The sequence below is a fragment of the Oryctolagus cuniculus genome, chromosome 10 (genome assembly GCF_964237555.1).
Source record: "Oryctolagus cuniculus chromosome 10, mOryCun1.1, whole genome shotgun sequence".
Classification (NCBI taxonomy): Eukaryota; Metazoa; Chordata; class Mammalia; order Lagomorpha; family Leporidae; genus Oryctolagus; species Oryctolagus cuniculus.
In genome coordinates, this window is record NC_091441.1 from 107,057,266 (window position 1) to 107,187,590 (window position 130,325).

Genomic DNA, 130,325 nt, shown 5'->3' on the forward strand with positions numbered 1-130,325 from the left:
ATTTTTAAAGTTGATAAGAAAACAGAATTAAAACTGGTTCACTAAAATAAAAGCCTATTGCTGATTCTGGCATGCTCGTTGCCTGTGCGTGCTTGCCCAACTCATGTTGGACACTGTCTTTGATTTTCATTGCAGTAACATATGCTCCCCAACAAGCTGAAGAAATTAAGGTTTCACAAAATGATGCATACAGAGACTTTTTAGCAGAGTCCTTCACATGAATAACTGATAATCCATCAGCGACCTCTGAGGTTGCTATTCCTGGTCTGAAATCAGAGAGGTGATGTGGTTAACCCACTGTCACCCAGCAAGTGAGTGACAGGATCTGAAGTGTAATCCAATGCTGACTTCAAATTTTATACTCAACCCATGATACTGGCCTGACGTTAGCAATTCCCTATTTTATATAAAGCAAATTAGTAAGTCAATATTTTATGTGAAGCACTCCACAGGGGTGATGGTAAAATAGTCAAGTAACTCTTTGCCTCACCCTTCTTCCCAGGATTGTGCAGCCGGCCAAGGATGCTCCACACCATGCCTGTACATTGAGTTTTCCAATGGACCATTTATCCCTGGACTCCCATCCCCACTGCCTGTGGGCACACAGGTGAGGCCAAGGTGACCCTGGAAAAGCAGATTCATTCAGCACACTGTACCAGGCTCTCATCAGGGCTGGCATTCAGCCTTAGGGAAATGACACCTCCACAGTTACCAACAAGTTACAACTGTAAGATGATCCCTTCCAGGACTGTAGCCTTTCCTATTTCAAGGTCCACATATATCATTCTGTGTAGTTCTGCAGCACCCAAGGGGACACGTATCATAATCTAAATTTAATAGACAGAGAAACTGAGGGTCAGAAGGTCTACCTGCCCAAAGTGGCAATTACAGCCAAGAGGTGGGAGAGAGAGAGAGAGAGCGAGCAAAAGAGAGATCAGTGTAGTTCTTGCCAATGCATATGACAACGTCCAACACCTTGTCTACCCATTGCTCCCTGAAAGAAAGATGTGCCCATCAGTAGCCAAGAATGTGCCTTTCTCCAGGGCTGGAGATTCCTGGAGGGGTGGCAGGGCCTCCTAGAGGAAGCTGATGTGGGTAAGAAGAAAGGCAAAACATAAAACACCTGAAAACAGTGGAATGCAAACTACTAGTGGTCAAACTAGCTCTGGGCCAGGGTCTTCGAGACCAGCGTGGCCTCACTCCCAAAGTCATCTCATGTCTCTGGGCATCTCATCCACAGGGTTGGCAGAAAGGAGGCAGGCCCAGCAGACAGGGAGAAACTAGAAATCTCAGGGTTCCCTGTGCCTGAGAGCAAAGGGTGCTGGGGGAAGGAGCACCTTCATTAGACAGCAAATGACTTGGCAACACACTTGGGGTCCAGCTGGGAGCTAAGAGGGGCCCACGGGAGTCAAGGGAAAGGGACTCAAGAACTTACCCTTAAGGCACAGAATCAGAGCAAGGACGTGGGTATCTACACCAGTTTCATCTTGTCCAAGGTCAGTGCAACTGAGCTAGTTCCTCCTCCCAAAGTACCTTGGTCTGGGATCCCTGGACCCATTTATGAGGCCCCAGACTAGAGCAACAGATGGCTCTATCTCTTCCTTTTTCCCCTGAAAAGGGATGTGCCAAAGTGTTTTTCAAACCACACTTGCAAGAATCTTGGGAGAGCCCACGACCTGCTAGGGATGAGCCAAGGAGGAAAAGGACGTGCAGGACCCCAGAACGGGCCTAGGTTCCTACCACATTCCACCGAGAAGGGCTCCACGTCTGTTTTACAAAGCTTCTGGGTGTCGTTCTCTTTACAGAACAGGTTCTCTGGGGCTCACAGCACTTGAAGTCAATTAACTAAGCAAACTGGAAGAATTCTTCTGAATCTCAAATCTAGGCTGTTTAGAAAAACAGACAAGGTGGTCCTGCCACTGCAGCCCTAACAGGTTGGCCCCTCTCTCGATGCGAGAGATTTCCCTGGGTTCATTTTGTTCCTCTTTTAATTGGCATCTCAGTGCAATTCAGATTAGCCTGGTTTTGACTTTAAGTATTTTTAGAGAACAACCTCATGACTGCAGGCACAGGGCTGTGACCTTACTGAATGGGGTGATCTTGGGCATAATCTGAAGGCTGTTAATTGTCTTCCTTCTTGGGGGCTTGGCTGCCACAATACTATAGCCTTTTTCTGAAACTGGAAATCCTCATTTAATCCTAAACTATCCTGAGGGTTAAGTACACTAGCCCCATTTTCCAGATGGAGAAAGCAAAGCTCCAAAAGGTTGAATGACCCAAAGTTAACACACCCAAAATCACCAACCAACAGAAGGAGAACTACAAATAGAACCTGGCTTTCTGGCACCATATCTACACTCATAGCCCCTCTTGGGTGTAGAGAAGATTCTGGAAGCTTTGACCTTTGGCTCTGTAGAAGCTGCTGTTGGTACCCCAGCCATATCTCCTTGCCCCTACCATTTCAGTGCACAACTGCCCAATTCCCAGCTGCTCACACCTGCATCTCTCAGGCTACAGGCTTTCTCTGGTTTCTGGAAATCTCCTGCCCCCATGAAGCAGGCCAGAAACAAAGGGGATTGAACGGGCCCACTTCCCATGAGCAGTCGGTCACAAGTGGCCAGCTCCCCAGCATCCGGGTGTCATAACTGGAAGGCAAGTCCTGCCTCCCAGAGTTACCCGGTGTGGGGACTTGCTTGAGAATGTGCCTTTTATTGGCTGCCTTCCTTCCTGTCTCTCAGTACCGCACTCCAACAGGAGTTTCCTGGGATCCTCTCCCAGATAAATCATCCCCACTGGAATCGTGGTCACAGAATCTGCCTCTGGGGATTCCAAACCAAGACACAATCCTATGGTTAAAAATAGGGCTAAAAAAAAAAAAAAATCAGCCAACTCACTTTTCCCAAGGGTTCCTGCAGATTTGTGGGATGATATTCTTAAAGCCTGAGGAGAAAAAGGTACCTGATGAGGAGCGCATATAGCATGCTCTACTTGAAACCCATAACGCAGGGCAAATGTTGGTGAAGATGCCACCTGAGACACCCACACCCCTTCTCAGAGTCCCTGGGTTCAAGTCCTGGCTCCTTTCTTGATTCTCACTTCCGGTTAAGCTGTACCCTGTTCACTGAGTTCCTGGCTTCAACCTGGCTCAGCCCTGGCTATTGTGGTCATTGGGGAAGTAATCCAGTGGATAGAAAATCCCTCTCTGCCTTTCTCTCTCTCTCTGCTAAATAACTTGAAATTTTAATTTATTTTAAAAACCCACAAAACATGCTCTATCCCACAAAGAATATACTGTGTAGCCATTTAAAAATGAAGGCGATCTCAATGTGTGGCTAGGAAACCACCCCCGAGATGCACTGCACAGTGAAGAAAGCAAGTATCAGCACGGCGCATTTTGGATGCTGCCATTTATGGATTTTCAAGGAATTTATATACATATGTATGCAAAGAATATCTCTGGAAAGACACACAAAAGCTGAAAAATGTGGGCGTCCCTAAAGAGAGAGAGGACTGGGGACGAGGGATGATTTCCCCGTCTCATTGTTCTAACCAGCCTTACCATATCCTTGCATTACTTTTTAAATAGGAAAAACAGCTTCAAACAAAATAATGGAGGAAAAAAAAGCTGTGTGTGCCCTATTTAGCGGAGAAACAGTTGGTGTGGGGGGCTCTAAAACATGCATCCTTGCCTTGTCCCCAGGCAGCTGTGAGGCAGGAGGACTGTGTTGGAGAAAAGCTACCATAGAATGCTAGCCCTTCATTGGGTTGCAGTGTGAAGGTATTTCAGAAACTTCATGGAAACTGTGTATTATTTAAAAAAAAAAAAACTATGCATGGATTTCAAAAATTTTGGCACCAAGATAAACTTATCTTTCAACTCCATTTTCCATGAACTTTCTGGAGTCCCTTTGTACACACCAGTGATGGATCTGGGAGAAGTATGGACTGAGGACGGGCAGGGCTGGGGCATCTGTGTGTCACCAGTGCTGTTCCCGGGAGGACAGAGTTTTTGTCTACCATGATGGACACTTTAATAATAAAGGACAAGGAAAGCGGTTCTTGCTTCTAACTTCCTCGCAGGCCCATGGCCACCATCTCCCTGCATGGGGGAGCTTGGCAGCAAGGCATTTTGTTTGCTTTCTCTTTTCCCTTTGTAGACCCAAACAGTGAGCAAAAATCAGAAGCAGCTTCACTTGGAAAGACAGGGGGAGGATGAAAATCACAGGCAGCATGATATCTGAAATTGAGCCCAAAAGACTTTTGTAGCAACCTATATAAAACACCCAAACAGAGGCAAAGGTCACAGGTGGCAAAAAGAATCTCCAATTTGATCGAAAATTCACTGAATATCTGGTCCTAAATTGACGGAGTGAGCAGGCACTGAAACTTGAGGTGATGGGTAGGTTCTTAAAGAATCCTGAGACTCACAAAATTGGAGTGACCACTGGGAAGTAAGGAGTCCCGGTTAAGTGATGGTCATGATGCCAAAAGTACAATCTGGTCCTTAACACGGTTCTCCTGAGATGAGCAGGCAAGAGGAACAGATGCAGAAGGAAAGCAGAGAGGCTGACAGCGGGCCAACCTGCTCAGCTGCCTGGGGCAACTCACTTTTCAGGCAGGGGAAAGTGTTTCACAACCTGTAGCAGGCACCAAGCTATGGAGCACACACCAGGTGAAGGCACCAGGAGCCCAGCCCAACCTCATCCTCCTCTACCTGTCCCCCCCCCCAGAAGAACAGGAAAGGAAGACAAGGGTCACCAGATAAGAGGTGGGTACCGAGAGTCAGTGACCCAGCTTGGAGCTGGAGCTGAGACCTGGCTCGCACCCCAGGCCCACAGCAGAAGAATCAACTTTGCCTCACCCAGAACAGGAGCCAGCCTCATTATAAGATTAGCTGCCAGAATGAACAACACTCTTAATAATGCACAAATCGCTATGACAACCACCCACTTTGGTACCTAAAGATAACTTCATTGTGAGGCCATGTTTCCTTATTGGAAAAGAAATGCTGTTTCCTGTGAGCCCCACACGCTGCTCCTCTGTCATATCTATAGTTTGGGGCAGGTGTGTGCCAGTGTATTTGTGCAAGCAGGTGCATGAGTGTACGGCAGGAGCAAGCAAGGGACTGGGGCTGTCCTGGCTGTCTTGGCTGTCCTGGCTGGAGGGATACGGTCCTGTTCTCAAGGTTGCTAAAATCTCTCTCGGGCCCAGGCACCCAAGCGTGTTGACATAATTATTCAGGAAGACAGGCTTGGCCGGGATTAATACTGTGATTAATTATGGTGGGAGCCTCAACAAGCGGGTACATGTTCAGGAGAGTCAGCGAGGAACGTGACAGCCCCTGGCTCGCTGGCTTGCAGGCAGGTCTGCAAGGAGGGTGTCGAGTGGGGAGCGCAGGGGCCTGACTGTAATGAGAAATGAGAAAAGTGCTGAAAAATTGATGGCGCCTGCAGACTGCACAGACTGGCACACAGCAGGGGGCCCGGCAGCCGGCGCGCCGGGCGCGGTATGCTAATGCGGGCGCCTGGGCCCGGGGAAAGGGAGGAAGAAGAAAAGCCTGCACAAAGGAGAGAAATGCAAATGACAGGCACAGAGATCAGTGCCGAGAATCCCGGATTAACTGCGTGGAGCTGGTGCTTGCCTGAGTTTAACCCTTTCTGGACTGTGTCAGGGCTGTGGGGGCGGGGGACAGTGGGCTGTTGCTGGGAGCATCTGGGTCCAGGACAAAGCAGGGATGGCCAGGAGAATGGAGTTGAGAAGAAGCAAGAAGCTAAGGCAAAGAGGCTGGTCCCTATCAGGGTAATGACTTCTTTGAAAAAAGAGGGTAGAGTGGGGGTGACAAAGGAACATCTTGGGGTAGGAAATGTGGAGGGTGGTGATGGCCCAAAGAGTAGCCCGAAGAGTGGCTCCAACCCGGGCAGTGGGCATGGAGGCCAGGAGCAGGGTGCTGCAGGGTGCTGGCACAACCGGTCCTTGTTCTGGATGCTGGCGACATTTATGTGATGCTGTAAACATACAACGGCTGTATCTCACTGTGTCTCGGTCAAATTCAATCAAAAATGAAAAATGGAAGAAAAAGAAACAGGACAGGAACAGAGAGCCAGTTACCAGCATCTTGGACTTCACTTTCTCTGGGAGAGAATTGTGGAGAGGGCATTTCATGAACAGCGGCAACTAACCCTCTCGGCGCTCTCTCCCTCTGAGAATGACCCGGTGGTTTGCCCTGGAGGGGAGGAACACCCAGGGAAGGGCTCTAGGTAAAGAGGGCAGCAGGAATGCTACACAAAGTCTCAGCCAGCATTTCAGGAAAGAGAGAGCTGCCCCAAATTCCAGACAATCTTACTCCATGCAGAGGTACGCAGACCTGGGATGCTGCCGGTGACATGGAGTTAACAGAGGAGGGGAGAAACATAGGTATGTGGAGGGAGACAGAATCAGAGATGCCACTAATGCAATAAAATTTAGCTGTGCATATATCTAGGTACTCATGTTCTAAGACTGAATGACTACATCCAGCTACTAACTGTAGTTTCCTCCTTGGGATAAGAGGACTGGAACTTTCTCTGCACTGTTTGGAATTTTGCTTTACAACATTCAAAAAAAATGCATACAGACAGTTTGAGTTGGAAAGAGAAAAACATATCCATTAGAGTCATGGGAAGGCTGGATCCCTGGCAAGGAGACTTCCCGCCTGGACTCTGCCTGCTCATCTCTGAGGACCTGGGAGATCTGTCATCCCTGCCGTTACTCCAAACCCCTACCCCCAGTTCTGCCTTTCTGGGATCTTTCCTCCCCAAGATAAGAAGGAAGTGTCCCCGTGACTTGGGCAGGAATGGGAGGTCCTGGGTGAAAAGTCTCCTCCAAAATTCCTCCCACTTAGGAATGGCATGACAAGGATGGCTGCCTGCAGCACAGAGCTTTCCCATCCACTCCCACGTGGTGTACTGCCCTTGAGCCCTTGCTGATGGCTTTTGCAGACGGAGGCGTAGAGCTGCAGATCTGCCTAGGTGAGCAGAGTGGACATGGACCGCCCATTCAGCGCTCACTCTGTGCAGGACTGTGTGCAAGCAGGAATCCGGCCCAGAAGTCTCCGTCCGCAGACTCTAGGTGGGCACCAGGATTTATCAATGGAAACTTTCTCCTGGACGGTGAGGAGTGGCTCTCCAGCCCCAGGAGCGGCTCACCACCTGCGTCCCCTCTCCACAGCTGCCTTGCCTAGCTCGGGATCCATAACAGAAGCAGAGTTGGTATTGCTGCTTTTGTTTTTTGTTTTATTTGTTGTATTTTTCACCCCAAGACAAACAAAACAAGGCCTACTGTGTATGCTGGAGTTCCTTTGAAGCAGAAATTAGAATCTTTGCTGCAAGAGAGAAAGGGATTACAAAACATTGCACATGTCCTCTTTCTCTCCTTTTACGGTAAAGCTGCAAGAGACGCCAGACCCAGGGGTATTCACTGTAACCAACAGATTAACCAAATAGGTCCAGGGAGTCACTTGGGATCTTTTTCCTTTACACAAGCCCCATGTGAGGACAGGGCTGGCGGGGAGTGCAGGGAGGAAGCCGCCCTTGCTGGGCATAGCAATTATTCTAAAAACATCTGGAGTATGAAATTGTAAAACGCCAGCATGACCGCGGGTCAGGTTCGGGCCTGGGATGTTCCTTGTGTGACGCTACCCGAGGGGCTGGCTGGGATGCTCTCCTGCTGGGGACAATCTGCCCTCTTCCTCCAGCTGTGTGGAAGCAAAGGCTCCAGACAGAGGTGTGACTGGACCCCGCGCCCTTCCCTGTTCTTCCGGATTCTCAGACAGGAAGAAATCCTGCTTAGACGTCGGCCGCACACAAGCGTGGCTGACTTTTGCTTTCTGTTTCACAGATATGTTCAACTAACATTTAAAAAAATTAATTAATATAAAGAAAGGAGATTGTATGTAGTTCATAGATACAGTTCTAAGAATGTAATGATACTTCCTTCTTTTCTTTTTAAAATTTTTGCAATAACATATTTTTAGCTTACTTCATAGGCACAGGCTTAATCCTCCACTAAACAGAGTTCAACAAGTGAAAAGAAGAAAGACCAATGCCCACTTCCCCCAGATCCATGTCACTGGTGTGTACAAAGGGACTCCAGAAAGTTCATGGAAAATGGAGTTAAAATTAGGTAAGTTTATCTTGGTGCCAAAATTTTTGAAATCCATGCATAGTTTTTTTTTTTTTTTTTTAAATAATACACAGTTTCCATGAACTTTCTGAAATACCTTCACACTGCAACCCAATGAAGGGTTAGCGTTCTACGGTAGCTTTTCTCCAACACAGTCCTCCTGCCTCACAGCTGCCTGGGGACTAAGCAGCCATGCATGTTTTAGAGCCCCCACACCAACTGCTCCTCTGCTAAATAGGTTTAAATAGGTTTAAAAACACAGAGTTTTTTTTATAGATATATTAATATACATTAATTTTTTGTACTCTGTATATTAGCTACCACAAATCATATAAGATATGTGATATTTGTCTTTTTTTGATATTTGTCTTTTGAGTCTGGCTTATTTAATTGAGAATAATAGTCTCCATGGCATCCATTTTGTTGCAAAAGACAGGATTTCATTCTTTTTTGTGGCTAAAGAGTATTTCATTGTGTATATGTATATGTATATGTATACGTATATATTCTTTTTTAAAAAAAACCTGAGCTCCAACACTTTTACCAATTACTCTGAAATCGGTAAAAGAAAATGATTCAGCGAATCTAGGCTTCTTAAGAGTCACAGTTTGCATGCAGCTGATGATGAAAAGTCATCTTCACAGAAGAATACCAGCTGATAAAGGGGAGGAAAAAGGAATCAGATCCCTCTTCTGCCCTCTCAGACCAAACAGAGGGCTCAGACAGGGGTCACCAGTGGCAGCTACGGCCAGGATACATTAGAGCAGAACAAAGTCATTTATACTCATGTAGACATGAGAAAATGGCCTCCCATCTGCCCTTTCTTTGGAAGGCACTAGGATTTGAGTCTCAATAAAACAAAGGAGTTGGAACGGCCTTCAGGAAGCAGTAGCACTAACAGAGCCGGTGAAGGGAAGCCGGTCACCCGGACAGGCAGGGGTCTGCGAGGTTTAACATTTTCTGTGACAATCTGAACAGAAGGCCAACAACAGACAAATAAAACAAAAGCATTTCCTCTTAATTCTAGGAGAAGAGGGAGGGAGGAGAGCAGAGGAGGAGAGAAGAGAGAGAAAAGAGGAGAGGAGAGGACAGAAGAGAAGAACACACAGAAGCCATCTATTCAGGGAATGTCCTGATGTCACAGAGCATGGGTTGGCTCTGCATCACAATGATGGAATCACTATCTCCCAATTTTTAACCATTAACCATTTTTAAAATTTATTTTTTTTATTTTAAAGGCACAGATAGAGATCTATCCATGGTTCACTCCCTCAAAAACTGCAACATCAGGGGTTGCTGAAACCCGCAACCTGGAACTCAATCTGGGTCTCTCAAGTACCTGAGCTGTCACCTGCTTCCCCCAGGGTGCACACTGGCAGGAAGCTGGAATCAGAATCAAAGCTGAGGCTCAAACCCAGGTACTCCATTAGGGGATGTAGGTATCCCGACAAGAAGACACTGGGTTGACCTACTAAGAGATAAAGTGGAAGCAAATGTAACGCAGAGAAAACAGCATGGCACTGTTACACTGGGGCCTTGGGCAGAGATGGAGAACTGGCAGGAGGAAACTATACCTTCATCCATCATAGCAGGTGATCAATAATTAATGTCCAAAATTGACCAATCTATAAATTACAGCCAAGCATATTGTAGAATACAGAGGTGACGTTCAGACAAAACACTTAAAACTGTTCATAAGTGTCTCTTAAGAAGATTTGAAAATGAATCTTGATGTGAATGGAAGGGGAGAGGGAGCGGGAAAGGGGAGGGTTGTGGGTGGGAGGGAAATTATGGGTGGGGGGGGAAGCCATTGTAATCGATAAGCTGTACTTTGGAAATTTATATTCATTAAATGAAAGTTAAAAAAAAAATAAGTGTCTCTTAAGAGTAGAGTTCCTGATAGGGGGAATAAATGAAGCAAGAAAAGAATTTTTTCTCTTTATAAGCCTTTTTGTACAATTTGATTTTTTAACCAAGAACATAGACATGTATTATTTCAATTTTAAAAACCCATAGTAAAAATATTTAAAAGAAATGCACCAATTAATTGGAGGATTTTTGTCATCCCACGGATATGTACTATCTCAACTTTAAAAACATCTCAACATAGAGTTAATAGAATTGCAACTCAACCATTATAACGGGAATTATGGATTCCCATATATATTGGGGTTTCTCACTCTTAAATCAGTGTGTTTCTTAACTTATTCACTTTTATTTCATGTCTGAGTAAAATAGCTTTTATCTGTTTATATATCATTTCTGTATATTTCTTGCTGAGTTTATCCCTAAGAAATTCATATTTATGTCCTGTTTTGAGTGAAATTTTTTCCAAGTAATATTCTGAAGTGATTACTGCTAACAGGAAAAAAAATCACTGATTTTACTACTTTTAAATATGACCCTCATACTGTAATTATACAGCATTATAAATAGCTTTTCAACGGAACCTCTTATTTTGGTATAGTTTTTCCCTGCTAACAATATCATAAGCAATGATTGACCCAGTCCCAATTCTGCTTATCCCTGTGTTCTGCTTACTCTGTTTTTTAAATGGTTAAATAAAAACAACAGTGCTGAGTGTCCTTCTTTCCTTCCTGATCTAATGGAACCACACATGCTGTTCCACACAAGCGCTCTCAGGAGGTGACAAGGCACAGTGCTCAGCAGGAGAAAGTTTGGACCAGACCGTCTGGTCCTGGGTCAGACCAGATCTATCATTGACTTCACAGCACTACCTGGACCAATTGCTTAACCTCTTCATATCAGTTTCCCTTATCTGTAAAATGATATGACACTGTCCATCCATAGGGTAGTTGCACACTTTTTATTTAAAGATGTATTTATTTTATTTGAAAGGAAGAGTTGGGGGTAGGGGCAGGAGGGAGACAAGAGATCTTCCATTCACTGGTTCACTCCCCCAAAAGGCTGCAACAGCTGAAGCTGAGCCCATCTGAAGCCAGGAGCCAGGAGCTTCTTCTGGATCTCCCACACGGGTGTAGGGGAATCTCAGAAATGGAGCAGCCAGGAATCGAACAGGCGCCCATATGGGATGCCAGTACCACAGATGGCAGCTTAACCTGCTATGTCACATGGCCTGGGAGAGAGAAAGAGAGATATCTTCTATCCACTGGTTCACTCCCCAAATGGCTGCAATGGCCAGGGCTGGGTCAGGCTGAAGACAGGAGCCAGGAGCTTCTTCTAGGTCTCCCACATTGGTGCAGGGGCCCAGGAACTCGGGCCATCTTCTGCTGCTTTCCCAGGCCATTAGCAGGAAGCTGGATCGGAAGTGGAGCAGCCAGGACACAGACCAGCTCCTGTATGGGATTTCAGCACTGCAGGCAGTGCCTAGCCCATTGCTCCATGACACTGGCCCTAGTAGTTGCACTCAAACATGAAATAAGAGCTGGGCATTTGGCATAGCAGTTAAGATTCCTGAGTGCCTGAGTTTGAGTCCTGGCTCTGCTCCTGATTCCAGTTTCCTGCTTATGCAGACACCCCAGGAGGCAACAAGTGATAAATGAAGTATTTGATTACCTTACACCCACATGGAAGACCTAGTTTAAGTTCCAAATTCCCAGTTGTGTCTAGTCTAGCCCTGGCTGTTGTGAGCATTTGGGGAGTGAACCAATGGGTGGGAAATCTCTCTCTTTCTTTCCATCTTTCAAACCAATAAATAAATGTAAAGATTATAGGTACAAAGCACATCCAACAATGTTTGGAAGTCTCATCTGTGTCACCTTCGAGGATCTCATTAATATGTGCACTCATTTCACAGGATCTTGTTGGGCGTGGCCTTTTCCCAGTCCCTCAAGGCCCTTCTGGCTCTGACTCCGGCCTCAGTGTTTGTGGCATTCATTAGTTCAGCAGTGCTTGCTGGTCTCCTGGCCACTGGGCAGACTCTTGAGTGCTGAACTCATTCTACACAAGGAACCACAGCTGCTGCCCTAGGGGCCTGAGGATCTCCTCTGCTCTCTTCTTCGTATCTTCTTGAGAGGAGAGCATGGACTTTAAAAGCAGACAGGCTGTGGTGCTGGTGGTGCTGGTGCTGGTGTGTACGTGTGTGAGGCTCCAGTTTTGGGACTCTGTGTGGTCGTGGGCAAGGTTTTAGCTTCTCTTGGCTTACAGGGCCTCCTGTCTAAGTGGAGTGAGGATGTCGCCTTCACAGGCTGTTTTGGAAGTCAAAGACGTGCGCTCCTAGCCTGGCACCTGTACCACACCATCTACATTTCATTTTACTTCTCAGGAGGAATCGTGAGTGGCCTGGAAGGTGGCAGCAAACCAGCGCCCTGTGATGGAGCACAGCCCTGCTTCAGGTAGATCTGGTATCGTCTTGTTTGCAGGCTCAGCATGGGGGAGAGTGAGGTTTATTGGTGTCCAGTCCTGAAATAGCAACTGAGCCATCCTGAGAAATGCTGTCACTTCTGAAAAGCAGCAAGAGCACCGCTCCTTTCCCCACCAGCAGCTCGGCGTGCAACACACAGACGCAGCTCCCTCCCCTGTGGAGATCAATTCTTTCTCAGCCAAAGCCTTTTCAAAGCCTTCAGACCTTCCAGGAAGGGGCCCACAGCTCTATGCAAAATATTGTTATTAATATTTGGACAAGACAAAAGAATGCATTGCCATGCAGCCACATCTGAAAGCAGCAAAGAGACGTTCAAATTGCTCTGAGTCACACCAAGCTAATGCCACACAGTCACAGACAGGAGCCCTGCTGTTGCCTGTCTTAGCTGACAGAATACCAATTATCAGCCGTGGGCTGGTCCACGCCCTCTCTGTGTAAGCCTCTGCTTTGTCCTGCTGGCCCAGGCGTCTTCCCCATGAATAGGAAAATGGGTGCAGAGATTCTGAAAGATGGTGATGCTTCAGCCCCAGACCCGGATGTCCACGACGCTGTCCTGGGGAGGCTTCCCTGAGTGGCATCTGAAGCTGTGCTAGGTGCACACTTCCTTCAGGGGGCTCTTCCTCCTGCCTTTTCCATCTCTCTGAATGCCACTCACCCAAGCCAGAGACCTCACATCCCTCCCTGTCACCTCTCTGTCCAATGCATCATCCCATCCTGTTGCTTTGACTCCTTAACTCACCCGAATGTGTCAGGTAATTTTCCTTTCTTCAACGCGTCCTAGATGCCTGCAACAGCCTCCTGCCTGTCTACTGATCCCTCCAGCTCACTCACCATAATGCAGCTGCAGTGGCCATGGGTCTCTGTGCTGCCATGAAGGACTTGCTCTCTGCATCAACTTCAAATCCTCAGCACGGCACACAGAGCTCTGTGTGGTCTGCACTGCCCACCTCTCTCTGCTCAGCATCCACACTGGAGTCGGATCACACTCTGGACAAGCTGGACAAGGTTACTTCTACCCCACTCATCATCTCCTCCACAACCATCCCTACTGCCTCCTGATGACACCAGGTCACTCCCAGCCTCAGCTCAAGCATGACCTCCTCTTCCTCGGCTCCACCTGCATGCAGTCTGCTGTCCTCCAGGCTCCCAGAGAGCCCTGGGGTGACCTGTACAGTAGCGCTTATTGTACTTCCCTGGTCACTGCTCAGTGACTCTGCAAAGTCTGTGAACTCCTTGAGGGTTAAGAATAGATCTGATTCAACATTACGCCTCCAACGCAGGGTTCTGAAATCGTGAATATTCAACTGACGTTTATTAAAATTATTCATTCATTCCACAAAACAAGGCATGGGTGAAGCAGCCTGCTGCTACGCAGACTTGAAGAACACATCAGTTAGGAGAGTATGTTCAATGCCTTTACCGACCTGAGCCACACAGTCAGACTCTCAAGTGATCTGTCCAAGACCACGAGCTGGTAGACAGACCAATGCAGAGGTAACAATAGAGATAATGGCGGCTACCATGTACTCAAGACCTTCTCTGTGCCAGAACCCTTTGCAGGTGTCATTGTCTGCATCGCCCTGAACCCTAGGCCAGTGTTCTTTCTACTAGACTACTGTGGTTTTCATTAACCACCCAGAAACAGCTTTGGAATGAGAGACATGTGTACTATCCCAGCATCAAGAGCCCACTGGTGGTTTCAGTTCAATTGTAGAATTTCCATGTTAAGACAGAACCGTAGCTCACAAATCTACCGCACCCACAGGAGCAGAGCACACCCAAGGCCATCTTCTTGGCTCTGGTTGTTTGCTTAATAGATGGCAAGAGAATAGGAGCCAAGATGAGGAAGAAGGGAGAGAGAGCTCTGCCAATGCTGCTGGGAGGAGGGACAGAAACAGTTTGGAAACAGGCAGGTCCTAACAGGTCCTGCCATTGTCAAGGACCCACAGAGAGGAGGCACACCATGTCACAGGCCTCACTGGGAGTCAGTATAGCCAAGCAAATCATAGAGAGAAACCAAGAGGTTGTTCTGTCCAAGCCAATGAAGCTCTGAGTAGGTAAGAGGGAGAAGAGCGGAGAGGGTGGGGAGGAGGAGGAGAGGGAGAGGAGGTGTAAAAGGGAGAGTGAGAGGGGTTGGGGGGAGGGACAGGGAGAGGGAGAGGGAAAGGGGGAAGGAGAGGGAGAGGTAGGAAAAGAAAAGAAAAGAAAAGAAAAGAAGAGGGGAGGAGAGGGGAGGGGAGGGGAGGGAAGAGGGGAGATGAGGGAGGAGTGTGTAAAGGTGAGGAGGGGAGGGGAGGGGAGGGAAGACACAAGGAGAAATTCTGCAGCCCTCCTTGTAGTGAAAAGGTCTTTGTCTCTCCACATTTTTTTTTAATTTTTTTTACTTATTTTACAGATAGAGCTAGAGAGAGAGAGAGAAAGGTCTTCTTTCCGTTGGTTCACTCCCCTAATGGCCACCACGGCCGGAGCTACGCTGATCCAAAGCCAGGAGCCAGGCACTTCTTCCTGGTCTTCCATGTGGGCACAGGAGCCCAAGCACCTGGGCCATTCTCCACTGCCCTCCTGGGCCACAGCAGAGAGCTGGACTGGAAGAGGAGCAACTGGGACTAGAACCCGGCGCCCATGTGGGATGCCAGCGCCGCAGGAGGAGGATTAACCCAGTGAGCCATGGCACTGGCCCCTCTCCACATATTTTTAATCTAACCCCTACTCTGTAGTTTCCAGGAAATCTGGAGAATCTTGGGGGTGAAGTAGGGGGACAGTGCTTGTTTTTAACCCAACCAACCTAATCCTAAACCTCTAACAAAAGTACAAGTTTAATTTTCCTGTGCCTAAGCCAACCAGTTCTCAGCATTTCCCTGAGCTGAGCAATTGGTTCAGGAATAAGAAGCCAACCAAATTCAGACCATTAAGACATGAAAGCAAGTTTCTGAAGGTTTCAGGCAAGAAAACTTCATCACTCTAAACAGAGCACTCCTACTATTCAATCCCTCTCCCCTGGGGCACAAAAGCAAAGTCTGGAGCAGCAGCAGCCACACTTGCACCATGAAAGAAGCCCATCTGAGGACAAAGCCTCCACACACAGGAAGATCCACCCAGAGGGATCAAGAGACACAGCTCCAGAGCCCCTGTGCTGACCTCTCTCTGGTGCCCACCCTCCACCTGACCACTGTCCAGAAGTGTGAGGCGACGTATTTATTGATTGCTTAAGCCAGAGAGGCTTCTCCGATAATTTGCTGCAGAAAACATTCTGAAAGCTATAATCCCTTTGGAACACCACGTGTTTCCAAAGCTGAGAGAAGCATAAGGAAACCTTGCACCTTGGCTGGGTGACTGAGGACCTGGACTCAGTGGTATTCAGATCCCAGCGGTGAGTTTGCCAGCTTTGCTCCCAAACATATTATTTAACCTTTTGCAATTTCCATTGCTTCATCTATGAAAGTTAATCATTCTTACCACATGGGATGGTTACAAAGACTGAATGAAATAATGGATGCAAAGAACTTTGCACAGCACCTGACCCGCAGCCCCGGTGCTTGCTATTACGTAGCAACAGTGGCTGCGATGGCAGTGGTGTGGGCGGACGTTGGCAGCAGTGATTACTCCTCTACATACCTAAAGGTCCCATAAACCCTTCAAAATCCTCCTATGCATTTCTCTGCCCTGGAGGTGCGGAAGGAATTCAGAGTTTGAACTCTTTGCCCCTAACGGTTGAAATTTTTTGCAAATAGATATAAATCCCCAGTGCAATATTGGAGAGCTTTAATTAAGGTGATCAGGCTGATTAACGATTGCCTCTGGGCAAGTGCTGAGGCACCCAGAAGTGGAGCCAGGGCTCTGTGAAACAGGCAGAGCATTCCACCACCTCGTGTAGAAAGGACACCGGGTCGTCCCGGGCTGCTGCTCTCAAGGCTGCATCCCTGCCTCGGCCAGGGTCCCCCGGCTCCTTCTAAGCCACACTGCAAACACGCCCACCTGCCTACCAAGAGGAAAGAAGGGTCACCAATCCCTGGTGACTTCCTTACTTTGACTCAATTCTTCCCAGGCAAGAACTCAGTGACTAGATTGGGATTAGAAGAAGCTACAGTGCTTTAGGGTAAGGAATTCCAAATTTTGCTCTGTCCCACTGCAAACTGGAATCAAACAGAGCCCCAGGTCTCAGGGGTTCAAGTCCTTCTCCACTCTTTGGAATTTAAACCCTCCCTAAATCTGATCTTCCCATCAGCAGCCTTCTCCAGGCTGTTCCAGAGGAGAAAGGAGCAAAGTATCGTTCACTCAGGATCGGTACCTTGTGCCAAGGCTGTGCTGAGCGTGAGAACTGCAAGATGGGGTGCACAGTTCTGGATCTGAGCCATGGTTGTGTTAAGGGTTAAATGCATTACCTAGTACACTTTAGAGCAACATCTCTAGGACTGTAATGGTCACACAAATTAGGTGGGGATCTAGTTAACACGAGATTCCAATGCAGCAGGTCTAGGGTAGCACCTGACAAGCTGTGTGGATTTCACCCGTGAGGCTGGTCCAGGGATCACACTTTAAGTAGCAAGGACTTGGAAGGCTGCCTCATTCAATCAGTGTAGTATGTGGGAGATATAATTATTCACTCAATAATTATATGATGAGCTGAAAACTTAGAATCTGATGATGGTACATTCAGTGTTTCTATATCTTCTTTAATCCTGCAGTTCCATACAGTAGGACATCATGTCCCCATTTACAAGTTAAGAATTCCAGACTCAGGCCGGCACCACGACTTAATAGGCTAATCCTCCACCTGCGGCGCCGGCACCCCATGTTCTAGTCCCAGTCGGGGCACTGGATTCTGTCCCGGTTGCTCCTCTTCCAGTCCAGCTCTCTGCTGTGGCCCAGGAGGGCAGTGGAGGATGGCCCAGGTACGTGGGCGCCTGCACCCACATGGGAGACCAGGAAGAAGCGCCTGGCTCCTGGCTTCGGATCAGCGTAGCTCCGGCCATAGAGACCATTTCGGGGGGTGAACCAACAGAAGGAAGACCTTTCTCTCTGTCTCTCTCTCACTGTCTAACTCTATCTGTCAAAAAAAAAAAAATCTGAGTATCTTGAAGTTATACTATAACTCATAATGGATTAGAAATATCATACCCTTCTAGTGAACTAATCATTGTATAAGACCTGTCAGTCTCCAGAAATGCTTTTTTATTAAGCATATTTTGTGATATTAATATTTTAAAGTCAATTTTCTTTTGGTCACTATTTGCCTGTTAGAATTTTTTCTAACATTTATTTTCAGACTTCTCCTGTCTCCTCTTTTTTATTTAGTATATAGTTGAGTTTTTCCCTCAATTCTGGTAAATCTATGTCTTAAACAGTTTATTCCATCATCTTTTTTTTTCTTCATATTAACCCTATTTTCCCTTTATGTGTGTGTGTGTGTTGTATGTGTGTGTGCATGCACGCACTCTTTTTTTATTTGCCTTGCAAATAAAGGCATTCAGGCACCACACCCACAAGGACAGGCCATACCCACAGATTTACAGAAGGAGTATTTTTCCCTTTATCCAGAATCAAGGCCAGCCTCCAGGAGGCTTCTGCCTGTTTTGTTTTAAACAAGAGACGAATGTTAGATGCATCATAGCTTCCTATAGAATGAGAACTCCACACCGACTTCCCCAGTCCTGGGCCCTGGCCCCTTCTACATCTGTGGCTGCAGATGCCTCCAGGCAGCCAGTAGCATCAGCCCTCACTCATTCCCCCTCCCACTTCACTCCTGGTTTCTGGCAACTTCTTTCATTTCTTGGCAAAGTCATCCATGCACTGAAAATCAAGTTTTGGGGTGGGACAGGGAGTGGGGCAGATATTTGGTTTAGTGGCTGAGACTCCCTTTGGGATGGCCACATCAAAGTGTCTGGGTTAGAGTCCTGGCTCCATACTCAATTCGAGCTCCCTGATAATGTGCACCCTGGAAGGCAGCAGTTGATAGCTCAACTACTTGAGTTCCTACAATCCATATGGGAAAAATGGATTGAGTGACTAGATAAAGAAATTATGGGATATGTATTCTTTAGAATACTATACCGCAGTAAGAAACAGCGAAATCCAGTCATTTGCAACAAAATGGAGGAATCTGGAACACATCGTGCTGAGTGAAGTAAGCCAGTCCCAAAGGGACAAATACCATATGTTCTCCCTGATCGGTGACAACTGACTGAACACCAAAAAGGAAACCTCCTGAAGTGAAATGGACACTATGAGAAACGGTGACTTGATCAGCATAGCCCTGACTGTTAATGAACAACTTAATACATTATCCCTCTTAGTATTTTTTTTTTGTCTGTTCTACTTAATATGACTGGTTTAATTCTGTAATTATCACACAGTTATTCTTAAGTGTTGAAAATTAACTGAAATGTGATCCCTGTTAAACATAAGAGTGGGAATAAGAGAGGGAAGAGATGTATAATTTGGGACATGCTCAAGCTGACTTGCCCCAAACGGTAGAGTTAGAAACATACCAGGGGATTCGAATTCAATCCCATCAAGGTGGCATGTACCAATGCCATCTCACTAGTCCAAGTGATCAATTTCTGTTCACAATTGATCATAATGAAAGGACTAAGAGTCAAAGGGAGCACATAAACAAGTCTAGTACCTGCTAACACTAACCGATAGAATAAATAAAGGGGAGAGTGATCCAACATGGGAAGTGAGATACTCAGCAGACTCATAGAATGGCAGATGTCCTAAATAGCACTCTGGCCTCAGAATCAGCCCTAAAGGCATTCGGATCTGGCTGAAAAGCCCATGAGAGTATTTCAGGCATGGAAAGCCAAGACACTCTGGCAAAAAGATCTCTGTGAGTGAGATCCCAGTGGAAAGAACAGGTCTTCAAAGAAGGAGGTACCTTTCTCTGAAGGGAGGAGAGAACCTCCAATTTGACTATGACCTTGTCTAAACAAGATAAGAGTCGGAGAACTCAGAGGGCATCCATAGCCTTGGAAACTCATGACTGGAGCATAGGTGTGGGGAGCAATCCGGACTGGACTGTTACTGGAATTAAGACTTATTCTATGCACCTGCTCTCCCACAATATGGCGCTGGGAGAGAAGAAAACAGCTTCTACACAGCTGCCTCCAGTTCAACCAATAAACTGTAGGACTTGCTCCTGATTGGAGGAGAGCAGCGTACTCGGCGTGTGGGCAGCCGAGTTGGGATTGGCAGAGGAGGACTATAAAGGAGGAGAGAGACGGCATGCACCAGGAACATCTAAGGGGAACATCTAAGGGGAACACCTGTGCAGCCCCCGAGAGAGCCGGCCGGCGGAGTGCCGCTCCCCTGCGGAAGTGGGGAATGTGGCCAGGGGGAACTGCCCTTCCACGGAGGTGGAAGGGATAGTAGCCAACCCGGGAAGAACCAGCAGCAAACCCGGGGAGGGCCGAGCAGACGAAAGAACAGCGCAGGGTCCTGTGTCGTTCCTCCACGAAGAGGGGGAGCAACACATAGGGAGATTACTGAGGCCATAAACAGGAGTGTCAATTGGTAAAGTCAACAACAGGAGTCACTGTGCACTTAGTCCTCATGTAGGATCTCTGTCCTTAATGTGCTGTGCATTGAGATTTAATGCTATAACAAGTACTCAAACAATATATTTCACTTTGTGTTTCTAGGGGGGTGCAAACTGTTGAAATCTTTACTTAATGCATACTAAACTGATCCTCTGTAAAAAAAAAAAAAAAAAAAAAAAAAAGAAAGAAAGAAATTATCAATTCCCAACTTGACTCTCACTGGGATTAAACATGACAATAGGTCTGATCTGATTTCATCATCATTTAAAAAAAATCATCTATTATTTTTCACTTTATGTTTCTGTGTGGGAGCAAACTGTTGAAATCCATACTTAATGTATACTAAGCTGATCTTCTGTATATTAAGATAATCGAAAATGAATTTTGATGTGAATGGAAGGGGAGAGGGAGTGGGAAAGGGGAGGGTTGTGGGTGGGAGGGATGGTATGGGGGGGAAGCCATTGTAATCCATAAGTCGTACTTTGGAAATTTATATTCATTAAATAAAAGTTAAAAAAAAATGGATTGAGTTGCGGGCCTCTGGCTGTGGTCAGGCCGAGCCCTAGCTAATGTGGGCATTTGGGAGGTGAATCAGTGGATGGATGATTCTCTCTCTCTCTCTCTCTCTCTCTCTGTATCAAATAAATAATAATTTTTAAAAATTATGTTTCTTATCTTTATCTAGCATTTTAATTATTTGGTAGCAAAAGTCTTAGACTAATCTTCCATTTTGCCAGCAAGAGAAATTTCATCTTTTCTAAAGTCTTCACAGTGTTTGGGGAAGAGAACAAATTGTCACATATCTCATACAGCAAGCAAGCCACCAAGACTGTTTGCCTTTAGAAGAGTAATAATAAATAAAATTTTAAAAAGCGAGGGCGGGGAACCAAGGCTGTGGCATGGTAGGTTAAGCCTCTGCCTGCAGTGCCAGTATCCTATATGGGCACCGGTTCTAGTTCTGGCTGCTCCTTTTCCAATCCAGTTCCCTCTTAATGGCTTGAAAAGCAGTAGAAGATGGCCCAAGTCCTTGGGCCCCTGTACCCATGTGGGTGTCCCAGGATAAGCCCATGCCTCCTGGCTTCAGATCACCCAGCTCTTTTGTGGCCATCTGGGGAGTGAACCAGTGGATGGAAGACCTTTTTCTGTGTATCCCACTCTCTATAACTCTGCCTCTCAAATAAATGAATCTTAAAAAAAAAGTGGGTGGGGGAATAAGAGGTTGGCTAATATCCACAGCAAAGTGTCTTGTAGGTAAAATTATTACTCCAGAGCCTTCAACAGTGAACACTGAGAGGTTCTGCATTATCAGGAAAAGATTCTGTGAAGCCACATTCATGGAAATTTTCTTCTTGGAATAGTGACAAAGACCTCCATTCAGATACTGGGGGAAGATTCTCCACGTAATGGTGATAACATGACAGGAGCCTAGAGCTGGATGAAAGGCACTGCTCACCAAGTCCTATTAGACATGTTTTGTACTCCTTTCCACAGATATTCAAAAGGCTCTCTGAGTTAGGGAGCTGCTGGTGGCAGGACAAGGGCACCTCCTCTGGCATCAGAGACTCAGCACCAACAACAATACAAAGAAACGTTTTTGAAAAAAGCTTTGGACAAGCCGTCCAGAATCCCAAAATCTTGCTCTTTCCCCTTCCTGGTTTGCTTAACTTCATTATGCTGAAATCTATGAGGATACTGAGGTTCTTTGAAAGTGAATGTTTCTGGCTAAACTCAGTGTTCCCAAGGCCCTGGCCTACCAGCACATTTTCCCTTCGATTCAGCCCAAGTCCATTAGCGTTCATATCCAGTATCCTCCTTTCCCCTTTAATAGCCCATCCTTCCAGGCTCTTAGAAGCAGATCATTGAGAGGGACCATCTAACAGTGAACACTGCGAAACTCACACGGCCCCCTGCATCCAATGCAGACAGCAGACTCGCCAGTCTCGGGACACCTCTGGGGGCAGGGACAGTGGCCTTGCTGGTTGAAACTCTAGCTTCATAGGTACCTACCAACTCCCACTGTTGCTCTTTTTATCCACAACAAATATAGAAGAGCAGAACTCAGGTAGTGTTGATATTTCCAGGAGTGTTGAGAATAACTCATGGTTACAACTCACAGTCCACATTGCATGAGATACCCATTCCTTCAATGCTGTGGTTCTTAACACCAAAAATAAGGAACACTGTCTTTCCTTATCTAAAAATCTGTACTTCCTCCCAATCTACTTAACACAGAACCTCAGAAAATGTTTAGCATCTTCCCTGATATCCCGACGGGACCCAGAACATTCAGACAAATGACTGTAAATAATCACTTAACATTTCAATATTAAAGCTCAGAACTATTTCACCTTCAAAACACATTACAAATTTGTTTCAATCAGAACACAAGTATCATAAAAAAGAATTAAGGCATATAAAAAGGCAAGCAGACCAACATTATTTACACACAGAAAGCAAGTTAGGCCCAAAGCAGGTGAGTTATTTACTCCAAGTCAGATAGCCCCAAAATTACAGGACCAGGATACAAACTCAAGCCTTCTGTACTCAAATCCACGGATTTCATTATCACTCTATGCTGCTGTCTCACACCGGGTGGAGTTATCAGACTAACTCCATTTGATGGGGAAACTGACCCTGAAAGCCCAGAAAGAGCAGGACTGTTATAAGAATGCTGGAACTGGGGTGAACATTAAGTTTCTAAAGACAATGGAGAGATCTGGGATGGAAGAAGTCCTCATGAAGTAATCACTGTCTTTCGTTTGTTTTCCTTATGTGGTTAGCGGCCTTTCAGTCATCCTATTGATCGAATCCCAACACACACATACTCACACACATACACACACACACAACTGAATAATACAAAATTAAGGCCAATGAAGTCACTCTAAGCACTATCACTCTAAGCAGAAGTATACCATCCATCCCAAGGGGTGCAGTGCTCTGTCCTAAAGGAAGTGAGAGGGCCATGCATGAGCCAGCTAAGAACTCTGTCCAGGTAAATCATGGCCCAGATAAGCAGAGGTTAGATGCACAAGGCTGCCCAGTGCTCTGCTTCCTCCCTGGGCAATGAGGCCTAGAGTCAAAGAACAAACACACACTTGTCCCCAGGGCTGGTCTGGTTTCTCCAATCATCTGCACAATGGCTTATCAAGAACCTGTCCCCTCCTGGTTGCCCCTCTTCCAGGCCAGCTCTCTGCTGTGGCCTAGGAGTGCAGTGGAGGATGGCCCAAGTGCTTGGGCCCTGCACCCCATGGGAGACCAGGAGAAGCACCTGGCTCCTGGCTTTGGATCAGCGCGGTGCGCCAGCCGTGGCAGCCATTGGAGGGTGAACCAACGGTAAAGGAAGACCTTTCTCTCTGTCTCTCTCTCACTGTCCACTCTGCCTGTCCAAAAAAGAAAAAAAAAAAAAAAAAAAGAACCTGCCCCCTTTAATTAGACTAAAGCATGGACCAGGAACCAAGAATTCAGCTCTCAGTCCTACCCTACCCCTGCCTCGCCCATCGTCAGCATGTCCTTCCACTCGTCTCCTTCCCCACCTCACATATGGTAGAAACAGCTACCTTTATCACAGGACTGCAATTATTCATACAATAAAAATAACACTAGTGACAATTAGCCTTCAGAAATACCTACTGTGTGCCAGAGACTTCACATAGGGGACTTTAATCTGAAGGCAGCGATTATTCTCACTAAATGGATAAGGAAATTAAAGCTCATGGCGTTAGATACCTTAACTCAGGTCACGCAGTTGCCAGCAGCAGGACTTTGGTTTGAACCCAGCATACCTAACTCTAAAACCACAGCAGTGGTTCCACGCCATGGTATACTCAGGCTGCTCTCACCTTTTATCTGGGAGTTTCTCTCCCTGGCAATGGTTCCGTTGGAAGACTGGCACTACCGCTTTTCCTTCTCTTTCTTTTTTTTTTTTTAATATTTATTTTATTTATTTGAAAGAGTTACAGAGAGAGGTAGAGACAGAGAGAGAGAGGTCTTCCATCTGCTGGTTCACTCCCCAGATGGCCACAATGGCCAGAGCTGTGCTGATCTGAAGCCAGGAGCCAGGAGCTTCTTCCAGGTCTTCCCATGTGGGCACAGGGGCCCAAGGACTTGGGCCATCTTCTACTGCTTTCCCTGGCCGTAGCAGAGAGCTGGATCAGAAGTGGAGCAGCCAGGACTAGAACCGGCGCCCATACAGAATGCCAGTGCTGCAGGCCAGGGATTTAACCTGCTGTGCCACAGCGCCGGCCCCTCCTTCTCTTTCCTTCCTCCATCCACCCCACCACTACCCATCCCAGTGGAATTTTCATACTGGAACCTAGAGACTGACAACCAAATCTGGGGAGTCAAGTCCTTTAGTCCCTTGTTCATTGCACTGTGGGTTTGGGAGATCATGTGAATATTTTTCAGATTACACTTCCGTTCTCTGCAGAGGCATAGACTGAGAAGGATTCATCAGAGGATTTCCAGAGCGTGTATTTGTCATGTGTTTTGTTGTTTCCACAGCATGCAGAATTTATGAGCATTTAAGAAATCAGCCCCGCTGCAGAGCGCCTTCAGTTCTTCTCCCAGCCACAGGTTCCCCATGATGCAAAGGTGCCCCTGTCAAATCAAAGGATATTCAGAACAAACACTCCTTGGAATATTTGCAAAATAGTGTGATAGGAAGAAGAGAATCCTGGCTTCCGCTGCTAGGAGACAGTGGAGCCTGAAGTGCCTAACACAGCAGCAGCCTGTTAGAAGACTGAGGTCCTCCTCGAGTGTTCTCAGGGATCCCTCCGAACCACAGTGACAGAACCAAACGACTGGAGTAGAGGGAAACATCCTGACATTAAGCAGATGGCTGAGATGAAAGCACTGGCAGTTCATAACAGCAGGAAAATCAGGGGACGAGGGAGGGCTGGGGAGCAACAGGACATGGAAGTCTAGGCTCCAACTACTGAAGGCTCTTGTGCTGGGCTAGGTGAGACACCTAACATCCAACACACACTAGGTTTACAAACATGCCGTCACGCTGTTCACACAGCTAGCTCTGTAACCATGCAGCCAAGAACAACCTGGATCAGTTGATAGCTAACCAAAACCTCACATTCAGATATGTGCGTGAGCCCAGCTGACATCAGCAGAACCACAGAGCCAGCCACCTCACATGCAGGAGCAGCGGATGCTCGGTGCCTTGTCCACCTGCAGTCTTGGGATTGTGACGCAGCATTTTGTAGCGACAGGTAACTAACACACCTGTTTTCCCATCAAGGAGTGGATTGCAAATTCAAATACTGACAGGGAAAGGCAGATAACGTAATCCCAAAAAGAGGGAAACATACACTGAGATACAATTTCTTACTTAGCCAAAGATGAGCAAAATCCAAATGTCCAACAATACAAGGGGACTTCAAAATCCTGTGTGAGAAAATGGAGCTAAAGATAAAAATATAAAAATTTTTTCTTAACATAATCTTAAGATACTTTGAGAAATGATGTTGCCAGTCATGTACTCTATTCCTGAAGAACTGAGGGTTTGGGAAATTTAAACCACATGAATGCAGTTTTTTTTACATTTTTAATATGAATAAAAATGGACGACCTTTAAAGATTGTTTTAAGATCAGGCAACAGCAACAAGCCAGAAATGGCCAAACCAGGAATATAAGGTCCATGCCTAATTACTTCCCTTTGAAATGCTTACGAAATCAGGAATAAGCAGGGACATTGTTGTTTACACGGAAAAGGACTATTTTGATGCAAAAATAATTTTTACAGGGGTCAGCACCGTGGAGCAGTGGGTTAACGCCCTGGCCTGAAGCGCCAGCATCCCATATGGGCGCCGGTTCTAGTCCCCACTGCTCCACTTGCAATCCAGCTCTCTGCTATGGCCTGGGAAAGCAGTAGAAGATGGCCCAAGTCCTTGGGCCCCTGCACACATATGGGAGACCCAGAAGAGGCTCCTGGCTCCTGGCTTCAGATCGGCACAGCTCCAGCTGTTGCAGCCACCTGGGGAGTGAACCAGCGGATGGAAGACTCTTTCTCTCTCTGCCACTCCTCTCTCTGTAACTCTGACTTTCAAATAAATAAATAAATCTTTAAGAATAAATTTGCAATTCACACACAGTTTTTCTTCATCATATACATTTTCCATGAACTTTTTGAAGACCCCCTCCTATATTCTGTTGGTGTAACTGTAGGAAAACAGGAACTTTCTTATGCTGCCACAAGGAATAAGAAAAGAAAAACTGTATGAGCCCTACTGGGAAAATGTGGAGATATGCAATAAAAAACATATATCTACTTACCCTTTGGCTCAAAAATCACACTTCTAGGAATCCATGCCAAATGCGTACTATGAGGTTTGCACAAGGCCATTAATCCAGTCACTAGTTAGAATAATTAGGAACAATAGCGACCAAAATGTCACAATTGAGGATCAGTTGAATAAATTGGGTTCATACACATGATAGAGTCTATATAACTACAACAAGGAATGATGAATATCTCTGTCTCTTACTATGGAGTAGTCTCCAGCATACATTATTAAAGTGAATTTTTTTAAAGGTGAAAAAAATGAGTATCATATTCTACCAGTTCTGTAAGAAAGGAAGAAATACATAGATATAAATATTTAGAGAAGTAATTCTATTTTTAATGGGAGAATGAACCATAGAGATGTTAAGGAGAATTAGAATTAGAGATGAAAATAAAGGTATTACCACTGACACCACAAAAACACAAAGGATTGTTCTCTAACAAAGAACAACTATATGGCAACAAATTTGATAACCCTAGAGAAATAAACAAATTCTTGGATACATACACCTTATCCAGATTGAATCATGAGGAAATGGAATACCTAAACAAACCAGCAATGAGCAGAAAGATTACATCAGTTATGGCCGGTGCCGTGGCTCAATAGGCTAATCCTCCACCTAGCGGCGCCGGCACACCGGGTTCTAGTCCCAGTCGGGGCGCTGGATTCTGTCCTGGTTGCCCCTCTTCCAGGCCAGCTCTCTGCTGTGGCCCGGGAAGGCAGTGGAGGATAGCCCAAGTGCTTGGGCCCTGCACCCCATGGGAGACCAGGATAAATACCTGGCTCCTGCCATCGGATCGGCGCAGTGCGCCAGCCGCAGCACACCGGCCGTGGCAGCCATTGGAGGGTGAACCAATGGCAAAGGAAAACCTTTCTCTCTGTCTCTCTCTCTCACTATCCACTCTGCCTGTCAAAAAAAAAAGATTACATCAGTTATAAAAAGTTTCCCATCAAAGAAAAGCCCAGGACCAGATGGTTTCACTGCTGAATTCTATCAAACATTTAAAGAATTAACACCAATCTTCCTTAAATTATTTCAAGAAATGTAAGAGGAGGAAATTCTTCCAAATCTGTTCTATGAGACCAGTATTACACTGATATCAAAACAAGACAAGAACAGCAACAACATAAAAAAACTACAAATCAATATCCTTGACGAACACAGATGCAAAAATCCTTAACAAAATACTAGCAAATTGAATCCAGCAACACACAAAAATGTTTCAGCATATGCAAATCAACAACCACCACACCATGTAAACAAAATGAAGGTCAAAAAGTCACACAGTCATCTCAATAGATGATGAAAGGGCATTCGATAACATCCAACATGGCTTCAAGCAAAAACTCTGACCAAATTAGCTGCAGAATGAACATGCCTCAACATAATAAAGGCTAACTAACAACAACTAAAATCATATTGAATGGGGAAAAGCTGAAGAATTTCTCTATGAGTTCTGGAACAAGAATTCAAAAATAAAAAATGAGATAAACGAGCCCAACTGTGTGTTCATTTTGGTGGAATAACAACACAGAGGGAAGCGATGGAAAACAGCACATAGCCTTCATGGACTGTAAGGTAGGTACAAAAAGAACAACACACAGTAACTGTGCTCTGAATAATATTGCTGGTGGCAGTATCTTGTTTTGTTATTCTAAGACTGCAGAATTGGTAAGTGGACAAAAACTACTAATTGCACGTAATTCTAATTCTAATTCTAATTCTTGAGAACAAAGCTTATCAAGGATGAAAAAAGGTGGGGCCGGCGCGCTGTGGCGCAGTGGGTAAAGCTGCTGCCTGCAGTGCCGGCATCCCATACGGACACTGGTTCATATCCCAGCTGCTCCACTTCCGATCCAGCTCTCTGCTATGGCCTGGGAAAGCAGAAGATGGCCCAAGTCCTTGGGCTGCTGCGCCCATGTGGGGGACCCAGAAGAAGCTCCTGGCTCCTGGCTTCGGATCAGCACAGCTCCGGCCATTGCAGCCAATTGGGGAATGAACCAGCGGATGGATGACCTTTCTCTCTCTCTCTCTCTCTCTTTCTTTCTCTCTCTCTCTCTGCCTCTCCTCTCTCTGTGACTTTGATTTTCAAATGAATAAATAAATCTAAAAAAAAAAAGATTATGGTCATGGGAAGAAGAAAATGCAGATGAAGACAAAATAGCCTAAATAAAAACCGCATAATCTTGAAACTGTCAAGGAAACACAGGCTCAAAACTGTATCTATATTGTTCTTTATCACAGATAGATAGATGGGTAGATAGACAGATAGATGATACTCCTCAAACCAGGGGACTTCCAAAACCTCAAGGGGAAATAGAATTAAAGGATGAGCTTCCTTTGGTATAAAATGTTGAAATCATGCATAGGAGCAGTCTTTGAAAAGTTCAGGGAAAATGTGTATAATTAAAAACCATGCATGGATTTTCAAATGCTTTGCACCAAAATAAACTTATCCTTTAACTCTAGTTTTCCATAAGCTTTTTGATCTTCCTTTATATCCCAGTTCTGTTCACTCAAGAGGAGTAGAAATAAAGACAATGGCAGTAACAACAAGCACTCTTTTTTTCTTTAAAGATTTTATTTATTTATTTATTTGAGAGGTAGAGTTACAGACAGTGAGAGGAAGAGACAGAGAGAGAGGTATTCGTTCTGTTGGTTCACTCCCCAAATTGCCGTAATGGCCAGAGCTGCGCCAATCCAAAGCCAGGTGCCAGGTGCTTCCTCCTGGTCTCCCAGGTGAGTGCAGGGGCCCAAGCACTTGGGCCATCTACTACTGCTATCCCAGGCCATAGAAGAGAGCTGGATTGGAAGAGGGGCAGCCAGGTCTAGAACCAGTGCCCATATGGGATGCCCGCGCCACAGGCAGAGGATTAACTTACTTCGTAACAGTGCTGACCCCAACAAGCACTCTTAAAACTCAGATTAGGGTCTCTTTATACCAATTCTCACTACAAAGAACCAAAGCTGCTTGTTGAAATAGCTAATTCCAAATCCAGAAAAAATACCAGAGGAGCCGGAAACATCTAATTGTATCAGAAAGCAAGAAAATTGGGGCCAGTGCCATGTCCTAGTGGGTTGGGCCTCTACCAGCAGCACCAGAATCCCATATGCAGGCTGGTTCAAGTTCAGACTGCTCCTCTCCTGACCCAGCCCCCAGCTAATGTGCCTGAGAAAGCAGTGGAAGATGGGCCAGGTCCTTGGGCCCCTGCACCCACATGAGAGACCTGGAAGAAGCTCCTGGCTCCTGCCTTTGGATCAGCCCAGTTCCTTGATACCACTGTGGCCATTTGGAGAGCAAACCAGCAGATGAAGACCTCTCTCTGTGTCTCTCCCTCTCTGTCAGTAATTCTGCCTCTCAAATAAATAAATCTTTAAAACATAAATAAATCTGTTTTAAAAAAAAAAGAAATAAATTTATCAAAAAATACTGAGATTACACCAACTTGAAAAGGCTCTTTCTGGCCAAAGATACTACAATCTAAGCATCATTGATCATAGAATGTGTGTTAATAATAAACAGCAAAATTTGTTATATTGTGATAGATTAAAATATATCAGGCATGCTTAAACCCATGAATTCATGATGATTTTAAGAAAACAATTAGAAAATGTGAACTTTGGATATTCGATAGGATTAAGGACACCAGGAGTGATGACAGTAACAGGTATGTCTGTAAAAGAGCCCTTACATTTTAAAGACCTGTGTAGTTCATTCTCATTATTCATAGATCCTGCATTTGTGAATTTACTCTCTAAAAATTATTTGTAACTTCAAAGACAATGCTCAGAGCACCTTCGCAGTCATTTACAGGCACACACAGGGCGACAACGCGTTGGAGGTACTCAGCGTGCATCTTCCCATACGAGGCTGAACACGAGCCACGTGTTGCCTCTTGTTTCAGCTCTCATGCTGTAAACAGGTGTCCCATTTGTGGTTTACTTAATGCGTTCTTTGTGCTCTTGGGTGGTGATTTCATGCTTTAAAATGGGCCCCATGAGAAGCGAGATACACAGCAGACTCATAGAATGGCAGATGTCCTAAACAGCATTCTGGCCTCAGAATCAGCCCTAAAGGCATTCAGATCCGGCTGAAAAGCCCATGAGAGTATTTCAGGCATGGAAAGCCAAGACACTCTGGCAAAAAAAAAAAAAACAAAAAAAAAAAAAAACAAAAAACAAAAAACAAAACACCTAAATGAAAGATCTCTGTGAGTGAGATCCCAGTGGAAAGAACCGGTCTTCAAAGAAGGAGGTACCTTTCTCTGAAGGGAGGAGAGAGAACCTCCACTTTGACTATGACCTTGTCTAAACAAGATAAGAGTCGGAGAACTCAAAAGGCTTCCATAGCCTTGGAAACTCATGACTGGAGCATAGGGAGATTACTGATGCCATAAACAAGAGTGTCAATTTGTAAAGTCAACAACAGGAGTCACTGTGCACTTACTCCTCATGTAGGATCTCTGCCCTTAATGTGCTGTACATTGTGATTTAATGCTATAACGAGTACTCAAACAGTATTTTTCACTTTGTGTTTCTATGTGGGTGCAAACTGTTGAAATCTTTACTTAATGTATACTAAACTGATCTTCTGTATATAAAGAAAATTGAAAATGAATCTTGATGTGAATGGAAGGGGAGAGAGAGCGGGAAAGGGGAGGGTTGCGGATGGGAGGGAAGTCATTGGGGGGGGAGCCAATGTAAGCCATAAGCTGTACTTTGGAAATCTATATTCATTAAATAAAAGTTAAAAAAAAAATGGGCCCCATGAGAGTGATGCTGAAGTGCTATCCAGTGTCCCTAAGGCAGGGAGGCTGGGATACATGTGTCTCACACGCTGGGTCAGCTAAACTTTGGTCAGCATGAGTTACAGTTCTGGGGGCATTGAGTTCAACATTGGTGACTCAATGATATTTATTAAATAAGGTGTCTTTAGGGCCGGCGCCGCGGCTCACTAGGCTAATCCTCCGCCTTGCGGTGCCGGCACACCGGGTTCTAGTCCCGGTCGGGGCGCCGGATTCTGTCCCGGTTGCCCCTCTTCCAGGCCAGCTCTCTGCTGTGGCCAGGGAGTGCAGTGGAGGATGGCCCAAGTGCTTGGGCCCTGCATCCCGTGGGAGACCAGGATAAGCACCTGGCTCCTGGCTCCTGCCATCGGATCAGCACAGCGCGCCGGCCGCGGCGGCCATTGGAGGGTGAACCAAAGGCAAAGGAAGACCTCTTTCTCTCTGTCTCTCTCTCTCACTGTCCACTCTGCCTATAAAAATAAATAAATAAATAAATAAATAAATAAATAAAGTGTCTTTAAACAGGAGCACACGGAAAACAAGGTAACCTACTGATTGTTGAGTGAAAATGTAGCCAGAGGCTCACAGAACTCTAACCCTGTTTTTCCCCTCAGGGTAATGGTTCAGTATTTGCTAATTCAGTATTTCCAGTGACTATACAGAGCATATACAGACTACCACGAGCAACAAGATTCAACTGAGATAAAAATGGTTATAGAATATTTGGGGGAAACTATCATGCAAAGTGAAGAAAATCTTTCTGTTCTGACCTGGATTTGGCCCATGGGACCCAATTTTTTGTCTCAGGCCTACTTCACACTCCTTAACTACTTTATAGTCCAGAGGCCTTTTTTTTTTTTCCAGAGTTTTTCCAATCACTCTCCCTCTTGATAGACACTTGGGTTGTGTCCAGGTTTTCACCATTGTGATCAATGCTGAGTGAACCTCTACACATGTAAAAGATTTTCTTAAGAAGACATGGAGAAGTATAATTGCTGAATCACAAGGTACTCACGTTTTGCATTCTAACAGACACTGCCAAATTGCCTTCAAAGTGACTGAACCAATTACTACGCCCACAAGCAATGTGTGCAAGTCTGGGTTTCCCACAGTCTTGCCAACGCTTAATTCAACAAGTATTTTTGGAATCTGGATCCTCTGTGTGAGAGACACTAATGAGGTTATGGGGGTGGAGAGGCAGCAACACAGGTTGTAATCTCCATGAGACACCACACTGCAGCTCAAAAACAAGATACTTGTCCCCCCAGGGGTTTACCAAGGAGTCACTGGCCAGTAGAACAGAAATGAAAAGCAAGCAACAGACTTTCAAATCTTCTCCAGCGGCTTGCTTCTGCTCAACAGTCACTCATAAAAATCAATTAACTCCCTTTGGAGTGTGAATATGTGCTATGTAGGACTGATGGGTCTAGCCCAAGGCCTTGACAGGGGCAAAAGTCCTGTAGGCTTAAATTTTAAAATAAATTACATTTCCCTTATTATATATGGATATATATTCAGCTCTGAGTATAAGAAAAAGGAAAGCCTTGAAATATGCATGCCATTTAACCAGCAATTCTTTCCTGCATATATCCCAGGGAAATTATTGTTTAAATTTATAAAAATTTAAGTGTGAGGGTGTTCATTCATTGTTTAATATGCTACCCAAATGTAAACTATTCAATTATCTATAAACAATGAAGTAAATAGTTGAATATATCTATATATAAAAACTGCTGATTCAACAAAGTGCTAAAGAAATTGAACTATTAGGAACTATTATGCAACCATCAGACATTATCTATTGTCACAGACTGATGTTTGGAAAGCAGTACTGTGAAAAAAAGCTAACAGCATGTATCCATTTGTCTATTCACTCCCTAAATACATCCTGTGCACTCACTGTATGCCAGGCCCTGTCCTGGGCTCAGGGGACAAAGTCCTAACAACTGCAGGCAAAGTGCCTGCTTTCAAAGAGCTCAGCTGCCCTTTTCTCCTCTTGCCTACACAGACAGGTTTCTCCAGCTTGGATCTGAGAAAACTGTTAATTTGTTCTTTTATTAAGCTCTTTGTGGTTTCACAAGCACTGATGGTTTGCTTCTGATTCCTACATCATGTGTGAGTGCACATGCCACTTGGTCGGTGTCTCCTTTCTAATAGCATGTGCTTACCCTAGTGGGAACAGAGTTTATCTTATCTGCAGAATGTACTTCCTCCTTCCAACACCACTTTCTGAGGGAAAACATCTAGAACAGAGGAAATACCGTAGCTGAGGGATCAAACCATCCACACCGAGGATCCTAGCTTTGATTCCTCTGTGCCTAACTAATTCAGCATCAGTCAGCTTCAGGGCACTCATATTTAACTTAAGTACTGCAGGGTTCGTAACAAATGAAATCACAATACAATGCCAAGACAATGGCCAATACACAGTAGGAACTTGAGTTTCCTTCCCGCCTCTGGTTTTCTTGTCAAAGGTTGAGTTCTGGGAACAGCACTATGGCGTAGCAGGTAAAGCTGCCGCCTGCAAAGCAGGCATCCCATAGGGCACCAGTTCAAGTCTTAGTTGCTCCATTTCCAATCCAGCTTCTGCTATGGCCTGAGAAAGCAGTAGAGGATGGCCCAAGTGCTTGGGCCCCTGTACTCACATGTGAGACCCAGAAGGAGCTCCTGGCTCCTGGCTTTGGATCAGCCCAGCTCTGGCCATTTGGTGAGTGAACCAGCAAATGAAAGACTTTCTCTCTCTCTCTCTCTCTCTCTCTCTCACACACACACACACACACACACACACACACACACACCTCTGCCTCTCTGTAACTCTGCTTTCAAACAAATAAATAAATCCTAACAAAAAAAGATGGAGTACTTCTACAGATATCACTCAGACAAAAAGGGGTGGGATGCAAGCTTTGGCTGGGATGCTTGTTCTCTGTCTCATAACTTTGAGAAAGCACGGTCCGGCTTATCCACAGATTCTCTGAAAATGCTCACCAATATTGTCTAATGGTTAGAATCTGATCAGATTCTAGAGTTATGATAAATTCAAAGCTCCTCCCTTCTGCAAACAGATCTCAGTGCATGCACCCAGTCAAGTGTCTGCATTGATCTCCTTCTGAAACAATGTCTCCAGTATATGCAACTACAGTGCAGGAGAAAAAGAACGGAAACGCACAGCAAAGCACCTCACAGACAGCTGCAGGCACGTGACACAGACCTGGAGAATGAGACGAGTCCAACCACCTGGTCACAGTGATTGGCTCAGAAGTGTGCAAGTCACTCAGCAGTTTACGAAGACAACATTTTCCTGTAACTACTGGCAAAAATAAGTTTCCTTCTCTCTGGAAGGACAGATAAGTTGCAAGGACGTAAGTCTTGCATTTCCAGGAGCCACAGCCACCATGCTGAGGCAGTCTGCCACACAAGAAGGCAGAAGCAAGTGGTGGGAAGACTTCGATCAACCTAGTGATACTGTTTGAGTCCACTGGGTCCAGCACTACCTGAAACAAAATCTACACATAATCCTGGTAGATGAGGCTAAAACTGAGTCTGTCTCCCTGTCTCTCCTTTCCTTTCTCCTTCTCTTGGTTCCCCCTACAGAAGACACTGAAATAAGGATTCATAATAATTCAGTTTAAGTTTATTTTTTTTTTGACAGGCAGACAGTGAGAGAGAGAGCGACAGAGAGAAAGGTCTTCCTTTTTCCGTTGGTTCACCCCCCAAGTGGCCACCACGGCCAGCGCGTTGCAGCTGGCACGCTGCACCAATCCGAAGCCAGGAGCCAGGTGTTTCTCCTGGTCTCCCATGCGGGTACAGGGCCCAAGGACTTGGGCCATCCTCCACTGCACTCCCGGGCCACAGCAGAGAGCTGGACTGGAAGAGGAGCAACCAGGACAGAATCCAGCGCCCCAACTGGGACTAGAAACCGGGGTGCGGGCGCCACAGGCAGAGGATTAGCCTAGTGAGCTGCGGTGCTGGCCTAAGGGTGCATTATTGAGCAGTAACTAGCAAAAGGCAACTGGGGCTCAGTCCTACTTGGGAACTCTGGGCTTGCGGAACACACATTTCAGAACCATCCCAACCAACAGGCAATAGAGCTAGGGTATTGACCCACCTCTCTATCATCTGTCAGGCTACACCAGGGCTCACCGATGCCCCTTTGTTTCCGGTCTGCTGCAAGAATGGGCATAGCAGGCTCCTCAGGCAGAGTCACAGGGATTAGCAGTCAGCAGTCAAGCTGGAGTGTGAGGGCGTGGTGTCAATGGAAAACGGACAGGATACTTTGTATCATTTGGGCTTTTAGGAGGAGGATGGTTCATCTAGGTTTGCTGTCATTTACTAAGGAAATATGTCTCAACTAGTATGAGGGTACATCACAATGTTCATGAAAAATTTGGAATCAAGAGATATTAATTTGGGGGCTGGTGCTAAGGCTTAACAGGTTAAGGCACAGCCTACAGTGACAGCAGTCCACATGGGCACTGCTTCTAGTCCCAGCTGCTCCACTTGCAAGCCAGCTCCCTGTTAATATGCTTAGGAAAACAGTAAAGGATGGTCCTTGGGTCCCTGCACCCACATGGAAGACCCACAGGAAGCTCCTGGCTCCTGGCTTCAGCCCAGCCATTGTGGCCTTTTGGTGAGTGAACTAGCAAATGGAAGATTCATTCTCATTCATTCTCTCTCTCTCTCTGTCTCTCTCTTGTGTCTCCCTCTCTCTCTCTCCATACTTCTGCCTTTTAAATACGTAAAATTTAAAAAATCTTTTTTTTCTTTTTGACAGGCAGAGTTAGACAGTGAGAAAGAGAGAGAGACAGAGAGAGAGTTATAGACAGTGAGAGAGAGACAGAGAGAAAGGTATTCCTTCCGTTGGTTCACTCCCCTAATAGCCACCATGACTGGCACTGCGCTGATCCGAAGCCAGGAGCCAGGTGCTTCCTCCCGGTATCCCATGCAGGTACAGGGACCCAAACACTTGGGCCATCTTCCACTGCCCTCCCGGGCCACAGCAGAGAGCTGGACTGGAAGAGGAGCAACCGGGACTAGTAGCCAGCACCCCAACTGGGACTAGAACCCACGGTGCCAGCACCGCAGGCGGAGGATTAGCCAAGTGAGCCATGGCGCTGGCTTAAAAATCTTTAAAAAAAAAAAAAAGATACATATTTGGGGGCAGGCATTTGCCCCACAGTATGAGACACCAGTTGGTATCCTGCGTCCAACATCAGAGTGCATGGGTTTGAGTCCCAGGTGTACTCCTGATTGCAGTTTCCTGCTAGTGTAAACTCTGGGAGGCATCCAATGATGGCTCAAGTACTTGATGGTCCTTGTCACCTGGTAGAAAACCTGGATTGTGTTCCCCACTCCTGGGTTCAGCTTGGCCTAGCCCTGGTCACTGCGGGCATTTGAAGAATAAAGCAAAGATGGGAGCACTCGCTCTCGCTTTCTCTCTAATAAATACTTTTTAAAATGTTAACCAAAAAATGCTGATTACTACACTACCTTTTTGAAGCATCTTGGTATATGTGACACTTCTCCCAAATTAGAGATCTGCCTAGAATTTTCTTCCTTGGAATGCTTCTGAAATGAAATAACTCTGGATCTCTTCCTCTATCTAACTCCATCCCAGACATGACACCGTCCTGGAGAAACCCCTGCCAGACACCTCTGTGTCCTCACCCACACTGCTCACTGCAGAGTCAGCAGGCCCTCTAGCAGACCAGTGCCACCTTCCATGGCTCCCTGCTCCAGGACCCTGCCCTGTGCCAGGCTGGGTACCCACAGAAACCACAGTGGGCTACTAGGAGGCCCAGCAGTGCCTGGCAGCTGCCAAGAGCTTTTATCTTCAACACGGCTCCTAAGAGGCAAAACCCTCTCACCAACAAAACCCACAAGAGGCAGGACCCCGCCCCCCACCCAAAGAATTGCAGGGTAGGGGCCAGAATCCAACCTACAGCTCTAACAATTCTCTCACTGCACAAGGGTGCCTAGGACGGAGGGAGGGAAGCACAGCGCCCATGTCTTTTCCTGTAGGGTTGCTTCCTGGTGATAAACACCTTTTGTTTCTAGTGTAAACGAGATCTTTCTTTTCCATTATTTTTTCTAAGTGGTTACTGTTGGAAATAAGAAAGCTATTGATTTCACTACATTTATTTTGTAACTGGCTGCCTTACTGAACTCTCATTATTTCTAATAGTTTTTCAGCTCAATTCTCCCAAAGGGGGAAAAAAAAGTTTAGGCGATGTGACAAAACTGACAAAAACATATGAGATCAGCCTCCACTGTTCTATTTGTTCTGAGATGCGTAGTTTATAAGAGCAAGATGGAAACAAAATCCACCATGCTACACACATATCATCTGTTCCTACAAACTCTATCATTTGTGCACCTGTCCTTCCACCTTACGCCATCCCTGGGGAAATCACAGGCCCCTGAGGAAAGCCACAGAGGTACCTCTGGCTGGGGGTGAATGACCACACATCCAGGACTCCTGGGCTGTGAGGCCCAGGTCCTCCATGCCTGAACCCAGCCTGTTGTCCATCACTCTGGTTCCTCCCCAGACAACCAGCCACTCACTCTCCTAGCAGCACTCACACCTAACTGAGCAAGTCCAGCAACCGAAAAATAAAAAAGGTCTTGCCCCTTCCACAAATGACTTCCTAGAATAGAATCTTCTTGAAGCAGGGCTGAACTCTGTTCTACCAGGTTGAGCCTAGACACTCTTCCATATGCGCACTGGAACTGACTCAGTCTTCTCCTAGTGGGGTGCAGGAACAGAGTCAGCGCTCTGCCCAGGCACCCTCCAACCCTTCTACACTTGCTTCTACCTCCTGCACCTGCAACCCCCACTGGAAAACAGCCCTCAGGCGGCCATAGCAACTCTGCCCACACCTGGGCGCCCACGCTTCCCCCAAGGCAGCCCTCTGCCAGTGCCTGACAGCTGCAGGCTCCTCAGAGCTGTGAGGTGGGACCAGCACTGCAGGGCTTGCTCCGGCTCCTGCCCTGCCTTCCCGACTCCCTTCCTGATGCCTCAGGAACAGCTGCTCGATGTGACACATCACGCAGTCTTGGGGTTTGCTTCTGGAGACCCGGCCTGAGACACAGAGCAAACATCTGCCCCCACACAGCCATGGCTCCTCCATCGGTCAGGCTGCCGTAACTAGTAAGTCTCCTGCGACAAGGCAAGGGATTCTGCCTAACTGGCAATGTGACCACATTTGAAGACAGGCCCATACAGGAGTAGCCACGGAGGTGGGGCCCCGATGGTGGGATCGTGGCCTGCTAAGAGATGCAGAAAGCTCTCCACCTCCCCTGCTCCACTCCCCTTCCTCAGCATGACACCTACCTCGCCAGTTAGGACCTTAAGAAGGACATCGCAGTCTCTGGAAGTGATTGAAGGTGGATTTCTCTTGTTAAAGCTGCTCCAAGCAGACCAATACAGATTCCTTCACCTGCTCCCTGGCAGGGCCCTAGCATGGCCACCTCTGCATCCTTTAGTCGCCAATCAGCAGGCCCCTGCTCCTAAAACAAAGTCCCTGGGCCCTGGGAGCAATCCTACCTCACTCTATGGGATATACAATAAAATGGAGGCCAAAAGGCCAGAGGTTGGAAAACTTTTTGGAAGGGGCCACAGAGTTGATATCATGGGCTTTGCAGCCACATACATGGTCTCTGCTGTATCACAGCAAGAAAGCCACAGATGACACATAAGTGACTGAGCCTGGCCGTGTGCCACCAAACTCTAATTAAAAAAAAAGAAAGAAAGAAAAGAAAAGAAAAAGAAAAAAACAGGCCTTGGTAGGCAATTACTTTCTGACTCCAAGCACACATTTTCTGAGCTGGAAGGGAGTGGAGCAAACCCGGGATGCACCCCGATGGTAAGGACAAGGGCAGAGGGTGGGAGGGCTGGCCCAGGGTCTCAGCGGGCATTAGTGGCAGTCAGACAGGAAAGGACCCCCTCCACTCACGCTCCATCCATGTCTCCGTTATGCTGTTCACAGCTGAGGCTTCAGCGTGAGACGCTGCATCATGGAAGCGCCCATGATTGCTGGTAGCGAATGCCTCTGGCAGGAGAGGCAAGGGCAGAAGTCAGCAGGAAGCCAGGCAGGTGCAGCCGCCTGAGCTCCAGGATCCCACTGGAGGGCCAGCCCCTCCAGCTGCCCCTCCAGCCGCCGAAGACCAAGCTGAGAGACTGCAGCCCCTCCAAGCACAGTGTGAGGGGAGCTTCTCCGTCGGGTCACTCCAGTTCACCTGCACAGATGTGGCTCCATGGGAGACTGGGGCCCTATCCCGGGACACCAGTTGCACAGACTTGGACCTGTGACTCTCCACAGTGCCGGCCCCAGGAGACTAAAAGGAGACTGGCCAGCTCGCACTCTCCCTCCCCCACTCCATTTTTTTCCCCTTATCCCCGTCCGGTCCCTACCCCCTCCCTTTCCTCGCCACTCCTGGCCACCGAGCACTGGGCTCATATGATGGCCTCTCCGCAGAGGCAGGAAGCAAGCAGCTGTTCTCCCTGCTGACCCTTCCAGACTCCCGGTACCCCACCCCGACCCCCCCACCCAGATTCCACAGGGCCCTCTCAGAAGTCTGGGCCCACCCAGCATCAAAAATCTCTGGAGTCACAGACTTGGGAGTTTAAAGAAAGAAATCGCAGCCCCTGGGCGGTGGCGCTGACGGCTCAAGTCACTGGGCTCCTGCCACCCACGTGGGAGAGCTGGATGAAGCTCCTGGCTTCCCTCTGGCCCAGCCCTGGTCACCGCGGGCATTTGAGGGGGTGACCCAGGGGATAGGAGATCTCGCTGTCCGTCTCTGCCTCTCAAGGGAAGAACCAAAGGCGAGTACAGCAGCAGAAAGGTTCCACGAAGGAGGCCATTAAGGCCACTTCTGTCCGGCCGCCTTCACGCCAAGGACAAAAGGACCCGATCCCTGAAACAGATTACTGTTTAAGTGTTTGAATCTACCAGATTTCCGTCTTCAGTCGACTTAAATCAAAGAAAACCCAGGCAGGGAGGGGGTTCATTGTAGATTCTGAGGGTAGGAAAAGGGGGGTGGGGTGGGGTGTAGGAGCTCCGTGTCACGTGACTGTTCTGCCGCGGAAACTTAATGAGAAACACACCACATTTCCCGAACTCTCTTTCTAGTCAGGGCTCCCGCTGAGATAAAAGGTCACGGGAAGGGAAGGGGGAGCCAGGGCGCGGGGGCCGGGAAGCGCTTTGGCTGCGAAGTCGGCCCCAAATTTCACGCGCGCGCTGCTATCGGCCTGATAGTCTACACTGATTATTTTCTTTGAATGCCAGATGTGCAGCGCTTTCATAAAGACACCTCAAACATCACTCATTTAAAAACAAATCGACCCAGGCTGCATTCGCCGCGCCCGGGAGAACTTTCCCTCCCCGACGCTGCGGGAAAAGCAGAGCCGCCCTGGTCGGGGGGACTTCCCGGCCGCGCTGCGCGTCCCGCTGCTGCCCCCTGCAGGCCGCGAGTCGAAGCGCGGCCGCGGACCGAGCCGAGGCGGGGTGCGGGCAGAGGCACCCGGCCCTCTGCAAATCCGTGGAGGCGTCTTCTGGCCCAGGAGGCAGCAGAGTGCACCTCCACGAGGTGCCAGACTGGCTGGCTGGGAGGAGTGAGCCTGGGCCTCAGGGTTCCACACCTTATCTCGCCCGATCTCTAACAACTCCTCTCACAGAGGACAAGTCACAGGTCCCCAAAGGTAGAATGGCTTGCTCCCTAGATGCAACTGGGCGTTTGACCCCAGTGCCCCTTCCATGACCCCGTGGGCTGCGGCAAAACACACGGGGACTCCCACCTCCAGGAGATGGGATGACAGTTCAGCTCCCATCCCCAGTGTGACCAGACCAGCCAGGAGGACACCTGGCAGGGTGTGAGGCTGGGAGGCTCCCTGCACATCCGCTGCCCCAGGCTGGCTGTGGTCCTGAACTTGCTGGGCTGGTGTGTGTGTGCTTTCCTGTGTGGTCAGGCGTGCCCCGGGCCCCTGCAGAGGGCCAGGCCCTGACCCAGAGCTCAGGAAGACTGCAGAATAAGGAAGTCCCAGCCACCCCCTCCTGCCTCTGGAATGCTCAGGTGGCCCTGAATTCCCCACCCCATGTCCCACCCCACCTCCACCCCTGTCTTGGCTATTCTGGGCTGCACCCCTTACAGTAGGAATGACTCTGTAAACACCGTGCCAACATGACCCGGACCAGAGTTTCCTTTTGGCTGTGCTACAAATCACTGTGTTGGACACTCGGGATCAGTGACCTTTAGGAGAGGCCGAGTGTCTCATGTGTAATCTAGCGTGAAGGACCCTTGCCCTCACTGCTCCAGCAGGCCCAGCCTGCTCTGCGCCCTCTGGCCTGCCTGGTCCCAGCTGCCTCAGGGAGAGGACAAGCAGTCCAGATAGGGTTTGGTTTTCAGCAGGTGCTGTTGCTGTAAGATGCTGTAGTGCGCCCTGGCCGTTCCTTCCTTTTGTGGCCTGCTGACTCTTGGACCTCATCTCTCAGTAGGGCTCCTTGAGACTTTGACACAAGTTGCTCCTCTGCCTGGAGGGCCTCCTGCCCCTTCCCCACTTGGCTGACTCCAGCTTGTCAATCAAGCACCCAGCCTCACTTAGATCACTCTTCCTACTTCCTAGTGCAGACTCAGATGCCCCCACCCATGCACTCCTCTGCGGGGAAGCCCACCCACCACAGTCACATCCCCACTGGCCTGTCTTCCTGCACAATCCGGCTGATTCGCCACTCACTTTGCATCTGCAAACACTGCGCCTGTGTTCAGGGACCACACTTGCTGCACTGGAAACTGAGACTTGAGACCTGACCCCAGGACCAGTTATCTGTCTTTGGAATTGCCAGGAAAAAGAGGTTTCCTGCCAATGCTCTCCCCAGGAAGAGGCGTCAGTCATAAGAGTTGGCCACTCAGGGAGGTGTCATGTGGTCATGGGTCCAGCTCCTCGGCCTGTCTGGGCCCCTGGAGAGAGATTCCCCTGGAAGGCGTGGCCAAGGTTTTCCGTGAGTATAGCCGAGAGCTGGACAGCTTCCCCAACTCCTTTTAAAGTGAGCTCCTGGATGGAGCTGCTGTCTGGAGACTCGGGCTGCGAGCAGCTTCCTGTGCAGTTGTAAACTGCAAGAGCAGCAGCACCGGGGACCGGTCACTTACACATCAGTGAAAACAAATGAACATGGTCCAGCCTGACTTTTTATTATTATTTTTTAAGACACAGGGAGAGCCCTTCTCTTCCTCGGCGCTGCCTCCGGAGGTGGCTGCCCTCTCCTCGGCACCATGGCCGCCCTCAGACCCCTGGTGAAGCCCAAGATCGTCAAAAAGAGGACCAAGAAGTTCATCCGCCACCAGTCGGACCGCTATGTCAAGATTAAGCGTAACTGGCGGAAACCCAGAGGCATTGACAACAGGGTGCGGAGAAGATTCAAGGGCCAGATCTTGATGCCCAACATTGGCTACGGGAGCAACAAGAAGACCAAGCACATGCTGCCCAGCGGCTTCCGGAAGTTCCTGGTCCACAACGTCAAGGAGCTGGAGGTGCTGCTGATGTGCAACAAATCCTACTGTGCAGAGATTGCTCACAACGTCTCCTCCAAGAACCGCAAAGCCATTGTGGAGAGAGCGGCCCAGCTGGCCATCAGGGTCACCAACCCCAACGCCAGGCTGCGCAGTGAAGAAAATGAGTAGGCGGCTCGGGTGCGCATTTTATTTGTGTTTAAATAAAACCTTGAAAACCGGAAAAAAAAAAAAAAGACACAGGGAGAGAGATGACAGGGAGAGAGATCGCCCATCTGTTAGCTTAGTCCCCAAATGCCTGCAATACATGGGACTGGGCCAAACCACAGTCAGGAGCCAGAAGTCGAATCCTGGTCTCTTACATGGGTGACAGGGACCCAAGTACTTGGGCCATTGCCTGCTGCCTGCCAGGGGCACATTGACAGGAAGCTAGAACTGACCACAGCGCTTGAACTTAAACCCCGGCACGCAAATATGGGAGGCCCTCAGCATCCTATGAGTGGGGAAAAGCTGGAAGTATTCCCCCTAAGATCTGAAACCAGACAAGGATGCCTACTCTCACCACTGCTATTTAATATAGTCCTGGAAGTTTTAGCCAGAGCCATTAGGCAAGAAAAAGGAATCAAAGGGATACAAGTTGGAAAGGAGAAAATCAAACTATCCCTATTTGCAGATGCATGATTCTATATATAAGAGATCCAAAAGACACCACTGAGAGACTATTGGAACTCATAAAAGAGTTTGGTAAAGTTGCAGGATATAAAATTAACACGTAAAAATCCACAGCCTTTGTATACACAGACAATGCTATGGTTGAGAAAGAACTTTTAAGATCAATCTCATTCACAGTAGCTACAAAAAGAATTAAATACCTTGGACTGAATTTAACCAAGGATGTCAAAGATCGCAATGATGAAAATTACAAAACATAAAAGAAACAAATAGAAGAATACTTTAAAAAATGAAAAAATTTTCCATGTTCATGGATTGAAAGCATCAATGTCATCAAAATGTCCATACTACTGAAAGCAATTTACAGATTCAATGCGATCCCAATCAAAATACTAATGACATTCTTCTCAGATCTAGAAAAAATGATTCCAAAAACTTATGGAAACACAAGAGACCCTGAATAGCCAAAGCAATCTTACAACAAAAACAAAGCCAGAGGCATCACAATATCAGATTTCAAGACATACTACAGGGCAGTTATAATCAAAACAGCCTGGTACTGGCACAAAAACAGACTTGTAGACCAATGGAACAGAAAAGAAATTCCCAGGAATCAATCCACGCATCTACAACCACCTTATCTTTGACAAAGGAGCTAAAATCAATCCCTGGAGCAAGGACAGTCTCTCCAACAAATGTGCTGGGAAAACTAGATCTCCATGTGCAGAAGCATCAAACTAGACCCCTACCTTACACCTTACACAAAAAATCCACTCAAAATGGATCAAAGACCTAAATCTACAACCTGATACTATCAAGTCATTAGAGAACATTGTGGAAGCTCTGCAAGACATTGGCATAGGCAAAGACTTGTTGGAAAAGACCCCAGGAACAGAGCAGTCAAAGCCAAAATTGACAAATGGGATTACATCAAGCTGAGAAGCTTCTGCACTGCAAAAGTGAAGAGGCAACCAACGGAATGGGAGAAAACATTCAAGAACTATGCCACTGCATTAACATCCAGAATCTATAAAGAGCTCAAGAAATTCAACAACAACAAAAACAAACCATCCAGTTAAGAAATTGGCAAAGGACTTGAACAGGCATTTTTCCAGAGAGGAAATTCAAATAGCCAACAGATACTTGAGAAAATGCTCAGGATCACTAGCAGTCAGGGAAATGCAAATCAAAACCACAAAAAGGTTTCACCTCATTCCTGTTAGAATGGCTCTCATACAGAAATCAACAAACAAAAGCTGGTGAGGATGTGGGGGAAAAGGTACCCTAATCCACTGTTGCTGGGAATGTAAACCGGTACAGCTACTGTGGAAGACAGTATGGAGATACCTCAGAAAGCTGAATATAGACCTACCATATGATCGAGCCATCCCACTCCTGGGAATTCACCCAAATCAAAAGAAATCAGCATATGAAAGAGTTATCTGTACTCCTCAGTTCATTGCAGCACAATTCACAATAGCTAAGACATGGAATCAACCCAGATGTCCATCAGCTATTGACTGGATAAAGAAATTACAGTATATATACGCTATGGAGTACTACTTAGCTGTAAAAAAAAAATGAAATCCTGTCTTTTTCAGCAAAGTGGACACAACTGGAAACCATTATACTTAGTGAAATAAGCCATTCCCAAAAAGATAGATATCATATGTTTTCCCTGATCTGAGGTAGCTAATAGAGTACCTAAAATGTAATGTATTGGAATGAAAGACATTTTGAGATTCGATGATTATTTACAGCCCTTGTCTCTTCTTTTAGGAACAATGTTTTTATTTTCTTCATACTATTTATTGAACACTTTTACTTAGTGTAGGGTTGACCTTACCATCATTATGTAAACTGAAAGTAGATCTTTGTAAAAATTAAGAGTGGGAATGGGAGAGGGAGGAGGAAGAAGGGTTGGAGTGTGGGTGAGAGTAGGGTGTGAAGTATCAATATGTTCCTAAATCTGCATACATGAAATACATGAAATTTGTATAACTTAAATAAAATTTTTAAAATATATATGAGACCCAAGTGGCGCCTTAACCTCTATGCCAAATATCCAGCTCAGGATCCAGTCTTTGAATCAGAATCTTAGGGCTTCTGGGGACCTTAACAACCAGTGTTTTCTTTCTTTCTAGAGCCTTCCTTCCTTGAACTGAGTGCTGGTGCTGTAGCTTGATTCATTTATGAAATAGTTTCCCCCCTACGTCTTTTTTACATCCCTTCCACCATTCCCTAATGAACTTAAGATTTAAACCCTAACCATGAACCTTGTAGAAACAAGCATTCCCCCCGTGAAATTAGCAACACTGGGAAGGTCCCAGGTCCAGTGGCCCAGCCCCTAGTAAGACCCTCCCATCTTCAAGAGCAAGCTCTGTGGCCTGGTGGCCTCCTAGACCCCTTAGGACCTTTGAAGATGGAAGGCGAGGGAGGGGTTATCACAAAACCACCTCACTGGCCCAAGGTGGGAAGTGACAGCTCTCAAGTGGTGAGGAGGCCACAACTGCAGGAAAATGGCTTTGTGCTTTTTAATTCTAGACCCAGCGTGACTCCAGTTAACGGGTCCTACTGTCCATCACTGAAGACAAACGATGGCTGAGGGCTGCAGGGAGAGGGGCTCGCCTTTCCCTCATTCCTGCAAAGGCAGCTCTCATCCTTCCCCAAGTAGGATGCACAGCACCCAGGGCACCCCCGTCCTGTTTCCCACCCCCTCCTCCCTTCCGCTCCATCCCAGGAGAGAGGAGAGGGAAGTGAAGAACAGCTGGACCCAAGGGAAAGCTTTGAGGCTGGAGGCAAGGATGAAGGGAGGTGAGAGCCACAGGGGGAAAGTGAGGCAATTTCTCCCTGATCTTCTCTCTTGTGGCCTCAGAGCCACAAGTCTGCGTGTGCAGCCCCACGCTGGTTCTGACTCTCCCGGTGACCATAGAGAAGCACCTGCCCTCCAGAAGCCTGGGAGATGCTGCAGTGGTGAGGCGCTCAGACCACACCTCTAGGAGGAGAAGCAGGCTTGAGTAGCACAACAGGAAGCCTGGCTCCAGAGACAGAGCCGCCAGAGGCACCTAGGGCAAAGCTCTCTGGGTTTTTCTCATCTCTCCTGGGAGGCTCACAGCATTCCCAGGTACAAGCTGTCCCTGAATCTCAAATGAGATTGCAAACTGCCAAGAGTGTTTGCTTGCCATCCACATGTATTGCCCAGTGAGCATCAAAACAGGGCAGCAAAGAGGGAGAGGAGGTCTGAAGAGCCCAACCAGAATGTCATGATCGGAAAAATCTAGAAAGAAACCTTGCTGGGTAGGAGCATTCACCTTGGAGGTCTTGTGAACAGGGTATTGTGTTTTTCACATGTGAGGGCGAGATGGGTAACATGATATTTCCAAAGTCCAAACACAGCTGCATGCAGACAACAAGGGTGAGAGCTCAGGTACCTCCTTCCAGCTTCCCCACTGGCTTCAGGGCACAAAGACCTTGTAAGGCCAACAGGGACGTGCAGCCTGGGGTCTGCAAATGGACCACGGCAGACCCCGTCAGACCTGCAAGTGAAGACTGTCACCGCATGTGTGTCCAGGACCCCTGACTCCACCCTGCTTTTCCTCAGCCAGACCAGTACAGTCGCCCACCTGCTGTGCAGGTGCTGCCACTGCACCTCAAGTTGCCCGTTCAGGCCTGCATCTGAGCGCCACCTAGCGGCAGGTGTTGGGCATGGTCTCAAAATGTGCATGTTCTTCCAGGACCATCTCCATTCACTCACTTACAGCCATGTAGTGTAAAATGGACACTGTGAATTGAGCACACCTGTGGCCCTGACAATTTGCAAGCCTGCCCATATGACTTGCTGTGTGCCAGTCCATCAACTTAACTATGCCAGACAACTTGAAGGCACTAACTGGCTAATTATAAACTTGGGGGAGGCTGGGCAGTATGGCACAGAGGGTTGTCACCACTTGGAACCCTCACATCCTGTATCAGTGGATTACCTGGGATTGAGTTCCACTTCTACCTCCACTTCCGATCCAGCTTCCTGCTAATTCCTCTGGGAAGCTCAAGCACTGAATCCCTGCTACCCACACAGAAAACAGGAACAGAGTTCTTGGCTCCCGGCTCCCGACTCCCGGCTCCTGGCTTCAGCTTGGTTCAGCCCTGGCTGCTGCAGGTCTTTGGGGAGTGCATGTGCAGATGGAAGATATTTGTCTCTCAGTTTCTCTCTCCCTCCCTCCCTCTCTCCCTCTCGCTCTCCCTCTCTTCTCCCTCTCCCCCTCTCCCTCTCCCTCTCCTTCTCCCTCTCTCCCTCTTCCTCCCGCCCTTTCAAACAAATTTAGAAAAGAGTACACAAACATTTTGACAAAGTTGTAAACATGGCCAGAAGATTGCTTGGGGCAATCTTCCTCTCCCACTTAAATCCTTGGGGCTCTACGTTGTGGAAGGAATACAAAAGTAGGTCTCCAAAGACCTGGGTTCTCATCCTGCCATCTCCACTGCGGAGCTGGGTGAGTCTGAAGAAGTTTTCCAGGTGCTCCAAATCCATCTGTCCCCAGCCATAAAACTGGGATGACAACAGCATGTCGCACTGTGGTGAAACGCTCCAAACAACAGATCCTTCTTAGCAACAAGTCAGCAGCACTCCCTGCGTTTCCTGATTTCGCACTGGTTACTTTGTCTATCTGCCATATCCTCCTTCCACTCCTCCTTCAGCCATCACTTCCTCCAAAAAGCCCTCCCTCAACTCCCCCAAGCGTAACTGGAATTCACCCCTGGGCTCCCCATCATACACTGCTCTGGACCTCACTTTTGTGTGATCATTTACTTCTTGTTTCTTCCCCCAACTAAGCTGTCAAGTGCTGTGTCCTACCAGCTGGCAAAGAGGCCAGAACACAGTAAACTCTAGATTCTACTGAACAACTTTAAAAATTACCTACTGCGGGGCCAGTGCTGTGGCATAGCAGGTTAAGCTGCCACCTGCAATGCCGGCATCCCATATGGGCGCTGGTTTGAGTCCCAGCTGCTCTACTTCCAATCCAGCTCTCTGCTGGGCCCTGAGAAAGCAGAAGATGGCGCAAGCCCTTGGGTTCCTGCACCCACGTGGGGCCATCTCCTGGCTTCTGATTGCCACAGCTCCAGCCACTGCAGCCAACTGGGGAATGAACTAGCAGGTGGAAGACCTCTCTCTCCTTCTGCCTTTCCTTCTCTCTCTGTGTAACTCTGACTTTCAAATAAATAAATAAATCTTTAAAAAAAATTACCAATTAGGGGCAGGCATGAAACACAGCTTGGGATACCCACATCCATACTGGAGTGCTGGGAATTGAGTCCTATCTCCCATTTCTAATCCCTGGTGCCTTCTAATCTGCACCTTGGAGGCAGCAGATGATGGTTCAATCGTTTGGGTCCCTGCTACCTATGTGGAAGACAAGGATGAACTTCCTGGCTCCTGCCTTCAGTCTGGCCCAGCCCTGGCTGTTGTGGGCATTTGTCTTGTGAGCCAGCAGATGGAAGATCTTTCTCTGTCTCCATCTCTGTCCCTCTGACTTTCAAACAAATGAAAACAAATATATACATACATACAATGTTAATGAACTCCAGGTGCATTAAGATGTTCTTTGAGTCTGCTCCCCAAGACTTGCTGATTTAGACTGGCCTCCCATCTGGGGTTGATTTTGGTGTTCTTGCGAGGCAGAGGTCAAGGGAAGCTGCTTTTCCATGTAGGTGTATGATCGACACTGGCAACACAAGGCCAACATTTCCCTATCACACGGAAGTGTCACCTTTACCATAAATCAGGCAACTTTTTTTTTTTGACAGGCAGAGTGGACAATGAAAGAGGGAGAGACAGAGAGAAAGGTCTTCCTTTTCCATTGGCTCACCTCCCAGTGGCTGCTGTGGCCAGTACGCTGTGGCTGGCGCACAGCGCTGATCCGAAGGCAGGAGCCAGGTGCTTCTCCTGGTCTCCCACACGGGTGCAGGGCCCAAGCACTTGGGCCATCCTCCACTGCACTCCCAGGCCACAGCAGAGAGCTGGACTGGAAGAGGAGCAACTGGGACAGAATCCGGCACCCGACCAGGACTAGAACCCGGTATGCCGGCGCCGCAAGGTGGAGGATTAGCCTAGTGCCGGCCAGGCAACTATTTTATGCATGGATCAACTTCTGTCCCATTGGTCAGTTCACCATCCAGTTCCCCAAGGCAAAGACCCCATGACATCTGTACTCTGCAAACACACAACAAAATGTAAGCCAGAGACAACTTGAGGGCTTGAGCCGGGAGGTGAACAGACTGTGAGCTGGAGCTGCAGGTGCAGAGGAAGCCTGAGGTCCCAGTCAGGACCGGGGAGGCTGCGGCCGGCTCTGACCCACAGCACGTGGACTGTCTCCATGAGGAGGGCAGATGCAGAAACGCAAGCCTGGAACCCAGAAGGGAAGAGCTCAGGCATGGCCCAGAGTCAGTGACAGGAGCCAAGAGAACTGCGTGCCTCCCAGGGCTGAATTCCCTGGCTCTCAGCCCTGCTGGCAGGCAGCTCGGTGGGAAACCCCCCTGCTGAGCAGCTCAGGGCATCAAGTGGCGTTGGCCAGCTGGGAGAGAGAGGAGACAGAGAGATGCTGAGAAATGCCTCACTCCTCTGTGCCCTCTCTGGGAAACACAAGACTGAAGAGGCCCCCGTGAGGGGAGGTGGGGGTCTGCATGACATATGGCTCCACTGCAGGGGCACTTGGTGTTCAGTGCCAGCCGGAGGCTGCCGCCTGGGGATGGGGCCAGCACTGCCAGCTCTTCCAGTTCTCCAAGAGAAGCTGAAAACCCAAACTTGAATCTACTGTTTTAAAGTACTTATAGCGAATTTGTAAAAATCATACATATACCTACAAGTCATAGCTGACCCCATCTGCTTTAGTATCCGGTATTTTGAAATGAATAGAGGAAGAAATAAATTCCCATACATATCCTTGAGTCCTGGGTGAGTCCACAGTACTGCTCAGATATGAGGAGGAAAGTGTAGAGACTTTAGAAAATCTATTGTGAAAATGACAGGAAACACAAACATGGCCCCCTGCTGGGTTACTTTTCTGAGTATAATTGCATTTTAATAATCTGACACTGATTCTTAAGATAATAATTGTTTGGTTCTCACATTGGGTTTGTGTTGATTATTTTGGAAAGTGTGCTGAGGTTTATTTTATTTGCCAATCTTGTACTACTTTAATGAAAATTCATTACCAAAAGAGCTTTCTAAACTGGAAAGGAAGAGACAGCAAGGAAATGACTATATATATATGTAAACAAGCATGCTAAATGAATTATTTTTTACATAAGATAGTTAGCTCACCCTGATGAAAAATTAGTAAGAGAAAACACCACCCTTTGAAACAGAACAAAAGCTATGGAAACAGTAAATAAGTGAAACAATATGATCTTAAGGATCATTTAGGAAGACTGTGGTATAGAAGGGAAAGCATTAAGCTTAGACTCATAAGATCTGACTGAAGCCCAGATTTTGCCCTTTCAGCTAAATTAACCTCTGGATGATAGGATTTTATTTCCCTGCCCTGTTGGCATCATTCCCTTGGCTTGGCCAGTAACAGTGATTAGAAGTGAACACAAGAGATCTGCAAAAAAACCCATAGTTGGTGTTATGGCACAGCAGGTTAAGCCTCAGCTTGCTATACCAGCTATTCCATATCAGAGTGCCAGTTTGAGTCCTGGCTACTCTGCTTCTGATCCAGTTTCCTGCTAATGCTCCTGAGAAGGCAGCAAGAGACAGCCCAAGTACTTGAGTCCCTGCCACCCACACAGGAGACTTCTGGCTTCGGCTTCAGCCTAGCCCAGCCTCAGCTGTTGCAGCCATCTGGGGAGTGAATCAGCAGACAAACAGAAGATTTCTCTCTCTCTCTCTCTCTCTCTCCTTTCCCTCTCTCTTCTCTCCCTCTCTCTTTCTCTCTCTGTTACTTTGGCTTTTAAATAAATAAATAAATATTTTTATTTTAAAATGATTATGGAAAAGTAGGATTAAAAGATGAGATTATCTTGGTGCAAAAAATGAAGTTCATGCATTTTTCTTCATAATATGGATTTTTACATGAAGTTTTTGAAGACTACTCAAATGTCACTCCCAGCTGAAGCTTCTGAGCTGGTGTAAGATTTGCTGTGCTTTCTCTGCCTTCTGCCATGGTGAGCAGCAACATTCCAGGTGGTGAATAATCTGCTAGCCAGAGAAAGAGCAGCCCATGACAGACGGGGATATGGACAGGGAGCAGTCTTTATAGTGTTAATCCAGTGGAATTCACAGGTCTGTTTGTCACTACAGCATAGCCCAGCCCACCTCAACTGATAACAGTCCATAAGCTTAGATTCTTTATCTTAAAATAAAATTTACAAATGTTACTTCATCTAGCAAATGAATTCAGTGAACAACTCATTTTCCTATGTATGGTATAGACTTCATGTCCTCCATTCCCCCTTTCATACATTACACCGAAGAATAGACTGCTATGTTCATTATGGCATGCCTTTCCTTTCATCCATATATCTCAGGTAACGAGGACAAGAACTTCAGCCAACAAACAAGATACATCCCTCTGGGAAGGAAAACAAAATTTGCCAAGGTTGCATAACTAGGTAAAATAGGTTTATTCCTCATTAATCATCGTGGATGCCCAAAATAAAAGCCACAAAGGGATTTAACTCCATGCCAACTGTGGGACAGAAACTCAGAAAGACTGGCAAGACGGAATCCTGTCAAGAATGTAGAACAAGTGGAAGTCTCGCGTATTGCTCGCAGGAGGCTAAGAATATGCTCCCACCTGAAAGGCAGTTTGGCAGCTCCTTCCAAAGTCAAATGATCCATATGATCCAGCCACCCCACTCTTAAATATTTATCCCAAGGAAATAAGCCAGGTACCCACTCTACCAGTTACCTACTGCTGTGTAACATTACTACAGACTTGCCACCTTCAAGAGCACATATTGGGGCTGGTGTCATAGCGCAGCAGATAAAGCTGCCACATGCAGTGTTGGCATCCAGTATGGGCGCTGGTTTGTGTCCCAGTTGTTCCATTTCTGATCCAGCTTCCTGCTAACGGCCTGAGGAAGGCAGGGGAATACGTCCCACGTGTCTGGGCCCCTGCATCCCACCTAGGAGAACCACAAGAAGCTCCTGGCCGTGGCAGCCATCTGGGGAGTAAACCATCAGATGAAAGATTCTCTTGGCCGGCACCGTGGCTCACTAGGCTAATCCTCCGCCTAGCGGCGCCGGCACACTGGGTTCTAGTCCCGGTCAGGGCGCCGAATTCTGTCCCGGTTGCCCCTCTTCCAGGCAGGCTCTCTGCTGTGGCCCGGGAGTGCAGTGGAGGATGGCCCAAGTGCTTGGACCCTGCACTCCATGGGACCAAGAGAAGCACCTGGCTCCTGCCTTTGGATCAGCGCGGTGCGCCGGCCTTGGCGGCCATTGGAGGGTGAACCAACAGCAAAGGAAGACCTTTCTCTCTGTCTCTCTCTCTCACTGTCCATTCTGCCTGTCAAAAAAAAATAAAGATTCTCTCTCTCTCTCTAACTCTGAATTTTGAAAAAAATAAATAAATCTTTTTTTTGTTTTGTTTTTTAACTTTTATTTAATGAATATAAATTTCCAAAGTACAGCTTATGGATTACAATGGCTTTCCCCCACCCCATAACTTCCCTCCCATCCACAACCCTCCCCTTTCCCGCTCCCTCTCCCCTTCCATTCACATCAAGGTTCATTTTCAATTCTCTTTATATACAGAACATCAGTTTAGTATATATTAAGTAAAGAATACAACAGTTTGCACCCGCATAGAAACACAAAGTGAAAAATACTGTTTGAGTACTAGTTATAGCATTAAATCACAATGTACAGCACATTAAGGACAGAGATCCTACATGAGGAGTAAGTGCACAGTGACTCCTGTTGTTGACTTTACAAATTGACACTCTTGTTTATGGCATCAGTAATCACCCTAGGCTCTTGTCATGAGTTGCCAAGGCTATGGAAGCCTTTTGAGTTCACCGACTCTGATCTTCTTTCTTTCTTTCTTTCTTTATTTTACAGGCAGAGTGGACAGTGAGAGAGAGAGACAGAGAGAAAGGTCTTCCTTTGCCGTTGGTTCACCCTCCAATGGCCGCCAAGGCCGGCGCACTGCGGCCGGCGCACCACGCCAATCCGAAGGCAGGAGCCAGGTGCTTCTCCTGGTCTCCCATGGGATGCAGGGCCCAAGCACTTGGGCCATCCTCCACTGCACTCCCTGGCCATAGCAGAGAGCTGGCCTGGAAGAGGGGCAACCAGGACAGACTCCGGCGCCCCGACCAGGACTAGAACCCGGTGTACCGGCTCAGCTAGGTGGAAGATTAGCCTGTTGAGCCGCAGCGTGGCTCTGATCATATTTAAACAAGGTTGTAGTCAAAGTGGAAGTTCTCTCCTCCCTTCAGAGAAAGGTACCTCCTTCTTTGATGACCTGTTCTTTCCACTGGGATCTCACTCACAGAGATATTTCATTTAGGTTTTTTGTTTTTTGTTTTGCCAAAGTGTCTTGGCTTTCCATGCCTGAAATACTCTCATGGGCTTTTCAGCCGGATCTGCATGCCTTAAGGGCTGATTATGAGGCCAGAGTGCTGTTTAGGACATCTGTCATTCTATGAGTCTGCTGTGTATCTCGCTTCCCATGTTGGATCGTTCTCTCCCTTTTTGATTCTATCAGTTAGTATTTGCAGACACTAGTCTTGTTTATGTGATCCCTTTGACTCTTAGTCCTATCATTATGATCAATTGTGAACAGAAATTGATCACTTGGACTAGTGAGATGGCATTGGTACATGCCACCTTGATGGGATTGAATTCGAATCCCCTGGTATGTTTCTAACTCTACCGTTTGGGGCAAGTCAGCTTGAGCATGTCCTGAATTGCACATCTCTTCCCTCTCTTATTCCCACTCTTATATTTAACAGTGATCACTTTTCAGTTAAGTTTCAACACTTAAGAATAACTGTGTATTGATTACAGTATTCAATCAAAAGTACTAAGTAGAACAAATAAATCTTTTTTTTTTCTTTGACAGATAGAATTAGTGAGAGAGAGAGAGAGAGACAGAGACAAAGGTCTTCCTTCCGTTGGTTCACCCCCCAAATGGCCGCCACGGCCAGGGATGTGCCAATCCGAAGCCAGGAGCCCAGTACTTCCTCCTGGTCTCCCATGCAGGTGCAGGGGCCCAAGCACTTGGGCCATCCTCCACTGCCCTCCTGGGCCACAGCAGAGAGCTGGGCTGGAAGAGGACCAGCCAGGACTAGAACCCCGTGGCCCATATGGGATGCCAGTGCCACAGGCGGAGGATTAACCAAGTGAACAACAGTGCTGGCCCCAATAAATAAATCTTAAACAAAAAGAAAGCACATACTTATTATCTCTGTTTCCTTGGGTAAGGAGCCTGGACATGGTTTAGCAGGGACTTCTGCTCCAGCAAGTCTTATAAGACTGATTAAGGTGTTGACCAGGGCTCAGGCCTCATCATATACTCAACTGGGATGGAACCACTTCCCACCCAGCTCCTACAACTGCTGAGCATGATCTAGTCCCTGTCAGACTCTCCGCTCTGGGCCTCAATTTCTTGGAGACCCTTAGAAGCTACCTCTAGTTCCTTGCCACATGGACCCCTCTGCAGGGTGGCTTCCTTCATCAAAGCCATTAAAGAGCCTGTTGGCAAGGCAGGAGATACACTCTCATGTGTTGCAACTGCAGAAGGGACCACCCATCACCTCTGCCACATTCTGTTGGTTAGAAGGAAGTCACAGTCCCCACCAACACTCAAGGGAAGAGGCTGGCACAGGAGGCAGGGATCATTGGGAACCATCTCAGAGCCCTGTACCACATTCAGGCAGACTTGCACACAAACATTCATAGCAACTTTGTTCAAAATAGCCCAAAACGGGAGACATCCCAAGTGCCCCTCACAGGTGAATGGATAAACGCGCCGTGAGAGTGCACATCAGCGTACTGCTCAGCAATAAAAGGGAAAGAACTACGCATACACACAACACGAAAGGGTCTCACACGCGGGACAGCAAGTGAGACAAAGGAGTCAGTCACAAAGAACACGGAGGCCAAGCCAGTCAGTGGGGACCGGAATCAGAGTGACAGGTACCGACTGGCAGGGGGACAGAAGGGCGTGCCCTGCGGTAACAGCAACGCTCTGCCTCTTCTTTGAGGGTTGGCTCACACGTGTACATAATTGTCAAAATGCACCAAATGCTTAGGTTATGTGCAGCTCATTGTGCGATAACTATATTTCATTAAAAACTGGGCTCAGTCTTCTGCCATCATAGTAGTCTTTCATGGGTTGCTTTTTTGCTTGAAGAACACTTATTCTGGTCATCCGCTTGAATGATTCCAATGTAAAATTCTTCACTTCTATTGAGAAGGGGATATGACAGAATTGATAAGAGCACCAGGAAAATGTTAACAGGACATTCAGGAAGGGATTTTGCAATATAATCTATAGTCTTATTTTCTGAATATTATTGAAGAGTAATAATAAAGGGGGAGGGCTCTGCTCAAAGATGGTTCTAGAAATGAGGCTTTTTCTATCATTATTATTATCATTATTACTAAATTCAGAGCACAGACAGTGTTTCAGGTTGGCATGGGTTTTGCACCCAAAGCAAAATGCATCATTCAAGACACCATAAGAAAGACATCTTAAGCTCATCTTCCTGCTACAGACAGAGACAGCATTTGGTGGGGGCTGGACAGAGTCCAATTGCTGAATGGCCCAACTACAGTGCAGAACCACAGCCCAGCTTGAAGGGCCAGATGCGAAGGGGAGACCAAAATGAAAACTATCAACGGAATAAAAGAACACACAGGCAAGGAAGCAGCAGGAGGGCTGCAGAAATACAGGCAAACACGGGAAATACACCAAGAACATGAAATGCGCTGCTACTGATTTGCATGCTGGGTTATGTCAATAGACACCATTTTTAGGAACAGAAAATTAAAATGGGAAAGGTTTCTTTTTTTTTTAACAAACAAGAAAAGACAGTGTGCAGGCATATTCACAGCAACCTGGAAATGAGACTAATCTCTTGGAGTCACAATTAAATTTCAACAAAAAGAGGGGGTGGGTATATGAATAAAGATGTGTTTCAAACAAAGAGAAGAAAGGGTATTTTGGGTATTCGGCTGGTTGAATATTTAAGCATAATAACTGATACTTGGGAGGAGCATAAATGCTTCATAAAGGACGTGACTCAAGGGCTGGAAATGCAGGATTAAGCAGCACAGAAGCGGTGGACGACTTTCCATCCGGGATCCCTGATGCTGTCGGTCATTCACTCCACAGTCACCTATCAATCCCCAGCTAACTGCTATGACAACATCCTCCCCTCCCCTGCACCCCACTCCTTGCCCCTCTGCCAGGGGCACGCCCCAAACCTCCATATTCCTGAGCCGGCCTGGGCCACAGTCCCCAACACCTCATGGGACTGAGCATCAGGTTATGTCTGAGCGTTTGTGCTAACTTATTTTAGATGACATTAAGGGTTTTTTTTTTTTAACTCTTTCAGAGGTATCTACTAAAATGTTTATAAAAGGACTTAGATGCTGTCTGGGGTTGCTTCAATATCAGGGAATATTACACAGCAACAACGAAGGCCAGATTCTGACCCCATAGAAGAATCTCACAGACAATGCTAAGTAAAGAAATTAGGTCTTCAGACAGTACATATTTTTTTTTTATTTATTTGACAGGTAGAGATATAGATAGTGAGAGAGAGAGAGACAGAAAGAAAGGTCTTCGCTCTGCTGGTTCACTCCCCAAATGGCCGCCACGGCCAGCGCTGCACCAATCCAAGGCCAGGAGCCAGGTGCTTCTTCCTGGTCTCCCATGCAGGTGCAGGAGCCCAAGCACTTGGGCCATCCTCCACTGCCCTCCCAGGCCACAACAGAGAGCTGGGCTGGAAGAGGACCAGCCAGGACTAGAACCCGGGGCCCATATAGGATGCTGGCACCGCAGGCGGAGGATTAACCAAGTGAGCCATGGCGCCGGCCCCCAGACGGTACATATTATGTGATTCCCTTTATCTGAAGATCAGGAGAGGCAACAACCAACTTTTTGAGTTAAATTTAGAATAGTGGCTATGTTGCAGAGAAAGATGACAACAGAAATCAGAATTTTGGCTATTGGGCTGGGTGCTGTGGCACAGCAGGTTAATCCTCTGCCTGTGGCACCAGCATCCCATATGGGCACTGGTTCTAGTCCTGGCTGCTCTTCTTCCAACCTAGCTCTCTGCTAAGGCCTTGGAAAGCAGTAGAAGATGGCCCAAGTCCTTGGGCTTCTGCACCCATATGGCAGACTGGGAAGAAGCACCTGGGTCCTGGCTTCATATTGGCACAGCTCTGACCATTGCAGCCAATGGGGAGTGAACCAATGGATGGAAGACCTTTCTCTCTGTTTCTCCCTCTCACTGTCTGTAACTCTACCTCTCAAATAAATAAATAAAATCTTTTAAAAAAAGAATATTGGCTATTTCTGGGTAGTGAATATGACTGAAAGGAGACAGGAGGGAATTTTCTAGAATGATGGAAATTTTCTACAATCTGGTTTGGTGGTGGTACATAACGTCAGACTCATCAGATGCTCAAGTTGTGTGCATTTCATTGTATGTTAAGTGTATTTCAAAAAAAGCTATTAGTTATTTTTTAGCTTGAAGACATGTATTTGGATCATCAGTTTTCTTTCATGTATGCTTACAGGCATTCATTCTCTTTCCCAGTGAATACATAAGTGAAAGTAACAGTACTGTTATTTAGCGACTATGATAATTCCCTTCTGGAGCAGAGCCACAGTCATTTAGAAAAGCCCAGCAACACTCTGCCACTGACAAATCACTCAGTTTGAAGTCTTCTTGCTGAGTCATCACTTTTTCATATGATGGCTCTCAAGGAACCATACCATATAGGACCAATGAATATTGGTTCTCTTCATTTTTTTTTAAGATTTATTTATTTATTTGAAAGGCAGAGTTACAAAGAGGCAGAGGCGGAGAGAAAGAGAGGTCTTCCATCTGCTGGTTCACTCCCCAGATGGCTGCAATGGCCGGAGCTGCACTGATCAGAAGCCAGGAGCTAAGAGCTCCTTCTGGGTCTCCCACATGGGTACAGGGGCCCAAGGACTTGGGCCATCTTGTACTGCTTTCCCATGCCACAGCAGAGAGCTGGATAGGACATGGAGCAGCCGGGTCTCGAACCAGTGCCCATATGGGATGCCGGCACTGCAGGCCAGGACATTAACCCACTGTGCCACAGTGCCGGCCCCAATATTGGTTCTCTTTAAAAAGTAGATGAGGTTGGGGCCGGCACTGTGGTGTAGCAGGTAAAGCCACCTCCTGCAGTGCTGGCATCCCATATGGAGACCTGGCAGCTCCTCTTCCAATCCAGCTCTCTGCTATGGCCTGGGAAAGCAGTGGAAGATGGCCCAAGTCTTTGGGCCCCTGAACTCACATAGGAAGACCCGGAGGAAGTGCTTGGCTCCTGGCTTCTGAAAGGCGCAGGTCTGGCAATTGCAGCCAACTGGTGTGTGAACCAGTGGATGGAAGACCTTCTCTCTGCCTCTCTTTTTCTCTCTGTATAACTCTGTCAAATAAATAAATAAATCTTTAAAAAAAATAGATGGGGGATGAGGGAGTGGGGCAGCACTGTGGCATAGTAGGTAAAGCCACTGCCTGCAGTGCCAGCATCCCATATGGATGCCAGTTCAAATCCCAGTTGTTCCACTTCCAATCCAGCTGCCTGCTAATGTATGTGCCTGGGAAATCATGGGAACATGGCCCAAGTCCTTGGGCCTCTGCATCCATGTGGAGACTCAGAAGAAGCTCCTGGCTCCTGGCCTGGGATGGGCCCAGCTCTGACTATTGCAGTCATTTGTGAATGGAAGATCTCTCTCTGTCTCCCCCCACCCCTCTCTAACCCTGCCTTTCAAATAAATAAATAAATCTTTTAAAAAAATAAAACAAAACGTAGTTGGGGCAGGAATCAGAATAGCAATTAAAGCACTGGTTGTGATGCCTGCATCCCATACTGGAATGCTTCAGTTTAAGTCCAACGGTGCCTGTGTTTGATTCCAACTACCTGCTAATGTGAACCTTGGGAGGCAGCAGGTGATGTCTCAAGTACTTGGGTCCCTGCCACCCATATGGGAGACTTGGACTGAATTCCTGGATCCTGATTTTGGCCTGGCCTTTCTCCAACTACTGCAAGCACTTGGAGAGTGAAGCGATGAATGTAAGATCTCTCTGTGTCCGTCTGTGTCTCTCTCCTTCTGTCTCTCTGCCTTTCAAATAAATACATTTTTAAAAAATAAATAAATAAAGAGGAACAAATGTATCACAGAGCCCGAACCCAGCTATCCTCATGATGCCAGGGACCTCTCTGCCCTGCAGTGTAAGCTTTTGGATGGAAGCAAGGTGAGCCTGGTCTGTACAAGTCTGGGGGTTCTTTACTAGCAAGGAAAGCATATTCCCAGGGAGGAATCTCAGCCCTGGAAGCCAAGTCCATTATTGAAAATCAACATCGGGGTAGCTCAACATAGAAACTAAAGTTTCCCCAGTGCTGAGAATGATGGTGGATCATGTGTGTGGTCATCCTGGTCAACACTTCACCTGGCTCTGAGAAACAGGGGACTGTATCCTGAGGACTTGCAGGCTCTGGTCTTGGCCTGAACTTATTCTTTCTTCTCCCCTTGGCATTGTTAATAGCTCTGTTTAAAAATATCTGGGAGCCGGCCAGCGCCATGGCTCACTAGGCTAATCCTCCGCCTTGCGTTGCCGGCACACCGGGTTCTAGTCCCGGTTGGGGCGCCAGATTCTGTCCCGGTTGCCCCTCTTCCAGGTCAGCTCTCTGCTGTGGCCAGGGAGTGCAGTGGAGGATGGCCCAAGTCCTTGGGCCCTGCACCCCATGGGAGACCAGGAGAAGCACCTGGCTCCTGCCATCGGATCAGCGTGGTGCGCCGGCCACAGCGGCCATTGGAGGGTGAACCAACGGCAAAAGGAAGACCTTTCTCTCTGTCTCTCTCACTGTCCACTCTGTCAAAAAAAAAAAAAAAAAAAAAAAATATGGGAGCCTTCGCCTGACTGGTTTACTGTCATCCTACTGCTATTTCATCTGTCAAGGATAATTTAGTAAAATTGTAAACATTGATTCAGGTTCTGTCTCATGCTCCACCAATTAACAGATATATATCATCTGTATTTATTTTTTAAAAACCCTCATTTATTTTACTTGAAAGGCAGAATGACAAAGAGAGATTGATCTTCCACCCATTGGTTTACTCCCTAAATGGCTGCAACAGCCAGAGCTAGCTAGGCCAAAGTCAGGAGCCAGAAAAATCTATCTCGGTCTCCCGTGCAGGTGGCAGGTCCTACAAGTACTTGGACCATCATCTGCTGCCTCCCAGGCACATTAGCAAGAAGATGGATTGGAAAGCATGGAGTATCCAACCACCACTCTGATCAGGAATACCAGCATCCTAAGCAACAGCCACCCATATCACCTGTGTTTAACAATCAGGGCGGAAGTGGATGTTTGGTGCCCCTATTAAGACACTGTTTGGGGTCAGCACCGCGGCTCAATAGGCTAATCCTCCGCCTGCGGCGCCGGCACACTGGGTTCTAGTCCCGGTTGGGGCGCCAGATTCTGTCCCGGTTGCCCCTCTTCCAGGCCAGCTCTCTGCTATGGCCTGGGAGTACAGTGGAGGATGGCCCAGGTGCTTGGGCCTTGCACTCCGTGGGAGACCAGGAGAAGCACCTGGCTCCTGCCATCGGATCAGTGCAGTTCACCGGCTGCAGTGTGCCAGCCACAGCGGCCATTGGAGGGTGAACCAACGGTAAAGGAAGACCTTTTTCTCTGTCTCTCTCTCTCTATCCACTCTGCCTGTCAAAAAAAAAAAAAAAAAAGACACTGTTTGGGATGCTCACATCCATATCAGATCGCGTGGTTTTGAATCCCAGCTCTGCTTTTGATCCAGCTTCCTGCTAATGCACACCCTGGGAGGCAGCAGGTGGGGGCTGGAGTACTTGTGCCCCTGTCCCCCAAATGAGAGACCCAGATGGGGTTCCAGGTTTCTACATCTGGCATAGCCCAGCTCTGGCAATTGTGGGTATCTGGGAAGTAAACAGTAGATGGACTCTCTCTCCCCTCCCCATTGCTCACTCTTTCTGTCTCTCTTGCCACTACCTTCTAAATAAATAATCTTTTAATTTAATATGAATAAATAAAAATCTGGGTGATGTTTCCAACAAGACAGGTGAAAGTTTGGTAAGAAACAGGAAACTGCATATACCCCATGTATCGCCCACAGAAGTGCTTATTAATCAATTTTAAAAGAAAAAAGAATAATTTAAAAGTGGAGAAAATTGATGAACACCACACTAAACAAACAATAAACATCTGTGTCATGGATAATGGAACAAAGCCACAGTGCACACCTCATGACGGATGCACTGAGAAGAACATCATGTTTCTGTTGCAATAACAAAATACCTGAGGCTGGCACTTTATAAAGAAAAATGAATCATTTAGCTCACAGTTTGCGAAGCTCAAAGTCCAAGATCAAGTGGCCCCATCTGTTTGGCAGGTGAGGGCCTGCCTGGCTCCATCACAACATGGCAGGGGGTGAGAAGTGCTATTGCTCTTCGGATATATTCATGAAAATATTTAAGGGTTAAGGGACATGGAACTTACTCTCAAAGGATTCAGAAAAAGATGTGTCTTTATATATGCAGGCATGTGTGTGTGTATACATGCATACACACACACACACACACACACAAATACTAAGCCAAATATGAAACTTGATAATAATTGATAAATCTGTGTGCTCCCCTTCTTTCAAATAAGGTGAAAATGAAAGTGGAGATGGGAACAGGTCTCAATCCCCCTCTGAATTCCTAACATCAGAAAGTCAGAAGTCCTTTCAGCAGGTCTTAACAGGAGCAAACTGAACTATTTGGAGGGTCTACATATACCCAGCTAGATGAACTGAAATGACTCAAATCATCTTCATCTTTTCCCTTTGTTTCCACAACTGAAAGGCATACTCTGTCATGTGGCAACTGTCAATACAAAAATGAGAAATACTCTAACCCCTTACCACTTTTCATAGAAACATAAATTCTCCAAAATCTGGGCAAAGGTAAAATTAAGTATTAAACAATATGTACTTTTACCCCAACACTCCGTTAATTAGGGAAGACTAAACTTTTGCTAGTGACATTTATCTATCAACAAACCTTTAAGTTTTATGGTATTTTAGGCCAGCGCCGTGGCTCACTAGGCTAATCCTCCACCTGAGGCGCTGGCACCAGTCCCGGATGGGGCGCTGGGTACTAGTCCCAGTTGTTCCTCTTCCAGTCCAGCTCTCTGCTGCAGCCCAGCAGGGCAGTGGAAGATGGCCCAAGTGCTTGGGCCCCTGCACCCACGTGGGAGACCGGGAGGAAGCACCCGGCTCCTGGCTTCAGATCAGCGCAGTGCCGGCTGAGGCGGCCATTAGGGGAGTGAACCAACGGAAGATCTTTCTCTCTGTCTCTCCCTCACTGTCTATAACTCTCTCTGTCTCTCTCTCTCTCACTAACTCTGCCTGTCAAAAAATAAATAAATAAAATAAAAATAAAAAAATAAAAAAGGTTTTATGGTATTTTATGTCCTTAAAGCATTTTATGTCCTTAAAGTAATCCTATAATTATAGGAATAGTTTCTTCCATTTATAAACAAACTAGATTGAAGATCTGTAGAACTTATTTGTCTATTTTATCAACATTGAGCACCATTTTATAAATTTTTATAGCTCATGAATCTATATATTTACTGTTTAATTTTCTGGTGGCATTAAGCTGAAGTTTGCATATGATGAAGGCAATAACTGTCTATACAAGATGCTTAGTAATTAATTTATTTTTAAAGCATTTATTGAATGCTTTAAATGTGTCAAGCACATTGATAGTTACTTAGAGATCAGACAGTAGCATAAATTAGACATGTTGGCCAATCATATATATTTTTTATTTAAACTAAGCCACAAAGACACAGAAAACCTGACCAGACCAATAACCACGACAAAGATTGAATCAGTCAGTAATCAAGACCCTCCAGAATAAGAGAGGGAGGAGGAAGAGGGGTGGGAGTGTAGGTGGGAGGGCAGTTACAGTGGGAAGAATGACCATGTTCTTACAGTTGTACTTACAAAATGCATGAGTTTGAATTCCTTAAATAAAAGGTTTCTGGAGGCGGAGGGAAATCCCAACAACAACAAAAAAAGCCCAGAACCAGATGGCTTCACTGCTGAATTCTACCAGACTTTCAAAAAAGAGCTAATCCTTGAGGCTGGTGCTGTGGTGCAGTGGGCTAAGCCTCCGCTCAAGGTGCCAGCATTCTATATGGATGCCGGTTCATGTCCCGGCTGCTCCTCTTCAGATCTAGCTCTCTGGTATGGCCTGAGAAAGCAGCAGAAGATGGCCCAAGTGCTTGGGCCCCTGCACCCATGTGGGAGACTCCTAAGAAGTTCCTGGCTCCTGGCTCCTGGCTCCTGGCTCCTGGCTCCTGGCTCTGGACTGGCCCAGCTCTGGCCATTGTGGCAATTTGGGGAGTGAACCAGCAGATGGAAGAGCTTTCCCTCTGTCTCTCCCATTTATATACTGAAGAATAAGAATTATATAATTATATCAATAGGTGCAGAGAAAGCACTATAAAATACAACACACTTTAATGATAAGGAAAAAAACTTAAACAAATTGGGTATAGAAGGAACACTGCTGAACACATTCAAGGCAATATACAACAAACCCACAGCCAGCATCATATTAAAAGAAGAAAAGCTGGAAGCATTTCCACTAAGATCTAGGACATTCATTCTCCCCATTACTATTCAATATAGTTCTGAAAATTTTAGCCAGAGCCACTAGGCAAGAAAAAGAAATCAGGGGCCGGCGCTGTGGTGTAGTGTGAGGCTGTCACCCGCAGTGCTGGCATCCCATATGGGCGCCAGCTTGAGTCCCAGCTGCTCCACTTCCGATCCAGCTCTCTGCTATGGCCTGGGAAAGCAGCAGATGATGGCCCAAGTCCTTGGGCCCCAGCACCCACATGGGAGACCCAGAAGGAGCTCTTAGCTCCTGGCTTCTGATCAGTGAAGCTCCGGCCATTGCAGCCATCTGGGGAGTGAACCAGCGGATGGAAGACCTCTCTTTCTCTCCGCCTCTGCCTCTCTGTAACTCTGCCTTTCAAATAAATAAATAAATCTTTTAAAAAAACAAAAGCATTCATATACACTGACAATACCATGTCTGAGAAAGAACTTGTAAGATCAGTCTAATTCACAATCACTACAAAAAAAAATTTTAAATATCCTGGGTAAATTTAACCAAGGATGTGAAAGATCTCTATAATGAAAATTAGAAAACAAGGCAAAAATAGAATAGACACACAAAAAAGGGAAAATCTGCCACATTTGTAGGCTAAAAGAATTAATATCATCAAAATGCCCACACTATTCAAAGCAATTCACAAATTCAATTCAATCCCAATCAAATTACCAAAGACATTCTTAGACCTTGAAAAAATAATCCTAAAGTTCATATAAAAACACAAGAGACCCCAAATATCTAAAGCAATCTTAAACAATAAAAACAAAGCCAAACGCATTACAATACCAGATTTCAAGACATACTAGAAGACTGTTATAATCAAAACATTCTGGTACTGGCACAGAAATACAGATGTGGCTCAGTGGAACAAAATAGAAACTCAAAAAATTAATCCACACACCTAAAACCAACTGATCACTGACAAACGAGTTAAAATTTCTCCCTGAAGAAAGGACAATTACTTCAACAAGTGGTGTTGTTATATACACATGGTAGAATATTATTCAGCCATAAAAAAGAAAACCCATTTTCATAATAAAATGGACACAACTGGTAACCACTGTGCTTAGTGAAATAGGCCAGACCCAAAAGAAAAAATATCACATTTTCTCTGATATGTAGTAGCTAATATTTAGAGCACAAAAAAATTTAATGTATATGAGTAAAACTGACATCTTGGGATTTGTTTATTGTTTATAGCCCTTGTCTACACTCCTATGGAACAGTGGTCTTTCTACATTTTTTGTTGGACTCTTTCTTTGGTGGAGGGATAAATCTCTTATTATAAAGTAAATTAAAAATATATTAGCACAAAAATTAAAATAAAGAAAGGAAGGAAAATGGAGGGTGGGATGGGGAGAGGGATGTAACATATGCTTAGAAATGTATCTGTTCTCTTTATATTAATAAAAATGATACAAACAATAAAATTGATTTTTATTTATTTTCACTTTATTTGAAAGGTAGAGAGACAGATAGAAAGAAATCTTCTTTGTCTACAAAATGTCTACAAAAGTCAGGGTTGGGCCAGGGTGAACCCCGGAGCCAGGAACTCAATGTAGGTCTCCTACCTAGGTGGCAAAGACCAGGTACTCAAGTCATCATTAAGAGTATGCATTAGAGTGCTTGCTTCGGCAGCACATATACTAAAAATTGGAACGATACAGAGAAGATTAGCATGTGTGCAAGGATGATACGCAAATTGATGAAGCGTTCCATATTTTTTTAAAAAATTTTTTTAAAAAAGAGTGTGCATTAGCAGGAAGCTTAATTATAAGAAGAAGAGCTCTGTCTTGAGCCAGAAACTCTAGTATGGGATGCAAGCATCCCAAGGGGTGTTATACCCACTGCAAATACCCTCCCTGAGACAGCTCTATCCAAAGTCAGCATTAGCAGGACTTCCATACATCTGCTACTTCATAAAGGCAATGAAAACACTGATAAATTACCAAAGATAATTTTTCAGAACTCTGGAAATGAACCAAAGGCTTTAAGCAACTACTAGTTATTAAAACAAATAAAAAGGGCCAGCACCATGGCTCACTTGGCTAATCCTCTGCCTTCGGCGCCAGAATCCCATATGGGCGCCGGATTCTGTCCCATTTGCTCCCCTTCCAGTCCAGCTCTCTGCTGTGGCCTGGGAAGGCAGTGCAGGATGGCCCAAGTGCTTGGGCCCTGCACCCGCATGGGAGACCAGGAGGAAGCACCTGGCTCCTGGCTTCGGATCGGCGCAGCACGCCGGCTGTAGCAGCCATTTGTGGGATGAACCAATGGAAGGAAGACCTTTCTCTCTGTCTCTCCCTCTCACTGTCTGTAACTCTACCTGTCAAATAAATAAAATAAAAAATCTTAAAAAAAAGAAAAACGAAACTACTGGAACTTGGTGACAACAAGAAGATCTGCAGTGTGTTAGCCTGGCCCATCTACAGGGTAGTCGTGAGAATCAGTAGCCTCATAGCCTTGGAGGGTAAGTCAGGTTTGGAGCTCTTTGCAAAATCCCATTCCCAGAAACATGTTTCCATTTTAGCCAACCCACAGTTCTCCAGAAAAATCCCATTCACATGGGAACTGTCATTATTTGTCCTGACTCCGAAATCAACTAACCCCACAGGAAAAGTCCTACCCCAGAGGCATCTGGCAAAAATAATCAGTAACAATTTTTAATAACACAGTTGCCTGAGGCTACAATACTAGCTGGGGATAACAAGAGCCCAGCCAAAAATTTAACAGGAAGATCTGTTGAACAGATTCCATGCTCTCACGTATTTTAATGGAAAACTAACCTATAAACCTAAAAAGCTCAATAAACTCCGTAACATAAATTCAAAAAGAGTCGCAACATCACACGGTCAAGCTCCAAATGTCTAACACAAAGTGAGGACCTTGAACGAAGCAAGAAACAATAATTCAGTATGCATAAGGAGTCCTCAGTGAGATTATTGCTGGCTTCTTGCCCAAAGCTAAGGATACCAGAGGGAAAATAGCATTTTAAAGTGATGAAGAAAAAAAATGCTAAATAAGAATTCTCAATCCAGCAAACTATCCTTCAAATGAGGAGAAATTAAAGCATTTCCAGGTTAAACAGAAAATTTTCTGCTAGCAGACATGCTGTATAAGAAATACTAGAGTCTTTTATGCTGAGAAGAATGGACAGAAGACAACTCCAAGTTACCCCAAGACATTAGGAACACCATTACAGATAACTATGAGAGTAAATTATAATTTATAAAGATGTACTTTGTATGATATATTAACAGCACAGAGGATGGAAAATATCAGAGCAAATTTTTTAATAGAAAACTTTTATTTAATAAATATAAATTTCAAAAGTACAACTTTAAGATTACAGTGGTTCTTCCCCCCATATCCACCCTCCCACTCACAAACCACCCCATCTACTACTCCCTTTCCCATCTCATTCTTCATTAAGATTCATTTTTAATTATCTCTACATACAGAAGATCAACTCTATACTGAGTACAGATTTCAACAGTTTGCACCCACACAGACACACAAAGTATAAAGTACTGTTTGAAGACTAGTTTTACTGTTAATTCTCATAGTACAACACATTAAGGACAGAGGTTCTACATGGGGAGCAAGAGCACAGTGATTCCTGTTGTTGATTTAACAAATGACACTCTTATTTATGACTTCAGTTATCACCTGAGGCGCTTGTCATGAGTTGCCAAGGCTATGGAAGCCTCTTGAGTTCACAAACTCCAACCTTATTTAGACAAGGTCGTAGTCAGAGTGGAAGTTCTCTCCTCCCTTCAGAGAAAGTTACCTCCTTCTTTGATGACCCGTTCTTTCCACTGGGATTTCACTCACAGAGATCTTTCATTTGGACTTTTTTTTTTTTTTTTTTTTTTTGCCACAGTGTCTTGGCTTTCCATGCCTGAAATACTCTCATGGGCTTTTTAGCCAGATGTGAAAGCATTAAGGGCTGATTCTGAGGCCAGAGAGAGCAAATTTTCTTTACACTATTGTAATTAAGTGAAAATTATTCTGAATTGTTTTAAGAAGTTATTGTAAAACACTATGAAAATAATTCCAAAAAGTACAGTAAAAGAAACAACAAAAATATTTAAATAGTGTGCTAAAAAAATTAAAGCTACCTGGCATTTTTTAAAACAGCAATGGAGGAACATAGGAACAAAAAGACATGAGAGTGGCCGGTGCCGCGGCTCAATAGGCTAAGCCTCCACCTAGCAGCGCCGGCACACCAGGTTCTAGTCCCAGTTGGGGCGCCGGAGTCTGTCCCGGTTGCCCCTCTTCCAGGTCAGCTCTCTGCTGTGGCTATGGAGTGCAGTGGAGGATGGCCCAAGTCCTTGGGCCCTGCACCCCATGGGAGACCAGGAGAAGCACCTGGCTCCTGCCTTCGCATCAGCGCGGTGTGCCAGCTGCAGTGCGCCAGCCGTGGTGGTCATTGGAGGGTGAACCAACGGCAAAAGGAAGACCTCTCTCTCTGTCTCTCTCTATCCACTCTGCCTGTTTAAAAAAAAAAAAAAAAAAAAAGACATGAGACATAAAGATAGCAAATAGCAATGTTGTAGATGTAAATCTTATCATATTACTTTATTTTGATTTTTATCTTTTAAAGATATTTTCAAAAGAAAACATAAGGTGCAGTGTGATAGGGATCCACTTCTCCAAGACTCTCAGAGATCCTGGCTGGCTCCCCTCGGGCTTACAGGATCACTATAGCAGCTCGAAACACTGCATCTAGACATGACAGTAACCTAAAGGCAACTTCCAAAGCACACCTTTTGTTAAGAGTGAATAATTCACTCCTTCAAGCTCCTAAGAAGTTCTCCATTTTGTGTCACTGGTCAGAATTGCAGTACACTGCTGTGGCCTAGGTAGTCAGAAAGACCAGCATGATTTACTTGGACCAATCAACATTTAACCCCAGAGATGACCATTGCTGAACATGGCTAATGGAGAAAAACAATACTAAGCAAAACCCAGGTTTCAGAAAAAGCTTGCTATGTTTTGTAGACAACCAACTGTAGTTGTCACATGTTTACACTGCTCTTAACAGTTTTCCACTTTAGATAGAATCTACTGAATTTTTGAGATGACTTGAAATTTAATTTTTTTTCATGTCACTATAACTAACCTTCTCCCAATATTGTTGTATCATGAATGTTGGTTATAAGACATAGCACTTATATTATCATGACCACGTAGGCTCATTCTCCAAGCTAAAGTTTACTTTATAATTACTTTTTCTCAGCTTTATGCTTTTCCTGTAGCTCACAGCTGCTTAGACCCTTTTGTAATTTTCTTTGTTTTCTGTGACCAATTTTCCCCAAAGACCTGTCAATATTTTTCCCAAATATTCAAACACTTTAAGTCATCTGTCAGTTGCCCTTTCATCCCCTTGAGAGAACTCCCTCCCACAGCCCTTTATCTTTCTACTATAATTTGGACTTGTTGCTGTCTAGCAACAGAATAACCTCCATTCTTGGAATTTCCTTTCTCCTCCTCTAATACTGAATCCTCAATTCCAGGATCCCTTGTTTTCTTTTTCTTAGCTATTTCCTCATTTTTTTTTGAAGCACACATATTTTTTTTTAAAAGATTTATTTAATTTATTTGAAAGACAGAGTTACAGAGAGAGGTACAGCCAGAGAGAGGTCTTCCATCCACTAGTTCACTCCCAAAATGACAGCAACCGCCCAGAGCTCAGCTGATCCAAAGCAAGGAGCGAAGACCTTCTTCCAGGTCTCCCACATGGTTACAGGGGCCCAAGGAATTGGGCCATCTTCCACTGCGTTTCCAGGCCACAGCAGAGAGCTGGATCAGAAGTGGAGCAGCCAGGACTCAAACCAACATCCATATGGGATGCTGGCACTGCAGGGCAGGGCTTTAACCCACTGCGCCACAGCGCCAGTCCCCACATACTCTTTAAACGTTATCCGAGCTGGCACCGCGGCTCAATAGGCTAATCCTCCGCCTTGCGGCGCTGGCACACTGGGTTCTAGTCCCGGTCGGGGCGCCGGATTCTGTCCCGGTTGCCCCTCTTCCAGGCCAGCTCTCTGCTGTGGCCAGGGAGTGCAGTGGAGGATGGCCCAAGTACTTGGGCTCTGCAACCCGTGGGAGACCAGGAAAAGCACCTGGCTCCTGCCTTCGGATCAGCACGGTGCGCTGGCTGCGGCGGCCATTGGAGGGTGAACCAACGGCAAAGGAAGACCTTTCTCTCTGTCTCTCTTTCTCACTGTCCACTCTGCCTGTAAAAAAAAAAAAAAAAAAAAACTTATCCTTAACATATTTGGTCCCTGAATACTTTAAAGCGTAGTTACATGAATTTATTCTGCTTCACTTGGAAATTTCCCAGATTTATAGCAATTTTAATAATAGTACATGAAACATTTACCTTTATCCAGATTCACTTATGAACACTTTTTTTCATTTTCCTTAGCATTTGCTTTTACTTCCTCTTTCTTGGATGTAGAAATGATTTTAATAAAGGATTTGACTAAGGAAAAAGAGGAGGCAAGAACAACCACTGGACCAACAAAACCCTGCGCCGAGCTGCTGCATCCCCACACCTAGAGCTTCCCCACCATCACCATGCTGGAGAGAAATGCTGACGGGAATGCTAAAGGAGGTAAGGCCAAGGTGAAGGACAGACCACGGAGAAGACCCAGAAGGTTGTCTGCTAAACCAGCTCCTCCACAAGCCAGAATCCAAGCCTAAAAAGACCCCTGCGTAAAAGGGAGAGAAAGTACCCAAAGGGAAAAGGGGAAATATTGATGCTGATCAGGATGGGAATAACTCCGCAGAAAACGGAGACACCAACAGAGACCAGACACAGGAAGCTGCAGGTGCGGGAGATGCCAGGCGAAGTGTGCATTTCTGACAACTGTGTACTTCTGGTGACTGTACAGTCTGAAGTACTACTTCTTATCAATTTTTACAAAAATGCAGTTTTGCTTTACTTTTTAAGCCATGTTGTTAGCACACGGAACACTTCATTGTTGTTTTGGGGTCTCCGAAGCTGGAATGATATAGGGAAAAACAGCTTTCCCCTGTAGTTTTGAGAAGCTTCCTCTTGGCTCCCAGCAGGGTTTCTCCGCCTTTGACATATCGCCACGGGGCACAAAACCCTGGGGCGTGGAAAAACTAAATTTGATTTTATGTCCTCTGCCTCCTCCCTGCCTGCTTTCAGCATAGACTTAACTCCCTTAAGCCAATGCTGAGACGTGCTGGGACCTGACTCCAGCACAACAGGTCACCTGGCCTTCCCAGTCCCACCACTGAGATGGTGTCCCTCCTCAGAGCCACTGTTCCTTTTCTGGACTGCGCATATTCGGAGCTAAATGTGAAGTGCCAACCCTCACTCTAAACTTTCCCTTTCCAGAGCATCAAATAAAGACATTTTTTGTTAAAGACTGATTTATTTATTTGAAAGTCAGAGTTATAAAGAGAGACAGAAAGAGACAGGGAGATCTTCAGGTGCTGGTCCATTCCCAGATGGCCACAATGTCCAGGGCTGAGCCAGTCCGAAGCCAAGAGTCAGGAGCCTCCTCTGGATCTCCCACATTGGTGAAGGGGCCCAAACAGTTGGACCATCCATCTTCTGCTGCTTTGCCAGGCATATCAGGAGGAGATGGACTGGAAGCAGAGCAGCCGGTTCTCCAAGCAGCACCCATATGGGATGCTGGCATCACAGGTGGCAGCTTTCCCCACCACACAACAAAGTACACAACAAAGTCAGCCCCATTCATTGGGTTTTATAGTGCCTTTTTGATGGACAGTCCACTGAAGAAGGGAGTTGAAAGTTGCTGCATACTGTTAGCGATTCTCTGCCCATGTTGTGCCTGAAACACCACGTCTGTTTATGAAAAGAACCTTTAGTAAAACTGGATTCATTCGAGCTTGGAAAAAAAAATACTTGACTAGCCGGCGCCGTGGCTCAATAGGCTAATCCTCCACCTTGCGGCGCCGGCACACCGGGTTCTAGTCCCGGTTGGGGCGCCGGATTCTGTCCCGGTTGCCCCTCTTCCAGGCCAGCTCTCTGCTGTGGCCAGGGAGTGCAGTGGAGGATGGCCCAGGTGCTTGGGCCCTGCACCCCATGGGAGACCAGGAAAAGCACCTGGCTCCTGGCTCCTGCCAGGATCAGCGCGGTGCGCCGGCTGCAGCGGCGGCCATTGGAGGGTGAACCAACGGCAAAGGAAGACCTTTCTCTCTCTGTCTCTCTCTCTCACTGTCCACTCTGCCTGTCAAAAAAAAAAAAAAAAAAAAAAAATACTTGACTAAGTTGCATACAAAAGTGTTTATCCATAAAGACTTGTGTATATATTTCCATAGGATAAAATATTCTCTTATATTTCCATAATATAGTTATCAACTTCAGTAAGTTTAACATTGATCCAGTGCTTTTCTTTATGGCAGGGATTCTAATGTTGTAAATTGGTTCAATAATATCCTTTTTGGCAGTTTACTTTTTCTCTAGTAGAAGAACCACTCAGATCAAATATTGCATTTAATTATCATGTACCTTTAGTCACCCTTAATCTGGAATATTTCCTCAATCTTTCTCTTCAATGACATTCACATTTATTAATACAAAAATTCCTTTTATAAAAAATGTAATCATTTGGGTTTATGTGGTGCACCCCCGTGGTTAGATCCAGAGTCATCTCGGGCTGGAATACTCTTCAGTGCTGTGCCTTCCTCAGGTGATCATACGTGAAAGATGCAATCGCCATCTGCTCCTCACTGGTAGCGTTAATTGTGATCATCCAGTCCAGACACTGTATAACTTCCAAATAGTTACTGTGCTTTCTCTTGCTATTAATAAGCTTTCCATTTAGTACTATACAAATATTCTGATCCTAATTATCCCCTAGATTGAACATTCACTGATGGTTGTCACATGAATCAATTTTCGTGATAATGGTCTCAGAATGGTGATTTTCTAATGCTAGCACTTTTAGCATATTTATCAGTCAACACATAACATTTTACTTCCATTAATTTACTACTGATGAATAGTTTGACTAGGATGGAGTCCTAGGTTGAAAATCATTTATTCAGAATTTTGAAGGCACTGCTCCATTATCTTTCAGCAACTTGAATTGCTAGAGAAGACTGATGCCATTCTGATCCCAGTTTCTGGATGTGTGACCTGCTCCCCATGCCTGCCCATCCCCAGGAGCTCTAAGAATATCTTTTCTTTGTCCTCAATGTTCTGATATTACATAATAATGGGCTGGAATTTGAAGTTCTCTACTTTTTCCTTGAAAGTCTCCCAGTTTTTTAACATCCCATTCCAGTTTAAACAAGTATAAAATGGTCTTCTTTTCCCTCCACTATTCTGTAAATAATAGATCTTCCACTTCTTGGACATTGAATCTTTGTTTGGTCTACTTCCTCATTTTACTAAACCACACATTTTCTTATACCTCAAGCATAAATTAGTAGGGAAAAAAAAAGTTTATAAATGATACACAGAGACTAAAACCAGATCACTGCACATATTTGAACATGGCAAAATTGTCTCCTAAGCCCCTGGGACAACAGCATCTATGTAAACCTTTTTAATGTACAAAGCAATACTATGTATTATTTATGAACAAATTCTGAAAAAATAATGGAGACAGAAATCAATGATCAGAGACCCTCACTTCATCAGAAATATTCTATTTCTTTTATTTTTAAAAAATATGTAGAAATAAACTTTAAAAATCATGACTGTATCAATCATGTATGTACAAGGTGTTCATTAAAGTTTTTAAGAGATTCAAACTGGAAATATCTTAAACGTTCAAGAATAAGAAACTGATTCCATAAATACAATTCTAGGCAATGTACTATGATGCAGCTATTAAATATCTTATGTATTTAAAAAGGATGGGCATATAAATATATATATATATTATATATATATATATATCATAGAGTCCTTGTTGAGCAGGACATGTGAATGATATTCTGCTAAGTGAAAAAAGTCATTATGTATGGGGGCCGGCGCCGTGGCACATCAGGATAAGTCACTGCCTACATCGCCGGCATCCCTTATAGATGCCAGTTTGTGTCCTGGCTGCTCCACTTCTGATCTAGTACTCTGCTAATGTGCCTGGGAAAGCAATACAAGATAGCCCAAGTCCTTGGGCCCCTGCACCCACATGAGAAACCCAGATGAAACTCCTGGCTTCAGTCTAGCCCATCCCTGGCCATCGTGGCCATTTAGGGAGTGAACCAGCAGATGCAAGACTTCTTTCTCTGCATCTGGCTCTCCTCTCTGTAACTCTGCCTTTCAAATAAATAAATAAATCTTTTTTAAAAATCTGTAATAGAATGTGTATACTACAATTTGCACTCAGGTGCAGTGACTATGTGCATGTGTGTGTTCACTAAAGTTCCCTCAGTATCCATGGGGACTTGGTGCCAAGGGCCTCGATGGACACGAAAATCTTCAGATGCTCAAGTTCCTTTTATAAAATGCTGCCATATTTGTATATAACCTACATACACACACACACACACACACACACACACACACACTGGGGCCAGCACTGTGGTGCAGTGGGATAACGCCCTGGCCTGCAGTGCCGGCATCCCATATGGGCACCGGTTAGAGACCCGGCTGCTCCACTTCCAATCCAGCTCTCTACTATGGCCTGGGAAAGTAGTGGAAGATGACCCAAGTCCTTGGGCCCCTGCACCCGCGTGGAAGACCTGGAAGAAGCTCCTGGCTCCTGGCTTCGGATCGGCGCAGCTCTGGCCGCTGCAGCCAATTGGGGAATGAACCATCAGATGGAAGACCTCTCTCTCTCTCTGCCTCTCCTTCTTTCTCTGTGCAACTATGTAACTCTGACTTTCAAATACATAAATAAATAAATCTTTAAAAAAAAAAAAACCTACACACATCCTCCAGTGTACTTTAAATCATCTCTAGATGGTATGTGATAGCTGTTACATTGTAAATACTATCTAAATAGTTACTTGGTAACTAGGAAAATGTTGGCTGGATCCATCAAAGTGGAACATGCAGATATGTGGGGCACACTGTATTAAAGGTGAAATTCAGGCCTGCCTACTTTCTAGGCTAGTTTTTTGCTGTGAGCATGTATTTCTTTTATAGTCAGAAAATAATTTCTTAAACCTAAATTTCATTTAAAAGCTGCTTTGCATAATCAAAAGATTTAGAATGGACACTCTGTAAATGATGTCTACATCTCTTCCAAGTTGTTTGCAAAACAATTAAGCACCTTGTTTATGGAAAACTGAGAAGTACAAAATTCTTCCGTCCCCAGCACTCAGCAGCTGGAAAGAGAACCTCCTGTCTCAGTAAAAGGCATGATCCGGCTTCAGTGTTCTGCTGCCTATACACAGCACTTTTATAATCTGACAGATACCATCCTTCCATAATTAACCAATTTTCTAGTCATTGAAGAAGGAATTACAACTAAACTGCTAAGAATGCCTGCAAGACAACAGCAAGAAAAAGAATCCCTACTCCCAGTAGCTACTTCACACTGAAGTATCACTGAAAACTCGGCTACACTGAGATTGCTGTTCTTAGAAAGTTTACATCAGAGTTGACAGTAGCCATCAAAACACTTCATCCATGAGCAAGGTCATTCACCATCTCTGGAGTCAAAACCAACTTGCAAAGCCCTGAGCTTGAATATCAAATAGGAAATGGCACCGGGGAAAAAAAATACATTTTTAACATTATTAAAATCCCAGGTGTCCTTCCGAAAGTAGCAAAATAGAGTATATTGAAACACAAATCCATTGTACTTCAGAGGGTGCTGGAGAAGCAGTATCCTCAAGGGACAGGCAGGTTTTGATTGGAGGAAGAAGAGCAGCATGCAGACATGTTGAGGATAGTTGAACTCTAGCTACCGGCTGAGGGCTTGTCTGTGGCCCACAGCAGAATGTAAGGGTTTAGAGAGCTGCAGACAGGGAACTGATGAAGACAGGAAGGCAATGTGCAGATGTAACAGGGTTAGCACTGGAGTCCAGGGAGCCTTGTGGTGACTGAGACACACAAAGCACACACTCCTTTGATTTTCTCTCCAATTTCTCCATTTCTCCTTTTAATGACTGTCAGATCATATATACTGAACCTTTTTTTTGGCTACTTTCACTTCTTTTTTGTTCTTGCCGGTAATCCCACTGACTTTGCTTTCCAATGCTAATACTGAGAATCTCATTTCTGATATTTTCAGTTTTTAAAGACTTCTTTATTCTCTTTTCTTCTTATCACATGCTATTGTTTCATGGATGCAAATATCTTCTCTAATCATAAAAGATACTTTCTTCTCAAACAGTCTATTTCCTTCAAGTTATTTTGTGTGTATACACACAGTTCAGCCTCTTTCATATCCTTGCCTATTTGTTTATACTAAAGAATGGATTATTAAAAACCTTCTTGGAGGGAAAAGGTTATCATGATGTAAGAGGAAAAGCCACCTTTTGGGACATAGCATCCCATATCAGAGAGCCTAAGAGTCCCACTACTACTTCTGATTCAGCTTCCTGCTAGCACACCTAGGAGGCAGTGTATGATGGCCATGTACTTGAGCTCCTGTCTCCCATGTGGGAGACTCTGATGGAGTTCCTGGCTCCTGCCTCTGCCCTGGCCCAGTCCCGACTACTGCAGACACTTGGGGATAGAATCAGCAGATGAAGATTGGTCTCTCTCTCTCCTATCTCTCCCTCTCTGTCACTCTCTCTAATACACCAAAACAAACTAGAAGCTGTGTGCATAGCTGGAATCTCTCTGTAGAGCCCTTTCACTGGGGAAACTGAGATGTACCACTGGTCTTTGACTTGATCAGATCTCCCCCAAGAAAGCCCTTACGATCTCCAGCCTACACACGTCTAGCTGGCAGTGTGCAGGGGTAAGGGTAGAAGGCTACGGGGAGAAGGAGAAGCGGCAACAGAAGCTCCACAATTCCTGTTTTATTGCTTTAGAAAATAAGAGCTTTGAGAAGCTGACCTGAGAATATAGGTGGTTTTTAAGACTTTCAGCCACTTTTCCTGTGCTCAGCCCTACCAGCATGCCCTACTTCCCAAGACATCTCAAGTCCTAGTTTCTCATGCCTTTTGGGGGATTGTGCCATGTGTAGAATGGCTGCTCTGTTTCCTCCAGTGCACGTTAGCATTTACCTTCCTTAGGTCTGCCACAAGTAAGAACGCTTCCAACTGCTTTCTAACTCCCAAATGTTAGCATCAACTTACTTGTGCTGTCATCTCAATGTACCCTTTTTAATCCTCAACCACTTCAACTATTCTAATGGGGTTTCAGGATGGTATGACATTCAACCACCATCTTTACCAAAAACCCTACTGCATGCTAATACATTTATTTTAGGATTTCAGATTTGTTTTTAGGTTTTGGATAATTTTGTTTCCCACCATGCCCATCCCCAGTTTCCCAAACAGTAAGCTTTCAAACACTTGTTTTCTAAAAAATGCATACAAGACTATAAATACCGCCCGGAATACCAACTTCTTTCACATCTCACAGACTCTGGTACATCCTACTCTTAGTGTGGGTCTACTATCTATTTTGTGCTCTCTTTAATGCAAGAGCTTTTTTGATGTGTATCAACAGGCCATATTCCACTCGCTTTTTCTCTTCTTCTAAACTGATGTCAACCAAGCTTCTTTTAGCAGTCTCCCTCCTACAGATCCACTGTGAAATAAAGTGGTCCCTCCCAAACCGCTTATCAGTGTATCCTCCAAAGTCCCAACTCGCATCTTCCATTTAAAATACATCACTCAAAGGATGGGGCACACTAACAATCTGGCCATCAGCACAAACACCCCATATCAGAATTCCTGGGAGATAAGCCAGAAGATTACTTTTACTGCATAGCAGCTAAGTCAGACAGGGTAACATTTAAAAATCAACAGTGTAAAGGTTTTTCAATTAACTATCACAAAGAAACAACTAGACAGCAAAAGCAACACACACAAGACACATATGGCCCCTTCCATCAACATTTAGAACTTACCTTTACATAATGCTAATAAATGCGTACCTCAGTTCTTTTTCCAGTAATTACTTCACATAGTCCTTTGCATAGCTGTAAAGGATCATCAAGTCAATACCAAGAGATATCCAAAATTCTACTTCATTAACCCACCACGCAAGCCTAGCCATTAACCCTACCACACAGGCCCCTCAACTTCTAGAACTATAAACAACTTCAGAGATTTTTTCAGGGTTTCCTTAAGTTGGATTTATACCACTTCTCCTATTTCTTTAGTAATTCACCAGATTCCTCACTACAGTTCATACTACCGTAAGTAAATAAAATCTGGAAGTCAGTACTTGCAAAAAGAATATGAAGATGCCCGCCAAGAAAAACTGACACTATATATGCAACAAAGTTGAATGCTGTTGTGTATATTTATTTAGAAAACAAAAGCAACAAAAAAATCTACATATCAAGGGCAAAACTCCATCATGTTTACACACATAGCCACCCTGATTACTATCAATCATGTAGATGACTGCTATCAACAAAGACTTTTCAGTATGTTCCACATGACCTTTTGACTAGAGTATAAGATCCTCTATGATCTGTGCCAAAGACCACCCACTGTAGTTGTATTACTCCACCACTGGCCCGCTGAACAGCCTGCATTCATTTCTGAAATCCTCCTGGGAAGCCTATTCCAACTCTGCTCCCACAGGGCTTGTGTGTCTCCTGTCCTTCCCAGGTTGGTTCTCTCTAACCACACTGGCCTAATACAGGGATGTTCACTTCCCCAAAGTTCCTTCACACACCTTAATGTTGTCCCAGCACTTCTAACACCAGCAACCCCATGATGCAGATAAAGTCACAGCTGTTCAAGCCTAAAAGGGACCAATGCAAAGGGTGAGTATTTTCATTGTCTACCCAGAAGAAAAAATATATTATACAAATACAGTCTTTAAGCATACATACAGGGCCTGGAATTGTGGCATAGCAGGTAAGTCACATAGTGCCAGCATCCCATATGGGCACAGGTTCAAGTCGCAGCTGCTCCACTTCCAATCCAGCTTCTTGCTAAAGCACTTAGCAAAGCAATGGAAGATGACCCAAGTCCTTGGGCCTCTGTACCCATATGCGAGACCTGGAAGAAACCCCTGGCTCCTGGCTTTGGATTGGTATAGCCATTTGGGGAGTGAACCAGTGGATGGAAGACCTCTCTCTGTCTCTCCCCCTCTCTCTGTAACTCTGCCTTTCAAATAAATAAAATGAATCTTTAAAAAAAAGTGTACATATATTATAGTGGAGTTTATGTTGAAACAGTTATAACACAAGTAAGGAAAAAATACAAAAGAAACTCAAATTAAGGGCAAGATTTCCTGAAGGTAAGGACCATAGGAGTGCCAAGATAAAGTTCAAGAGGGGTGAGAAGAGGACAGAATAATTGGGCAAGATTTCACAGTGGGAGTGAAACTCTGGAAAACATGTACTAGCTGGGTAGGTGAAGCAGGTATTCCAGGTGTGGGCAGCAGCATGAGCAAAGGCCCTGAGGTAGGAATGAGCACAGCATGTGGAAAGGTCAGTGAAGGCACGGTCAGTGCTGGAGCAGAGCATGACCCCTGGAGAGCAACTGGAGCTAAGGCTGGAGATGGGTGCTGGACACTGACCAGGGACGGCCCAAGAGGCTTGAGGGGCTTCTTCTCCACGGGGTGCAGTTTCTGATGCTGAACAAAGCTTCCGTACCACTTGAAGGCTTTCCCACACACCTTACATGCGTAAGGCTTCTCGCCGGTGTGGACTCTCTGATGCTGAATGGAGGCTATTTTCTGAGTGAAGGCTTTGCCACACTCCTGACACTGGTAGGGCTTCTCCCCAGTGTGAATTCTCTGGTGGACAATAAAGAGTGACCTACAACCAAACGCTTTCCAGCACTCCTGACATGTATAGAGCTTCTCCCCCGTGTGCAGCCTCTGATGCTGCAGGTGTGCCGCACTCCTGCGGAAAGCCTTGCCACACTCCTTACACACGTAGGGCTTCTCCCCAGTGTGGATCCTCTGGTGCTGAGTCAGGGCTGTGTTAGAACTCAACCCTTTGCCACACTCCTTGCATTCATAGGGCCCTTCCCCGCTGTGGTTTTTCTCATGCACAATGCAGTCATAGCTGGACTTGAAAGCTTTGCCACACTCCTTACATTTAAAGGGCTTTTCCCCAGTGTGACTCATCTGATGCCTGATAAGTTTTGAGTTGTATCTGAAGATTTTCCCACATTCTTTACATTCATAGAACTTCATTCCCCCTCGGAGTATCAGATTTGGATTTAGATCGCAAGTCTGCCTTGGCTTGTTTCTAAAATCAGAACATTCAGATTTTCCAAGGAATCCTCCTACAGGCACTCTGTGTGACTCCAACTCTTCAGGGCTTTCTTGCTTTGAGGGCACTTCCTTTTTGATCCGGAACTCACCACCTGCCCAAAGAAACCACAAGTGTTCCCAGTTATTGGACTGGAAGGAGAACAGAATCCAGTGGTCCTAATTTTCTCTTGGAGGGCATAGCTTTTAAAAATACATGCAAGAGGGCCAGTGCTGTGGTGTAGCGGGTAAAGCTGCCGCCTGCAGTGCCGGCATCCCATATGGGTGCCGGTTCAAGTCCCAGGCTCCACTTCCTATCCAGCTCTCTGCTATGGCCTGGGAAAGCAGAAGATGGCCCAAGCCCTTGGGCCCCTGCACCCATGTGGGAGACCTGGAAGCTCCTGGCTCCTGGCTTCAGATTGGTGTAGCTCCGGCCATCGGGGCTAATTGGGGAGTGACACCAGCGGATGGAAGACCTCTCTCTCTCTGCCTCTCTTTCTCTCTCTGTGTAATTCTGACTTTCAAGTAAAATAAGTAAATCTTTAAAAAAAATATATTTATATATATATGCAAGAAATGAAAGAGACAAATAAAAACAAGGGACATACAACTAAAGAAGTGAAGACACCAGAAACAGAGCAGTAAAGAAGCTGAGAAGTACCCCCATAAGGAAGGCTGGGAACTGTGCCAAGGCAAATGAAAGGCGAAGAAAACAGATAAACAAATAAAAAAGAATGAGACAAAAATAAATAATTAAAAAGGTAAGTATGAGACAAGAGGAGTCTAAAAATGGGGGGGAGGGGGCACTGTGGCGTAGTAGGTTAAGCCTCCACGTGCAGCAACAGCATCCCATACAGGTGCCAGTTCATGTCCCAGCTGCTCCTCTTCCGATCCAGCTCTCTGCTTATGGCCTGGGAAGGCAGTGGAAGACACCCAAGGGCTTGGGCCCCTGCACCCACGTGAGAGAACCAGAAGCTCCTGGCTCCTGGCTTCAGATCAGCTCCGCTCCAGCCAGTGCAGCCATCTGGGGAGTGAACCAACAGATGGAAAACCTCTCTGTCTCTCCCTCTCTTTATCTGTAACTCTACCTCTCAAATAAATAATTTTTTTTAATAATGGGAAAAATTTTTAAGAGATGGGGGTTGAGAAAGAGAGCAAACCAAAAAAGGAATAAGAGATGAGAGTGGAGTAGAGGGAAGGTTAGGACTATAAGAGGCCTCACAGGCTAAGACATGCAACCAGTAGACAGATGGGTCCCAATGCCTCACCTACTATGTACAGTGACCAGGTTCTAAATAACATCCAATTAACTTCATTTTTAAATATTCTATATCATACTCTGAAATAAAACATACTTTATTCCAGACAGGCAGCTGGAATGGCAGTTAGACTGGAGAGCTGCAGGTCATCAGGGTATCACTATAAAGGGGCCGCCAGGGGCCACTGCTGTAGCATGACAGGTCAAGCCACCACCTGCAATACCAGCATCTGAAACCAGCACTGGTTTCAGTTCTGGCTGCTCCACTTCTGATCCAGCTCCCTGCTAACATGCCTGGGAAAGCAGAGGAAGATGGCCCAAGTATCCGGGGCCCTGACACCCACCTGGGAAACCAGATGGAATTCCAGGGTCCTGGCTTCAGCTTGGCCCAGCCCTGGCCATTGCGGTCATTTGCAGAGTAAACCCACAGATGAACGATCTTTCTCTCTCACTCTCTATCTCTGTAATTCTGTCTTTCAAACAAACAAATGAATCTTTAAAAAGCAAAGGGACTGGTGCCAGTACTATGGCAGAGCAGATTAAAGCCCTGGCCTGCAGCGCTAGCATTCCATATAGACACCATTTTTGAGTCCTGGCTGTCCCACTTCCGATCCAGCTACCTGCCAATGTGCCTGGGAAAGCAGCGGAGGATGGCCCAAGTCCTTAGGCCCTTGCACTCTTGTGGGAAACCCAGAAGTTACTGGCTTCAGCCACTGAATCCATTTGGGGAGTGAACCAGAGGATGAAAGATCTCACTCTTTCTGTCTCCACCTCTCTCTGTAACTCTTTCTTTCAAATAAATAAAAATAAATCTTCAAAAAGCAGAAGGGGGTGGGGGTGTAATAACAGTGTGTGTGAGAAGTAAGGCTTGGAGAGCTGCCTCCAAAGAAAAGGAAACCTAGGTAATCATAGCCTTTTGGGACAGACGGCCCTCTCAGGGAAACCCTAAGTGCTGTGTGCGTGTATAAGAGAGAGAGAGAGGCTGTGCTCCACAGTCCCAGCTGGGAAAAACACAGTGTAAATCTCAAGATTACGTACATGGAAGCTTTAGGTGACTTAGAAACCAGAAAAACAAATTAAAGCCATGTTTCATTGCCGAATGTGTAAGAATTCAATCTGTAGCTGTGGCAAAAATAAATAAATCAGTTTGTCCTACAGAATCACATTATCCTTAAAACTGGTTGAAACCCTACTTCATTCAAATAAAAAATGGCATAAAATTAAAACTCCCTGGCCAGGCGCTGTGGCATAGCGGGTAAAGCTGCCATATGCAGTACCGGCATCCCTTATGGGCGCCAGTTCAAGTCCTGGCTACTCCACTTCTGATCCAGTTCTCAGCTATAGCCTGGAAAAGCAATGGAAGATGGCTCAAGTCCTTGGGTCCCTGCATCTGTGTGGTAGACTCAGAAGAAGCTCCTGGCTCCTGGCTTCAGATCAACGCAGCTCCAGCCATTGAGCCCACTTGGGGAGTGAACCAGCAGATGGAAGACTTCTCTCTCTCTCTCTCTCTGCCTCTCCTCTCTGTGTAACTCTTTCAAATTAAAAAAAAAAAAAAAACCTCCCTACTGATGAGAAAAGTCATGGTGCAGGAACTACTGGGTCATAGCTTTCCACACAGGAGGATGGCCACTGGTGGCACGAGCAGACTGAGCAGCCACACCCCCAAAGGGCTGGTCTTCCAGGCTCAGACCAGAACTCAGAGGTCATAGATCACACTGAGCACAGCCTTGGAAGTGACTGGAAGTTTGCTCCCTTTTGGCAGAACAAACACTTCTCCCACAGTAAACCAGGAAGGCAGAGCGGGAAACCTAACACTAGGTTCTTTTACTCACCTGAGCCGATGCCTCTCAAACCCTCTGTGTCCCAGGGATCTGGGCCGCAGGGTGCCTCCCCTCTTTCCAGCTTAGAGATCAGAGCAGGTTTGGGAAATGAAAATGCTACCTCAGGAATAAAAAAAAAGAAAAACAGGCTGAGGAAAGAACATCCAGAATTATTCCTGAGACCTTTCTCAGCCCACCTGCCATGGGGTGCATGGGGAGAGAAACAGAACTCCCAGGAGGCCACACAGGCTGCAGAGTCCTCAGGAAGGGTTCACCACTTCCAGGAACTCCACCACTGCCAAGAAGAGACTGTTCTCTTTGGGAAGCAACTCTGCAGTCTGGCCTCCACTTATGGAAAGGGCACTCCCTCACGAAGGGTGGATGAAGGGTCTTCCCTGGGGTGTAGGATGGCCAATTTCAAAAACAAGGGAGACAAGGATTTCCCCACCAGCAGCTTTGGAAGGTATGATCACTGAATACCCCTATGGGGTCATCAAACCCAAGAGGGACTAGAATCCCCCAAAAGCTGAGGGAGATGTCAAACTACCGCAAAGGGCCCTAGAGAGAGACCTTACCCAGGGAAGTAACATTTGCATAGTTCTCCAGCATCACCTCCCTGTACAGGGCCCTCTGCCCAGGGCCCAGGCTGGCCCACTGATCCTGGGTGAAGTACACAGCCACATCCTCAAAGGTCACTGGTTCCTGAAACAACAGGTTCTTCCTCAAGCTCTGAGCGAGGGGCAGAAGGAGGCAGCCTGAGCTGCAGAAGGGATAGACCTGAGCCCCACAGAAGGTATGCTTTATCAAGAAGAGTACCCAGCACCCCAGCTAGGGCCCAACCCTCCACCAGTGCTCCCGCTTTCAACACTTCCATTCGCATGGTTCTGGGGCCCCCAAACCACTGTCCCACTCTCACAGTCCGGCATCTGGGGCTCTCACCCTGGTACAGCATAAACACCTATGCACCTGGCTTTACAGATGCACCTCCCATCTTCACAGACTCCACAACCCCACTGCCTCACATGCTATACACCCAACACTACAGAAGACAACTGCCAATCAAAGTGCATTCGTATGGCTCCCCCTTATTCCCTATACTCAATTTCTCTTTGATCTCCCCAATACTGTCCATTACATGACTTGGGGGCCATCTTCCACTGCTTACTGCTTTCCCAGGCCATAGCAGAGAGCTGGATCGGAAGAGCAGCAGCTGGGACTCGAACAGGCACCCATATGGGATGCCAGCGCTGCAGGCGGCAGCTTTACCCGCTCCGCCACAGTGCCGGCCCCTCAAAATCTTTTTTTTTTTTTTTGACAGGCAGAGTTAGTGAGAGAGAGAGAGAGACAAAGAGAGAAAGGTCTTCCTTCTGTTGGTTCACTCCCCAGATGGCTGCTACAGCCGGCGTGCTGCACCGATCTGAAGCCAGAAGCCACGCACTTCCTCCTGGTCTCCCATGTGGATGCAGGGCCCAAGCACTTGGGCCATCCTCCACTACCTTCCCAGGCCACAGCAGAGAGCTGGACTGGAAGAGGAGCAATGGGGACAGAACCAGCACCCCAACCGGGACTAGAACCAGGGGTGCCAGCGCCGCAGGAGAAGGATTAGCCTAGTGAGCTGCGGTGCCAGCCCCTCAAAATCCTCTTAATTGGCCCACACTCTCCCACAGCTTGCCATCACGGGTGGGGGAAAAACCTTTTTAATATATAAATCCAATCATGTCACTCTCCCTGTCTCCCCTCCCCTGCTTAAAATACTTCAGTGCCTTCCCACTGAACCTGGAACAGAAACCGAAGTCTTCGCCATGACCTACCACGTGGGCTCTACTTCTCCCATCTCATACCGAACCACCCGCTCTGACTTCACTTCCGAGGCTTCACGCTTATTGTTAGAACCACATGGTCTCTCCGGGATACACCCGCCATCTCCTGACGACGGACTCCTCTGGTTTCAGCAGGCGACTTCGATTCGTGGAATGTGACCTCAACTTCCACACTCAGGGAGAAATGCCTTGGCCTGGGTCACCTTTCTCCTTCCGCTTACATCTGCACATCCACGCTCACCACTCTCTACACACCAAACTCTTACTCCTCTCTCGCCACTCACTCCCACCAGCCATAGGCCTGGTCATACAGTCAGAGGGGAAACCACAGCCTGGCCAGATGGGGCCTTCTCCGTCCTTTCCTGACCGTGAGTGACCAAGGCTGAAAGGAAGCCCCACTCACCTGAGGCCACACCGGCTGCAGCATGGCTGACGTCCCCTGGCCTCACGCACTGCCCTGGGATGTATGTGCAAGCGCCAGCTCCTTAGAGGCGAGAAGAGCCGTGAGTACTGGGCACTCTGTTCCTGCACCCCCCAGCGGCCTCACAGCGCCAGCACTGGACGGGGGCTCCCTCAGGGGGCCCCCCGGAGGCTCCCACGCCGAGCACCCCCCACTCCCTTTAGGAATGGCTACCCCTGGTCTCGGGTTAACCCTCCCCTGGGCCGCTCAGTCCCTAAGGGCATCCCTGGGCCTGTTCACGCGGAGAGGACTGACCCTACGGTGTGGGGTCTGTGAGAAATGTTTCTAAGGACCACGGCACCAACTCCGTGGGATGGCTGGCCACGGGCGTGCTGAGGGGGAAACACCCGGTGTCCCGGGGAGAAGACGCTGACCGGATACCCAGTAGGGATCTAAACACTCCACCCCAGGGGGCCAGGAGACCCCCAAACACCATAACTGTCGGTACCGGGCGCGCGAAGCTGTCGCGACGAGCTCTTGGAGGAGAGAAAAGAGGCTCACGCTTCTGTGGCCCCGAACTGGGTCCCGGCCCTGGAAGGCCGCGCGTCCCCTTCGGGCGACTTCTGCGAGGCCCACACCCCCCAGCTCCGGGTGAAGGAGGGGAGGGTCGCCATTGGGACTGAGTTCAAGAGGGAAGGAGGCTAGCGAGCCGCCAGGAGCAGCGAGAAAGTCCGCAGAGGGCGGACGTCTCACGGAGACGCCGCCGAACTCCACGCCGCTCACCTCTCCCCTCTCCCCAACCCCGAGACGCCGGTAACTGGAATGCAACCCGGAAGCGCGCGCGCGCCAAGGGCCCCTCTAGGCCGCCCGGAGGCCGCCCACCTCGGTGGTCGCTGGCCCCACGTGACTCGCCCAGGCCCGCGGAGGAGGCGGGGTTGCTGCGGGACGCGTGGCTGTTTCCGCTCTAGCTGCGGGCACCAGGGCCGCAGCCAGGCTCTGCCCAGACCACGGCGTCTGGGCGGAGGCGGGGCCCTCGGCTGCCGGCCCGCCGTCTGCACTCCGTGGGTCACCTGAAGCCTGGGCTGACACCTGTTGTATCATCTCTAAGAGGCCCCAGACGAGGCCTGGCGACTTGGGGGAAAACCGTGGCTTCTATCTGCTCTGTTAGCCCTCCCCCTTCTTAGCCTACGAATGTGGAACCTTTTAGGGCAGACTCGCTTGATACCCAGAGTAACTGAGGCTGACTAAGGTTGCCAAGCATTCTGAACATAAAGGACATGTCCTGTATTAAATCATTTTGTCCTGTTTTCAGTTGGGGCAGGAAACTCTCAAGGTCCTCTATTTAGCTTATAAGTTGCAAAAATTCATTAGTTAGAGCTACATTTCCACCCAGGAACTGACACTTTGTCTTAAATAACAGCACTGGCTGGGGAAAAAAAAATCATGCCTCCTAAAATAAAGATCTGGACGATTCCTAAAGGTTTTTCCGACAGGTTTGGCCGGTTGAAGGAAGGGGCTAGGGGAATTGAAAAGGAGAGGGTGGGAGTTAAAAGTACTTTGATCAAAGTCCTAAATCACAAACAGGTAATTATTGTTCATTTACATAACTTTGGATCAACATATATGCTCTGAAAATCAACCAATAAGCAATAGTCTCATTTGAGCTTCCCGCAGTTAATACACTTCAGAAAGTAAGCAAAGGGATAGCAGCCCAGAACTTCTGAACGGGAACCAATCAATGACAAACACCCCTAAAAGCCAGCCAATCAGTGACAGCCCTACCCACTGGACGAGACCCAATCAGCACTTACCTAATCATAGTGACCTACTCCTGAGAATCCACAGGGCAACAGTGGACTTACTCCAGTGACACGTGATGGACACACCGTGCTTTACTTTGACTACTCTCATACTTTGGACAGTTCCAGGTACAACTTTACTCACCAAGGACTTCAGTGTAATACGATGGGCATTGGCACCAGAAGATAAGAAATGACCACTGGGGTCGGTGTTGTGGCGTAGCTGCTAAAGCCATCAACCACAATGCCATGTGGGTGCCACTTCAAGTTCTGGTTGCTCCACTTCCAGTCCAGCTCCCTTCCCTGCTGTGCACCGGGGAAGCAGCAGAAGACGCCCCTGCACCCATGTGGGAGACCCTGAGGAAGTTTCTGTTCCTGACTTCAGCATGGCCCAGGGGATGCAAGATCTCTGTCTCTCTCTCTGTAACTCTGCCTTTCAAACAAATAAATCTTTAATTTATTTATTTATTTGAGAGGTAGAGTTACAGATGGTGAGAGGGAGGGACAGAGAGAAAGGTCTTCCTTCCGTTGGTTCACTCTCCAGATGGCTGCAATGGCCTGAGCCGCACAGATCCGAAGCCAGGAGCCAGGAGCTTCTTCCCAGTCTCTCATGTGGGTACAAGGGCCTATGCCCTTGGGCCATCCTCTGCTGCTTTCCCAGGCCATAGCAGAGAGCTGGATTGGAAGAGGGGCAGCTGGGACTAGAACCGGTGCCCATATGAGATGCCAGCACCGCAGGCGGACTTCACCTTCTGTGCAACGAGCCGACCCCACAAATAAATCTTTAAAAAAAAAAAAAAAAAGAAAGACAAAACCAACATCCCCCTGTCCCCTGAATTAAAATCATAGAAGGAATGTTAAGTTTCCAAATGGGGAAGATATACTGATCGTCCAGCAAGGTGGATGGGGGTGGGGGAGGGGGGACTACATTTAAGAACATCACTGTGAATGATCAAACACTGGGTTTAAAGAAGAGATCCTAAACAGTTTCTAGAGAGAGAGAAAACAAAAGATTGGAAATGAGAATAGTATCAGATTTCTCAACAACCAGGGCTGGGCCAGGCTGAAGCCAGGAGCCAGGAGCTTCTTCCATGTCTCCCACGCAGGTGCAGGGGCCCAAGCACTTGGGCCATCTTCCACTGCCTTCCCATTCAAATTTGGTGTAGCAGTTACAACACTGTTTGGATTGCCTGCTTCATCTGAGTGCCTGGTTCAAGTCCTGGCTCCTCCACTCACAATCCAGCTCCCTGCTCATGTGCACCCTGGGAGGCAGCAAGTGATGACTCAAGTACTTGGATCCCTGCCACCCATGTGGGAGAACCAGACTGAGTGCCTACCTCCTGGCTCTGGCCTGGCCAACCCTGGTTATTATAGGCACTTAGGTGGTAAACCTGCAGATGTGAGATTGTGTGTGTGTGTGTGTGTGCCTTTCCAATGAAGTGAAAATTAAACAAAGCAAACATTATCCATGTCATAGTTTTTGAAAAAAGAACTGATCTCTATCATCAAGTTGGCTCAAGAAAAATTGCAGGTTGCTATACTACTGAGTCTCAAAAAACCATGCATATAAAGAGAATCGAAAATGAATCTTGATGTGAATGGAAGGGGAGAGGGAGTGGGAAAGGGGAGGGTTGCGGGTGGGAGGGACGTTATGGGGGGGAAGCCATTGTAATCCATAAGCCATACTTTGGAATTTTATATTCATTAAATAAGTTAAAAAAAAAAACATGTATAACAAAAATACAGTGTGCAGAAAGAAGGGGATTTAGCATGGTGGTTAAGACGCCCACATCCCACATTAGAGGGCCTGAATTTGAGTCCCAGTTCTAGCTCCTGATTGCAGCTTCCTACCAATGCAGCCACTAGGAGGCAGCAGTGAGGCCTCAAGTAATTGGGTCTTGCTCCAACATGGAAGAACTGGATTACATTTCTGGCTCCTGGCTCCAGCCCCTGCTCAACCTTCAGCATTGCAAGCATTTGGGGAGTGAACCAGCAAACAGGAGGGCTCTCTCTGTCAGTCTCACTGTCTCTCAAAAAGAAGGGAAGGAAGCCGGCGCCGTGGCTCAATAGGCTAATCCTCCACCTTGCGGCGCCGGCACACCGGGTTCTAGTCCCGGTTGGGGCGCCGGATTCTGTCCCGGTTGCCCCTCTTCCAGGCCAGCTCTCTGCTATGGCCAGGGAGTGCAGTGGAGGATGGCCCAGGTGCTTGGGCCCTGCACCCCATGGGAGACCAGGAAAAGCACCTGGCTCCTGGCTCCTGCCAGGATCAGCGCGGTGCGCCGGCTGCAGCGGCGGCCATTGGAGGGTGAACCAACGGCAAAAGGAAGACCTTTCTCTCTCTGTCTCTCTCTCTCACTGTCCACTCTGCCTGTCAAAAAAAAAAAAAAAAAAAAAAAAAAAAAGAAGGGAAGGAGAGAGGGAAGGAGGGAGAATATCAAATCCTTAACTAAGATGCCAAAGAGGAAAACCAAAGAGTATTCTCCCTCTGCTACCAAGGCCTTTGCAGACTTACATAACCTTCGGCAATGAGGCAGTGAAAAAGCTCATGTGTTCACAAGCAAAGCTAAGCAAATTGCTTAGGAAACATTTCTCCCCTGATAGGCTGACGTCCTGGGGTCATATCTGGAAGAGAATAACATTAACAAGGCTCCTGGGGGATAAGGAGGTGGGACAATAATGGAATCCTCTGGAATAAGCCTGAAGAGCAAAGAAGGGATGAAACAGAATTAAGAAAATCAGAACTAACGACACTGTCTCTTGTATCTCTAACTTTCAAAATGGAGAATCCATTTGCTTTTTTAGGTTTAGCTTCAAAAGTTCATGTGTTAAAAAGAAAATCTAAGTTTCCAGGGAACAAAGCTGAAACAAGAATGGCAGGATATTGTGACTATTGAGATTAGGTGAGGGATGGATCCAAGGGCTACGTGATGTTGATGTCTGCATAGGTTTGAAATTTTCCATTACAAAAATGAGTTTTTTATTAAGTCAGTGAGAATTCACGATTCAGTTTCCCAGAGAAATAACGAGCTCTACAATACGCAGATGGCCAGAGAGGCTGCCAGAAGCCCATTGCCTTCGTGGGGCAGCTGTCTCCATGTGACAGGGAAGAGTGGAGCTGCTCAGTCAGACGACTTCCCTCGACAGTTCACAAGGAGAAGCAAAGACGAAGGTACCTGCCTTGGAAGAGACTGACCCTTCCCCACATGAGGCAGACGGCCACCAGGAGTCACAGCATCCCATGCGGTGATTCCACAGCACCGAGGGCAGTCTCCCAGCAGAAGAGATACCTCTTCCAAGCTGAAATGTGGAAACAAGAAACAGCAAGCAAAAAGGGAGCAGAAGGGTCCTTATGCTCACCTGCGTGGACACCCCTGGGGGCCTCCCTGCCCTCAGGTTCCCAGGGATTGGAGCCCAAAAGAAACTCCCCTGCTACAGCTGGGAGACCACAGCAGGACTGTAGAAAGGAAAAGCTGCATGGGGTGAAAGGAACAGGAGCAAGGAGGTAGAGGCTATCACACAGCAAGGTCCCCTATCGGCCATCTTTATCTTTCTCTGTTGAGCCAAGCAGAGAGAGTCAAAGTGATGTCAGGGACAAACTTCTCACAAACAGGAACCAAGAACCAAAAGAAAGCCTGCGTGGGAGCCCCAAGTCTTCTTCAGAAAACAAGGAAACTGAGGCACCAGAGGCTCTGCTGGGCGCCCAAGGACTCCTCATCTCCCTGCATGCTTGTAGTGTGGCCCCTCCTGGGGCTGGAGAGACAGCTGATTTCAAACCCTGGCACACAGAGCTCTCTCCACCCAGAAACCTCTGGGGAGCTCAGCGTCCAGAGGAACTTCCCCTGAGGATCATTAGAGACCAAGAAAGGAAGAGGCCAGGATGCTCAAAGGGCAGAGGCAGACAAGAGGAGGAAGAGACGTCTTACCCAAGGAAGCCACATTTGCATAACCCTCCAGCACTACCTCCGTGTACAGGGCCCTCTGCGCAGGATCCAAACTGGCCCCTCAATCTCGGTGAAGCACACAGCCACATCCTCAAAGGTCACTGGCTCCGGAAACAACAGTCTCCTTCTCAAGCTCACTGGGCGGGAATGCAAGGCTGGTTTAATATTTGGGGGAAAAAATCTATGTAATTCACCACATGTAAAAAGTAAAAAAGACAAATCATATCGTTGTCTAAATAGACACAGAAAACGGAAGACGGTGGGAGCAAGATAGAGATTATCTCCCTAGAGAACCATCAACATGAAAACTATTTATGGGACCAGCAGTGTGGAGCACTAGGTTAAGATATTGCTTGTGAAAGCAGCATCTCATATCAGAGTGCTGGATCGAGTTTTGGCTGCTCCACTTCCAATTCAGTTCCCTGCTATTGCACCTGGGAAATCAGTAGCAAACAGCCCCCGCCACTCATGTGGGAGAGTCAAACAGAGCTCCAGGCTCCTGGTTTTGGTCTGGCTCAGACCCAGCCATTGTGGCCATTTGGGGAGTGAAACAGCAGATGAGAGCATGTTCTTTCTCCTTCTTTCTCTCTGCTTCTCACATAAGTAAATAAATAAAAATATTTTAAAAATTAATATGAGTGATAGACCTAAGTAGATATTTTTTCAAAGGAAGATCTATAAATGGCTAACAGGATTATGAAAAAATGCTCAACATCACTAATCACCAGGCATATGGAAATCAAAACCAAAATTTTATCACCTTATACCAGTTAGAACGGTTATCATGAAAAAGATAAAAAGTTAATAAATGCTGGTAAGGAAGCAGAGAAAGGGAATCCTTGTATACTGTTGGTAGGAAACATGGAGGTTCCTAAAAAAAATAAAAACAACTGCCATATGATCCATCAAAACCACTACAGGGTGTATATACTCAGAGGACATGAAATCAGTGGTGTGTTGAAGAGCTATCAGAACTCCCACATTTACTGCAGCAGTATTTGCAACAGCCAAGAAATGAAATCAACCAAAGGGTCTATCAACAGAGGGACAGATAAAGAAACTGCAGTATATATACACAACGGAATGCTATTCAGCCGCTAAAACAATCAATCCTGTCATTTGCACTGATGTGAATGGAACTGAAGTCTGTGAAGTGCATAAGCCAGGTACACAAAGACAAATACTGCAGGGTCACACTCATGTGTAGAATCTAAAAAAGTCCATCTCACAGAAGCTGGGCACAGAATAGCAGTTTACCAGAGGCTGAGGTTGGGGTAGGTGGAAGGGAAGGAACGAGGAGAGATTGATCACTGGGCATTAAGCTACAGTTAGATAGCACACATAAGGTCTGGTAGTCTACTGCATGGTAGGGTGACTATAGATAAACATAATGTAGTATATATTTCTAGAAAGCTATAAGAAAGGATTTTGAATATTTTCACCACAAAGAAATGATGTTTGAGGAGATAGATATGTTCACACACAACTTACACATATATTGAAACATCACAAGGTACCCCATAAGTATGTACAATTTTTATAGATCAATTTAATAAAATTAAATTTAAAACATGAAGCACTATTCAAATGCCAACATCCATCCATGATAAAAACTTGCAGCAAACTAAGAACAGAAGGGAAGGCCCTCCACCTGATAAAGGACACTGACCAAAGGCACACCAATCCTGCAGTGGACGTTACACATAAGGGTGAGAGAATGACTGCTACCATCATGAATGAGACAAGGGTGTCCACGGTCATTACTTCTAGTCAGCATTGACACTAAGTGTCTAGCCAGCGCAACGAGGCAAGAAAAAGAAAAGGCACTCAGACTGAAAGAAGCAAAACTGGCTTTATTCACAGAAGACTTATCTTTGCTGAAAATCCAATGGAGTCTACAAAACAGCAGAATTGCTTTAGGCACAGGGGTTATAGAACCAGGCAGTAAAAGCCCCAGGGAAGGGAATTGCTTTCTAGGCCAGGAAACCCAGTGGTCAGCGACCACTAACCCGGTGTGGCACAGGTGCACAGTAAGCTGTGAGGACCACCACCTGTCTCGGCTCTGGGGAAACCTTTAGACCACCTCACCCAGAAGTGTCCTGCAATGCCCCCACTCTGTAGCTCCTCTGGGGGATGCTGTCTGGCTAGCTAAGGCCACAGATAAGTTACAGTCTGGGTGCCGTGGCTTCTGCTGCACTAGAGGCCCCACGAGTGCCAAAGATGCCTGGATTTTTTAACTGCACTGGTGCGGAGGTGTGGCCGTGGGAAGAGTGAGGCTTGTCATTCAAAAGGCAGACTGTCTACAGGTGGGGTCGAGAGCATCAACTACTTGGGTGCAGAAACTTAGCTACCCTACTGACTAGTATTTTCATGGGAAAGCTTATGCAGAACAGTTGCTTTAAATAATTGCTTAGATAGCCAGGATCAATAACATGATAAAGACACTTAAACTCTGCCCCTTCTCTAAACCTGTTGATTGACATTTACTGTGCATCTAGAGAAATGAGTACACATACATGGGTGCACATCCGTTTACACACATATACACCACAAACTCTAGAGTGTCAGCCAGAAAAACGATGGATAAACTGCACGTCATCAGAACTAAATTTTGCTTTTCAAGAAGTGCACTTAAGAGAATAAAAAGACAGGCCACAGACTGGGAGAAAACATTGCAATTCATATTCTGATAAAAGGTTCTCAACACTTACACATGGAGGGCTGGCCTTGTGGTTCAGCAAACGAAGCTGCCACCTGCAACCCCGGCACCCCATGCTGGAGCACCAGTTTGAGCAGCTCCTGGCTTCAACCAGAACCAGTTCCAGCTACTGCGGCCATTTGGGGAGCGAATCAGCAGACAGAAGATCCCCCCCCCCACCCTGCCTCCCTGCCTCTATCTTTCAAATAAATAATTCTTTAAAAGAAAGAGAAAAGCTCACTCATAGGAATCCAATTAAAAAATTAGGCAAAACATTTGAACAGACACCTCAACAGAAGAATGTACATGGAAGGCAATTAACTACAAGAGAATATGCTCAACATTATTAGCTGTTAGGGTAATGCAAATTAAAGCCACAATGAGGTTGCATTTAATAAAACAGCGAAAATTAAAAATTCAGAAAACATCAAAGGTAGGCAAGGGTGTATTGTAACTGGAATTCTCACGGAAAGCTTGTGGAAATGTACAATCAAGCACAGCCTCTTCTGAATATCAGGTTGGAGGACTTTCAAAAAGTTTAACATACACCTACCTTCTGGCCTAGCCATTGCACTCCTGATTTCTACCAAAGATAAACGAAAACATGTATCTTTACAAAGTCTTGGACACAAATGGTTCATAGCAGCTTTCTTTATTTGTGATAACCAAAATCTTGAAACTCATATGTTATCAACAGGTGAATGGATAAAAGAATTGTGGTATATCTATATAATAGAATGCTATTCTATCATAAACAGGAGTAAACTATTTTACACATATAATAATATGGGATGAATCTCAAAATAATTACACCGAGTGAAAGACATCATGCCCCAAAAAACAGTGCTTTTACACTTAGGTAAAATCCTAGAAAAGGAAAACTAATCTAAAAAGAAAACAGACAAGTAGATTTCTGGGGCTGGTGACAAGGGAAGAGCAGGCTGGGAGGGACTGTGAACTTCTGGGAGTGTGACTGTGTTCATTATATCTGATTGTGATGATTGCTTGACGGGTGCACACTCATCCCTGGTATCCATGGGGGATTGGTTTCTGGACCTCGCCACCGAGGACAGCAAAATCATGGATGCTCCAGTCCCTTGTATGAACCGGTGTAAGATTTGTATGTAAACTCTCCTAGCAGCTGCTTCCACCACATCACTAAAATAGATCTCAGAACCACATGTTCTCTCTAACCAGAGTTTATCTCCCAGTCCAGATAATCTCATTTTTGCCTCAAGCCACTTTCCTCCAAAAACACACTTCTGCGTACACACACACATACATACACACACTTCACCTAGCTGCCTTGCAAAGGGGAAGCCAGGTGAGGGCCCTGACTCCAGTACGAACCTCTCTGAAAGCCCACCTATGACAGGCTATTGGGAAGCCAGGGCCCTTGAGGACACTGCCTGGGGCATATGGGGCCATCCCCTGGCTTCCTGCACTGCTCTCTGATTCTAGAAAGGAGCCTGGGATCCAAGTGAGAAGATGAGAGCCGCGCGTGGACATTCTTTTGCAGCAAATATATGCAGTATTCCTTCTGATCACCATGTCAAGGATCGGTCACCTCTTACAACAATGCCTGTCATCCCGCCAGGACCTCCTGCCCCGCCTCACCTGAGAGCGGTAGCTGTTCCTTCTGTGAACTGGCCCATCCTTCTCAAAACATGGCTCCTCATTTCATCGTCCAGAACCGAGTGCTACCTGGAGCAGAATCCTGGCCTCCAGGTGACTACTTGGATGGGTGTAGACAACAGCTTTTACTAAATGAGTTCAATGACCTTGACTGCAAATAAAAGGCAGGCAGAGGGCAGCTGGACCGTTAAGGGCTACAAGACAAAAACGCAGGTGAAGGCTGGACAAAGTGCCTGGAAGCAGCAGAAAAAAAAAATGATCGTTACTGTCCCGGTGGACAACGCTAGCTGCAGACCCGCTGGGAACAACCAGGAGCAGGCGATGGCAACATCACGGCCACACCTAGGAAGGAGGCCAGAGGCAGGTGCCATCAGCCCTCCGGGGGAGGAGCAAGTACTGTGGCCCCCGCCCCAGGTCACGAGGCCTCCTGGGCCAGACCGGGTCACAGAGTGCTTGGCCTCCACAGTGGCGGCGCACCTGCGAGAAGCGCCAGAGCCAGGTGCCCTCCGCCGTGGGAACGCCGACTCCACCAGCGCCCCACGAGCCGGATGCACGACGGGAGCCCAGAACCCTTTAGGAAGGTCTCGTGTCTCGCTGGTGCGTCGGTCCCAGACCCCTGCCTGACGCGCCTGCGCGGCGGTTTCCTCGCTGCGAGTTGGCGATACCCACGGCGCTTGGCCACAGTCTCGACGCTGCTCGGGCAGTGAGAACTTCAGTGGCTGACCACAGGGGCCACTGCAGGACGGCCCGTGGCGACACAGGTGTTTGGAGCTCCTGCCTGCCCTCCATGCACATAGGATGGGAAAGCTCCATTGCTTGGTTTGCAAGGGTGGCACCCTACAAGGGAACAGCTGTTTGCCACCCTTCTTAAGCCCTCACCATTCCCAGGGCCTTGTCCAGGGGGCTGTGTTGGTGAACATGTGCTCAGCCGCTGTACCCGTGATCCTGTGAGACCTCGTTAACAGCCTGACATACTGAGTGCCACAGACGGAGGCTACAGAGCACGGAATTAGCCCTGTTTCGCGGTTAACACTGAAGGTCACCAGCCAACCACCTTACAACTTAGACTAAACTGTGGAAGGAGGCCGAGGTCTACCCTACAGCCTGCCTCATGGCGGTTATGGTATTGAGCGCTGGAAAGATACCGACCAGAGATCTCGGGTCCCGGAAATGAGGGCTGGGCCTGGAAGACCCTCCCACCCCACTTCCACCCACAAAGGACTACTCCTTCCAGAGTTATGGCAGTTGGGGCTAAATTTAAGGAGAAACCACGCATAGTTTTTGCCCCCAATCCAGCCTCTGTATTGGAGTGGCTTGGACAAGCAGGGTTAAAACCAGAACTGAACCAGATGAAGAGGAACAGCTTGAGCCAGCCTTGCAGCTTTGGATTTAGCTGCACACACACATCCTAAAGAGAAAGACTCAAGAGTCCTAACAGTTCACCCTCATTCAGCCATGGCCAGAGGTGCTCATGGACCCCAAGAACAGAGCCCAGAGGAGACCACATTCACACTTCCTGTAGCCCCACTAGCTCTTCCACCCCAAGACAGGCCAGTCCCAAACCATCAGCAAAGGAAGATCCGGAAGAACAGACTGAGCAAGCTCATGGTGAACTAAGAAAATTAATGGAGAGTGATTAACACCGATGCATTATGGACCATCAAAGGTAAGTTTCCTAAAGCGTTCGGGCTGGAGGGGAAAAGTGTCCTAGGCTTCGCCTCAGTTATGGTTGTCGGGAGCAACAGAAGCAAGGGAACTGTTGTCACCTACAAGGTTAACAGACCAGCCTAGTTACCTGTCCCCTCACCACAGAGCAGACCTCAGCAACCTCCTTTACCCTGGGCATCCCAGCCCACATGGCTGTAGTAGAGAGCTGAAGTAACTATCTAACCTTGACCAAGCAAATCAGAGTCTCTCTCCCAGGAATTTGGAATCAAGTCTGGGCAATTCCAACTCAGTTTGGACTCATCTCTGGCATGGGACCTCTGGCAACTTCTGCCACGGAGAAGCAGGAACGGACAAAGCAGGAACGGAGAAAGCAGGAAAGCTAAGAGGGGTGAAGGGATCCGAACTGAGGGAAGAGCGGAGACTGAGCATGCGTTTGCTGCCTGTTCTTCCCGACTGCTTGGGTTTTCCAGGTTCCAGAACCCCCTGTCTGCCTTCTTGCCCTTGGATGCCAGAATCTAAGGGAATCCTTAGAATCAATTAAGTATATTTAGTTCATTCAAGTAAGCTTTTACTGTTTGTAGATGGATTTCCCCAATAGTATACTTAACGAAGTCACTGGTAAAGATAAAAGTCTAGAGACTAGGAGCTGGTGCCGTGGCGCACTAGGTTAATCCTCTGCCTGCAGCACTGGCATCTGTGGGGAGCAACCCGGACTGGACTAAGTTACTGGAATTAAGACTTATTCTATGCATCTGCTCTCCCACAGTATGGCGCTGGGAGAGGAGAAAACAGCTTCTACGCAGCTGCCTCTTGCCGACTTGAGTGATGACCTCCAGGAGCTGATCCTGCTCCTGATTGGAGGAGAGCAGTGTACTCAGCGTGTGGGCAGCCGAGTTGGGATTGGCGGAGGAGGACTATAAAGGAGGAGAGAGACGGCATGCACCAGGAACATCTAAGGGGAACATCTGAGGGAACACCTGTGCAGCCCCCGAGAGAGCCGGCCGGCGGTGTGCCGCTCCCCCGCAGAAGTGGGGAATGTGGCAGGGGGAACCGCCCTTCCATGGAGGTGGAAGGGTCGGTAGCCAACCCGGGAAGAACCAGCAGCGAACCCGGGGAGGGTCGAGCAGACAAAAGAACAGCGCAGGGTCCTGTGTCGTTCCTCCACGAAGAGGGGGAGCGACAGAATCCCATATGGGCGCCAGATTCTAGTCCCGGTTGCTCCTCTTCCAGTCCAGCTCTCTACTGTGTCCCAGGAAAGCAGTGGAGGATGGTGCAAGTGCTTGGGCCCCTGCACCTGCATGGGAGTCCCGGAAGAGGCACCTGGCTCCTGGCTTTGGATCGGCGTAGCTCCAGCTGTTGCGGCCATTTGGGGGGTGAACCATCGGATGGAAGACCTTTCTCTCGTCTCTCTCTCTCACTGTCTGTAACTCTACCTATCAAATAAATTAAAAATCTTAAAAAAAAAGTCTTGAGACTAAACAACTCAAGGACTATACACTTAAAACCCTTTCCAGAAGGAAGTGGGCAGTCTTTATGCAAATCTTAAAACTAGCAAGTAGAAGAGGATATGAACTGTTTTTCTCACAATGTTTCTGACCCCCAATATGTAGGCACACAACAAATTATCCAACCCTCTGGACATCATGTGGGTGTCTGACAATTTGATTGGGGGACTAACCGCTTAGAGTTAGTGTCAGACTCCACAGCTAAAGGGCTCAGTCACCCCAAGACTGCCCCCATGTCAGATGCCAACTGCAAGTCCCAAGCCACCTGTTCACCCCTCCTGGGCTTGAGAGTTGGCTAAAATGGCTCACAGAATTGAAGAGGGCACTTACTATAACTGGCTTATTATAAAGGATGCAACTCAGGAACAGCCTAATGGAAGAGATGTGTGGGGCAAGAACGGGAGCAGGTACCCGCTCCAGGTGCACCTTGATGTGTTTACCAAGCCAGAAGCCTTCTGAGTCCTGTGTTGAGGGCTTTTATGGAGGTTTCAAGGGTGCTGAATTCAACCTCCAGCCTCTATCTCCTCCCAGAGGTTGCAGAGGCTGGGGCTGAAACTTCCAACTCTCTAATCGTGCATTGGCCTTGGAACTGCTTCCCCTAGCTACCTAGAGTCTTCAGTCACCAGTCACTTGTTAGCAGAGGAACACACTTATCTTGTGGAGATTCTAAGGGTCTTCAGCAGCTCTTTTATCAGGAGCCAGGAACCAATATCAAAAATACAACTGAGGGGGCCGGTGCTGTGGTGCAGCAGGTTAATGCCCTGGCCTGAAGCACCTCAATCCCAAATGGGCACCGGTTTGAGACCTGGCTGCTCCACTTCCAATCCAGCTCTCTGCTATGGCCTGGAAAAGCAGTAGAAAATGGCCCAAGTCCTTGGGCCACTGCACCCATGTAGGAGTCCTAGAAGAAGCTCCTGGCTCCTGGCTTCAGTTAGGTGCAGCTCCAGCCATTGTTGCCAATTGGGGAGTGAACCATCAGATGGAAGACCTCTCTCTCTGTGTCTGTGTCTGTGTCTGTGTCTGTGTCTGTGTCTCTGTCTCTGTCTCTGTCTCTCTCTCTCTGTGTAACTCTGACTTTCAAATAAAAATAAATATTTAAAAAAAAAACTGAGGACTCTTATATCACTCAAGAAATTATAAGGAATTTTAGGAGCTCTGTACCAAAAACTGGGAAGACAAATATATACATGTTTTAATGTATCACACCATAGGTTGGGGGGTGCAGGGAGCCAGTTTGCTTACATATAACCATTTCACTTACAGAGAAAATAGAAAGTCCTCGAAAGAACACTTTGTGATGTATGAGTTTATATTTACACATCTGTCCCCACCGTGAGCCACTTGTCAAGAAGCACTTGAGTATACTACATGTCAGACAACCTGGCAACATTAGTCCCTGCATTCAAAGTGCCAGATTATTTACCTGTTTCCAGTACTTACTAGAAGTGCTGAGCAGGGTGTATAATAACTTTTTTGGGGGGTGTATAATAGCTTAAGGAAAAATCGGAAGTGTGTGAATGCTGAATGCCTGTTGAGTGAACAAATAAGTGAGAAAATAAATCACCAGTTAGAAACCCTTAAATCAATCTCTTGACCCTGAGACCTGGAGCAAATCCATTTACAGAGGGTCCCCAAGTCAGCAATGGTCTGACTTAAGGTTTCCCAACTCACTACTGGGCAGCACTAGTGCACTGAGCCTCCCAGTTAGCTGTGAAGTGACACATAGCCAGTGCTGTACGCTGTTCTGTAGTGAAAGTCACCTAGATAACCAGCACTTTATTAAACAGGCTTTGTGTTGGATGGTTTTGCCCAGCTGTAGGCTGATGTGTTGGGAGAACAGTTAGGGCAGGTGGAACTAAGTTACAACCTTCAGTAGGTTAGCTGTAGTACATACATTTTCAATTTATGCTGAGTTTATCAGGGCATAACGTCACTATAAGTCAAGGAACTATGTAATTTTTCCCTGCTGTCCATGTTGTCTTATCTCAAAATCTCCTGTCCTCTAAACCACACTTAGAAGTTCCCTCTTCCTTTTTTTTTTGTCAGTTTAATTTCTTCTTTTTTTTTTTAACTTTTATTTAATGAATATAAATTTCCAAAGTACAGCTTATGGATTACAATGGCTTTCCCCCCCCATAACTTCCCTCCCACCCGCAACCCTCCCCTTTCCCGCTCTTTCTCCCCTTCCATTCACATCAAGATTCATTTTCAATTCTCTTTATATACAGAACATCAGTTTAGTATATATTAAGTAAAGATTTCAACAGTTTGCACCCACATAGAAACACAAAGTGAAAAATACTGTTTGAGTACTAGTTATAGCATTAAATCACAATGTACAGCACATTAAGGACAGAGATCCTACATGAGGAGTAAGTGCACAGTGACTCCTGTTGTTGACTTAATAAATTGACACTCTTGTTTATGGCGTCAGTAATCACCCTAGGCTCTAGTCATGAGTTGCCAAGGCTATGGAAGCCTTTTGAGTTTGCTGACTCTGATCATATGTAGACAAGGTCATAGTCAAAGTGGGCAAAAAATTCTCTGAATGTATTTATGTCCACATGATGACAGAGAAACCACATTCAGTGTCACATTCCTCCATTCTGACTGCTTCCCTTAGCAGTTACTCAGCGTTCTCTGCATAATCTGGAAGCTTTAACGATAGCTACGAAATTAATTTTAGTGGATCTTGGTTTTTTTTCTTCTCCTAAATTCCACATTTTGTACAAAATATATCAGGAGGGGGGGCGGCATTGTGGCGCAGCGGGTTAACGCCTTGGCCTGAAGCACCAGTATACCATATGGGTGCCAGTTTGAGACCCAGCTGCTCCACTTACAATCCAGCTCTCTGCTATGGCCTGGAAAAGCAGTAGAAGATGGCCCAAGTCCTTGGGCCCCTGCCCCGATGTGGGAGACCCAGAAGAAGCTCCTGGCTCCTGGTTTCGGATCAGCACAGCTCTAGCCATTGAAGCCAATTGGGGAGTGAACCAGCGGACAGAAGACCTCTCTCTCTCTTTCTGCCTCTCCTCTCTCTGTGTAACTCTGACTTTCAAATAAATAAATAAACCTTTTTTAAAAAAGTAATCAAGGATGAAAATAAAGAAAGATCCCCAACATCTCACCAGCCATCTGAATTTCTGCTTGTGGTACGTGTGCTGTGGCACAGCAGGTTAAGCCGCCCCTTGGGATGCCCACATTCTATTGGAGTACCAGTTCAAGTCCCGGCCCTTCCACTTCACATCCAGCTTCCTGCTAATACACCTGGGAAAGCAGCAGATGATGGCTCAAGCAGTTGGGTCATTGCTACTACATGGAGACCCAGATGGAGTTCCTGGCTCCTGGCTTCACCCTGGCTCAGATTTAGCTGTTGCAGGCATTCGGGGAGTGAACCACTGAATGGAAGATGTCTCTCCATCTCTCCCTGCCTTTCAAATAAATAAAACTTAAAAACAATTCTCCCTGCTGAGGGAACTTTTCAGAGTGAAGATAACTTTCTATATCTTGATTACACAACTGTATTCATTTGTCAAAACTTAGCAAACTGCACATTTTGAAAGGGTGAGTTTTATGTTTAAAATATTTCTCAAAAAAATTTAAGTGTGTGCCACAATAAACCTAACCAAAATAAACATTTCTCTGTGCCCCCCTTGTAGGCATAATTTTTGGTGCCAACATATAGTGTATGTACCATTTTCTTAGTACTATATTCCCATGCAACTTTTAAAAATGTCTTTCCAGGAGTGGACATTGTGGTGCAGTGGGTTAAGTCACTGCTTGGGATGCCCGCAAACCACATCAAGCTGCCTGGTTCAAGTCTCAGCTGCTCTGCTTCTGATCCAGCTTCCTGCTCATGAACCCTGGGAGGCAGCAGATGATGACTCAAGTACTTGGGTCTCCACCACGCCCGGGAGAGATACGGTGGATTTCCAGGCTCCTGGCCTCAGCCTGAGCCAGCCCTGGCTGTTGTGGGCACTCTGAGCCAGCAGATAGAAGATCCTTCCATCTCTCTGCTGCCTGCCTGCCTGCCTGAATCTCTGTCATCTGTCTCTCTGTCGTGCTGCTTTTCAAAACAAACAAATAAGCGAACACCAAAAAATCGCTTTAAGAAATCAACATCTTACCATGTCTCTACAACTGTCCTGGAGCAGTGACTCTGAAAAGGATCACTAGCCCCCACACAGCTGACATCTACCATATCAGACTGCACAGTCGGGAACACTGCCATCACAGCGAGTTTTATGGGACAGTGATGGTTTCCAGCCTTTGCCAGGCTGAACAGACAGCGCGCAGCAGTGGGAAGGGCAGCACCGATACCGCAGGAAGGCTGCTGGGAAGCGGTCCCCAGGGTTCAAGATGACCCGAAGTGCTGAAGCCAAGCTAAAACCTGATTAGGGGCTGGTGCTGTGACGCAATGCGTTAAAGCCCTGGCCTGTAAGGCCAGCATCCCATATGGGCACTCCCTCCTCCACTTCCGGTCCAGCTCTCTGCTATGGCCTGGGAAAGCAGTAGAAGATGGCCTTGGGCCCCTGCACCTGTGTGGGAGACCCTGAAGAAGCTCCTGGCTCCTGGCCTCGCATCAGCTCAGCTCTGCACCGTTGCAGTCATTCGGGGAATGTACCAGCCAATGGAAGACCTCTTTCTCTCTTTCTCTGGCTCTACCTCTCTCTGTAACTCCTTCATATAAATGAAATAAATATTTTTAAAAAATTGATAGTAGGAGGGAGCCAGTGCTGTGGCATGGTGAGCTAAGCCTGTGCGGTGCTGGCATCCCATATGGGCACCAGTGCATGTCCTGGCTGCTCCTCTTCCCATCTAGGTTTCTGTTTATGGCCTGGGAAAGCAGTGGAAAATGGCTTAAGCACTTGGGCCTCTGCACTGACGTGGGAGACCCCTAGGAAGCTCCTGGCTTTGGATCAGCCCAGCTGTGACCATTGTGGCTATTAGGGGAGTGAACCAGCAGATGGAATCTCACTCCCTCTGTCTTTCAAAATAAATAAATAAATAAATAGTGTAAAAAACACAACTTCTTACTATATTGTAGTTGTGTTTTAAATTGACCAACAGAAGCCTATTTTCATTATAAGAGTTTGAAAACCTTAAACTTTACAAAGAAAAATGACAGAAAATGAAATGATTGGTCTTCTACAGCTTGAAGCTGAAGCTGTACCAAGTGACCCTACAACAGCCATGTAACAGGGAAAACTCTTTTCATGCTAAATCATGAAAGGGGGGGGGGAGGCAACGCTGGGAGGGGTATGGTTGGGTCTTCTGCTCACCTGTGCAACACCTCTCAGAACGTCTCCCCCACAGGTGCTCAGTGATCTGAGCCCCCTGGGGCTTCCCGTAGTTCCAGCTGGAGTATCAGATCTGGTCTTGGGAGTGGAACTGCTACTGAAGAAGAAAAGGGACAGACAGCCGACTCCCCAGGTGCCTCCTCTGCTTTGACGAAGAAGGACGTGGACTGAGGCCAGAGAGGACAGAATCAGCTCTAAGCTTACTCTGCTCTCTGCTGAAGAGGAAAGAAAGCCCCACAGTTTCTGGAGGTGCGGCCATGGGGGTTCTGGAAGACACTTACACACAGAAGATGGGGAATGGGAAACCTGGAGGGATGAACATGGAGCTCTAGGAAACTTAATTTTTTAATATAAAAATTTATTTTATTTGAAAGGCAGAGTTACAGAGAGAAAGGGAGCAAGTCTCCCATCTACTAGCTTACCCCCCCCCCCAAATGGCCTCAATGGCCGGAGCTGGGCCAGACTGAGGCCAGGAGCCAGGAGCTTCTTCTAGGTCTCTCACATGGGTAGCAGGGGCCCAGGGACTTGAGACATCTTCCACTGCTTCTCCAGGTGCATTAGCAGGGAGCTGGATTAGAAGTAAAGCAGCCAGGAATCATATCAGCACCCACATGGGATGCCGGTGTCACAGGCGGAGGCTTAACCCGCTATGCCACAGCGCTGGCCCCATCAGTTCTTTCTGTGCCCAGAGCAAGACCCCTTGCAATACAGTCCCCATCAGGAATCAGGGGAGAGTTGAGTCCTGTTAAAAATCAAAATGACCCAGATCTTTCTCCATCTAGTTACTTCTGGAACCGGGGATGGAAGACCTCAGCTTGTGCAGCATATGTATGGAGGCTCCAGGAGCCCCTCGGAGGCAAAAGCTGAGCTCCAGAGAGGAAAGAGACCTTACCCAGGGAAGGGATGCTTGCGGGATTCTCCAGCATCATCTCCCTGTACAGGGGCCATCCTGGTCCACTGATCCTGGGTGAAGTACATAGCCACGTTCTTAAGGGTCACTGCCTCCCAAAACCACACTCCTGCTCAAGCCCTGCCTGAGAGCAGAGGGAGGGATCTGCATTCCAGGGAAGGGGTAAATCTACTGGGATCCATGAAATGTCCTGCTGTAAGAGTCAGACTCCTTAGAGGCCAGTCCCATCTCCAATTCTCATCACCTGTGAGGTCTTCAATGGGATACTTAACTCTTTAGTGCCTCAGTCACCTCACTTAAGAAACTGAATAGTAATGCCTATCTTAGTGGGCTCTTGTATGCATGGAATGAGTTAACTACGTGTAACCACTAAAAAATTCCCTGGCACATCCTGTCATCTAAATCTGAGTACTTACTACAACCTCAGGGGTTGGTACAACTTCTTAGAACATCCCAAATGACAAATGAAATTACAGCAAAGACTGACAGGTGTATGCGTGTGTGTGTGTGTGTGTGTGCGCGTGCCCTTTCTTCCTTATTAATGGAACCCTTATCTTATTTAAAGTTGCACCCAGCCCTGGCAACTAAATGAAGTCAATGAGAATCCAGTGTAAATACTTCTGGGAAGGTTCCTAGAAGATAACGAACTCAACTGACAGGTTCACCTTTTTGTGGCATCTCTTCTTCTAGCTGGAAGGCACCCGTTCTGGCTGGAAATCAAGCAGCCACCTGGAACCACAAGATAACCCAGGGCCAGTGCTAGGATGGTAGAGCAGAAAGAGCCTGAACACATGAGAATAATGGAGTCAGCACGCTTGCGCTGCACTGATTCCCTAGCCTGCTACTGCATGGGAGAGAAGCCTCTATCTAGTTTAAGCCAGTGTCCTTGGGGACTCACTTAGTGGAACCTTATCCCGAGTGACTACAGTATTTCAGGCAAAGCACCAAGACAGAATGGATGCCCCTGCAGATGTTTTCCTGACCTGTAGGAACTAATTTTGACTGAAGTACTCAACAAAAGTGGGTGGTCCAGTATCCATGAACAGGAGCAACAGACACGTACACTGCTTCTCAGACTCCAGGATGGAGCTCTCGCACTATAGTACCCAGGACACTGGAGAAGCAGACTCACCCTCTACCATCAAACTCAGGAAGGACAGCTGCTGCCAATGCTACATGAATTCATGCCAACCAAGGACACAGGTCCACAGAGGCTAGGCTGCACCTCTGTAATAGGCCAAAGGCATACACTTCAGCCCCAGACTCAGCATTTCTCCAAGCAAACAGCTCCCTCATCAATCCACACCTTCCACAGGTTCCCAGTTTGGCCTCCACTGTACTCTAACTGGGTCATCTGCAGGGCAAACTCCTCCTCCTAGCAGGACCTGTCCAGTCTCTCTGGAGGGTCTTCCTCTTTATATTGCAATGCAGACTAGCACTCCTCAGTGTCGCTCCCCCTCTTCATGGAGGAACGACACTAAACCCTGCCTAGGCTTCATATCCGAGTCACGGCACCATTATGTCGCTCCCCCTCTTCGTGGAGGAACGACACAGGACCCTGCGCTGTTCTTTCGTCTGCTCGGCCCTCCCCGGGTTTGCTGCTGGTTCTTCCCGGGTTGGCTACCGTCCCTTCCACCTCCGTGGAAGGGCGGTTCCCCCTGCCACATTCCCCACTTCTGCGGGGGAGCGGCACACCGCCGGCCAGCTCTCTCGGGGGCTGCACAGGTGTTCCTTCAGATGTTCCCCTTGGATGTTCCTGGTGCATGTTGTCTCTCTCCTCCTTTATAGTCCTCTTCCGCCAATCCCAACTCTGCTACCCACACGCCGAGTACACTGCTCTCCTCCAATCAGGAGCAGGTCCTGCTGTTTATTGGTTGAACTGGAGGCAGCTGTGTAGAAGCTGCTTCTCCCTTCTCAGCGCCATATTGTGGGAGAGCAGATGCATAGAATAAGTCTTAATTCCAGTAACTTAGTCTAGTCCGAGTTGCTCCCCACACTCAGATTTTAACTGGGCCCTCAATTCCCCAGATCTTGTATAAAGTGTGGATTCTGATCCAGGAGGTCTGGGGTGAGGCCTGAGATTCTGTCTTGCAAACTGGACCCTGGTAAGGCCCAAGCTGTTCATTTATGGACCACATTTCTAGTGTTCCCAGATGTAGAGTGAGCATTCTCCTTGTCCGAATGTTGTTGATGGAGGCAAGGCCAAGCATGGAACTGGCCGCTGGGCCTGAACTGAACTTCCCTATTTGTTAAAAATGAGGGAAGCTGGAGACAGCTCAGCTCACCTGGGGCCACGCTGTGTGGCTCCAAGCTGATGGCCACTGGCTTCATGCACTGCTTGTTTGGGGAAGCAAGATCCTACAGAGCTAAGAGGAGAGAGAAAACAATGAGACCAATCTTTCCCACACTCACCATCCTCTCGGTCTCCTGCCACTGTCCCGGAAAGAGATTTTCTCAGTACACTCTGGCTGTGTACTCAACCACAGATTCAGGTGCAAACGCTCCCTGTGTGCAACCTCCTGAAGAAGCCACAAATTCTGAGAAACATCTGTGCAGCGAGAGTCAAGAACTGTAGGGCGCCCTTGGCTTTTAAGACAATCTTTGGGGCCAGTGCTGTGGTGCCAGCATTCTACATGGAGGGCAGTTCCAGTCCCGGCTGCTCCACTTTCAATCCAACTCCCTTAGGATGAGCCTGGGAAAACAGGGGAGATGGCCAGGGAGGGAGGGAGGGAAGAAAGGAAGGAAGAATCAATCCTTGCTCCCACTAGGAAAGAATGCATTATTACTCAGTCGTTTGTACGGAATGCTTCTAGAGATCACATGAGCAGCTGGAGACCAAGAGGGACCACGGGGACCCCTGGACCCAACGCAAGTGGGATCCGGCCCGTGCTCAATATCCCTGAGAGCGATGCTGACCCGAGACCCGACTGCGGTCTGCACCCCGCACCACTGGAAGCAGACGACCCCCGCCTCACGGGCCCCCAGCCCTGAGTGCCCAAGCCCTCAGGCCGGCTCTTCAGGGCAGCGGGGTGGACCGCGGTTCTGCCGGCAGGGGATCCACGAGGCCGGAACTCCGCACCTCCCGCACACAGAGCCGGGAAAAGGAGACCGGAGCCCAGCGCGGAAGCAGTCCGGGGCCTCTCTAGGAAACCGGGAGGCCGGCCCTTCTCATGCTTCCGGCAGCCGGACCTGCGCCCCGGCCACTGCTCGGCCCTGGCCCGGCCCGGCTGCCGGTGGCTTCTTTGTGCCTAGCGTCTCAGCCCCGCACCTAGACGCTAAGCTGGTCGTGGACGGCGAGTGCGCGCCCCACGCCCCTCCTAACGGCCTGATCTGGCTGGGCACCCGACGAATTAAATCCGCCACGCGATTTCTCGGCTGAGGGAGGCACTGCTGGCAGCTTCTGGTTCTGCATCCTAAGTCAGCACTGGTCTTGGAACGGGCCGGTGGTGCCTCCTGCTGTTCAGGCGCCGGGCCGGCAGCTGCGAGCCACAGAACTGCGCGTTAAGCTGCTCGGGGCGGACGGACAGAAGGTACAGGCGTTGGTTTAATTCTGTAGGGCGGTGGAATGGTCTAAATAGAGGGTGTATGACTTCCAAGCCAGTTAAAGAAACAAAAGGCAGCAATACAGGGAAGGAGAACGAAATACACCAAAAGAGGGTGGCAAATGGAAAAATACAAAGTCAGATGACAGGGAGAAGTCCACATCTAGGCAGAATGTAATGCACTGTAAATGGGTTGCATTAATGGGTGAAGACAGATTGGGTTTATGAAAACAAAGGCTGTTTGTAAGTGTGCACCAAAAACAATAAAAATGACAATGCTTTTAAAAAGGAGAGAAAATTAGCTAAAAATACAATACAAAAATTTTTCAGTAATTTCAGATATTTGAATAATTATTAACAGGATTGATATACCCTGCAAGAACTGAATATACATTTTTTTAAAGATTTATTTGTTTACTTGAAAGGCACAGTTACAGAGAGGCAGAGAGAGAGAAATCTTCCATCCACTGGTTCACTCCCCAAATGGCTGCAATGGCCAGAGCTGAGTGGATCCAAAGCCAGAACCAGGAGATTCTTCTGGGTCTCCCACTTGGGTGCAGGGGCCCAAGGCCATTTTCTGCTTCCCTAGGCCATAGCAGAGAGCTGGATCGGAAGTGGAGCAGGCAGGACTCGAACTGGTGTCCAAATGGGATGCTGGCACTGCAGGTGGTGGCTTTACCCGCTATGGAACAGCACCGGCCCCCATTCTTTGTTTTAACATATTCATTTGAGAGGCACAGTGACAGAGAAATAAAGAGAGAGAGAAAGATCTTCTATCTACTGGTTTACTCCCAAAATGGCCCCAACAGCCAGGGCTAGTCCAAATGGAAGTCAGGAGCCCAGAACTTCCTGGTGTCCCATGTGGGTGGCAGGGGCCCAAGTACGTGGGCCATCTGCTGCTGCTGTCCCAGGTGCAACAGCAGCAAGCTAGATAGGAAGCAGAGCCGCCAGGACTGGAACTGGCACTCCAGTACGGGATGCCAGTGTCACAAGCAGTGGCTTAACACACTGTACCACAAGCCTGCCCCAGATGACATGCTGTTACAGAAAATCCTCGAGTCCATAAAAAAAAAAAAGCTGATAAATGAATTCAGTAAAATTGGAAAATACAAAATCAGCATGCCAAAATAAGTACTGTTACTACACACTAATAAATTACCGAAAAAGAAAATGAAACAATCCAACTAAAAACAGCATAAAAAATTAAGTTTAGCCAAGGAGATGAAAGATCTGTATGCTGAAAACTATAAAACATTAATGAAAGAAATTGAAGAAGACATATGTAAATGAAAAGCCAATGTTCAAATATTAGAATAATATTGTTAAATTGTCCATATGACCCAAAGAAATTACAGATTTGATGCAATCCTTATCAAAATTCTAATGGCATTTTTCACAAGAATAGAGAAAACAATTTAAAATTCATATGGACCCACAAAAGATCCCCCCAAAAAAGCCAAGGCAGCAGATGATGGCCCTGCCACCCATGTGAGAGACCCAGATGAAGCTCTTGGCTCTTGAATTCAGTGTGGCCCAACACTGGCCATTGCGGCCATCTGTGGAGTGAACCAGGGGATGGGAGATCTCTTTCTCTCTCTTTCTGTAACTCTTTCAAATAGTTTTTGTCGCTCCCCGTCTTCGTGGAGGAACGACACAGGACCCTGCGCTGTTCCTCTGTCTGCTCGGCCCTTCCTGGGTTTGCTGCTGGTTCTTCCCGGGTTGGCTACCGTCCCTTCCACCTCCGTGGAAGGGCGGTTCCCCCTGCCACATTCCCCACTTCCGCGGGGGAGTGGCACACCGCCGGCCGGCTCTCTCGGGGGCTGCACAGGTGTTCCTTCAGATGTTCCCCTTAGATGTTCCTGGTGCATGTTGTCTCTCTCCTCCTTTATAGTCCTCTTCCACCAATCCCAACTCTGCTACCCACACGCCGAGTACGCTGCTCCCCTCCAATCAGGAGCAGGTCCTGCTGTTTATTGGTTGAACTGGAGGCAGCTGTGTAGAAGCTGTTTCTCCCTTCTCAGCGCCATATTGTGGGAGAGCAGATGCATAGAATAAGTCTTAATTCCAGTAACTTAGTCTAGTCCGAGTTGCTCCCCACAGTTTTATTTTAAAATATTTATTTAAATATTTTATATAATGTTTATATATTTTATATTATATATTTATAAATACAAATGGCCAACAGGTATATGAAAATAAGCTCAACACCACTAATTATCCAGGAAATGTACATTAAAACCACAGTGAAATGTCCCCTGAAAGCTGTTAGTATGTCTGTTATCAAAAAGATAGGAGGTGTTGATGAGGCTGTGGAGAAAATAGAATCTTTGTACACTGTTCATGGCACTAAAAATGAGGGCACCCTTCATGAAAAATGGTATGGAGATGCCATAGAAAATTAAAAAGTAAAACTACCATATGATCTAGAAATTGTAAGTATCCAAAGAAAATAAAATTACTCTTAAAGTGCTATCTGTAGTCCCAAGTTCACTGAAGCAGTATTCACAACAGGGAATCAACCTCAGTGTTTATCAATGAGTGAATGAAAATCAATGTGAGATATTTCTTCTTTGAAAAAAGGGAGAATCCCATCATTTGCAGCAACATGCATGGACTGGAGGACATTATGCTAAGTGATATAAGCCAGGCTCACAAAGCCAAATACTGCACCATCTCACTTAGATGTGGAATCTTCGAATAAGCTGAAATCATAACAGCAGGGAATAAAATGGTGGTTTCCAGGGGGCTAGAGTGGGAGAATGGAGAGAAACTGGTCAGAGAGCACAAAGTTTCATTAGATAGGATGAGAAAATCAAAATAAAGAAATGCAAAAATAAGCTTTTCAAAAGAAAAGAAAACTAAATGTGTTAAAGATATAAGAAATAAATATCACTAATTGTTGACCATCTGGTAACTATGTTAAAGAACACACACTCAGAATTTAACATAAGACTTTGTCATTACACTTCATCTTAGCCAAACGCCAAGAAGCGAAAAGACTTTGTCATTATAAAATGTCCACCAGAAGAAGGGGATTCTTGTGAGCCACAGGCTGGATAATCGCACTCCTATTCAGCACAGCACAGTTTTAGAACTGGTTTCAAATAGAAGTATTAAATGAGGCAGGCCTTTTTCAAAGATTGTCCTGAAGGACTTGTGCGTGAAGGTGTGGGAAATAAGATCTTGGACTAATGGGAGAGGGCAAAAATCAAAGCAACTGTTTTTTTTTTTTTTTTAAAGATTTTATTTATTTATTTGAGAGGTAGGGTTACAGACAGGGAGAGGGAGAGACAGAAAGGTCTTCTATCTGCTGGTTCACTCCCCAAATGGCCACAACAGCCAAAGCTGGCCCAATCTGAAGCCAGGAGCCATGGATTTCTTCTGGGTCTCCCACACAGGCACAAGGGCCCAAGCACTTGGGCCATTTTCTACTGCTTTTCCAGGCCACAGCAGAAAGCTGGATCGGAAGAGGAGCAGCAGAGACACAAACTGGTGCCCATATGGGATGCCAGTGCGGCAGGCAGAGGCTTAGCTCACTATGCCATAGTGCCGGCCCCAAAGTGGCTATTTCCAAGAAGGGACAAAAATATACATTTGAGGGGCCGGTTGTGTGGCACAGTGGGTTAAGCTGCACTTGAGATGCCAGCATCCCATACTGGAGTGCTGGTCAAGTCCCAGCTACACTGCTTTTGATGCAGCTTCCTGCTAATGTGCCTGGGAATGTAGCAGAAGATGGTCTAAGCACAAGCCCCTTCCATCCATCTGGGAGACTCGGATGGAGTTCCTGGCTTCTGGCTTTGGCCTGGTCCAGACTTGGCTGTTCTAACAATTTGGGGAGCGAACTAGCAAAAAAACACTCTCTCTCTGCCTCTCTCCATCTCTCCCTTTCTTCGTTGCTCTGCCTTTCAAGTAAATAAATAAATATCTCCTTAAAAGAAGTTGCATAATTTGTTCAGTAAGACATCTAAAGATCTACCAATTTATTTAGACTTCGCCTATTGACATGTAATAGCACTTTACAAGTATTGTGGAGAAATTGTTTTTTATCATCATCCACATACAAAAATCTAAGAAAATCAACTAAAAAAAACACTAGTAAGACAATAACAGAGTTCAGCAATGTGACACAAACATTTAATACAAAAATTCATAGCCTTCTTATATTTATCAATGTCCAGTTAGAAAAGGTCCTAGGTACTAATCCTACTTCAATACCACTAGGAATAAGCCCAGACAGAAAGACACACATGGGCGTACACATACAAATTATAAAGTAATTGCTAATTGGAGATACATCATGTCCCTAGATAGAACTAGCTCTGCAAAGATGTTGAATATTTGGTCCCCTAACACATCTATGAATTCAATGCAACCTCAAAATCATAGAACTGAGACCACCGCCTGCAATGCCGGCATCCCATATGGGCTCCAAGTTCAAGCCCCGGTTGCTCCACTTCTGATCCAGCTCTCTGCTATGGTCTGGGGGAAAGCAGAGATGGCCCAAGTCTTGGCCATCTACTTAGGAGACCCAGAAGCAACTCCTGGCTCTTGGCTTCAGATCAGCCCAGCTGTGGCCATTGCGGCCACCTGGGGAGTGAACCAGCTGATGGAAGACCTTTCTTTCTGCCTCTGTAACTCTGCCTTTCAAATAAATAAATAAATCTTTTCTTAAATAGGACTTAACTGACATGCTACTTCTAAATCTTATCTGAAAAACAAAATAGAAGAAACTTAAATATTTAAAGTAGGGGTTACCATTGTAGTGTAGCAGATTAAGCCTCTGCCTGTGACACTGGCATCCTCTGTGGGTGCCGGTTTGAGTCCTGCCTGCTCCACTTTCTGTCCCGTTCCCTGCTAACGTCCCTGGGAAAGCAGTGCAGGCTGACCCAAGTACTTGGGCCCCTGCCACCCACATGGGAGACCCAGATGAAGGTCATGGCTTCTGACTTTGGCCTGGACCAATCCTGATCGCTGCAGCCATTTGGGAAGTAAACCAGTGGATGGAAGATGTTGGCCTCCATCTCGCCCCCTCTCTTTCAAAAACGAATCTTAAAAAACAAAAGAATCAGCCGGCGCCGCGGCTCACTAGGCTAATCCTCTGCCTAGCGGCGCCGGCACACCAGGTTCTAGTCCCGGTCAGGGCGCCGGATTCTGTCCTGGTTGCTCCTCTTCCAGGTCAGCTCTCTGCTGTGGCCAGGGAGTGCAGTGGAGGATGGCCCAGGTGCTTGGGCCCTGCACCCCATGGGAGACCAGGAAAAGCACCTGGCTCCTGGCTCCTGCCATCGGTTCAGCGCGGTGCGCCGGCCGCGGCGGCCATTGGAGGGTGAACCAACGGCAAAAGGAAGACCTTTCTCTCTGTCTCTCTCACTGTCCACTCTGCCTGTCAAAAAAAAAAAAAAAGAATCTCAGAGACTTGTCCTAATGGCTATCTAAAGAGAACATAAAGCTAATTAGTGTATTGGGTCAGGAAAATGGAAGTAAGATACTTTTTAACACGTCAACTGATACATATTTAAGAAATAATATAGGGAGTTCAACACTGCTAGGCAGTAATGTCTTCATTCACTGCTGATGGAAGTTTAAATTTGCAGAGAAGGAAGTATGAACAAGGATGACCACTTACACCATTGTTTCGAGAAAAGCAGGATTTATTTAACTTGGAAACCTCCTGCCAAAGTGGCCGCGGGGTCCCAAGAAGGGAAGACCCTGAAACACTGCTTAAATGGAAAAGCCGATGACAAAAAGTCAAAGGAAAAGCCCTAACGAACAACAGATCACACGAACTTTTATACTGTGGATTACTATGCAGATATATGTATTCATATATAAATAGATACATTAACAGGGGCTGTCACAATTGTGTCAACTTGCCCAGGCTGGTAAAACATTTCTGGGTGTCTGAGAGTACTTCTGTAAGGGATTAGCATTTAATTGGTAGACTGAGTGAAGGTCACCCTCATCAGTGCAGATGGCCCCTTCCAATCTGTTGAGGGTCTGCACAGGACAAAACTTTAAAGGCCAGGTAACTGGCCTGAGCTGGTACGTCCACTTTCTCCTGCTCCTGGACGTGGGTGCTCCTGGTTCTTGGGCCTTGGAACTCTGATTGGAATTTACATCACGGGCCCCTCTGAGTCTCAGACATTTGGACTTGGGACTGCATAGCAACAGCAACTTTCCTGGTTCAGCTTATAGACGGCAGACCATGGGACTCCCTGGCACCGATCATCACAGCACCCGATACCTATAGATCTCCTTATCTAGCTTATTGGTCCTGCTTCTCTGCAGAACTGGAACTTAGCAATCTCCAGAATATATTTACAGAAAAAAAGCAAACTGCAGAGTATATACAGCCTATATTTGTTTAGAAACAAACGATGTCAACATTTTTATGTGAATACACAAGAGCACTTTAAAAAAAGTTCAGACAATGGAATTACATGTTGGTGCCCCCAGTTTTGTAGCCCATGGCTTTTTCATGGTTTGCATTGTCCATGAACTTTCTGAATACCCCTTTTATGGAGATTGTCGCTCCCCCTCTTCGTGGAGGAACGACACTAAGCCCCTGCGCTGTTCTTTCATCTGCTCGGCCCTCCCCGGGTTTGCTGCTGGTTCTTCCCGGGTTGGCTATTATCCCTTCCACCTCCGTGGAAGGGCAGTTCCCCCTGGCCACATTCCCCACTTCCGCAGGGGAGCGGCACACCGTCGGCCGGCTCTTCTCGGGGGCTGCACAGGTGTTCCTTCAGCTAGATGTTCCTGGTGCATGCCGTCTCTCTCCTCCTTTATAGTCCTCCTCCGCCAATCCTAACTCGGCTGCCCACACGCCGAGTACGCTGCTCTCCTCCAATCAGTAGCAAGTCCTACAGTTTATTAGTTGAACTGGAGGCAGCTGTGTGGAAGCTGTTTACTTCTCTCCCAGCGCCATATTGTGGGAGAGCAGATGCATAGAATAAGTCTTAATTCCAGTAACTCAGTCTAGTCCGGGTTGCTCCCCACAGAGATGCACAGTGAAACATCTGCAAGAGGTACCTAACATCCTAACATGTTCCTTTACATTGGGTACTGACAGTGGAAGCGGATAATTAAGGGGCCCTTGACTTCGACTATTTTACTATGGTAAATTTTTTTGATTAAGTCTGAAAAAAACATCAGCTAGTTGTTACTTTTAATTTAGGTAATAAAGGGAAAAATGGAATCTCATCTAGTATTTGAGAGGGAAAGTATGAATTAGAGGACATGCCAACTACCTAGAGGCTGGCTCCCTAAAAACTTGCCCAATGTTGTAATCTTGCCTGCTGAGCCAATCAAGCACAACACGATTTGAAACAAAATTACTGAGCAACAAATGGGAAATCCAACCAGGTGTTGACGTAAACTGCCAATTTCCTAAGCATTTCACTTCCTCCTTGACACAATATAAAGTAGGTGTTAGACCCATGCATGTGCAGTACAATGATCCTTGGTTCAATGACTGGACCTAAACCTGGATATGACTGTGGCACTGGTAACTATCCTGTTATACTCTAATGAGGGTAACTAGACAAGTGTGCAGTTCTTCATAAACAAAGTGGACTAGTGTCCCTGCACAATCTCTCTTGAGATTTCCTAGGTGCCACTTCAATGCTGCTCCTACCTTGAGTCTTTCTCATCCTGAGGATCCTGTGGATTAACCAAACTGCCCTCGAAGCCACTGGCTCTCCCCTTACCTTTACAGGGAGTTACAAACCAAAATAAGAGTGGGCAGGAAGAGCAAGTAAAGCATCCACCTGCAATGCTGGCACCCCACCGACTGCTCTGCATCTGACCCAGCACCCTGCTAATGGGCTGAGAAAAAAAGCACAGGATGGCTCAAGTGCTTGGGCCCCTGCTACCCATGTGGAAGTCCTGCAGAAGCTCCTTGGGCCTGCCTGGCCCAGATCTGGCTGTTGTGGCCATCTAGGGAATGAACCAGCAAATAAAAGAGTTCTATCTACCTTTCAAATAAATAAATCTTAAAAAAAAAAAAAATCACAAACCTGTTATTCTCCTATCCCCTTTGTCAGCATATGGTCCAACTCCTGTTTCCTGACAGTGAACATGGAGATTTTGTCGCTACTTTCTTCTACTCGCCCTGTAGAAGCCATCTTCTACAAGGGCTATCCTTTCATTAGATCTTTTCCCAACAGCTCCCAAACATGCTGTAGTCACTACAAAAACAAAACTTCTGAAAAACCTTAACATTTCCTTCCCTTAAAAAACCCTCTTTGAGCCACCTTAATCAGAATTCTTCTAGTGTCCCATCTCCAATGACTCCTACCTAATCTCTCCTGTTCAGTGTCTGGGCTACCTTGGACTACTGATACAACTGAATCCCATATTTGTCTTGAAACCTGGCATAGCTCTCATCATGACCAGTAAATGTAATTTAAAGCCACCCACTCTCCTCCACTAAAATGTGGTAGAGGAAAATAAACGGCAAGTTACCTGTATGACAGAATTTGTGCACTTGCCCTCATTTTCCCTTATTAGACTCTTGAACGTGAAAAGGCTTAAAATGTCACCTACTGAGGATCCCTTACCCAAAAACAGAGACAGCAGCATTTTAGCCTTCAGAGAATGTGCAACACCTACCAGTGGGGCTTAATCTGAAACTTGAAATTCTCAGGTTTTTTAGATTAGAGGAGTGGGAGAAAAACATCACTTTTTCTAATTATGACACCCCAAAAATGTAATAACCAGTTGTAACCTTATCATGGCTTTGCACTAACTGAATATAGAATCAATTTTCTATATGTTCACAATCCTATCAAGTTGCCTTACCCAAGCCCTAAAACCAGGCTTTAAATCCAGACATGGGGCTGGCACTCTGATGCAGTGGCTTAAAGTCCTGGCCTGAAGCTCTGGCATCCCATGTGGACACCAGTTCTAGTCCTGGCTGCTCCTCTTCCGACCCAGCTCTCTGCTCTGTCCTGGGATAGCAGAAGAAGGTGGCCCCTGCACCCACATGGGAGACCAGGAAGAACCTCCTGGCTCCGGATCGGCACAGCCCCGGCCATTGCAGCCATCTGGGTAGTGAACCAGCAGATGGAAGACCTGTCACTCTTTCAAATAAATAAAAAAAAATCCAGACGCATCATAAAGAACCTTTATTACTTTCTTAACAGCCTCTCATGCTTTCTTGCCAGATGCCTTTGGCGCAGGTGCTTTCTGGGCTGGAGGCTTCTGGCCCTTCTGAGCTTTAGGAGGCTGCGCTGCCTTCTGGCCCGCGGCTTTCTGGGCCGGAGCCTTCTGAGCCGGAGCCTTCTGGGCTGCAGCCTTCTTGCCCGCAGCGGTCGCCTTTTTCGCTGGAACCTTGGCAGCGGCGGCGGGGGCGGCTACAGCACCCTTAGCAACAGGGGCTTTTTTGGGAGAAGCTTTCAGCAGAGCTGCCCTCTGAAGCTTCTTGACTTCATTCTTGATTATTCTGTTCCTCTGCAGAATGTCAATGTAGGGAAGCATTTATCGTACACACACACACACAAAACTCCAATGCATCCTCATCTTTAGAAAGGGCATTAACTGATCAGTTTACCACGAGTTCCATAAGGACATGGAATGGGCGCTGGCTATAATTCATGAGATCAGAGAACACGGATATCTTAACATACTTACCATTTTCTTTGCTTTCATGACTTTATAACGGTCAAAATCTGTCATCTTAGCTTTCTGGAAAGAAAAAAAAAAGTATTATCCCTCATATACTACCTGCCAAAACACCCCAAAAAAGTTCAGGATTCAAGTTATCGTAAATCGTTACCCTTTCTCTGGCTTCAATTTTCTTGGCCCATCTTGTGGCTGCCCATTTTGTATTGATGTCTGCCTTCTCCCAGGCTTTTCGGACATATTTCTGGCGGGCACTACACAGATCCAAGACAATAGATTAAAAGTCAGCTTTGAAATCATGATAAAGGGAAAGCTGGTCAGCTTTATCTGTTCAATATAGACACATTCCTCCAAGCACACTGTATCTTACCTTCTTACCTGTTTGAACGGTGTTCACTAAGCCAGGAGAGCCTATAACTTTAAGCACCATCTCTACAATCTAGTCCATCTTAGTTTTTAAAAGATTTATTTATTTGAAAGGCAGAGAGAGTCTGTCTGCTGGTTTATTCTCCAGATGATTGACACAGCCAGAGCTGGGCCCATCTGAAGCCAGGAACTTCTTCCAAGTCTCCCATCTGGGTGCAGGGGCCCAAGTACTTGGGTCATCCTCTACTGCTTTCCCAGGCCACAGCAGAGAGCTGGATCGGAAGTGGAGCAGCCAGGACTCAAACTGGAGCCCAAATGGGATGCCAGCACTGCAGGTGGTGGTCTTACATGCAATGCCACAGCACTGGCTCCCATTTTATCTTCAAAAACCAGCACTCAAAAGCCCACTGCGCACATGCTAGGCACTGAGGGAGGGACTCAGCACAAAGCAGTTTTGTTTCTACAATATATATTTTTTGTGAATGAGGGGGTGAGTAGCAAAATCCAGACAGACTATCTGAGCAAAATTATCCGTGTATCCGTGAAACACTTTCCCAAACAGCACATGGCCCACAACAGTCATGGGGGGGGGGGGGGGACCACGGAACAGGACTGGCACAACAGGAAGTATTTTCATTTCCATGTAGAAAAAACACCATTCATCACCGCTTCAATTCCCTGTACGCAAACTAACACTAGAAATTCTTAGGTTAAATACCACCTGTCAAGACACTGAAAATTCAATTATGTGAACAGGTGATAGTTGGTATTTCTGTTTTAATGCTGAAAGTAATCAAGTGACTATGTTCTGTAGAGCAATCAGAATTCCTATAGGAGGATTTTGTTAGTAAACAAAGGAGGACGACAGAAGAGACTGTCAGGTGTAAATAAAACCATACAGCACCAACAGAGTACAAAAAGAACCATAGGACACTGCCAAAGAACACAATACCCATCTACGTCTTTTAAATAACTATTCATTTGGGGCCAGCGCTGTGGCACAGGGGGTCAATGCCCTGGCCTGGAGCACTGGCATCCCATATGGGTGCTGGTTCAAGACCGGGTTGCTCCACTTCTGATCCAGCTCTCTGCTATGGCCCGGGCAAGCAGAAGACCCAAGTCCTTGGGCCCCTGCACCCACGTGGGAAGACCTGGGAAGAAGCTCCTGATCAGCGCAGCTCCAGCCGTTGTGGCTAATTGGGGAGTGAAACATCGGATGGAAGATCTCTAACTCTTTCAAATAAATAAATAAATCTTAAAAAAAAAAAAAAAAAAAAGACCTAGTATTTAAAAGGTAGAGCTCACTCCCCAATTGCCAGTGACAGCTAGGGCTGGGCCAGGTCAAAGCTAGGAGCCTACAGTTCAGTCCAGTTTTGACATATGGGTATCAAGGACCCAACTACTGGAGTCATCCTCCATGATGGATGGGCATTAGTAGGAGGCTGGCAATGAAGTGGAGCCAAGACTCAAACCCAGGCATTCCGATGCGGGCATCCCAAATGCCACCTCAACCACTACCAAACACCCACCCCACCTGTGTACTTCTAGAACGTACATCCCTCTTCTGAACCGCATTGCCTGCTGTGTTTTCAAAGGAAATACAGTGACATCTTTTCTTAATTATGCTAAGCAAAGTACCCTCGACCCAGGGAGGGGGGAAGCCTGGCGGTCAGTTACCTGTGTGGAAACTTGAGAATGAAGTCAGTCAGCTGCATGCACTTGAAAGGCATGGCCTGTCTCCTCACCCGGGTGCAGGGTCCATCAACCAAAGCCTGGAACACAAAGATCAAGGAGCTCAATGCAAAACGTACCAGGAACTAAATGGAGAGCTGGTCCACTGCCATGTGGTCAGCCCCTGAATCTGTTCCTTTCTTCTACTGACAACAGGAAGCAAGTGTCTCCTGGGCTCTTATCTGTCCTAAACTCGACTCACACATAGTAACTGCTTCGGCCCCTCAAAGTTGAAGCGGCTTGGGATTCGTTCTCGAACTCAATCATGGCAAAATCAAGTCCACCCTACTCGTCTCAATGATTAAACACTGTCGCTACCCACCGGACTCCCACCTCGGAGGCCCCCGAAACGGCCGCCGTGACCGACAGCGCCGACCACCCACCGCCACTCACCCTGTTCTGGTCAATGACATCCACGATGGCGACCAGCTTCCCGGCATGAGGCCCGAAGGAGACGTAGGCCACTCGGCCAACCTCCACGAAGCGCCTGAACACCTACAACGAGTGGGGAAAAAAACGGCATTAAAAAAAAAAAAACAAAAAAAAAAAAACAAAAAAAACAAGGCCAGCCTGCCCAAGCTCCGCCCGGCTCGGGCGGCCGCGGCGAGCAGCCCGCAGCCTCAGCCGTCCAGCCCAGCCCCGCCAGGGCGCAGGGCTCGCGTGGCCCGGGGCGCGCCCGGCCCGTCGGGCCCTCCACGCGCTCGCTAGCAGCGCTCCCGGCACGGCCCGCACCCCGCGCACAGCCTGCTCGAGGACCCTCACCGCGCACTTCCCACGACCCTCCAGCCGCCATTAAGCGCTTGGGCTCCCCCGCCGCGGCGGACGCCGAGCAGCATGCTCGCCGAAGCGGGAGCCAGGAACGACGCGACTCACCATGTCGGCGGCGTTCGGCGAGAAGGAAGAAGGCCCGCCCTCCGCTGCGCAAGCGCAGAAGGCCGCCCACTCGTGCGGCGACCGACACGCAGACGTGGGCGCCGATTGGTCGTGCGTGCTTGCGTACTTGCGTGCTGCGTGCGCGCGCGCGGGGCTCGCTGGGAAAACATGGCGGAGCCGGCTTTCTCTCTGAGGCGAGTCTCTTGTAATCTGGCTAGGTTTGGTGATTGGCCTAGGTGAGTTGCATTCCTGGGTCGTTAGGTTACAGGACCGCACAGAAACTTTGCCTTACGTTAAAACTCTGCATCTTGCAGCCTTCTTTCTAATACTCAGTCCTCTGCGGGGTGTTTTTGGCTATGCAAATATTAGGGTTTTTGGTTTCTCACCTTCTCTAGGAAATCTTTGTTAACTTGTATTTTAACGTACAGAAACATAGTTTAAATAGGACTAATGATTCCCAGAAATCCTTCTAGGTTCCTTGGATGCTATTTACGTTTCTTTTATCCTATCATCTAATTGTAAACCATTTGAGAGGAAACTCAGGCGGGATGTCCCATTATCTCTAACCTCTTAAATGTGTGCTTCCTAACAACCAAGGCGTTCTTTAACATTATCAGTTATAAAATTCTGGACGATTGGGTTCCGCGCTGTGGCGTGTCAGATTAAGCCGCCATCTCGGTTTCCACTGTCTGCCGCTCGACTCCAGTCCAGCTCCCTGCTAATGCACCTGGGAAAGCAGTGGAGGATGGCCCAGGTGCCTGGGCAGGGTGCCCTGGGGAGACCCAGATGAAGCTCCTGAGTCCCGGCTTCGGCCTGGTCCAGCCCCAGCCATTGCGACCATCTGGGGAATGGACCAGCAAGTGGAAGGAACATCTCTGTCTCCTTCTGTAACTCTGACTTTCAAATAGATAAATAAATCTCTTTTTTAAAAATCTGAAGGTTTATACAATTCTCATCAGTTCTGCGGTATCAAATGCTATCAGTTGTCCCATTTCAAGAAAATTAGAAAAAATGGCCTTGGTTACTTGGTCTCCTGCCACCCTTATGGGACAACCAGGATGGAGTTCCTGGCTCCTGGCTTCTGCCTGGCCCAGCCTTGGCTGTTGCAGGCATTTGGGGAGTGAAGAGTGGATGGAAGATCTGTCTCTCCCTCTCTGCCTTTCAAATAAATACAACCTAAAAAAAAAAATTTTTTCCCCTGGCTCAGTATGATCAAGGATTATGAGTTCCACCTAGTTATCAGGTGTCTACTGTTATTACTTTTCAGTGTATTTTTAAAGTTTATTTGAAAGAGACAAACAAGGTCTCGCACGTAGGTAGCAAGGACCCAAGCACTTGAGCCATCACCTGCTGCCCACCAGAGTGCGCATTGACAGGAAACTGGAATCAGAAGCAGGGCCAGGATTCAAACCCAGACACTCCAGTCTGGGATATGGGTGTCCCAAGTGACATTTTAACCATTGTGCCAAACACCTGTCATTCTACTGTTTTTTTTTTTTTTAAGTCTGCAATCATTCCTAAGCCTTTCGTAGTTTTTCTTGATACTTAACACTTCTAAACAGTACAGGCTAATTTTTTTAAAAGATTTATTTTATTATTTATTTGAAAGAGTTACAGAGAGAGAGACAGAGAGAGAGAGGTCTTCCATCCACTGGTTCACTCCCCAGATGGCCACAGTGGCCAGAGCTGAGCTGACCCGAAGCCAGGAGCCAGGAGCTTCCTCCAGGTCTCTCACACGGGTGCTGCTTTCCCAGGCCATAGCAGAGAGCTGGATCAGAAGAGGAGCAGCCGGGACTAGAACTGGCGCCCATATGGGATGCCAGCATTTCAGGCAAGGGCTTTAACCCACTGCACCACAGTGCCGACCCCCCCCCCCCACTTTTTTTTCAGGCTAATTGGTTTGGCAGATTGTCTCTCTCTCTCTCTCTCTCTCTCTCTCTCTCTCTCTCTCTATATATATATATATATATATTTTTTTTTTTTTTAAGAAATCCCAGTATGTGGAAACTGGCTGTCAAAGGTAGAAGGATCCATGAGACTCAAGAAAGACACAAACCAGTTCAGGATTACACAGAATGCAAGTTGGGGATTTTTAAAATCAACAGGAACAGAGTCTTGGGTAACCCAAGACAAGTGGCTGCCCACATCCAGAAGCCCAGGAAGCCCCTGGCCAGGCAAACTATCTTGGAGTTTTTCAAGAAATTTTAATAGTTTAGATGTCAATTAAAGGACATCCCAGGTGTCAGGCCTGACATGAGATGCCTAGCAGACTCCACGACAACTTTATCCCAAAGGTTTGGGATGAATGCCAGGATCGCCTAATTTTATTATTTTTTTTTAAATTATTATTATTTTTTTTTTGACAGAGTGGACAGTGAGAGAGAGAGACAGAGAGAAAGGTCTTCCTTTGCCGTTGGTTCACCCTCCAATGGCCGCCGCGGCCGGCGTGCTGCGGCCGGAACACCGCGCTGATCCGATGGCAGGAGCCAGGAGCCAGGTGCTTTTCCTGGTCTCCCATGGGGTGCAGGGCCCAAGCACCTGGGCCATCCTCCACTGCACTCCCTGGCCACAGCAGAGAGCTGGCCTGGAAGAGGGGCAACCGGGACAGAATCCGGCGCCCCAACCGGGACTAGAACCCAGTGTGCCGGCGCTGCAAGGAGGAGGATTAGCCTAGTGAGCCGCGGCGCCGGCCCAGGATCGCCTAATAGGCAGGATGGAAACCAAGAAGGCTGCGGTTGTGTCAAGCTGAATCCCTACAGTGTTGCTGGCAGTCTCCTCGTGAAGAGTCAGACTGCACTTTCGATAGCAATGCTGTGTCCTTAGTGCATCACATAACACACTGCACAGTGTGACTGCCACTCTTCATCACTTAAGTGATCTTGGTGCTGACAGTTCCCAAATACATCTCAAGCCTTTCTCTAGGCTTTGTGCTGGCTCATTCCCCAGCACTGCCGCAGCAGCCTCCAAGGCCTGGCTCTCGCTATTCTCTGCTTGGCAGTCAGGGATCTTTAAAAGAAGCAAAGCAGTTCACACCACTCCTTAAGATGTTGTAACAGTATTTAAAATCTGAACAGCTTCCTGTGATCTTGCATCAAATGCTCCTATATCCAAATCCACTTAGACACTCCTTCCTCATCGTTGTATTTCAGCCACACTGGCCTTGCATAGGCCTAGGTCTCTCCTATGACCTTTGCACATGGTGTCTCCCCTGCAAGGGATGCTCTTCCATCTGCATGAGAACTCGTCTCTTTTCTTGGTTTCTTCTGATAGACTTAACCTGGCTACCACGTAAAAGTACCTTAGTCTCCCCTTGTCTGTTTTTATTTCCCTCTGGGTTATTATGACAGTTGTAATCATTTGACTTATTTTTCTGTCCACTTAGGTTATTGTAATTTTGTGCCAATTATAAATACTGTGAAGGCAGTATCCTGGCCATCTGCCCCCTACCCAGAACCCCACCTCCCCAGTCTGGGGCTGTCTTTTCTGTTGACCTTAGCACACTGCCACTCTGAGACTCAGATTAAGGTGAATGACTTAATCCTTAGGCCTCAGTATCTTGGCTTGCAATTCACAAAGTCAAAGACATGAATGAGAATATTCATACCAGCTTTTCTGTGTTGGTGGTGGTGGTGGGGCAGGAGTGAATAATAGCCCTTAATTGGAAACTACCCAAAGGCCCACAACAAGGGAATGAGCTTTGGTAGTCCGTACATGGAACTCGGGTGAATTTCACACCTAACACTAGTGAAAGTCAGCTGACACAAGGAATATATGCTGTGTGATTTTGTTTACATAGGGCTTAAACATCAAAACGAATAAATGGCTGCTAGGAGTAATGACTGTGTTTACCCTGGGTGCAGGCAGCAGTGTTTCTCCAGGAGTGTTTAGCTTGAGAAAATTCAAAACCTTGTCCTTAGGATTGGTGCATTTCCCCCTCCAAACATTTGTTAATATTAAAAGTTTTTCTAATGGAGTTTTGCAGGTTTTTTTTTTTTTTTTTAAGATTTATTTATTTGAAAGGCAGAGTTACAGAGAGGAGAGGCAGAGAGAGAGAGAGGTCTTCCATCCGCTGATTCACTCCCCAAATGGCCGTTACGGCCGGAGCTGAGCTGATCTGGAGCCAGGAGGCAGGAGCTTCTTCTGGGTCTCCCTCGCGGGTGCAGGGGCCCAAGGACCTGGGCCATTTCTACTGCCTTCCCAGGCCACAGCAGAGAGCTGGATCGGAAGAGGAGCAGCAGCCAGCACTCGAACCGGCCTCGAGTCCCTGTTTTAAATGTGCCATGAATCTGCGTTTCAAAACAAGCTCCCCAAATGGTTCACTGAACAAACTTTGAGATTCATTCAAATATTATAGGTTAGCTTTATTAATTATTTTAATATTAATAATAACAGCTTTCCCAACTGCACGATTTGATTCCATCCCCGGAAAGCTCGCTTTTACCCCCTGGCCACAGTATCAGCCGCAAACGCCCCGGCTTGGCGTCCAAGGCCCTCCACAGCCTCACCCCACAACGCGTTCCTGCCTTTGTCCCCGGCCGCCCGCTCTGCGCCCCAAGTCTCCGGCTTCTTTATGCAGGGGGCCGCCTGTCCTAGAACGTGCTCTTTCTCCCCGGAGAACCGTAGTGCACCCTCGAGAAGCATCTCCAGTCCCCTTCCCAGGCAGCCCCAGGCCGTCTTCACACTCCAAGTTCCTTTAACTCTCCCCAAGGAAGCCCTGTGCTCCTCGGGAGCCCAGGGTGTCAGGTCACAGCCGTTAGCAGGTACAGGACACCGGACGACCACTCGAAACGCGCGGGGCTCCGCTGACCGGCCACTTGCTTACCGGAAGCTCTCTTTGTCCAATCACAGAAGAAGGGCAAGTTGAGGGCGACGCCAGGAGTAAAGATGGGATCGTGGGCGCGCGCCCTTGTAGTTCGGCCTCCACGCGCAGAGCCACGCCCTCCTACGGTCCGCTCAACCGGTTCTTCCAATAACGGAGAGGAAGGGCAACTGAACGCCAGGAGCTGAGATGGCGTGCCGCATCGCTCCGCGGTTCTCGGTAGTTGACTCTGGACTCCCCCTTTGTCTAACGTTGCATCTTAAAGAGGAAGGGCGAGGCGAGGTCTGCACCTGTAGCAAACGTGGAGCCTGAAAGACAGTCTCGCACCTAGGATCGCTTAGCTGGTACTTGGTGGGAGCTGTCCCGAGAGCCGTGACCCGCTGCTGTTGTGGCAAGGGGCAGGGCGGGCCGGTGCTTCGGCTTCCCGTCGTGGGCGTGTGCGGGAGCGCAGCCCTGGTACTAGGCCCGATGGGGAGCGAGGGAGTTGCCCAGCAGCGACGAAGGTCACTGGGGGTTCCACGTAGCTAGGACTGTCTACCTGTACCGGCTGGACCCCGTTATTTCCCTGAGCTTCAGCTGAGTAGATGCCACCTTTTTCAGCCACTGGACATAGAGGCATCATCAGTTGAGCAGGTAAAATGTCTGGAGCCTCAGAGAATAAAAATATGGAAGGGAACCAGAAGCCTACCAGAACCCCGATTTTATGTTTTTTTTTTTTTTTTTAAACTTATTTTTAACACAATATACATATTTAGGGGGTTCAGTGTGATATTTCAATACATGTATATAGTGTGCAATGATCAGTGTAATTGGTATATCCATCTTTTCGTGTGTTTTGGGAATATTCAAAATTGTACTAGCTCTTTTGAAAGACACTGGTAATTGTTAACCATAGTAATCCTACTGTGCTGTAAAACATTAAAACATTCTATCCGACTGTACACCTGTACCTCTCTCCTTTGCTCACTTTCTCTCTCCATTCCCTACACCCTTTCCAGCCTGGCTTTCTTGTTCCTGGAACCTTGCTGGAGTGTGAACAAATTCTAGTTATGTCCAAATAGGAGTGGTGATCATGTTCATGCATGACCACCTGGCAGGGTGACTTGTGCATATGTATTTAGCAGTAAAAAAATGTGTGTTAAATCTGTCTTCAGCATTTGCAACCTTAGGAACCTAAAGCTGAGCAAGACAGGGTCCACACCCAATCAATGTAAACCACCAGGAAGAAATGCATGGTTAACAAAATCAGGTCTGTTGATCCATGGCAACGAGGGGAGATTGCAGTGGATAGGGAGAGACATAATGGAGCATTTACCCAAAGGAAGATTATAGGATTATAGGCCGAAGCCTGGAGCTGGGAGCTTTTTCCAGGTCTCTTATGTGGATATCAGGGCCCAAGCACTTGACCATCTTTAGTTACTTTTCCCAGGCCCTTCGCAGGCAGCTGGATCAGAAGTGGGGCAGCAGGACATGAACCGGTGCCCAAATGGAATGCCAGCATTACATGTGGTAGCTTTACCTGTTAATAACACAATGCTGGCCCTGCTAGATCTACTTTCTTCATAATATACATTTCCATTAACTTTTTGAAGTCATGTATTATGATACTTTACAGATGTAGCAAGACCTCAGCAGAAATGCTGTTTCTTGTTAACATCTGTCTTGTGTCTCGTTTTCTTGACTGATGGGTAGTCATGAGTGAGATGAAAATGAATATCATTTTAGCAACTCACTTCCAACTTCCAGTTTCCAGTGAGGCTGATGGGCTCTGCAGTAGGTCAGGGCTGTTAGAATGCAATTCCCAGCTCCTAAAGTAGTATACGTTTGTCCAGTCTTCTATGTGCCTGAGTGGGATTTTGTGTGGTCTGTGCTTTGTGTTTATAAGATTTATTTTTATTTGTTTGGAAGAGTTAGAGGGAGAAAGACAGACAGAGAGAGAGAGAGAGAGAGAGAGAGAGAGATCTTCCATTCATTGGTTCACACCCCAAATGGCAGCAACGGCCAGGGCTGGGCAAGGCTGAAGTTAGGAGCCCAGAGCTTCCTGAAGGTCTCCTGCGTGAGTGCAGGGGCCCAAGAACTTGGGCCATCTTCTACTGCTTTCCCAGGCCATAGCAGAGAGCTGGATTGGAAGTGGAGCAGCCGGCTCTTGAACTGGAGCCCATATGGGATGCCAGCACGGCAGGCAGTGGCTTTACTTGCTATGCCACAGCGCCAGCCCTCGACCCACTTTTTTAAAATTTTTTGAAAGCTTTTGCTTAATAAATAAAATTTCATAGGTACAGCTTTTTGGAATATAGCAGTTCTTTACCCCATACCCACCTACCCACCCCCACTCCTGTCCCACCTCCTACTCCCTCTCCCATCTCATTCTTCATTAAGATTCATTTTTAATTATCTTCATATACAGAAGATAACTTTATATTAAGTAAAGATTTCAACAGTTTACACCCACACAGACACACAAAATATAAAGTACTGTTTGAAGACTAGTTTTGCAGTTAATTCTCATAGTACAAACTCATTAAGGACAGAGGTCCTACATGGGGAGCAAGTGCACAGTGACCTCCTGTTGTAGATTTAACAATTGACACTCTTATTATGATGTCAATGATCACTCGAGGCTCTTATCACGGGCTTCCAAGGCTATGGAAGCCTTTTGAGTCTACAAATTCCGACCTTATTTAGGACAGGGCCATAATCAAAGTGGAAATTCTCTCCTTCCTTCAGAGAAAGATACCTCATTCTTTGATGGCTGGACCCTCTTCTGATACCAGCTTCCATTAATGTGCACCCTGGGAGGCAGCAGGTGATAGCTCAGGTACTTGGGTTCCTGCCTTCCAGCTTTAGCTTGGCCCACCTCCAGGCATTGTGAACATTTAGGAGGTGGACTAGTGGAATCTCTCTCTCTCTCTCTGCCTTCTAAATAAATAACAAATTGAAAACTGAAAGTGTAAATGTTCTGTCTCATGGAAGACTCAGTAACACTAAGACTGTATTCATATATGCTCACATTATATTGCAGCACTGGAACTCATGTTGGATGAATGCATCATGCGTGACCCTAGAAACAGATGCAGAAGAGCTGGTCAAGCTAGTAGGCCTCCAAACGAGGACGAGCCCCTGGCCTCAGGTAAAAGCAGCCAAATTCTTGGGGTCAGTGCCTTGGTGTAGCGGGTAAAACTGCCGCCTGCAGTGCTGGCATCCCATATGGGTGCTGGTTTGAGTCCTAGCTGCTCCACTTCTGACCCAGCTCTCTCTTAGGGCCTGAGAAAGCAGTGGAAGATGGCCCAAGTCCTTGGGCCCCTGCACCCACATAGGAGACCTGGAAGAAGCTCCTAGCTTTGAATCGGCCCAGCTCTTGCTGTTGCAGCCATTTGGAGAGTGAACCAGCAGATGGAAGACTTCTGTCTCTGCCTCTGCCTCTCTGTAACTCTGCTTTTCAAAGAAATAAATAAATCTTAAAAAAAAAAAAAAAAAAACAGCCAGATTCCTTAGTTGAATCATAGATGGGAACACTGAAATCTTCGAAGGAAATCCATCTCTTTTTTTACATTATGTTCACCAGACTGAGAAGGTAAGGTGGAGTTTTGTAAAGGCCTGTGTGACTTTTTAAAAAGATTATTTATTTATATAAAAGGCAGAGTTATAGGGAGAAGGAGAAACCAAAGGGGGGGGGGGGAGAGAGAGAGAGAGAGAGAGAGAAGTCTTCCATCTGCTAATTCACTTCCCAAATGGCTGCAATAGCCATTGCTGAGCCAGACCAAAGTCAGGAGCCAGGAGCTGCTTCTGGGTCTCATGTGGGTGGCGGGCACAAGCACTGGGCCATTTTCTGCTGCCTTACAGGTACGTTAGCCGAGAGCTGGGTTGGAAATGGAGCAGCACAGACATAAACTGGTACCCATATGGGATGCCAGTGTCACAGGCATCTGCTTAACCCCCTGTGCCACAATGCCGGCCCCGACCTGTGTGATTTTGTAGAGACCACTGACATGACTGAAAGTCTGGCAGAATGCTTCCTGAGGAGACTAATAGTATGGAGGTTATCAAAGGAAGTCATGTGTGGTTTTGGTTACCAGAAGGAGGGTGATTATAGCTCATCAGGTGGTAAGGATTTGTAAC

At 46.9% G+C, this 130,325-nt stretch overlaps 4 protein-coding genes, 1 long non-coding RNA gene, 1 other non-coding gene and 1 pseudogene across 12 annotated transcripts in view; 5 read left to right on the plus strand and 2 right to left on the minus strand.

Annotated features, from left to right (window-relative positions):
- The first annotated feature begins 42,333 nt into the window (after window positions 1–42,333).
- On the plus strand, window positions 42,334–42,866 carry LOC100359042 (large ribosomal subunit protein eL32). The gene has a single exon (XM_002713080.5). It carries the CDS (start codon window positions 42,394–42,396, stop codon window positions 42,799–42,801), a length of 408 nt encoding a protein of 135 aa, XP_002713126.1. The 5' UTR covers window positions 42,334–42,393; the 3' UTR covers window positions 42,802–42,866.
- A 22,965-nt stretch (window positions 42,867–65,831) lies between these two features.
- LOC127492528 (U6 spliceosomal RNA) lies at window positions 65,832–65,934 on the plus strand. The gene has a single exon (XR_007922043.1). It is a non-coding gene; the product is annotated as a U6 spliceosomal RNA (small nuclear RNA).
- A 4,688-nt stretch (window positions 65,935–70,622) lies between these two features.
- LOC100353171 (zinc finger protein 621) lies at window positions 70,623–86,624 on the minus strand. Of its 7 annotated transcripts, none has more exons than XR_011379584.1 (8): window positions 86,313–86,624; window positions 85,808–85,888; window positions 84,160–84,286; window positions 83,597–83,701; window positions 79,826–80,622; window positions 78,974–79,042; window positions 78,195–78,266; window positions 70,623–70,693 (listed from the first exon to the last, which is right to left on the minus strand). XR_011379584.1 is itself a non-coding variant. In XM_070050996.1 (6 exons), exons 2-6 carry the CDS (start codon window positions 85,829–85,831, stop codon window positions 79,037–79,039), a joined length of 1,059 nt encoding a protein of 352 aa, XP_069907097.1. In that variant the 5' UTR covers window positions 85,832–85,888; window positions 86,313–86,624; the 3' UTR covers window positions 78,969–79,036. The 7 variants fall into 7 exon arrangements, 3 of the variants coding, with proteins under 3 accessions (XP_008258484.1, XP_051708635.1, XP_069907097.1); XR_011379583.1 differs by lacking the exon at window positions 70,623–70,693 and adding an exon at window positions 71,596–72,437 and having other exon boundaries at window positions 78,222–78,266; window positions 79,134–80,622; XR_011379582.1 differs by lacking the exon at window positions 70,623–70,693 and adding an exon at window positions 71,596–72,052 and having other exon boundaries at window positions 79,134–80,622.
- On the plus strand, window positions 70,695–71,205 carry LOC108177084 (non-histone chromosomal protein HMG-17 pseudogene; annotated as a pseudogene).
- A 21,754-nt stretch (window positions 86,625–108,378) lies between the features above and the next one.
- LOC138844120 (uncharacterized) lies at window positions 108,379–118,247 on the plus strand. Its single transcript, XR_011379587.1, has 2 exons — window positions 108,379–108,787; window positions 116,511–118,247. It is a non-coding gene; the product is annotated as an uncharacterized lncRNA (long non-coding RNA).
- On the minus strand, window positions 117,907–121,482 carry RPL14 (ribosomal protein L14). The gene is made up of 6 exons (XM_002713086.5): window positions 121,388–121,482; window positions 120,908–121,009; window positions 120,461–120,555; window positions 118,572–118,671; window positions 118,427–118,480; window positions 117,907–118,246 (listed from the first exon to the last, which is right to left on the minus strand). The coding sequence occupies exons 1-6, from the start codon at window positions 121,388–121,390 to the stop codon at window positions 117,944–117,946; spliced, it is 657 nt and encodes a 218-aa protein (XP_002713132.2). The 5' UTR covers window positions 121,391–121,482; the 3' UTR covers window positions 117,907–117,943.
- Window positions 121,483–126,353: 4,871 nt separating this feature from the next.
- The window catches only part of LOC108177085 (uncharacterized), a gene marked incomplete in the record, with an annotated part of 51,812 nt that continues 47,840 nt past the window's right edge, over window positions 126,354–130,325 (plus strand). Inside the window, 3 exon segments of the mRNA XM_070050998.1 lie at window positions 126,354–126,425; window positions 126,807–126,839; window positions 129,229–129,331. Coding sequence (XP_069907099.1) covers window positions 126,396–126,425; window positions 126,807–126,839; window positions 129,229–129,331 — 166 coding nt within the window.

Coding starts and splice junctions, on each gene's coding strand:
- LOC100359042 (XM_002713080.5), top strand. CDS start 42,394: ATGGCCGCCCTCAGACCCCTGGTGAAGCCCAAGATCGTCAAAAAGAGG.
- LOC100353171 (XM_008260262.4), bottom strand. CDS start 85,831: ATGCTGCAGCCGGTGTGGCCTCAG. Junction 84,287..85,807: donor TGCAGCCGGTGTGGCCTCAG/GTGAGTGGGGCT, acceptor CTGTTGTTTCAG/GAACCAGTGACCTTTGAGGA. Junction 80,623..83,596: donor TTTGAGAGGCATCGGCTCAG/GTGAGTAAAAGA, acceptor TTCTTTGGGCAG/GTGGTGAGTTCCGGATCAAA.
- RPL14 (XM_002713086.5), bottom strand. Junction 120,556..120,907: donor ATGTCATTGACCAGAACAGG/GTGAGTGGCGGT, acceptor TTTGTGTTCCAG/GCTTTGGTTGATGGACCCTG. Junction 118,247..118,426: donor TCATGAAAGCAAAGAAAATG/GTAAGTATGTTA, acceptor GACATTCTGCAG/AGGAACAGAATAATCAAGAA.